The 144,179-nt window shown below is 38.1% G+C and overlaps 1 protein-coding gene across 4 annotated transcripts; it reads left to right on the top strand.

The window, feature by feature from the left end:
• The first annotated feature begins 34,722 nt into the window (after positions 1 to 34,722).
• On the top strand, positions 34,723 to 126,433 carry LOC115435177 (zinc finger protein 516). 4 transcript variants are annotated; one of them, XM_030157422.1, is made up of 6 exons: positions 67,648 to 67,694; positions 90,044 to 92,278; positions 103,934 to 105,233; positions 112,048 to 112,152; positions 116,476 to 116,546; positions 126,009 to 126,433. In XM_030157422.1, exons 2-6 carry the CDS (start codon positions 90,518 to 90,520, stop codon positions 126,066 to 126,068), a joined length of 3,297 nt encoding a protein of 1,098 aa, XP_030013282.1. In that variant the 5' UTR covers positions 67,648 to 67,694; positions 90,044 to 90,517; the 3' UTR covers positions 126,069 to 126,433. The 4 variants fall into 4 exon arrangements, with proteins under 4 accessions (XP_030013281.1, XP_030013282.1, XP_030013279.1 ...); XM_030157421.1 differs by lacking the exons at positions 67,648 to 67,694; positions 116,476 to 116,546 and adding an exon at positions 34,723 to 34,791; XM_030157419.1 differs by lacking the exon at positions 116,476 to 116,546.
• Positions 126,434 to 144,179: the final 17,746 nt, after the last annotated feature.

The following is a 144,179-nucleotide window of genomic DNA, read 5'->3' as shown; positions in this document are numbered from 1 at the left end:
CCCTGTGTGCAGATCAATTATTTATCCTTTGACAAAGTACACCTCATTAAATTTTCATGGCAGCATATTTATGGGTGAATCATGAAGATGTGATAGCTGTATCAGATTCAACTGTCAGGTGTGGAGCGTAAGCGGGGCTGTTCTGTGATCAGACGCAGCATTTCAGCCAACGGGATGATTAAAACATCAACACAACTGAACTGAACACAACTGAACATGAACTAGGGGTGGGAATCGATAAGAATTTAATGATTCCATTATCGATTTTGCTTATCGATGCGATTCCTTATTGATTCTCATTGGGAATAAAAGAGTACAAACAGGTGTGTTTGCATTAACTGTCTTTTATATTTCCATTTGCACAGAACATAGAACATCTGTAGTATGGACAAATAATAAGAACAGATGACACCATGGGCCCAGTTTGGGGGGGGGGGGGTACAGTTAAAGTGAAACTACAGACTCTTTACTAATTCCTCTATTGCCTCATTTTCACTATGTGGAACCGGTTCAACTCTGCCCATCTCCTGTTGTTGTGCACCTCATTTCCTTTTTCCTACCTTTGGAAACTTGTATTTGAGGAGGTACGATGTTTGTTACCCACACCGGAACCAGAACCAGGCCCCTGTCTGTCTATCTATCTATCTATCTATCTATCTATCTATCTATCTATCTATCTATCTATCTATCTATCTATCTATCTATCTATCTATCTATCTATCTATCTATCTATCTATCTATCTATCTATCTATCTATCTATCGTTCTATCTGTCGTTCTATCTATCGATCTATCTATCGTTCTATCTATCTATCGATCTATCGTTCTATCTATCTATCTATCTATCTATCTATCTATCTATCTATCTATCTATCTATCTATCTATCTATCTATCTATCTATCTATCTATCTATCTATCTATCTATCTATCTATCGTTCTATCGTTCTATCTATCGTTCTATCTATCGTTCTATCTATCTATCTATCTATCTATCTATCTATCTATCTATCTATCTATCTATCTATCGTTCTATCTGTCGTTCTATCTATCGATCTATCGTTCTATCGTTCTATCTATCTATCGATCTATCGTTCTATCTATCTATCTATCTATCTATCTATCTATCTATCTATCTATCTATCTATCTATCTATCTATCTATCGTTCTATCGTTCTATCGTTCTATCTATCGTTCTATCTATCGTTCTATCTATCTATCTATCTATCTATCTATCGTTCTATCTATCGTTCTATCTATCGTTCTATCTATCTATCGTTCTATCTATCTATCTATCTATCTATCTATCTATCTATCTATCTATCTATCTATCTATCGTTCTATCTATCGATCTATCGTTCTATCTATCTATCTATCTATCTATCTATCTATCTATCTATCTATCTATCTATCGTTCTATCTATCGATCTATCGTTCTATCTATCTATCTATCTATCTATCTATCTATCTATCTATCTATCTATCTATCTATCTGTCGTTCTATCTATCGTTCTATCTATCGTTCTATCTATCTATCTATCTATCTATCTATCTATCTATCTATCTGTCGTTCTATCTATCGTTCTATCTATCGTTCTATCTATCGTTCTATCTATCTATCTATCTATCTATCTATCTATCTATCTATCTATCTATCTATCTATCTATCGATCGATCTATCGTTCTATCTATCGTTCTATCTATCGTTCTATCGATCTATCGTTCTATCTATCTATCATTCTATCTAATGTTAACACAGTTTTGTTCATCTTTTATTTGTATGTATTTAATTTGATCATAACTCAGTCGATAATTCTGACCCACTTTTCAAACCAATGCTATAAATACACTTCCCCTTCCGTTAGACAATCTGTTCACCTGCTCAAATGCACATTTTATGTTGAGTCTGTGGTGGAGAGAGGAAGTGTTGAAGCTTGGACCCCTGTAAAGCCCTGCTCGACGGCCCGTCACATGACTGAAATCCACAGTAATTCTGCGTCTGTGGCAGAACTGTTCCTGTGGGATTAGTGTGGTGGACAAGTGTCCTTTGTTTTGGACTGGACTTGAACTCAAATCATTTCACAACCACAAAACTCTCCTTTCTTTGCAGCTAATAGAAACGGTGGATGTAATCAGCCAAATCACTGACCTGCCTCCATTATTTGACACACGTCTGATTGTTTTCCACACAGAAGAAAACACACCAACACACACAGGAAACAGCCTTTTACTGAACCCTGGGGTACACTGTAAAAAAAAGACCTGCACAAAAACAAGACAATTCAGCTCATTAGAGTGTTCAAATGTCTTTTTTCAGTTAAATTATCTGTCAGTGCAGGAAGAAAATTACACTGATCAAGTTTTATTAAAGTAAGAATATATCATCTAAGGATTATAGAATGATACAATTCTTATTTTAATCAGAATATACTTGTTAAAAGTGTTCATAGTAAGATTTTTTTACCTATATACACTGGAAAAAATCTAAATCTGACCAAGTGTATTTTTCTCATTTCTTGTCCAAATATCTCATCACACTTAAAATCAGACAGAATCACCTACAGAGGAACCTTTCAGTAAGATATAAGAACTGATTTATAGACAACAGATCTGGAAAATCTGATTTCAACAAATCTGACCAAGATCATTTTCATTTGTTCCATTGGCAGATTTTTTGCTTGAATTAAGCAGAAAAAAAACTTGAATTAAGCCAAAAAAAAAAAAAAATCTTGAATTAAAAAAAAAACAAACAAAAAAATCTTGAATCAAGCAAAAAAAAAAAAAAAAAAAAAAAAATTGTGGAATTAAGCAAAATAAAAAATAAAAAAAAAATCTTCAATGAAGCAAAAAATCTTGAATTAAGCAAAAAATAATAAATTAAGCAAAAAATCTTGAATTAAACAAAAAAAATCTTGAATTAAGCAAAAAATCTTGAATTAAACAAAAAAAATCTTGAATTAAGCAAAAAAAATCTTGAATTAAATAAAAAAAAATCTTGAATTAAACAATAAAACCTTAAATTTAACAACAACAAAAAAAAATCTTGAATCAAGCAAAAACAAAAAACACTCTTGAATTTAGCAAAAAATTAAAAAATCTTGAATTAAGCATAAAAATCTGCCAATGGAAACCAGTGAAAATTACCTTTGTCAGATTTGTTGAGATCAGATTTTCCAGATCTGTTGTCTCTAAATCAGTTCGTATATCTCACTGAACAGTTCCTCTTCAGGTGATTCTGTCTGATTTTAAGTGTGATGAGATATTTGGACTAGAAATGAGACAAATACACTTGGTCAGACTTAGATTTTTTTCCAGTGTATGGTTTTATGCAGATGTACTGACTCCATACATAGTATTTTCAGGTCCAACTGTCTAATCCAGTCCAAATGTGTTGAGGGTAAACAGTTCCTGTGTCCTTCATACTCATGCTTTTATTATAAATATTGTTTAAATTAGTTGTAATATCTCAGTGGTAGAACAAGAGCAAAATACTGGGAACAAGTCAAATAATCTGAACAAGATTAAATCTAAACAAGTAAATAAATCTAAAAAATAATCTTTCAAGTCCGTTTATCTACGTCAGATGTTCATTTTTTGCAGTGTAATCTGCACAGCGTTGTCGTAACGCCCACATGTTTTTCATAGTTTGTTTTGAACTTTTTGGTTTTTTGCATTTCTTTGGTGTTTCATCAACTAGAGCCATAAAAAAAAACAAATACTCAATAACTGACATATTTTTAAAGCTTACAATTTCTAAATTATGACTTTTTATCATCCTATTGCAAATTTATTTTCAAAATATTACAACTTTAATCTCATAAAACTATGAGACTAATGACGTTCATTTTGTCTTCTGTTAGTGTAATTATACTTTTGTTTTTTCTTTTGGTCAGAGTAATCAATTTGCACTACAATAATATACAATACTACAATAAAATAACGGCTAAAATTTGCTTAGAGGTCTTATTTCTGTCTTTGTGCATAAGAAATCAATATAAGTGAATCCCTAAAGGAACTTTGTGTTGGTAAATGCAAGTTATGCAAATTTGCAGGATTTCAGTTCTGTTGCAACATGTTGATGGTCATATGAACTATGTTTTCAGGTCAAAAATGTCCAATTTCATCACAATTAATGCTATATTTTCATGTCACAAATGGCCAAGTTATATTTGAACTGAATTTACCTGAAAAACAAATATTCTATTCTTTTAGATTCCCCAGTTTTTCTAACAAGATTATATACTACATATCACATGTTTTATTTTTACAAGTTCAATCTGGAGTATGGTGCTGATCCATCCTGCTTATGTTACGCCAATACATACATTAAGAATGTCACATGTCACTTTTTAAATCAACAGTTTTCTAATGATAAGCATTTTTATAAAGAAATAACAATTCTATATTGTTATTTACTCTTTAGTCTGATGATAAACTATACAATAAATAATTCTGATCCTAGTTTTTGCACAGGGATCATTTGTGGAAACGGTGACATGGCTGCCGAGCATCAGTATGATGGGATCTGTAACAACCATGTCACATCCGTCCACTGACACATTTTGTGTTTTTGTGTCAGCTGTTATTGTTTTAGATCCACAATACTAACATTTATGAATAAGAGGAGAATTAGCAATAGTAAGTATATAAGTTTATTACTAATAAAGTACTGGTACTGACCAGAGCATCATGGGTAATGTCACGTCCATCCACCAGCAAAAGTTTTCCCATACACGTGCTATTCCAAATCCAATATTTCTGAAAATAGAGCTTTAGCATTATTTCAACACAGTTCTATGCATTTCTTACAACTTTTTTTTTTTTTTTTGACAAAAATGGCCACTCATTTGAACCCCTAAGTAAATTTTAGCCGATAAACATATTTTTAATAGCCCAGACCCCTGTACACATCCACTCACTGTATAAAACTAAAGTTTGCACTCTGTATATTTTACAAATCCACTGTGAATCTCATCCCATATTTGTCCTTGTCTCTAACTGAATGTTTGTCTACATTAGGTCTAGGTTCAAGTGTGACTGGGTTCATGTTGAAACCAAGGTTATTATCGTTAACGAAAACTAACGAAATGACGGGGCCCAGTGATCTGCCTTGCCAGAGGTCTGCGCTCTCCAAGTGCTTTTCTTGTTTTTTCTGCCCCTCCTCCTCTTCTTCCTCCTCCTCTTTCATCATTTCTTCCTCCTCCTCCTTCTTCTATTCCTCCTCCTTCCTCCTTCTCCTCTTCCTCCTTCTCCTCTTCTTTCTCCTCCTCCTCCTCCTTCCTCTCCTCCTCTTTCATAATTTCTTCTCCTCCTCCTTCTCCTCTTCTTCCTCCTTCTCCTCCTCCTCTTTCATCATTTCTTCCTCCTCCTCTTTTTCTTTCTCCTCCTTCTTCTATTCCTCCTCCTTCCTCTTCTTTGTCCTCCTCTTCTTCCTCCTCCTCCTCCTCCTTCATCCTCTCTTCTCCTCCCCCTCCTCCTCCTCCTTTCTCCTGTTTTTTTTTTGGACCTCCTCTGAATCCTGAAACAGCTGTGAAAGTAAATAACATCAAATCAAACTAAACTAAATCATAACTGACAGACGATAGAACTAATACTTGAATTCTTGTCTACATCCATTTTCATATTTCTGATCCATAATCCAACATCATTTAAAAAAAAGGGGGTGTGGTCTAACTTTTTTAAGTTTCGTCCTAAAGTGATGAGACGTCAGGCTTTGATTCTAAACATTTGTGGGCTGAATTCCAGAGCCTGTTCATGGTCTGACTTTTCTGTTTCATTGTGTTTGGTGTGTTCTTTTAATGCAGGATGTGAGTTGATCAGTCCATGAATTCAACTCTGGACCAGTTTGTGCTGTTTTAATGACCTGTGATGACGCACCAGTCTCCATGTTTACGCCGTGGGACACACAAAGCTCCACTCACACTCCTCCGTCCGTCCGTCTCCTTCACAAAGGCCTGCATGCCTCTCATTGGTAAATCAGTGCAAAGCATGACAAATGTGCATTGGAAGTGTGAGAGCGTCCCTCCTCATTCACACTCCGCTCCCATGCTCAGTTCTCTTTGTACGGACTGGACATATAGCATAGTGTTCGAACCACGGCTATTGTCGCCTCATTCAATATGAAGCTGCAATATTTACTGTAATTAACCTGACACTGTCCGGGAACGACCAAGTATTAGAACCACATAGGAAACTAGAAAAGCACTCAGAGTGCAGACCTCCGCTAAGGCAGATCAGTCTCCCCCAAATCACCACCAAAATTTAATCATTTGTTCCTTGTGCCTGAATCAACATTTCTTGAAAATTTCATCCAAATCCATCCAGAACTTTTTGAGTTAATTTTGAACATGGACAGACAGACAAACAAACCAATGCTGGCAAAAACAAAACCTCCTTGGCGGAGGTAAAAAAAAATGTAATAAAACACTTTCAGTACGAGAATAAAGTAGTAATATTATGAGAATAAAATGGTAAAAAACTTGTAATTTAACGCAAATAATGTCATAGTTTTATGAGCTTATACTTATACTCTTATTTCTTTTGTGCAGATAAGGTACAGTTGTAGATGTCTCCTGCTTGATCGGTGGCAAACAGGAAACATCTACAACTACACCTCGTCTGCATCAGAATCAGCTTTATTCGCCAAGTACGTGAGCACAGACAAGGAATATGACTTGTTTTTCTTTGCACATGTTTCAACCAAGGTTCTAATAGTTTTGGATTTTTCATTATAATTTAGTTTTATTTAGTTTTGACTTTTTTTTTCTCTAATTCAGTTTGTTTTAATTTGTTTTTAGAGCAGGTTTGCTAGTTTTTATTAGTTTTCGTTATTTTCTAATTGCTTAGTTTTAGTTAAGTTTTAGCATTAGTTTTAGTTTTGTCGTATCTTTTCTCTTCTTCTCCGTCATATTCAAATAAATCTCAGACAGGACTCTGGCGCTTTCTCCCAACTTTAGTCTCCATGTTTCCAGGTAGAGTGGGGACCAGAAGACGACTGGAAACCACAAGTGACCACAAGAAAAGCCCTCAGAGAGCACAGACCTCCGCCAAGGCAGATCAGTGGGCCACCGTGGGTCCACGTGCCCCCCCCCCCCATCACCACCAAAATGTAATCATTTCTTCCTTGTGCCAGTATCAACATTTCCTGAAAATTTCATCCAAATCCATCCATAACTTTTTGAGTTATCTTTCTAACAGACAAACCCTGATGAAAACATAACCTCCGCCGTTACACTTGGTGGAGGGAATGATTCAGTCACAAAATCTTAAAATCAGCATAATCACAATTAGGTTTTAGACCCAGATCATATACTGCACCCTATCACAGTTGGGTTTTAGACCCAGATCATATACTGCACCCCATCACAGTTGGGTTTTAGATCCAGATCATATACTGCACCCCATCACAGTTGGGTTTTAGACCCAGATCATATACTGCACCCCATCACAGTTGGGTTTTAGACCCAGATCATATACTGCACCCCATCACAGTTGGGTTTTAGATCCAGATCATATACTGTACCATTCCCTCCAAAAATACAACAAATATAAGTGATGCAAGTTAGTTTAAATTAGATGGTTTATGTTTGCAGTGGCTGTTTATGGGTTAATTTACATAAGTCTGTGTACATTCCCATGCACACAAACACACACCGACACACAACTCCAACCACACAATAATCAGACGCCCCAGCTCCAGTAAACGCACCACCGTCTGCACCAGTGACAGCGTCGAACCCACTGCTTTTTCCTTCTTTCCAGATACTTTGGACTCATTTATTGTGACTTTCATTCAGGGCGCGAGGGGGGGGGGGGGCTTGTTGTAGCCAGGCAGCCCTTGAACAAAGATGAGAGGGAAGAGAAAAAAGAAAAAAAAGACAGAGGAAGAGGGAGGAGGGACAAGCTAAGAAGCACCCATCCCCCGCTCACAAAAAAAAAAAAAGAAGCAGTAGCAGCCTTGCCATGGTTTCCTCCTTCACCTTCCTTTAAGAGGCCTGTGTTTTCAACGTCAGACTGCAGTGTTTGATCACTGAAAACACACACACACACACACACACACACACACACACACACACCTGAGCCCACTTTGGCTGGTTTGGGTCTGTTCATCCACTTCAGCTTCATCTGTTTCATCCGTTTCATCTGTTAAACTCAACAGGTTTCAGACTCAGACGGAGCTTTAATGTGCTGATTCTATGTGACGTCAGACGCAGAATCCACACCAACGGAGCCAATTCAACATATCTGAGTGTCAGCTGTTGTGTGTGTGGGTGGGTGGGGGGTGGGGGTGGGGGTTGGTGGTGGTGGTGAGTTGCTCTTCTCCCCCCTCCCATTCATCAGTTCAGTAAAACACAGATAGGACTAATTACAAAGTGGGTTCGAACACTCAGGGCAAAGCAAACAACAGCTGTGTGTGGTAGAGGAAGGACACACACACACACACACACACATATATATATATATACACATACATACACACATATATACACATATAACACATATAGACACACACATACACATATATACAAATACACACACACACACACCCTCCTCAGATATAATTAGTGAGATCAAACTAAGTGGGAGGAAAGATGTCTGTATGGCTTTATATGGAACAACTATATGACAAGAATAGAATAGAATAGAATAGAATAGAGTAGAACATAATAGAATAGCCTTTATTAGTCCTACTACAACAATATGAATAAAAAACAATTCTTAAAAAAAAAAAACTAAATTACAAAAAAATAAAGATAAGAAAGGAAAATGAAAATAAGAAAACAATATAAAATTTTACATACATATATATATATATATATATATATATATATATATATATATATATATATATATATATATATATATATATATATTAACAGTGTGTATTACCAATCATTACCAATGATTATATCCAAGATCTATATCTATGAACTCAAGTCTGTATACAAATAGTGCATTTATATTTTGATAAATATTGAATAAATATTACATTGTTGTTGCAGAACAGAAGATTACACACCTTATTGGACATAATTCACATTTTACAGGATTAGTGTCCATTATAGGAAAAGACTGCATGAGGAAAGATTGAAGGAAACGATTGAACAGGAAGAAACACACACACACACACACACACACACACACACACACACACATTAAACACCTGTTAGGACACATGTCCATTTGTAAAGGTGTTTAGAAACACAGGCTGAAGCTCAGAAACTTGATCCTTTAGACCAAGAACGGGAATAATTGGACAAAAAGACGTTCAGTTTAAAGTAAAGAGTTGGAAATAGTGTTTAGAGACGTCTGTGTCTTCATTTGAAATCCAGATGAGTTCAGTTCAATTCAGGGGCAAAAAAAGTCTTAACTGGAAAATGGTTGTGTGAAGATCCCCCAACTCTTGTGGACTGGACAACTGTTGGGAATGAAATGTATGACATGGAAAGGCTGAGCTTCTCATTAAGACTCACCACTGATAAAAAATACTGGGAAAATGGAATGTGTATGTTAATCCAAGAACTCCTTGAACTGTATAATTCTATACTAATTTGTCCTGAACCTGTCTGTATTTGGTTTGTCTGGAGTTTAAACCTGGATGCTCTAATTGTTGTGGTCTGTCTTTTTACCTCCGCCAAGGAGGTGATGTTTTTGCCGGCGTTGGTTTGTTTGTTTGTCTGTACGTGTTTCAAAATAACTTGAAAATTTATGGACGGATTTGGATGAATTTTTCAGGAAATGTTGATACTGGCAGAAGGAACAAATTATTAAATTTGGGTGGTGGTGGTGGTGGTGGGGGAGGGGGGGGGGCATGACTGATCTGCCTTGGTGGAGGTCTGCGCTCTCCGAGTGCTTTTAGAGTTTTTTTTTTTTTCTTTTTTTTTGGTTTATTTTGTCTATCGTAAAATGTGGAGATAAAAATAAAGTGTACAAAAAAACTCCAAACAAACAGCAGCAGAAATGAAAATAGTCAAATGTTTGTAATCATTTCAGTTTAGTTTAGAGTTCATCTATTAAATAAAGACAGAATAAGTGATTTTACACAACAGACACTGAGCTGCACTAGTAACAACAATATCACTATCAATGTTTCAGCACTGAAACAGAGAGAATGCATGTGTGTGTGTGTGTGTGTGTGTGTGTGTGTGTGTGTGTGGTTATGTAAGTGGGTGTATAAGCAGGTTTTAGATGTTCCCTATTTCAGAATGTTTAAGTGTCTGCTGAGCAGAAAATATGGGCTGAAGTTTCCAGCTGCTGCAGCTGAACACATGTTTCATGGATGAATACGACAGAACAGTTAATGGAATGAAAATGGACTCAGCACCGGAGCATCGCTGCAGTTACAGACAGAACAACTGCAAACTTTAACTAAGGGACTTTGGTCCACTTCCACCAAAGTAATGAACATGTACCTGTGGAGGAGCATGAAAATATACAGCAGGTTTATTTAGCATCAGCCTATTAAAGATATTTAAAGTAAGGCAAGGCAAGGTAGGGCAAGATAAGATAAGATAAGATAAGATAAGATAAGACAAGATAAGATAATTAAAGATAAGAATAGAATAGAATAGAATAGAATAGAATAGAATAGAATAGAATAGAATAGAATGCCTTTATTGTCATTATACATATGTACAACGAAATTGTAAGTGACAACTTTCTGGTGATGCGTAGTGCAAAAGTTTAAAGAAGAAAGGAAGTGTAAATATATATACAGTATAAAAACAGACATGTCACCAACCGAGAAAACAAAAACAAAACAAAACAAAAAGGAAACAGTAGAGCTAAGTATATATTGCACTTTGACCCTGGCTGAACAGGGATACGATAAGAAGATACGATAAGATACAATACAGTACAATAAGATAAGATACAGTAAGATAAGATAAGGCACAATAAAATAAGACAAGATAAGATACGACACGATAAAATAATGAAAGATAAGATACGATAAGATACAATACAATACGATAAGTTAAGAGAAGATAAGACTTTATTCCACTGTGGTGAAATTTCACAGATAACAGCAGCAACAAACAAAGAAAAGCAGAGAAGAGACAGATAGAAAAAACCAAATGAGTGAGAAATGAAACATGAAGAGAAAAATAAGAACTTTGGTATTTATACAAATATTTATATAAATATAGAATTTGAATTAAAATTAACTGACTCCAAAAGTTTCTTTGTTTTAGTGCAACCCCCCCCCCCATTAAATTGTGAAAAAATGTACATTTACAAACTATCCTTTAATAATAAAATCTGAATAACCTGAACAAATATGAACAACCTGAAGTGTGTAAAGACAATACAGTGTAATTGTACCAATATTCTGTCTGTTATTAAATGTTTTTGCGTCTTTGTAGATCTGATATGTAATGAACATGTAGAAATGATGTGGTCCTAATACACCGTCGTACATACCATCATTTTAGTCTGAGTCAAGGTTCTAATAGTTTTGGATTTTTCATTCTAATTTAGTTTTATTTAGTTTTGACTTTTTTCACTAATTCATTTAGTTTTAATTTGTTTTTAGAGCAGGTTTGCTAGTTTTTGTTAGTTTTCATTTTTTTCTAAATGCTTAGTTTTAGTTTAGTTTTAGTTTCTTTATATCTTTTCTCTTCTTCTCCGTCGTATTCAAATAAATCCCAGACAGGACTCTGCTGCTTTCTCCCAACTTTAGTCTCCATGTTTCCAGCTAGAGTGGGGACCAGAAGACCACTGGAAACCACAAGTGACCACAAGTGATGGACCGCGAAGTTCCATATAGTGCCACTAGCTAAAATTGCTAGAGCAAAATAAATCGATTCCATATCAATCCAACGTTGACAAAGACGAAAACAAAGGGAATTTTATCCATAATTTTTATACATTTTCGTTAGTTTTGTAAGCACACAATACAGTTTCCGTAAGTTATGTTTTTTTCTTTCAGTTATAGTTTTTATTTATTTCAGTTAACGAAAATGTTTTTTCAGTTCTAGTTTTCATCATTTCATTAGTTTTCGTTAACGATAATAACCTTGTGTCATATATACCATCATTTTAGTCTGAATGTTTTTTGTTTTGTTTTTTTGTTTTTGCAGAAAATGGGTCATCTGAAAAAAGTTGGTAGGCCACAGCTTTAAGAGACGCTTTGCAGTCAGTGTCGTGGTCCTTAAACACACACACACACACACACACACACACACACACACACACACACACACACACACACACACACTGTGAACATGACACTTATTCACCAGATTTTGTGTTGAATGAACAGGTTTGTGCTTTTGCCAGCTGAACTTCTACACAACATTATTTGACACCCAGTAAAACAGAAACAGAAAAAAAACTTGAAAAAAAAAAAGAAGTAACAGGAAGAAAGTCAGTAGTTTGTGCCTCATGAATCTGTGGTCGACTAACGTACTGTAAAAAATGTGAGGATGGGCTAAAACAGTGTTTTTCAACCTTGGGGTCAGGACCCCACGTGGGGTCGTCTGGAATTCAAATGGCATCCCCTGAAATTTCTAGTAATTGATAAAAAATTAAAACTTACTAATAAAAATTTACATTAAATAGCCTAAATGTTGCCCAAAATGAATGTTTATTTGCAACATACTATTGCAAACTATTACACAATCAAAAACAAATTAATTTTGTCAAATAAAATGCCTCCGTTTTGAATGTCTGGGATCACCTGAAATTTCTGATAATTTATTTTTAAAAATTAAACAATTAAAACTTACTAATAAAAAAAGCCAAAAAAAACATCTCTGTTTTGAATGTCTGGGGTCGCCTGAAATTTGTGATGTTAAAATGGGGTCAGGAGTAGGAAAAGTTTGGGAACCAGTGGGCTAAAACATGTGTGGCCTTGTTACTGGATCTCAGGCTCCGTTCACACAGCAGGTCTTAATGCACAATTCACATTTTTTGGTGAAATCTGATTTTTTTGTGTTGGTTCATATTCCACATTAAATGCGACTTCTCTCAGTTTTGAGTCTGAACTGAATGCGACCCTAAAGTGACCCACATGCACTAAAGAGGTCCTGATGGAATACGTAAATCTGTTTTTTCCTCCGCTCCTCCTCCTGGAATGCAGAATTATTACGTTTGTCGTATTTCAGTGACGTAAAGGTCGGGTAAATGCGACCTGGACGTTCAGACTGAAAGCACATTGGAAAATATCAGACACGTATCAGATTTAGGACCAGGGGCACCGCTACCAGCTGTGGGTACCATGAAAGCAGAATTGTTGTGGACCCTACAGATACTGGCTATCTTCTCAATCTGTCGGACTGGGTGGTGTGTGTGTGTGTGTGTGTGTGTGTGTGTGTGTGGGGGGGGGGTGCGTTCCATACACAGCATCACTTACGATACTGTGACAACAAAACTTAAAACTTAACACTCTTTCAACGTTCGCCTGCCGACTTCTACACATCTCTTACACAGCGGATCTTACATGAAATTTCCACACCTTCTATATCCACTGGACCCCCCCCCCCCACACACACACACACACACTGCTCTATGCCCCCCCCCCAACTACTGGGCCCCATGAATCTGTCATGTTTACCCCCTTATCGGTGCCCCAGGTCCCATGAAAGATAAACACTGTGGATCCTTTCATAAAAGTCAGTATCTTATCGATCTAACGGAGCAGGGTGTGTTTGTGTGTGTGTGTGTGTGTGTGTGGGGGGGGTGTCCATACATAATGTCAATTAGTGTGAAAAGGAAACTGAAACTTAGCACGCTTTCAACTTCTATTCCTCTATTCTACAGCAGATCTTACACAAAATGTTCACACCTTCTAACCTGTACCCACTGGACCCCCTCCACTGCTCTATGCCCCCCCGCCCCCCAAATGCTGGGCCCCATGAATTTGTCATGTTTACTCGCCCCCCCTTATCAGCGCCCCAGTTTAGGACTACATATGAAAGTGGTCTGGGGTCTTTAACAGATCAGATCCCGGTCACATATGGACATAAAACTCAGGTTTGGCCACATTTACCTGCAGTGTGAACGGAGCCTCATTCACAGGGTTTCGTGTTGAATGAACAGGTTTGTGCTTTTGCCAGTTGAACGTCTACACTACATCATTTGACACCCAGCAAAACAGAAAGAGACAAAAACTTAGTAAAAAAAAAACAAAAAAGAAGTAACATGAACACAGTTAGTAGTTTGTGTTCCTCCTGAGCCTGTGGTCGACTAATGAAGTGTAAAAAATGGGAGGATGGGCTAAAACAGACACAATTCAACAACGGTGCATTCACGGCTGCTCAGAGAACTGGGTAAATTGGAGTTTTAGAGCCTCATGCCAGACAATAATGTGAGTTCAGTCCTTCAGGGCAAGGAGCTGCAGAGATAGGCAAACAAAAGATAATCAATATCATATGGTGTGTGGCCTGGAGTCTAGACCGGCCCCATCACATGCCTGTGAGCGCTCGTCTACCAGCGCATTCAATGTCAGACACAATGTCAAACAGGCAACGCAACGGCCACAGCAACGGGTTCATTTCAGCAACATCAGAGGCAACGAGACGGCGTTCAGCAGACGGGCGACTTATGGAGCGGTCGGATCACAGCGACATGAAGAAATGTACATTTATGGACAATTTAACAAAGACTTTAGACCCATAAAGACCCACACATCCACCAACGACCAGAACCATCTACTGACGGAACTGTTTAACCATTAAAGACACAGAGATACTTCTGTGGTAGTTATCACTTATCACTTATCACAGACTTATCACTAACATTTTCAGAATATTATCCACTGTATTTTGCTTTTTTTATTTGATTACTTAATTTTTATTGCTTGATTTCTGTACAAAACAAACATAAGGGACATTTGGGATTCACTGACCATAAGAAAACCTTTGTGACCAACAGTTAACAGTTAATACTTGGTAACTTTTGTTTTTTGTTTTGCTATGTTTACCTGCTTATTGTTTGTATCAATATTTGAATTTACAGGTGATGTTTATTTCTGTTAAATGTTGCATCTTTCTACTTCTTAATTATCAACACTGGTTTAACTAATAAAAAAATAATCTTCTGTACTATTTTGACAGCCTTCTTTTACCTGATGAGAAAAGTGGAAGCGATACTGTCAGCCGTCTGTAAGAGGATGTGCTGGTGTTGTTGTGAATGCTGCTATCGGACACCACACACACACACGCACACGCACACACACACACTCCAGTCCAGGCGGATTCAAAGCCAGTGGGCGACGCCACGTACAAAACACACCACGTACAAAAGTGGAGGCTTCAAATTGCAGCCTGTGCTAATATACTGTTAGTACAACATATACAAGCTTTAGGCACCTTTCCCTGCACCCCCACTCCCCCCCACCCACTCCCCCACCCCCCGTGTGTTGTGGATCTGAGGGCAGACTGAGCCGACTGTGTGTGTGAATTAAAGGGCTACGACAGGAGCAGATACTTCCCCTCCGACAGTAGGCAAATAAAGTGAGCATGCATACGACAACAGCTCCTGCCTCACTTCCTGTTTGCCTTGTTAGACATACATGGGATCCTGATGTGTGTGTGTATGTGTGTGTGTGTGTGTGTGTGTGTGTGTGTTCAGCTTCACATTATATGACATAAGATCTGATGAAGTCCCTGCTGTGATGTTCTTGTGTCTCCCTGACGGCGCTTTTGTCTCAGTGTTTGTTCTTAAAACACCTTGTCTGTGTGTGAACATGCACGGCTGCCTCCATGAGCTGTGGATATGTGTGTGTATATGTGTATATGCATGTGTGTGTGTATGTGTGTATATGTGTGTGTGTGTATATATGCATATGTGTGTATGTGTGTGTGTGTGTGTGTGTGTGTGTGTATGTGTGTGCACTTTATGCATGGGAGGGGGAGGAGGCAGGTACATTAGTTTTACTGTAGGGAATATATACACTGTAAAAAAAAATCTGTAATTTAACAGAATTTCCACTGTTTATTTTACAGATTTTCCTGTATTTTTAAGATGCAGGAAAATATCAATGAAGTAACAAAAACAGACTGTGGTTTTTACATGTCAAATGTAAAATAACATGAAAAAAAACTGTAACTGTGAATAACCAAAACATTTCAATTTTTTAAAAGAAATTTTTTATTTTTTCACAGAGAAGTACAGTTAAAATACATTTGCAAATGTATCATAATTTCACAAATATTTCTTTTCTATTTATGAGATTAAACTGTTAATTTAAAGTTTAATACTGTAAAAATAAACAAATAAACCCAGATAAAATTACTGACAATTAACCGTAAAAGAAGTATTTGTTCTGTAAGTTTAACAAGACTTGTTTGTTAATTGACAAAATATCTTGTGTAATTATGGGAGGTTTCACAACAAAAATGTTGAATAAATATATTTTTGTGAATGTATAACATGTATAAGCACTGATAAACTGTCCAAATACAGTTTTTATCAGTGGATTGTACAACTGAGTCTCATTGAAAATTATTTATATATTTATAGGTAATTTGGTTGTTTTAACCCTTTCATGCATACTGGTCACTACAGTGGACAGTTCTTCTCCAGCTGTTCTCTTGTATATTCATGGGTTTTGTTGTTTTAGTTCCATATCAGCCAACACATTGGACGCTAATGCACCCTCCCATACACTGACATTCATACCATTACTGTAACTTTCCTGTTCTTTTATCTAAATCAATTGCTAATTGTTATTAGACTGTAATTTACAGAGTTTTTTTTTTTTTTTTTTTGCATATTACCTGAGTGAGTAATAGCTAGTATAATAGTGTGTTCAAATGTGAGAAAACATCAGATTAGCAGCATTAACCTCCTGAGGCCCAGGAAAGTGAAAGTTTTAGCTTTTTTCCATTAAACAATTGCGTTGATTGGAAACTGCATAATGCAACAGTTTTTTTTTGGTTTGTTGGTTTGTTTTTTCAAATACATTTTATTTATTTATTTATTTGGAATGTCCTTTGCAATGTACAGCATTTTTTATTGCTGGGTCTCAGGAGGATAAAAATGTTTTTATTTCATAGTTTTCACACAGTATGTCAGTAAATGCATGTTTCTTTACTTCAAAAATTAAACGCATGGTGTTCAGCTGAGCGGACATTTTTGTAGTGCCATGAAAAATATGTTCATAAAAAAAAAATTTTAAAAAATCAAGCACATTGTTTGTTTATGCCTAAAGAGGAATAAAAACACTCACGAAAAAAATCTTGATTAAGGTTCTCATAATTCATGCATGAAAGGGTTAATACATGAAAATATTCTTTATTAAACATTAAAAAGTAAAAAAATATGCAAAATCTCATGTAAAGTTAGGGCAAAAAACTGCACTTTAATTATGTAAAATGACCGTATTTTTATGAGATGGTTATTTTACAGTATTTTTTTGGCACCCCAGCTGTTGATATTACTGTTTTTTTACTGTTTTTTTGTGTTTTTTTTCCTTTTTACAGTGTATGTGTTTGCATCTGTGCACTTTTGCACGAGTGCTGGTCATCAGTTTTCTGTGCATGTGTTAATGTTAGCGCTTGCATGAGGCTGCGCTCGCTCCTGCATCTGTGTGTGCGTGTGCATGTGTGTATGTGTGTATGTATGTGCGCTCAGGGTTGTGTGTTTCTTTTTTTTTTGAGTGATAATTCTGCTGAGAGGCAGGCATGCAGGGGAGGGTGAAGGAAGAGGAAGAGGAGGAGGAGGACTGAAGACAATGTCAGCGCTGCAGTATGATCCTGTATCCATCAGGGCACCTCCTGCAGTCACCGCCACACACACACACACACACACACACACTCACACAAACACACACAGGAAATGGCCTCAATCACTGTCGCACACAGTCCGTAGTTTCTCATTCCAGATGGGATTATGATGTTATTATTGCACGATTACACCACATAATTATATTAGCAACAGAACACAACCTGGGACTTCTCAATCAGTCACCTTCCCTTTGTACTGAGGACGTTTCAACAACAACCCCTCCCTGCCTTACACACACACACACACACACACACACACACACACATACACACACACACATACACACAACTAACAACAGCAGCTCACACTTCTACCTTTATCTGTGCCCTCCCTGCTGCTGCAGAATTAGCCATGACACACAGTTTAAGAAGCTCTGAGCTGGTTTGTCTGTTTTATGCTTATAATCACACAGATAGACTTCATCAATCCAAATCTGTCAAAAAAGCATTGACATAGTAATAAATATAATACAAGAATAAAAAAACACAAGAGCTAACACACTAAACATTATAAACCAGAGCAGAACTGGGTAAGAAATGTGGATCATTTAACCCTAAGGTGCAAAAATAAACTGTAATGTCCACGTGAAATGTAACTTTAACAGCAGGATGGAGGAGCATAAACAACAGCAAATGACACTGAACCTATGAAGAAGAAGAAGGAGAAGAAAAAGAAGAAGAAGAAGACCAAACAGGCTGTCTGTGCTGTTGAAGGTTTGCAGGTGGACGTTGTTGTCCTGCTGAGAACAACAGTACATGAATGATCACTGCTGTGGGTGGATCCACCCTCATTTCCCCTCCCCACCCCGTGGAATTTGATAAGATGGAAAGGAGAGGTGGTGGAAAACAGAAGAGGAGGATAAGAGGGAGAGAAAGAGAAAGAGGAGGAGGAGGAGAGAGATGTGAAATGTAAAGAGGGCAGGTGGGGAGGAGTAGAAACAGGAAATATGAAATCCAAAAGCTGTTTCACATCAACTACACATGAGAAAAAAAGAAACAGACACACAGACAAAAACACAGACACAACCTGCTCTTCCTCATCCACACAAAAAGTGAATATTCAAATCAATCACTGTCAAAACAACTGAGAAGAAAAGGCACAAAACCTGATTCTACACATTTAAAACAACAGGGTCCTTTTACTGTGGGGGGGGGTAGGGTCCTTTTACTGTGGGGGGGTAGGGTCCTTTTACTGTAGGTGGGGTAGGGTCCTTTTACTGTAGGTGGGGTACAGTCCTTTTACTGTAGGTGGGGTAGGGTCCTTTTACTGTTGGGGGTGTGTGGTCCTTTTACCATAGGTGGGGTAGGGTCCTTTTACTGTAGGTGGGGTAGGGTCCTTTTACTGTAGGTGGGGTAGGGTCCTTTTACTGTTGGGGGTGTGTGGTCCTTTTACCATAGGTGGGGTAGGGTCCTTTTACTGTAGGTGGGGTAGGGTCCTTTTACTGTAGATGGGGTACAGTCCTTTTACTGAAGGTGGGGTAGGGTCCTTTTACTGAAGGTGGGTTATGGTCCTTTTACTGTAGGTGGGGTAGGGTCCTTTTACTGTAGGTGGGGTAGGGTCCTTTTACTGTGGGGGGGTAGGGTCCTTTTACTGTAGGTGGGGTATGGTCCTTTTATTGTAGGTGGGGTAGGGTCCTTTTATTGTAGGTGGGGTAGGGTCATTTTACTGTAGGTAGGGTAGGGTCCTTTTATTGTAGGTGGGGTAGGGTCCTTTTACTGTTGGGGGGGTATTGTCCTTTTACTGTAGGTGGGGTATGGTCCTTTTACTGTAGGTGGGGTACAGTCCTTTTACTGAAGGTGGGGTAGGGTCCTTTTACTGTAGGTGGGGTAGGGTCCTTTTACTGTTGGGGGGGTGGGGGGTACGGTATGGTGGCAGTAAACAGTAAACAGGGGTATCTGCCTCATTCAGAGGATGTAATGTGATACCCTATAAATATTTCACGTCGTATGTTTCCTCATGCTGTTCAGATACTGTATGTGCTCATAGGCTTGTTAGGCAACAAAGCACCCCCCCTCCCTCCTTCCTCCTCCCCCTCCTCCTTCCCCCCCGTTGCTCTCCCACCAACACTCCCTGAGGTATCTCCTTAAGGGTTCTCCTTACACTCCTTTGCCAGCTGACAATTAGCATGCGGTTGCTAATGCAGTAGGAGCTAATTGAGCACAAGGGGGCTGAAGGTGTCAGTCACTGGAGGAACCTGGTGAGAATAGCACATCCTGGTAGGAACGCTGTTTGAATAAGGGGGGGGGGGGGGGGGGGGGGGGGGGGATGTGTGTTGAACCGTTTAAGGAAGAAAAGACATTCAGCAACATCTTCCTGTTCAACCACTTCCCTCATCGTGTCCTCATGCATTTACCTGCAGTGACGGACAGTAAGCCTGAACAGTAGGAATGACGTGAAATAACCTTCTGTTCTTGAAATAACAAGTATTGATCCAAACACAAAGGCACAATTTTAAATATAGAGTGGACTTCATAGATATACAGACTGTTAATATTGTGTCTATCCATATTTTATGTCTGTTTTTTTTATTTTTATTCTACTCTATTCTTATTTTACTTTAGTACAATATTCTATTCTTTTTTTTTTTTTTTAAATCTTATTTTTAGTTTTTGTAATTTAATATTCTTATTTTCTGAAGTATTTGTTTTTCATTCATATTATTGCACTGGCTGGAGTAGCTATTCTATTCTATTCTGATCTAATCTAATTTATTGTTTTCAACTTCATTCTATTCTACTGTATTCTACTCTATTCTTTTCTATTCTATTTTAATTTAATTTAATCTATTCTATTCTACTCTAATGTAATCTAATTTATTCTATTCTATTCTATTCTAGTCTAGTCTAGTCTAGTCTGGTCTATTCTATTCTATTCGGACATGTGATATAATGCAGGACTTTCCCAGTACTTATTTGTCCTATTAAAATAGTTCATATTCTAACACTGCCTGTATTCTGTGTCTTAACAGTGTCTTTCTTAACACTGGTGTGCCTTAACAGAGTCTCTCTTTAACACTGCGTCTGCCATCATGGCTGACTGCATCATTCTATTGAATACTCGAGGCATCTATTATTGGAGCTGCTCTGAGCTGTGGACGGGACAACTGCACGCACAAGAACACACACATGCAATAACAGGCAAAACATGCAATAACACACACATGCAAGAACACACACACATGCAATAACAGGCAAAACATGCAATAACACACACATGCAAGAACACACACACATGCAATAACACACACACACACACGTAATAGGCAAAACATGCAATAACATACACACATGCAATAACACACACACGTGCAAGAACACACACACACATGCTATAACAGGCAAAACATGCAATAACACACACACATGCAATAACACACACACACACACACACACATGCAATAACACACACACATGCAATAACAGGCAAAACATGCAATAACACACACACATGCAATAACACACACACACACACACACACACACATGCAATAACACACACACATGCAATAACAGGCAAAACATGCAATAACACACACACATGCAATAACACACACACACATGCAAGAACACACACACATGCAATAACACACAAATGCAATAACAGGCAAAACATGCAATAACACACACACATGCAATAACACACACACACACACACATGCAATAACATGCAAAACATGCAATAACACACACACATGCAATAACACACACACACACATGCAATAACACACACACATGCAATAACACACACACACATGCAAGAACACACACACATGCAATAACACACACACATGCAATAACAGGCAAAACATGCAATAACACACACACATGCAATAACACACACACACACACACATGCAATAACACACACACACATGCAATAACACACACATGCAATAACAGACAAAACATGAATGTGTGGTTGTCTGCATACACAACTGGTAGAGTTCTGGTGTCTGAGTTAAAACCCCGGTTATAGGTGAGGGTCGGTGGAGGGGTGTGTGTGTGTTGGAGGACCTTGGACTGACATTCCCTCTGACATGGACACAGGGAGGGCTATGGGGTAAAGAAGGCCTCCTAATATTCATGTGTATTAGACACATCTGTGTGTATATTAGTCTACGCTCACACTGCAGCCAAATGTGGCCCAACCTGATTTTTTTCCACTGTTTGACCTGTACCTGACCTGTTTAAGACAGTATGAACAGCACAAATCTGATTTTTTCAAATCCAACCCGGACCACTTTCATATGCGATCCTAAATCTGACCCGGACCACTTTCACGTGTGGTCCTAGATCTGACCTGGACCACTTTCATATGTGGTCCTAAACCTGACCCAGACCACTTTCATATGTGGTCCTAAATCTGACCCAGACCCAGACCACTTTCATATGTGGTCCTAAATCTGACCCAGACCCAGACCACTTTCATATGTGGTCCTAAATCTGACCCAGGCCCAGACCACTTTCATATGTGGTCCTAAATCTGACCCGGAACACTTTCATATGCGGTCCTAAATCTGACCCAGACCACTTTCAAATGTGGTCCTAAATCTGACCCAGACCCAGACCACTTTCTTATGTGGTCCTAAATCTGACCCAGACCACTTTCATATGTGGTCCTAAATCCAATACATATCGGATATTTTCCAATGTGACTTCAGTCTGAACGGCCAGGTCGCATTTATCCAACCTTTATGTCATTGAAATGCGACAAATGTCATGATTCTGCGTCCCAGGAGGAGCAGTAGTGTGAAAAACAACAGCCATGGTGGAGGATGGAATGGAAAGTGGGCAGTGGAGGGAGAGCAGGGTCATGGAATTAATAAATATTTGGGGTGACAATTCTATGCAGGCCAAACTGGAGGGATCAAATGGAAACCGTGCCGTCTTTGAAAGGATTTCAGTGAATGAAGTGTGTGTGAGTGAAGCCGCTAACATCACTATCCCACCACTCCTGACTCCGACTCCACATCCAAATACTCTGTTGTACAGACGTAGCAGCCATTGCACCACAAAAGGCCAAGGCAAAAAACCTGGCTCTGCTCTTTCTTATGACAGTTTTTATGACAGTGGATGGACATGAACAGAAATGAATAAAAAACCTACAAAATAAAAAATAACGTGGAAAAAATAAGCAAAAAAAATTACTGAAACATTGTAAAAAAAAAAAAAAAAAAAAAAAAAAAACAATAAATTAAGCAATAAAATGAAAAAGAGGCAAAGTAAGGAATAAAAATTAATAATTCAATAAAAAAAGAAGAAACATTAACAAAATTAGCCACAAACTAAATAACATCAAATAAAAAATAATAAACTAACAAAATTGATTGACCAGTAAAACCCATGGAGTTGGATCCATGACACTGGAGGAAATTAACAAAAATAGATAAAAAAAAAAAAAAAAAGTGAAAAAAATAAGCCAAAAAAATTTACTAAAATGAAGTAAAAAAAAAAAAAAAAAAAAAAAGAATAAAATAAGCAACAAAATTAACAAAAACAGCTCAAGTGGTTAAATAAAATGAACTAAAATGAATAATAAGCCAAAAAAAAATGAAGTAATTGAACAAAATTAGCCACAAACTGAATAAGATTGAAGAAAAATAACAAACAAACAATTAAAATGAATAAAAATGAACAAAATTAATTTTTAAAAAAATTGCATGGTCATCAGATATGACCATATTTGGACGTTCATTGGCTCCGTAGTTACTGTGGAAACACCGTCATCTTCTACAACACTGATTCACCAGTAAAATCCATGGACACACTGGCTCTGCTCTTTTTTTAATCTTCTACTGAAAATTATTTGGTTGTAATGGTGCTGACTTCGCTTGGACAGAAACTTTATCGGTTCCACACACACACCCATACCAGATGCCTCCATATTTCCTTCTGTAAACACAGTGTGTGTCTGTGTGGTCTTATATTCCATCAGGACCTCTTTAGTGCATGTGGGTCACTTCAGGACCTCTTTAGTGCATGTGGGTCACTTCAGGGTCACATTCAGTTCAGACTGAGAACTGATAGAAGTTGCATTTAAGGTGGAATATGAACCAACACACAAAAAAATCAGATTTCACAACAAAAATCCAAATTGTGCATTAAGACCTGCTGTGTGAACGGAGCCTAGTTTATAGTCGTGCAAAAAATAAATTATGGTAAATTCTTGAATGAGTTCAATCGAACATAAAATGTATTAGACTGGAAAAACTCTAAATCTGACCAAGTGTATTTGTCCTCATTTCTAGTCCAATATCTCATCACACTAAAAATCGGACAGAATCACCTAAAGAGGAACTTTTCAGTGAGATAGCAGAACTGATTTATAGAAAATAGATCTGGAAAATCTGATCTCAACAAATCTGACCAAGATAATATTCATTTGTTCCATTGGCAGATTTTTTTTTTTTTGCTTAATTCCATTTTTTTTTTTTTTGCTAATTCAAGATTTTTTTGGTTGAATTCCAGATTTTTTTTGGTTTAATTCAACATTTTTTTTGGTTTAATTCAAGTTTTTTTTTTTTGCTTAATTCAAGATTTTTTGCTTAATTCCAATTTTTTTTGTTTAATTCTAGATTTTTTGCTTAATTCAAGATTTTTTTTTTTTTGCTCAATTCAAGATTTTTTTTGCTTACTTCAAGATTTTTTTTTGGTTTAATTCAAGACTTTTTGCTTAATTCACGCAAGAGAAGAAGAGATAAGAAATGATTTATAGACAACAGATCTGGAAAATCTGATTTCAACACATCTGACCAAGATAATTTTCACTTGATCCATTGGCAGATTTTTTGGCTTAATTCAATTCAGTTTTCCTTAATTCAAGCAAAAAAAAATCTGCCAAAGGCACAAGTGAAAATTATCTTGGTCAGATTTCCCAGGACTACCTTTTCAACTGGACTCGAGTACGGAATGGTTGGATTCACATGGATAAAATTAAGCGGACTCTGGGGTCCAGTGTACTCAGATATGGACTCCAATACGCAGAGTGAAAACCAGCCTAAGAACGAGTATCGATGATGGCTTGAAGATGTAATCAGATTACTTGATTAATCGCTGAAATGTTCTGTAGAATACTCGACTTCCAAAGAACTGCAGCCCCAACCAAGGTTCTAATAGTTTGGGATTTTTCATTCTAGTTTAGTTTTATTTAGTTCTGACTTTTTTCTCTAATTCAGTTAGTTTTAATTCATTTTTAGAGCAGGTTTGATAGTTTTCATTAGTTTTTGTTTTTTTCTAAATGCTTAGTTTTGGTATTAGTTTTAGTTTTGTCGTATCTATTCTCTTCTTCTCCGTCGTATTCAAATAAATCCCAGACAGGACTCTGCTGCTTTCTCCCAACTTTAGTCTCCATGTTTCCAGGTGGAATGGGGACCAGAAGACGACTGGAAACCACAAGTGATGGACCGTGAAGTGTCGTATGGTGCAAGCAGATAAAATTGCTAGGGGCGAAATAAAACCGATTCATACCAATCCGACACTGACAAAGACAAAAACAAAGGGAATGTTATCCATAATGTTTATCCGTTTTATTTAGTTTTGTAAACACACAATACAGTTTGAGTAAGTTATGGGTTTTTTTTTCCCTTTAAATTATAGTTTTTATTCATTTTAGTTAACGAAATGATTTTTTTAAAATTCTAGTTTTTGTCATTTGTTAGTTTTCGTTAACGATAATTTTTCATCTCATTTTATTTATTTATTCAGACAGGGACAATGCACAATATACATTAACTTTAACCCTTTCATGCATTAATTTTGAGAACCTTAGTCAAGATTTTTTTTCTTCAGTGTTTTTATTCCTCCTTAGGCATGAAAAAAAACAATGCGATCAAGGTTTTTTTTTTTTTCTGTGGAGTTACAAAAATATCCATGCATTTAATTTTTGAAGTAAAGAAACGTGTTTAAAACCCAATATCAGAGAGGGATATGAAAACAATGAAATAAAAACATGTTTAATGCTGCTAATCTGATGTCTTCTCACATTTTAACATATTCTAATGCTATTAATTCCTCACTTCATCGAGATAATGTGCAAAAAAAAAAACCTTCTTGTCTAACAAATAACAACTGATTTACACTCAAACATGTTCGTGCAGATCAGGTTTATCAAGAACAGCAAAGTTACAGGTCATAGTATGAATGTCAGTGTATGAGATGATGCGTAAGTGTCCACTGTGTTGGCTGATATGAACTAAAAGAACTAAACCCATTAATATACAAGGAGAACAGCTGGAGAAGAACTGTCCACTGGAGTGACTTATGCATGAAAGGATTAAAAAGGACAGACGTAGTGTTCCAGGTTCTAGCACTAGTGTTAATTTCAACCTGTAGCCCCTGGGCAAACTGATGTTATTAAAAAAACAGACATTAATAAAAACTAAAACATTAAAAAACTATTTTTAAAAAATGTATATTTATAACTCCATCTGTATATCATTAAAAAAAACTGACATTAATAAAAACTAAAACATTAAAAAACAGTAAAAAAAATGCATATTATAACCTTGTCGAGTACGCTGTGTGAAAACGCCCTAATAATGAGCTTTGACAACGGCTTGATGATGTAATTCAGATTACTCGATTAACCTCTGAAATGTTCTGTAGAATACTGGACTTCCAGAAGAATCCCAGTCCTAATATGTACACATTTGTATCTTGTGCACATGAACCTTTGACACCAATCTAACCCATAGGAGGCCGTTGAAAAGCCTGCACTGTTAAAACAGGAAGTATGAGAATAGTGAGTCACACACAGGGGACGCAGAGCCCAGCCTCTGTTCATTGTTGTGTTTTACTTATTTAAGTGTGTGTGTGTGTATGTGTGTGTCCGCTGCTCCGTCCAGGGGTGTGTTTGGTTTTTTTTTTCCATGTAATAATTAACTGAAGGGTTGTGGTGTGTTTCCCAGAGTGGAGCGGATTTTCTAAAGCATAAAACTGTGCATTTTATTGTTGAGTTTATGTGAGACATTTACAGTGTGGTGTGTGTGTGTGTGTGTGTGTGTGTGTATGGGTGTGGATGTGTGTATTATGCGTGAGAGAAGATCACGTTTCAAGAATGCAGCTCTGCATTCTAGTAGATCTGTGTTTGTGTCGGAGGAGGATTCACGTGTTTCCTGTTCAGTTCAGTAGATCACCTTTCATCAGGACTTCATTAATTTAACCCTCAAACACCTGAACCTCCACCCATGACATAAAGAATCAACCCATCTAAACTGGTTAATACCTGCTGATCCACTAATCCTATCAATACATGTAAATAATTGGTGTAAAATACAGTTTTACGTCAATTATTCAAAGGATAAAATGTACAAAACATGTAAAATTGAGAATAAAATGCACAAAATACCTGAAAAAGGAGGAAAAAATATCCAAAAAAACGTGAAATGTGTCATACAAGTGAAGAAATCCATCTAAAGTGAGGAGAAAATGAACTAATTACTGGAAAAATTAGCAGATAACGCTCAAAAGCCAAAACCATCGACTAATCTAAACTGTTTAATACCTGTTGATCCACTAATCCTATCAATCCATGTCAATAATTGGTGTAAAATACAGTTCTTCATCTTTTCATGGTCGTCAGATATGACCACATTTGGACATTCAGAGGCTCCGTAGTTACCGTGGAAACACTGTCATCTTCTACAACATTGATTCACCAGTAAAACCCATGGAGTTGGATCAATGACAGTGGATGGAAATGACTAAAAATGAATTTAAAAAAACCCTACAAAATAATAAATAATGTGGGAAAGTAAGCAAAAAATTTACTAAAAGTGACAAAAAAAAACCCCAAAACAAAACAAAAAAACCAACCAAATTAACAAAAAGAGCCGAAATAACACACCTATGGTCATGAGCTTTGGGTCATGACTGAAAGGACCAGGTCCTGGATACAAGCGGTCAAAATGAGTTTCCTCCGCTGGGCCTCCGTGGCTGGGCGCACCGTCAGGGATAGGGGGAGGAGCTCAGTCACCAGGGAGGAGCTCGGAGTAGAGCCGCTGCTCCTCCACATCCAGAGGGGCCAGCTGAGGTGACTCGGGCATCTGTTTCGGATGCCTTCTGGACGCCTCCCTGGGGAGGTGTTCCGGGCATGTCCCATCGGGAGGAGGCCTCGGGGAAGACCCAGGACACGTTGGAGAGACTATGTCTCTCGGCTGGCCTGGGAACGCCTCAGGGTCCCCCCAGAAGAGCTGGAGGAGGAGTCTGAGGAGAGGGAAGTCTGGGCGTCCCTGCTTAGACTGTTACCCCCACGACCCGGCCCCGGATAAAGCAGAAGATAATGGACGGATGGATAATGAGTAAAATGAACAAAAATGAATAATAAACAAACAATTCAATAAGTAACATGAACAAAATAAGCCACAAAATGAACAAAATTGAAGAAAAAAAGGAAAATGAAGTAAAACAAGTATCGACAAGCACTGATTCACCAGTAAAACTAGTGGAGTTGGTTCAATGACAGTGGATGAAATGAACAAAAATAAATTAAAAAACTACAAAATAATAAATAATGTTGGAAAAATAAGCAACAAAAAAAAAAAAAAAAAAAAACTGAAGTAAAAAAATAAAAAGTTGAAGTAAAGCAACAAAATGAACAAAAAGAGGCAAAGTAATGAATAAAGATGAATAAATCAACAAAGTAATAAGTAACATTAACAAAATAAGCTACAAACTGAACAAAACTGAAGAAAAAACAAAAAATGAACTAAACCATGGAATGACAAACATTGATTCCCCAGTCAAACCCATGGAGTTGGATCAATGACAGTGGATGGACACACTGGGTTTATGTTCAATAATAAATGAAATGAACAAAAATGGATTTTAAAAAATGTACCAAATAATAAATGATGTAAAAATGTAAGTAAAAAATTGACTAAAATGAATTTTTAAAAAAAATGCAACAAAAAGACCATAAACAGCCAAAGTGATCAATAAAATGAAGAAAAATGAATAAAAAAAAATCAACAAAACAACAAGTAACATGAATAAAATAAGCAGCAAACTGAACAAAATAGATGGAAAAATAATAAAATAGGAAATAGGGTAAGGGTTAGGGAAGGAAGGAAAATAATAAAATAGGAAATAGGGTTAGGGTTAGGGAAGGAAGGAAAAATAATAAAATAGGAAATACAATGAACAAAAAAATAAAATAATTAAAATGACAAAATGAATAAAAAAAATGAACAAAATAAGGTGGTTTTAAGTTCAGTTAATGACAGATTTGACTGAAAAAGTCACTTTTTCTTCAGTTTTTTCTGTTTTTGTTATAAAACCTTTACATTTACTCTGAGCTTTAATGAACATCTACATGAAATATGATAAAACATAAAAGAAAATACAGGATTTAGACTCAAAAATGTTAATTCAGAGGATAATATTAGAATAAATGGTAATAAATCATTTAGGAATTAGCATTAGTGTGTATTAGGTGTGAGTCTGAGACAGTATATCTACACACACACACACACACACACATGAACACACACACACACACAACGCAGTAACTGCTGTGTGATTATAGGAGGTTGTGTTTGTGTGTGTGTGTTTCAGTGTGTGTCAGTGTGTGTGTCAGTATGTGTTATGTGTACGTGTGTGTGTTGTGTGTATGTGTGTCATTGTGTGTTGTGTGTCAGTGTGTGTTCATGCGTCAGTGTGTGTTGTGTATATGTGTGTTGTGTGTCAGTGTGTGTTGTGTGTACATGTGTGTTGTGTGTCAGTGTGTGTTGTGTGTACATGTGTGTTGTGTGTCAGTGTGTGTTGTGTGTACATGTGTGTTGTGTGTCAGTGTGTGTTGTGTGTACGTCTGTATGCGTGTGCCAGTGTTTGCTGTGTGTACGAGTGTGTGTGTCAGCGTGTGTTGTGTGTATGAGTGTGTGTTGTGTGTCAGTGTGTGTTGTGTGTACATGTGTTTGTGTGTCAGTATGTGTTGTGTGTACGGGTATGTGTTGTGTGTCAGTGTGTGTTTGTGTGTTGTGTACATGCATGTGTTGTGTGTCAGTGTGTGTTGTGTGTACATGTGTGTTTGTGTGTCAGTGTGTGTTGTGTGTACATGTGTGTTTGTGTGTCAGTGTGTGTACATGTGTGTTTGTGTGTCAATGTGTGTTGTGTGTCAGTGTGTGTACGTGTGTTGTGTGTATGGGTATGTGTGGTGTGTCAGTGTGTGTTTGTGTGTACATGTGTGTGTTTTGTGTACGTGTGTATTTTGTGTACATGTGTGTGTTTGTGTGTCAGTGTGTTTTTGTGTGTACTTGTGTGTGTTTGTGTCAGTGTGTGTTGTGTGTACATGTGCGTTGTGTGTCAGTGTGTGTTGTGTGTCAGTGTGTGTGTTTGTGTGTCAGTGTGTGTTGTATGTATGTGTGTGTTTGTGTGTTTTGTGTACGTGTGTGTCTGTGTATACATGTGTTTTTGATGTGTCAGTGTGTACATGTGTGTGTCAGTGTGTACGTGTGTGTCAGTGTGTACATGTGTTTTTGTGTTTGTGTGTACATGTGTGTGTCAGTGTGTACATGTGTGTGTTTGTGTGCATGTCCAAACACACTCTGCTGTTCTGATTGGAGGCTGAACACTGATCAGACGTCTGTGTGTCTTCAGTCACTGAACATCCCCAACATGGCCGCCTCCCACTGATGTACGCTGAGCGAACAGGAATGACCTCTGACCTCTGCTCAACACACACACACACACACACACACACACTGACACTTATTCCATATGACTTCAACACACGATGAGCCGCGTTTCCACTTTACAGCTGAAATTGACGGACGATCACAGATAATGTGTCGCAGCGAAGCAGCCACAGATCGTATGTTTGAGTTCCATCCTCATGGTTTAGGAGCTGAGTTTTATTCTAATTAGTCTTTTCTATGATGATAAAAATGTGCTGTGATTCAAAATAAATTGGTAATAAATAAAAAAAACAGTAACATAAACGCATCTACACCTGGAAAAGTATCTTTTTTTTTTTTGTTCAAAGTGATTTTTATTACATATCGAGTCACAAAAAAACATAATACAGTCTTTTTTGTTTTTTTTGTTTTGTTTTTTAACCCAAACCCATGAACATTCCCACCCTGTTGCACAAAAAAAAAAAAAAAAGTTAATTGACAATAACAATAATGATAAATAAATAAGGAACACAGATGTTAGTCACAGACTCGTATTAATCAGACTACTGTGGAATAAGTGAGGGATCCACCTCTTCTATGGGATTCAGAACAGGTTGCCAGGTACTGAAAAACTTCCTTTTATAGAATATCTAATTTTTTCCAATGTTAAATGATGTAAGAGATCCAGAAACCAAGATTTAAATGTTGGAGGTTGTTTATCTTTTACATTTTAGTCGTATTACTTTATGAGCTTGAAGAGTGGTGAAGGCAATTAGATCTTTAGATTTTTAGTTAAAATGAAAAGGATGTGATGTAATGCCAAATATTGCAATTGTTGCCTCAGGTTCAATATGAGACCTTGTTACATCGAAAAGTATGTTTTATCATAAAAAACAAACACAAAAAAACAGACTGTGACATTAAATCAGATTCAGCTTTACTCATCCTCTCATTTACTGGAGGTTTTTCACGTCCAATTCAATGGAGTTTGATGTTAAAGTGGAGTGAAGGATCAAATTATAAGATGATTTTATCAGGAACATAGACGTAAAGTGTCTGATAGTGTCGTCTTTGTGTACATAAATACATCCAACAGACACAAAGGGGGTTTATTTCTCAACCCTTTAAAAACATTTGTATCATATTTGCTACACCAGGTTCTCAGACCTTTATCTGATCAACAGGATCAATACTTTCCTTGTAAACCTGTTGTATGTGACCCGATACATGTTTTTTGCCCCCTGGTGGATTATCATCCCACTGCAGCCAGTTTTTTTTTCCCCTTTTCAATATGGACGCTAACGTTAAATTATCCTACACACATTTTGTAGGAAAGTCTTTGTTAGGTCAAGAAGAACATTTAAATTGTTATTTGGTTGAAAATTTTAAAATATTTAAACATATTGAAATTATGGTGCAATTCAAGGGAAATAAAACAATTGTAAAAAATTTTTATGTAAAAAAAAAATAAAAATGAAAATAAAAAAACAACTTATTTTTGGAATTTGAAATTTATTTTTGTATCTAAAGTTAACGTTGTGAGCAAAAACTTGCCAAAAACGCCCAATGTATCGAATGTGATAGAAATAATTTCTCATAAACAAAATGATACGGCAAATTTTTTTGTATGTACTGCAAAAAAGTGGTGTCTAAAAACTAAATGAAAACACTAAAACAAAGGACAAAACTAGTGAAAACAAGTGAAATATGTGTTCATGCTGCAAGAGAATTCCACTGGAACGGATGTGTTGAATTCAGATTAAATCTATAAATAAACATGTCTACAGATGGATGAACACTTACAATATGAAACTAACCCTAAAAACAAGATCAATTATCCAACACTCATAAATCTAAGGGTTGCTTTTTTTTTTTATCTTGGTAAGAACCAGATAATTTACAGTGTGGATTATATTAAAGGATGATAAACATTTCAGTTTCAATAAATGTGAATTTTCTGGCTGGTTTTCAACAGTTCTGGTTTTACTGGGTTAAATCTACGACAGTGTGTAAAACAGATCCAGTTAAACTGATGAAGTGCGTTTATAAAAGTGTCATGGACTGTTGAACACAGATTCAAATCAGATTGTGTTTGTGGTGTCGCTGATGAAATGCGCAGAACAGGATTGAAAACCTGCTCATCTGAATGTGAAAGTGGTTTAACTTTAAGGTATTTACACTCTGACAGTTAGTGGTTTGGGTTCCAAATGACTCATGTTCATTTATGTTTCTAAAACAGCAGAAATGTTCCTTTATAAAAGAACGATACTTTCAATTTGTGGAGTTTCTGGAGGAGGACAATTATTATTATGATTATTATTATCATAACCTTTGTTTAACCAGGAAAAAAAAGTTTAAGATTAAAAATCTCTTTTTCCAGAGTGTCCTAGAACAGACTGCAGCAGAAGTTACACAAACTTGAACCTACAGCCATACATCTGCACATAATAAATCTTACCAAGATTATTTTCACTTGTTCCACTGTCAGATATTCCTGCATAATTCAAGATTTTTTTTTTTGCCTAATTCATGCAAAAAAAAAAAAAAAAAAAGAAAAAAAGAAAAAGTGAATTAAGTGTGATGAGATATTTTGATTGGAAATGAGAAAAATATACTTGGTAAAATTTTGATTTTTGCAGTGTGTGTATATATATACATATATATATATATATATATATATATATATATATATATATATATATATATATATATATATATATTTAGGTAAAACAATCTTACTATGAAGACTTGAAACAAGTATATTCTGATTAAAATAAGAACTGTATCATTCTATAATCTTTAGATAATATTTTCTTATTTTAATAAAACTTGAGAAGTCTAATTTTCTCACTGCACTGAAAGATAATTTTACTTGAAATAAGACATTTTAACCCAATAATGACTTTAATCTTCTTATTTTGTACAGGCCTTTTTTTTTGTTTGTTTGTTTTTTTTTACAGTGTACACACAGACCAATCTGATATAAAGTGGATCAGATTAGTCAAATCCCATCATGACAGCCTAGAAATAATTACAACTCCAAACTTTTTGTCTTTGTTATAGTGTAAAAAGTAAATTCCCTTTTAAAAAATTTACACTTGAAAACTATGCTTTCACACAAAATGTGAAAAAGTTCTAAAAAAACAAAACAAAACAAAACAGTTCATTAGTCATTTTAGTTCAGGGGTCACATTAACCTTATTTTGGTCTGACAGTGGATCAGACCAGGAAAATAAGAACAGAATAAACTATAAATAATGAAAGTACAATGTTTCCCCCTTTGTTTTAGTGTAAAAAAAGTCTAATTATATAATTACCTATGGAATTTAAAGTGTTTTTGGACTATTGTGTTTTTAAGTTTTTTAAGTTTGTGGATACTGATGGAACCTGTACATTTAGTATGGGATGAATAAAGTATCTATCTATCTATCTATCTATCTATCTATCTATCTATCTATCTATCTATCTATCTATCTATTGTTCATTCGTTCATTCTATCTGTCTATTGTTCATTCGTTCATTCTATCCATCGTTCTATCACTCTATGTTAAAGTCTTACATTTGCTAACTATCCTTTCACAATAATATGAATAACCTGAACAAATATGACATTTTCAAAGTGTAATTGTATTAAACATTCTGTCTATTATTACATGTTTGGTGTATTTTTTTTTTTTTTTTAGATCCACTGTCATCTGTACGTTATAATGTACATGTGTAATAAACTGAGGTGTAATTATTGTTAAAATTTAACATATTTTATTCATAAATATCTGGTTGTTCATGTTATCCCCATTTTAAAGTGAACTGTGTAAATGTAAACACTTTCATCATGTTTCTCACTGTTTTTATTTGACTGCTTTTAATCCACTTCACATCATGTTGTTCTATATATGGAACCTGAACTAACCTGACTCTGCCCCCCCCCCCCCCACCCTCTCACTTAAACACATCACCGTTTGTCTGAAGCAGACCCTGTTAACGGACCCGGTGTTGGTTGGTCGGTTGGTGCGCACTTCTGGACTGCCTTCACACTATCAACAACTTTTCGCTGATGAGACAATAGCAGATAGTTCCATTTAATTGCGGAAGCGCCCATTTGGACCTGCGAACGGGGGAGACAGGAAACGGACCGACCCCCCACCGACGGACACCGGCGAACCTTTAAGACGAACCGTGTCACCGCGTGCGTAAAATCCACACATTTAGCGCTTTGTCGGATTGGAAACGGTCGGTGCGGCCGGTGTGCGCGGTTACGCAGAGGCAAGAGTCCGCCGTTCCACCCCTCCACCCCCCCCCCCCCACACACACACACACCCCCCCTCCCCTCGGGACAGAATGGACTCGTCCTACTCAATCATGCACTTCAGCTCGTCCGTGCACAGAGCATGCTTTCACCTTTAGGATTGTCTGCGCTTCTTCAAATCACCCTGGATTATCCGAGCGGAGGACGCAGGTACGCACGGCTGTTTTCCGTCTGTTTGACCCCGACTGACGCGTCATGTGTGAACGGGAGAGATGTGGAGGTGGATCCGAGGGTCTGATGTGCCTTTGAACTGGTTACAGAGGCAGGCAGGATGTGGAGGATGAGTAGGAAGAATGTGTGTGTGCGTGTGATCTACGCTCGGTTATCAGCGTCCAAAAAAACAAAAAAAACAAAGTGCGTAAAATAACGTCCGATCTGCACTTTTCACGGACTGTGTGAGGCGTAAATCGAGCTGTGATCACTTTTTGACTCGTGCTTGCGTGGTTGAATCAGCTTCAAGTTTGTTCCTCAAAGAATGGTAGGAATTGAACTCGTGTCTGCCCGACAAACATCTATGAAGGAAGGCAAAACTTTCCAGCAGCGCAAAAGCGTCAAAAACAAAAACGCGCATCTGTTAGTGTGCGTTTCATTCCGATTCCAAACACATGACACATTAGTGGCAACAGTAGAAGAAGAAGAGGAGGAGGAGGTGGAAGGAAAAAAAAAAAAAAAGGTAGAGTGTGGAGAAGAAAACATGTCGGAGGAGGAAAGAAAAGTGCTTTAATTGTCTTTTATTCACACGGTGATAGGCGCACTGGGTGGAGGAGGGAGGGGGTGAGGAGGAGGAGGGGGGGGGGGGGGCGCATTACATATTAGGAACTCGTGTCCTACATAATAGACAGGGCACAACTGCCACTGAGCAAGGCACAGGTGCCAACAAACAACCGGCGGCTTCTTGTAAGTAATATGAGGATGTGAAACCGCTGGAAGGTGAAGATGCGCCTGCGTTTGTTCTTTTAAAGACCCACAAGTCATCTGCATACGGGGCGCGTGCTGTGTGAGTGTGTGCGCGCGCTCCCTGTGTATTTATATATGTATGTATGTGGTGGTGCTTAAACATGTGGTGAGGGAGGAGTGAAGGGGGGGGGGGGTCGATCAGGGGGGGGGGGGGCGATCAGGGGGGTCTGAGCTCGGTTAAACTTTTTTTTTTTTTCCTCCTAAATGATGATGCACCTCCAGGATGTGAGGCTGATGGTGCGTTTAAGGACACAATAGGACCGTCCGTCACGCAGATGCTCGTGTGCCCTAACTGCGGCTCGTGTGTGTCCACTCCACGGACACAGCACAGGGGACAAAATGACAAAATGAGGGACTAAACCGCAAACGCATCATATCTTTTACGCACCAATGCGGAGCCGCGTCTATTCTGGACAGTTTCGACACATGGCCGTGAACGCATCATCATCAGATCCGTGTGATAGGAAGGGAAAGAGTCACGCGTGAAATCCCCGAGCCCGTGGGACTGGCGATGAGTAGTAGTGCACCGTGGGTAAACTTTTTTTTTTTTTTTCCTGCTTCTCCTTTTCGTCCTCCGTGTTTCGGGGCTTCTTTCCATTCATGCTGAGTTCACGTCCCCACAGAAGCTCCGAACTTTCCTTACTCGAGTTCAATGCGAAATAGTCGAACTCAGGCTGAGTGGATTCACCCACAGCTGAACCTCATTTAGCCCCATGTAGGATGAAAACACTCCAGTCAAGTGGATTTCATTTATGACAGTTGAACTAAACCACAGACTTGGAGTTTAATAGTGTCAGTTGGTGGCAAAATTTCCAACAGCATGTGAACGCATCTTCAATGAAACGACAGAGACGAGAGACAGAAACGGAGGACAGAAGGGACCTGTAGTCCTCAGCAGGGACACAGGAGTCCACTACAGAACCAGCATTTACTCCATTTTCTCACCGGAACAGTCGGAGTCTTCTGGTCTCAACTGGATCCGGACTCTCAGGCCTTTTGCTCCACCGGTCCTATTTCTTTTTTTTTTTTTTGTTGCTGTTTGAGCTGGTGTTTGAACCGGTGAGGAAGTGAGTGTCTGGCAGAGTTAATGCTGTTATCTGGAGGGCGTGTTCTCAGAGCAGCTGTGTGTTTTTGGGTTAAAGTGGTCATTTAGAGAAAGAAGAGCAGAGGACTGGAAGGGTCCATGTGGTCCACAGTAGAGGACTGGAAGGGTCTGCAGAAGGTCCATGTGGTCCACAGTAGAGGACTGGAAGGGTCTGCAGAAGGTCCATGTGGTCCACAGTAGAGGACTGGAAGGGTCTGCAGAAGGTCCATGTGGTCCACAGTAGAGGACTGGAAGGGTCTGCAGAAGGTCCATGTGGTCCACAGGAGATAAGGCTCATGTAGAGGACTGGAGGACTGATAAGAGTCCACCAGCGCAGATCCAGGAGGACTGACAGGACCGTGTCCAGAATCTGTACGAGTCCAACAAGACCAGGTAGAGTTAGACCTCCAGATGCAAGAACCCATAAGAACCCATTAGAACCCAGAAGAACTAGGGGTGTGTGTTGGCGAGAGTTTGGCAATACGATACAAACAGCTAGGATCACGATACGATACAAGGTTATTATCGTTAACGAATTAATGAACTGACGAAAACTAGAATTGTAAAAAATTTTCGTTAACTGAAATAAATAAAAACTATAATTAAAAGACAAAAACGATAACTGAAACTGTATTGTGTGTTTACAAAACTAAAACGGGTAAAAATTCTGGATAAAATTCTCTTCATTTTCGTCTTCGTCAATGTCGGATTGATATGAGATCGATTTATTTCGGTCAAGCAATTTTATCTGCTGGCAACATATGATATTTAATGGTTTGTCACTTGTGGTTTCCAGTCGTCTTCTGGTCCCCACTCTACCTGGAAACATGGAGACTAAAGTTGGGAGAAAGCAGCAGAGTCCTGTCTGAGATTTATTTGAATACGATTGAGAAGAAGAGAAAAGATACGACAAAACTAAAATTAATACTAAAACTAAACTAAAACTAAGCATGTAGAAAAAAAAAAAGAAAACTGATAAAAACTAGCAAACGTGCTCTAAAAACTAATTAAAACTAACTGTATTAGAGAAAAAAAAGTCAAAACTAAATAAAACTAAACTATAATGAAAAATCCATAACTATTAGTACCTTGATACGATATATCGCAATATATAACGATACTGTTAACGAGGCGATTAAATATATAAATAGTTTCTTATAGTTTTTATCTTTTCTTATAGTTTTTATTTCCTGGAAAAATGTAATTACACCAGAAATATGAACAAATACTAACGATATTATTATTCTTATTACTATTATTATTACCTAATGCATTATCACAAAAACTTTCCTCTATAAAAACTTCAGATAAATAAAGTTAGAACCTAACTGAGTCTGGTTTATTCCAGCTGTAAATGTAAAGTATCATGAAATAACTTTTGTTATGATTTGGTGCTTTACAAATAAATTAAATAAATTTGATTGAACATCCAGCTTCACCAGTACAGAAAACACACTATAAATGAATGAATGAATGAATAAATAAATAAACTTATGTTGTACAGTCGTTCCAGTTTCAGATCCTGCTCTAATGTTCCTATTCTATCAGTTGTGTAATAAATACATATTGTTCAGTCCCTGAATCATCCAACATCAGAACAGTAGTTTGGTTTAATCCAACAAAACAACCAACATCTGCCTCGTACAGATGGTAAAAGTGTTTTAGGATGTTTGAAATAACCATTATTTAACTAAACAGTGGTATTAATTTAAAAAAAAAAAAAAAGTACATGTATGACCTGCAGTATCACAGTAGTACATTTATAATATACAAAGAACAGAGTAAAATACACATGTGAATATAGTTGGGATGTAACGATTACCGGTAGAACGATAAACCGCAGTAAAATTCCTGACGGTTAGGATTACCATTTAAATTCTAATTATCATGATAACTGTGTTTGATTAATGCACTTTGAAAACTAATGGTACTGCACATTTACTGGAGAAGCAGCAGCATTCCAGGTACTTACTATCTGTCTGTCTGTCTATCGTTCTATCATTTTATCTATCGTTCTATCATTCTATCCATCTTTCTATGAAAAAGAAACTCAAACAATTCAAATTTGATCTGTAAAATGGTCAAACAGTGTCCATAAGGTGCCATCTTTAATGCACATTTGTATATTTGATAGTTTACATGTTAATATTTGAATGTTTCTGCCAACAGAAAGTACATTGTGGCTATTATTTAATTAAATTAATTAATTAATTAATTTCTTTATTTTTCAAAATACAACTTGGTTAAATTATTTCAGTGTGTATTAGTACTTTTTGAACATTTTGAGCATCATTTCAATAATACCGTGATAATAATGATAACCGTGATAATTTTGGTCACAATAACCGTGATATGAAATTTTCATATCGTTACATCCCTAGAATATAGAAATAAGAAGAAAACCAAAAAACAATATCTGCATTTGAATAAATGCCAAAAAATATCCATGCAGTACTTTTTAATATTGTGAAATGAAATACTGCTATATATTGTGGAACTATTTTCTTACTCCCTTAATAATAACAACCCATAATAATGTGTGTGTTGGAGCCACATCACACACACATAAGGGCACATTTAAGGATCATGATAATGAGGGTTCCTCTGGGGCATGACGGAGAACGGATCAGCACATAGTTCTGGAAAAGTCAAGACTAAAGCAGGGCGTGCACGTACATGTGTGTGCCCACGCGCCCGTGCATCCCATCCCTGTAGTCTGTATGTGTGAACATGACGCAGACAGAGGCGGTGTTTCATGGTGGAATCCTGATGGTGAACTCTTTAGATCTGCTTTGTGTTAGTTCTCGAACCTCTGGAGACCCAGTGATGGAGTTTTGTCCCCTACAGTGGGAAACGTTTCACAGCTTTAACAAAAAAACAAACAAAACAAAACCCCCACAAACTTAACCCACAAAGACCCAGAGCTACTTCTGTGGTCATTCCAACATACTTTTTCTCTATATTTAACTTTTCTATAATGATATATCACCATTTCTTATAATATTATCCTTTGTATTTTGCATTTTTTTCACTATAAATCATGTATTTTTCTGTATTTAATTCACTGATCATGTAGATGTTCATTAAAGCTCAGATTAGATTCGAAGGTTATTATATCAGAAACAGAAAAAAACTGAAGAAAAAGTGTCTTTTTCAGGCAAATATATCATTAAATGAACAGAAAGATAATTGAACAATTGAATTTTTGTAGTTTTATTTATTGAATTATTAGTTATCTCTAAATAAAGACAATATAAAATGAAACCAGTGAGAATCTTTGCTGTTTTAGAGCTTTATATGTTATAATTTCAGCTTAAAATTTAACTCTTAAAGACCTACAACTATGTCTGTGATGGTATTTTCCTCTATATTAAACTTTTTCTTTAATGATTATCACCATTTATTCTAATATTATCTTCTGTAATTTCCATTTTTCATTGTAAATCATGCATTTTTCTATATTTAATTCACTGATCATGTAGATGTTCATTAAACATCAGATTAAATTCAAAGGTTATTGTATAAAAAACAGAGAAAACTGAATAAACAGTGTCTTTTTCAGTCCAATCCTGTCATAACTGAACAGTGTGTCCATCCACTGTCATTGATCCAACTCCATGGGTTTGACTGGGGAATCAGTGTTTCAAGTTTTATCCATTTTGTTGCTTATTTTCTCCCAGTTATTTATTATTTTGTGTATTTTCTTATTTGTTTTTGTTCATTTTGTTCACTTTATTTTTTAATTTTGTAAAAAAAAAAAAAATGTGTTCAGTTTGTGGTTTATTTTTTTCATCTCATGTATTTGTTGATTTATTCATTTTGTTCTTTTTATTGTTGACTTTGGCTGTTTTTGTTCATTGTGTTTCTTATTTTAGTCTTTTTTTTAAACTTACTTTTAGTCTATTATTTGCTTCATTTTTCACATTATTATTTCTTTGCATTTTTTTTTTTCCATCTCCATGGGTTTTACTGGTTAATCAATGTTGTAGAAGATGACGGTGTTTCCACGGTAAACTACGAAGCTTCTGAACGTCCAACTATGGTCTTATCTGATGACCATGAAAAGATGAACTGTATTTTACACCAATTATTGACATGGATTGACAGGATTAGTGGATCAACAGGTATTAAACAGTTTAGATTTAGCGGCTGTTTGGGTCTTTATGGGTTAAAAACCTTAAAAAAAAAAACAAACAAAAACAGTGTCTGCTTGAAAAGACATTCCACAATAAATACACAAGCATCTGAAAAAAACGGTTGCATTATGCTGTTATTATTATTATTCTGATGATGTAACAAAGCCGTGGTTTGCATTTCCTGGGTCTCAGGAGGTTTGAAACCCCATCAGTGAAACCGTCTCTGTTCTTTTTACCTGTTGTTTGGTTCTTTTTCACTTTTCCGTTATGTTTCCATCATCCTTTAATACTTTCAGTCTCCTCCTCTTTTCTTATTTGGACTTTGTGTTGCGTTCACTGTCCTTTGCGGTCGTTCACCTTATTTGGACTTTGTGTTGCGTTCACTGTCGTCCTTTGTGGTTGTTCACCTGGTTTTGTCTTGTGTTGTAAGGCAGAGAAGGAGTTTCACAGACAGGATTACATCGTCTCCTCATGTCAGATTTCAGACGTTATGTTACAGGTTTGTTTTTTGTTCTGTTGTTGTTTTCCCTCTGACTGTGGTTGGACACGAGGGCACGACATCAGCAGTAAATGATCCAACTGTCCTCAGCTGATTGGTAGATATTTACGACAGAGTATTCGGGCCACATAAGAAATAAAAACACCTGTCACTACGAGAATAAAGTCGTAAATATTGAGAAAAAACCTGTAATAAATGCGAATTCAAAGAGTCATAATTTTTACGAGAATGAAGTCTTACTCAGATATTTAATGTCTACGACAGCGTATTAGAGCCACATAAGAAATTAAAAACACATCACGACGAGAATAAAGTCGTAAAATAGAGAAAAAAAAAACATAATTTTACGAGAACAAAGTCGTAATATTTCAAGAATAAAGACAATATTATGACAATAAAGTCGTATTAAAAAAACATAATTTATGAAAATAATGTCGTACTTTCAGATTAAAGTTGTAATATTTTGAAATGAAATTCGCAATAGTGTGATTAAAAAGTCACCATTTATAAATCTTAAGCCGTAATCCTTGTTGATGACAGCGTTTCCAGTTACAACGAACGCAACAAGCAAAGCATCAACTTTCACTTCTGTTGGAGTGGACGACTAATGCTAATGTGCTGACAGTGGGTGGGGCTAATAGGCTCAGTATTTGGTGGGCGGGGCTAATAGGCTCAGTATTTGGTGGGGCGGAGCTAACAGTCTCAGTATTTGGTCTTTGCGCGTAAACCCCAAATGAAAGTAGAACCTCACAGAATGTGCCAGTTCTCTGTTATCAGACCAGTGGGTACGACTGTATTCTGGTAAATTAGGATATTTTTCCACCTGTTTTTAAATTATGACATTCTCATAATATTATGACTTTAATCTCAAAATATGACGACTTTGATCTCATAAAAATAAAAATGACATTTTTGTTAAATTATGGTTTTTTTTTATACGACTTTGTTCTCATAAAATTAAGGGTTTTATCTTGATATTTTATGACTTTATTCTTGTAAATTATGATATTTTTCCCACCTGTTTTTAAATTACGACATTATTCTCCTAATATTATGGTGCTATTCTGGTAAAATTAGGACTCTTTTTGTATTGGACTTTATTCTCATAAAATTACGGGTTTTATCTCGATATTTTACAACTTTATTCTGGTAAATTATTATATTTTTCCACCTGTTTCTGAATTATGACGTTATTCTCATAGTATTATAACTTTAATCTCGAAATATGACGACTTTAATCTTATAAATGTATGACATTATTTTGTTAAACTGTTTTTTTTTAATAGGACTTTATTCTCATAATATTGTTTTATTCTCAAATATTACAACTTTATTCTTGTAAAATTAAGGGTTTATCTTAAAATGTTATTACTTTGTTCTCGTAAATTATGATATTTTTCCCACCTGTTTTTAAATTACGACATTATTCTCCTAATGTTATGACTTCATCCTGGTAAAATTATGACTTTTTTTGTATTCAGCTTTATTCTCATAAAATTACGGGTTTTATTTCAATATTTTACAACTTTATTCTCGGAAATTATTATATTTTTCTCACCTGTTTTTTTAAATTATGGTGTTATTCTGGTAAAATTAGGACTCTTTTGTATTTGACTTTATTCTCATAAAATTACGGGTTTTATCTCAATATTTTACGACTTTATTCTGGTAAATTAGGATAATTTTCCACCTGTTTTTGAATTATGACGTTACTCTCATAATATTATGACTTTATTCTCAAAGTATGACGATTTTAATCTCATAGAAGTACGACATTATTGTTGTTAAATTCTGTTTTTTTTTTATACGACTTTATTTTCATGATATTGTCTTTATTCTTGATATTTTACAACTTTATTCTTGTAGTTATTTGCTTTATTTTTTTTTTTTCTTATGTGGCCCTAATACGCTGTCGTAGATATTAAATAGCCCCAAAGAGCCCCATCTGTCCTGTGGCCCCTGAACGCACCAGGCAGATCTGAGGGTAAACCCATGGACTCAGCTGAAGCTCAGGGAAATAAATACCTTCATAAATACTGGGATGATTCAGTGTCACGGCGTCGGTGGTGTCTTAGGTCACAGTTGTTTTTCTGAAACTATGCCTGAACACTTCACTGTGGGAGGGTTTGTGTGTTTTTTTTGGAGGATTATGTCAAGTAAGTGTGGCAGCGCCGTCACGTCTGAGGTTCTAGAGACAAGAACCTGAGCCGGCGTGATTCATGTCAAAGTCCGTTTAGTTCAGGTTCCACATTCAGACCAGTTTGATCTGAAGTGGGTCAGAACCAGTACAATAAGAACTGTGGAAAAAAAAAGAAGTACATTATGAAAGGGTTTACATTTATACAGTGTATTTAAAAATGTCAATAAAGTGAAAAACTACAATTTCTTTAGAAAAATAAGCGTAATTTGTAGAGCTGAAACGATTAATTGACTCAAAGTGATCCAAAAAAAATCATTCAACCACAATTCTCCTGAATCAAAACTTTTTCCTTCATTTCTCTGCTGTTAAACATTGGTTCCACTGTTGTTTCACACGGACGCTTATTGTGACGCACGAAGAAGCTTCAGTTCAGGAAAACTGCAATAGAATATTTCCCTTCAATCAATTCGAGTCGATAAATTGAATCGTGAATTTTTGCATTTGCTTCAAGCACCTAATCGATTAATCATTTCAGCTCTTATAATTTGACCAATATTCTGTCTCAGTTTATCTTTAACACATGTTCGTTATAACCTTCAGATCACAGTGGCTCTACAAATAAACTAAACATTTAATAACAGACAGAATATTGGTACAAATGACATTTACTTCTATTAAGACATTCCATGTTGTTCAAATTTGTTCAGATTATTCACATTTTTTGTTAAAGGATAGTTTGTAAATGTCAGCTTTTTTTTTTTAATTTGACTTTTTTACTCTTAAACTTGTATTTGTCATTATTTACAGTTTATTCTGTTCTTATTTAGAGCTGTAAAAAAATATCGGTTCTGAAATATATTGTGATATTTCATTTCATGATACTGTATCAATATTATATAATATATGACAGAGGTTAATTTTTTGGTTTTCTTCTTTGTTTATATTTTATTTCTTATTATTTAAAACTGTTTTATTAAATAATGGTTATTTGAATCATCCTAAAAGCACTTTTTACTGTCTGAGAGGCAGATGGTAGTTCCTTTGTTGGGACTGAACTAAAATAATGTTCTGATGTTAGTTGTGAATAGGGATGTAACAATATGAAAATTTCATCACGGTAACTGTGACCAAAATTATCACGTTATCATTATTATCGCGGTATTGTTGAAATTGTGCTCAAACTGTTCAAAAAGTACTTATACACACACTGAAATAATTTAACCAAGTTGTACTTTGAAAAAAATAATAAAATAAAATAAAACCAAATAAAATAATAGGCACAATGTACCTTCTGTTGCAGAACCATTCAAATATTAACCCTTACTGGTCTGAGCCTATTTTGTCCGTTTTTCAGTACTTTTGATTTTGCCTCTATATAATATATAAACAAATGTTTACTATACCCATGTTTGGGATCTGTTTTTTCAGCACAACTTCATTTATATCATCTGCCTATTATTTTTTTCACTTTAGCCTACTATAAAAACATAAAAGGACAGAAAACACAAAAAAATATAAAATCCGATTTGAAAAATGTATATACTTTATTGCATAAATAACACAAAGATGCTTAATGAACCTTTTCAAAGACTTTAAAAGTGAATATTGGTTCCAAATATTAGGTATATACAATTAAAATTGTAATAAATTAAAACTATACTCAAATATTTGACATAAAAGTAGATCTTTACATAGGGTTTTTTCCCCTAAAAGTGCGGTAATCAAACAGGGTTATCATGATAATTAGAATTTAAACGGTAATACTAACCGTCTGCAATTTTACTGCGGTTTATCGTTATACTGGTAATCGTTACATCTCTAGTTCTAAACTAATAGAATGTGAACATTTGAACAGGATCTGAAACTGTAATGTCTGTAAAACAGAATTTCTGTTTAAACATAGGAACATTTTGTGATATAACATTAGACCCTGTTGGGATTAAATAAAACTGTGTTTAGTATTTGTGCAGATTTCTGGTGTAATTCAATTCTTCAAGAAAATAATAATAATAATAAAAAAGAAACAAACAAAAAATTTCCTTTTTAACAGTATCATGATATATCATGTTGTGATCCTAGTATTGTCATTAGATTCGTATCACCACATTCTTGCCAATACACAGCCTCATTCTTATTGTACTGGTTCTGATCCACTTTAGATCATATTGGTCTGAATGTGGAACCTGAACTAACATGATTTTAACACCTTTGATTGCTTATATCATTATTAATAGTAATTATTAACATCATTAATCGTAATTTTTGCTTTTTCGTGGGCCGGATCAGAGCCCTTGGTGGGCCGGTTTTGGGCCACAGGCCGTAGGTTTGACACCTGTTCTAAAGAAAAGAACCGTGTTTAGATGAATACAGATGTGATTCATGTCACATTTGAGTTTGTACGGAGGGAAACGTGTTTGTGAAGCTGGTTTCCGAGGGCGGGGCTTCCCAGAGTGAGTCCACATGAGTGTTTGTGTTTGTTCTTGGCTCTTGGGTTCTTTGTGTCTGCACAGAAACGCTGCACACATTCAGCTGCGCTCAATAGCTGTGTTTGTCTTTTGTGTGCTTACTTTTCCATCCCAGCTCTTATCATGATCAAACTTTCAGCTCTACCGTGACTCTTTATCTGGTCCAAAGACTTGACTTTTGTAAAGTCTCCCCCACCCCTACAAACCCCTCCTTTTTCCTGTATCAGTAGGAGTAAAATTAGCAATTTCATTTTTGTGTCTTGTCCCTCAGAATGTGGAAGTGTTTTATTGGTGTGGTCAAAAACAATGAGGACAAGGCAGGGCTTTGTGGTGGCACAAATGCATTTTTAACTCATGTGAATGAATGGAGCCTCACATTCCACAGCAGCAGGCCCTTGGCTGAATGGCAGCACTAACTCGGCTGTTTTCATTACTCATTACTGCCTTGTGCCTTTTCACCGCTGTCGGAGTCAGAGTTTACCTCCATCAAGGTTATTATTGTTAACAAAAATTAACAAAATGATGAAAAAAAAAAAATATATATATATATATATATATATATATATATATATATATATATATATATATATATATATATATATATACAGAGTGTATTCCTGTAAATATCTACTCTCTATATAAATACTTCAATTTGCACTTTCTGAACATATTACAATGTAAAACCCACTGTAAATCTCCACCCATCGTTGTCTCTGTCTCCAGTGGACTGTTTGTCTATCTTGTGTCCAGGTCCACATGTTGTTCTGGGTTTATGTCGGAACTGTATGTCGTGAGCATTGTAAAAACCGAAGCCCAAATTCCCTGTATGTGTTCACATACTTGGCCAGTAAAGCTGATTCTGAAAACTAGAATTGTAAAAATATTTTCGTTAACTGAGATAAATAAAAATTATAATTAAAAGAAAAAAACATAACTAACTGAAACTGTGACGTGTGTTTACAAAACTAACTAAAACGGATAAAAATTATGAATAAAATTCCCTTCGTTTTCATCTTTGTCAATGTCGGATTGATACGAAATCGATTTATTTCGCTCTAGCAATTTTATCTAGCAGCACCGTACGATACTTCACGGTCCGTCACTTGTGGTTTCCAGTCGTCTTCTGGTCCCCACTCTACCTGGAAACATGGAGACTAAAGCTGGGAGAAAGCAGCAGAGTCCTGTCTGGGATTTATGTGAACATGACAGAGAAGAAGAGAAAAGATATGAAAAAAACTAAAATTAATACTAAAACTAAACTAAAACAAAGCATTTAGAAAATAACAAAATAATAAAAACTAGCAAACCTGCTCTGAAAACGAATTCAAACTAACTGAATTAGAGAAAAAAAAGTCAAAACTAAATAAAACTAAACTATAATGAACTAGAAAAGCACTCGGAGAGCACAGACCTCCGCCAAGGCAGATCAAATCCAAATCTGTCCATAACTTTTTGAGTTACCTTGCACACGGACAGACAGACAGACAGACAGACCAACGCCGGCAAAAACATAACCTCCCTGGCGGAGGTAAAAATCCAAAACTATTAGAACCTTGACCTCCATCGGCTCAAACACCATCAATGACAATCACACAGGGTTCTAAAAATATTCAGACTTCACCTTCATCACTGTGTGAATTTAACTGTTGGAGATTTAGTCTAAAACGAGGGGGGTCAAACATAAGGTCCACGGGCCAAAACCGGCCGCCAAAAGAGTCCGATCTGGCTCATGACGTGCAGAAGTTACACTGAGATATGAACGATCACAGGGTTGGAATGGGTGCATGAATTCCTTGAGAATTCAAAGATTTAAAAATAAATAAATTATTTGCCTTTTGTGCGGTTGTTCAGGGAGTCAGATGAAAAGATTCTAGAAAAAACACATAGTTCTATAAAAAAATTAAAAAAAAGTCCATGTATATCTATAAATATATACACTACAAACAAAAAGTTAAGGATATTTTTAATTTTTGGGCTATTTTTTTCAGTTGGGATTCTTGCACAGTGCTTTTTACTTTTTTGTGTGTGAATTGAAACATTTTTTTAATGACCAGACATAGTTTTATTTACAAATGGCAAAAATGACACACACAAAAAAAGAAATATTATTAACCTTTTGTTTGTAGTGTATATATAAAAGAGCATAAAAACCAATTACAAGTGCATAAAAACTGACTCAGGAGATATGGGAAAATGCTTGAATTTCAATGTTGTGTTTCTAAAGTCTTAAAAGTGCTTAAATTTGCTTTGTAAGTGCTTAAAATTCTAACTCTGTGATGTGATTTATTTATTTTTAATATTAACTCAACCCAAAGCGACTTACAGAGGTGAAACACTCTGAAAAATCTAACTTTATGTCAAAAAAGTACATTTGCAGGTGTTCTGCAGGTCCGTTTGTATCTTAACCTTTGTCTCTTTGGTTCCAGTTTGTCTGAAGAACACCAAGTAGATTCCACTGTTAAGGTTAAAACTTTGTGTTCTCCTTTAATTTATAAACTTATGAAACATCATTTTAGATGTTTATAGTATAATACAGTGTACATCACTGTGATAAAAAGTGAGTATGTATTCATGTAGATATGGATTTGACCCCCAGTGATAAAGTGAAAATGACCCTTAAAAGGGCTTGAATTTGACCTTAAAAAATGTGTATGAACCCTGCATTCAATGATGTTCAAATCATGTTAGTTCAGGTTCCACATTCAGACCAATATGATCTAAAGTGGATCAGACCCAGAACAATAAGAACAGAATAACCTGTAAATAAAGACAAATGCACATTCTTCCTCTTTGTTTTAGTGTAAAAAAAAAAAGGAAAATTACATGAAAATCTTTACATTTACAAACTGTCCTTTCATGAAAAATGTGAATAAACTGAACAAATATTCATCCTCCTCAGACCCAGCTATGGGTTTTCTGTACACATTTGTGGACAAGACTTTCACAACTTTATACAAAAAAAAGAAAAGAAAACTGTCCACCACAAAGGACATTCCATAAATTTTTTTTTAAAACTGCATCTGAAAAAACTGTTGCATCATGATTTTTCCAATATAGGCACTTATTTAATAAAAAACAAAAAAAGCTGGTACTTTGCTGACATTTCCTAGGTCTGAGGAGGTTAAAGTTGTAATTAAAATAGCAAAAGTCAGAGGTTTTTTTTAGCATGAGGTGTTGAAACACCGTCTGGACTGGTTCCAGTGGGTCTTAAACGTCCATGTTCACACTTATGTCATAGTCTGACACCAGTCCGACATATAATCACCGGTGCGTCCTGACTCTGACTCTGCAGCTTCAACCACGTAAACACACATTATCCAGTCATTTAGGTAAAGGGGGGGGGTCAAACATACGGCCCGTGGACCAAAACCGGCTGCCAAAGGGCCAAAGGGTCCGATCAGGACCATGGGATCAATCTGGGAAAAATGAGTATTACACTGAATATATTTGAGTTCAGGACATTCAGACCAATCTGATCTAAAGTGGATCAGACCAGTAAAATAAGAACAAAAGAACCTGTAAATAATGACAAATACTAATGTTTGTCTTAGTTTGAGTGTAAAAAAGGAAAATGACTTGAAAAAACCTACATTTACAAACTATCCTTTCACAAAAATATGAATAACTTTTATGTATGATTTTTAGACTTTTACTGCATTTTATGTTTGATTTTTAGACTTTTACTGAGTGTTATGTAAGATTTTTAGATTTTTACTGTGTTTTATGTATGTTTTTGGGGTGGAAGTCTCTATTGTCTGTAACTTCTGCTGCTGCTGTTCCAGGACACTCTGCAAAAGAGAATTTTAATCTCAATGAGTCTTTTTTCCTGGTTAAATGAAGGTTGATAAAAGTCAGTCAGACCAGTAAAATAATAACACAATAACCTATAATAATAACAGCTACAAAGGTTTATCTTTTAGTGTAAAAACAGTATAATTACATGAAAATATTTACATTTTCAGACTATTCTTTAACAAATAATGTGAATAATCTAAACAACCATGAACAATATGAACTGTCTTCATATAAATCAGTATAATTGTACCAATATTCAGTCTGTTATTAGATGTTTTGTGTATTTGTAGATCCACTGTGATCTGTACTTTATAATGAACATGTATAAATGATAAACTGAGAGACAGTATTGTTAAAATTGCACTTATTTTTCTAAAGAAATTCCAGGTTGTTATGTTATTCACATTTTTTTATAGGATAGTTTGCAAATGTAAACATTTTCATGATGGAATTTTACTTTTTTCCCTCTAAAACAGAGTAAAGTTTGTATTTGTTATTATTTATAGGTTGTGATGTTATTATTGTACTGCTCTGGTCTGTTTTACATCATATTGGTGTGAATGTTGAATATTGACTTAAATATCTCTGGTTTAGGCTGAAGTTTCACCTGTTTCATAGAACATTCATCCGCCTTCATCAGCTTAAATAACTTTCTGTGGCATATTTATGTTGGATTATGTGGAGAGGAAACAAACATTGAGTGCAAAAGCCTTTTTTTTTTTAAACAGAAGTTGTGTTTTTTTGTTATGAAACCCCTTATGTTTATGACGTGGACCTGCTCCTGGTGGTCCAGACAGCCCCATCCTTTTCATATGAGCTCCAGTCTGTGGCGGCTGCATTGATTCCCTGCTGCATGGTGGGGGTTTCCACTGTGAAAGGGCAATCTCTCTGTGTTAGCCTAGAAACACCACGCTCCTGGATTAAATTATAAATGAGCCTCCATGGGAAACGTAACAGGAACTGCCCAGAATAATCACCACAAATTTACATCCACTCACTCCCATCCTGGTTACGAGCACATTCTGATGAACTTGGGTGCTAATTTGGGGAACAGGTGGATGGTTAATCCCTTTATTTAGGTCACACCTGCACCCGCCCCCCCCACACACACTTCACCCCCCCTCCTATGTGGATCAATAGTCAAGCCAAGCTGTCCAGGTAGAAGAAGACGCCTGATAGAGGTCCGAATTAGAGCCAAAGAAAATGATGTGGTAATAAGGGATTAAGGCAGGAGAGGGTCAGAGCTGGTGGGGGTGGGGGTGGCTAATGTGGAGGAGAGGGGGGTAAATGGTAAATGCAGGACCTTTGTCGCCTCTAGGGATGTAACGATATGAAAATTTCATATCACGGTTACTGTGACCAAAATTATCACGTTATCATTATTATCGCGGTATTATTGAAATTGTGCTCAAAATGTTCAAAAAGTACAAATACACACACTGAAATAATTTAACCAAGTTGTATTTAAAAAACAAAAAACAAATAAAATAATTGGCACAATGTACTTTCTGTTGCAGAAACATTCAAATATTAACCCTTAGTGGTCTGAGCCTATTTTGTCCATTTTTCAGTCCTTTTGATTTTGCCTTTATATACCATATAAACAAATGTTTACTATACTCATGTTTGGGATCTGTTTTTTCAGCACAACTTCATCTATATCATCTGTCTATTATTTTTTCACTTTAACCTACTGTAAAAACACAAAAGGCCAGAAAACACAAAAATATAAAATCCGATTTGAAAAATGTATATACTTTATTGCATAAATAACACACAGATGCTTAATGAACCTTTTCAAAGACTTTAAAAGTGAATATTGGTTCCAAATATTAGGTATAGAAAATCAAAATTGTAATAAATTAAAACTATACTCAAATATTTGACATAATAGCAGATCTTTACATAGGGTTTTTTCCCTAAAAGTGTGGTAATCAAACACGGTTATCATGATAATTAGAATTTAAATGGTAATACTAACCGACTGCCATTTTACCACGGTTTATCGTTATACTGGTAATCGTTGTCCCTTGTCACCTCCATCCCATCCATGCTGGGATGTGGGAGTGGAGGTGAATAACTTATTTTTGTTGATAATATCATCAGATTTCAGCATCTTTGGAAGGAAGTTCATTGTTATTTTGGTGGACCCCCCACACACACACACGCACACACACACACACACACACACACCCCCCCCCCAGTGACAGATGAGATTTAAGAACCCCCCCAGAAAAAGCTGCACTGTGTTGAAGATTAGTACATCATTATACTTTTAGTCACATTATTAATCACCACCCCGTTTCCTCAAAACAAAAGGAAACACTCGTCTAATTTTACCTTTAATACAATGGAAAAACAAATGGATCCGAATTAAAGTTAATTCAGAAACAGAAACCAGGAGACTCAAGGAACTATGGGTAAAGTGAGGAATGTTTCACTCATTCTTCATCAGTGTTAATAATACAGTTTGACAGTGTTCATCACTCAGGTCCTGTCATCAGGGCATTGGTTAAAAAAACAGAAACAGAAGAAACCAGTTAGTGGAGATGAGATTCTATTTTAATTATCCTACTTTTTCCAGTAAAACAAATGAAATGATAATAACTGAAGCTGTTTATCATCAGTCATAGTATTTGTAGATCCACTGTGATCTGTAAGCACATGTAGAAATGATAAACTGAGGCAGAATATTGGTAAAATTACATGTATTTTTCTTAAGAAATTTCAGTTTATCAGGTTATTCACATCTTTTTTGTTTGGATAGTTTGTAAATTATTATTATTATTATTATTATTATTTTTTTACACTAAAACAAAGACAAAACTGTGTAGTTGTCATTATTTGTATGCTCTTCTATTATTATTTTACTGGTCTGATCCACTTTAGATTCCAGGTTGTTCATGTTTTTCACATTTTTTAAAGGATAGTTTGTAGATGTAAACATTTTCATCATGTAGTTTTATCTTTTCCCTGCAAAACATGTAGAAACAAGAAAAGCACTCAGAGAGCGCAGACCTCTGCCAAGGCAGATCAGTCGTTTCATTTCCTGAAATTTTCATCCAAATCCGTCCATAACTTTTTGACTTATCTTTCTAACAAACACACACACAAAGCAAAGTGATCACAATACCTCCTGGTGGAGGTAATTCCGGTTGTCAAAATTAACACAGATTAATCCATCATCATGATTCATCTGATTCAAAATATTAATGCAATTAACCCATCTGCAGAATGACTCTGAACGTCTCCAACAACACATTTGAGTCAGTTTGTCCAAGTAGACTTGGCGTTAACACACATGTGCAGTGGCTAAACAGCTTGTTGGCCTTCTTGATGGGCAATTTGAGGACAAAAAAGCCCCAAGACGGAACAGTCGACCGACATGCAGTATTATACACACTCTGCAGGAAGGAGTTTTTTTTTCCCCATCAAAGCACTTTCAGATTAAAATACCACATTAACACCAAACATACTTGAAGATGCTGCTAACACTTTGGCTAACACAGTGGTCGGCAAACTTTACAACCTAAAGAGCCATTTTTGTCTCAAAACAGAAGAAAGAAATCTGACTGGAGCCATGAAAAAACTATTTGTTTAAACTGTATTGAATTAGGTAAGAAAATTATTATTATTAGTTTATTTTACCAGGTCAATTGAGAACAGCTTCTCATTTACAGTGATGACCTGGCAAGAGGCTCCAACAGACAAAAACAAAGACAAAACAGAACAAAAGAAAAATGGATAAAAGGAAACAGTACAGATGAATCCATGACTCGGAACCAATAGTGACGAGACTATGAAATTAAAGTCAACATAAATAACTACTAGAGTGTATGAGAGAGAGCAGAAGGGGAGTCAACACATACAACAGTCAATGAGGGAATGTTGTAGTTTCTGTTTAAATGTACAGAGTGATGGCAGAGCTGAAAGTTTAAGGGAGTTCCGATCATTTACTGCAGCAAAACAAAAGGAATTCTGACCGAAGACAGTGCAGGCTTTTGGAAGAGACAGAGGAAGGAATGAAACTGCTGGACTTCAGCGAAAATAATACATTTTAGTTTATATGCCGTCAAAAAAATATTTTATTCCAGGTATAGGCTGCAAATATTAGCAGATAGACGAGGTCAGAATAGGTTTAAGCCTAAAACAGTGTTAAAAAGTACTGACTCATTCAGTTCATTTCCAAATGTTCCTTCTGTTTTTTGACCAGAGGAGCCATAGACAGAGGCTACAGAGCAAGGTTCTAAAAGTTTTGGATTTTTCATTATAGTTTAGTTTTATTTAGTTTTGACTGTTTTTTCTCTAATTCAGTTAGTTTGAATTCGTTTTTAGAGCAGGTTTGCTAGTTTTTATTAGTTTTCGTTATTTTCTAAATGCTTAGTTTTAGTTTAGTTTTAGTTTTTTTAATATCTTTTCTCTTCTTCTCCGTCGTATTCAAATAAATCCCAGACAGGACTCTGCTGCTTTCTCCCAACTTTAGTCTCCATGTTTCCAGGTAGAGTGGGGACCAGAGGACGACTGGAGACCACAAGTGACGGACCGTGAATGTCGTATGGTGCCGCTAGCTAAAATTGCTAGAATGAAATAAATCGATTTCGTATCAATCTGACATTGACAAAAATGAAAACGAAGGGAATTTTATCCATAATTTGTATCCGTTTTAGTTCGTTTTGTAAACACACAATACAGTTTCAGTTAGTTATGGTTTTTTTCTTTTAATTATAGTTTTTATTTATTTCAATTTACGAAAATGTTTTTACAATTCTAGTTTTTGTCATTTCATTAGTTTTCGCTAACGATAATAACCTTGATCCACAGTAACCCTGTGATTAATCTGATTAAACATTTGAATGGTTTGACAGCACTAATGTAAATGTGACAGCACTAATAGAACTGTTTGGACGTGTCGTTATTTCTGGGTTCTTCTGTTATTATGGGCCCGGCCCGGTCCGGTCCGTTTGAGCTCATATGTGGAACCTGAACTTTGACCCCTCTGGTCTAAATCATCAATGATTCGCTGAAATAACCGTGTTGTTCTGACGCTGTTGCATTCCTGATCAGCTGTGATCAGGTTGAGCTGAAATACTGATCATAGTTAATACATTTGCTGTGCCTCCGTGAACCCACGCCTGGCATTGAGGCTGTGATTGCAGCAGGATTAAAGAAGAGAAATAAGCTTAGCTGGTAGAAACAGCCCAGAGAAGAAACCACGTGGCTACGATGGGGGATTGAGAGGAGGAAGGGAAGGAAGGAGCTGCAGTTGGTCCGTTATCGATCCAACGTGTCACTCATTACATCATATTAACATGGAAATTCAATCTAATGTCGTTAAAACATGTGACACTATTGAGTCATCTACTAAGAAAATGTGAAAATCAACTGAATACTTGAACACGACTGTGTGGACTGAGCTCATACAAAGCATTTAAATGGAAACTAGAATCAGAGGGACATATTTATTAACCTTTGAACCCCTGAGACATTATTCCAATGAAACCAACTGCAAACTAAACAACTACAAGGATTTGAATTTGGGACCTGTAGTTTATGTTTTGGGTTCTTTTTTTCTAAATCAGTCCAGCTGCTTTTTGACGCCTGGTTGAACTCCATAAAGCAGTTCCATGGACAAAACTCAGTAAAAACAGTAAAAACAGGTGGGAGGGGACACAACGAAGAAAATATTGTCAAAATAATCAATACTGTGGAAAAAATATGCAAAAAAAAAAGAACTAAAACAAAGTAAAAAAACAAACAAACAAAAAACAAAAAAAAAACAATAAAATAAGCAACTAGTATTTGAATTTGGTCCCAGTAGTTTTAATTTTGTCTCTTTTTTCTAAATCAGTCCAGGTGCTTTTTAACACCTGTTTAACTCCATACATCAGTTCCATGGACAAAACTCAGTAAAAACAGTAAAAATATGAAGGAAAATCACCACAACACTGGAAACAACAGGAAAAACCAAAAAACACAAGGAAAACAATGTAAAAAAAAAAACCCAAACAAACCAAAAAACCCCCAAACCGTCTATTTTTATAGTGAGTCAGTCTCACTCACTGCTCTGTGTTTTACCCCCCATTCCACAGGGGGGGGGTGAACTGAGCATGCTCAGATGTCTATGGAAAGAACAAGGTCTATTCTATCAACATGACTGGAAATTTAACTATTGAGTAAATGGCTGAATTTATATGAATGTTTAAATAAATCCTACAGTCAGAACGTGTCATCACTGACACGTCAGGGGTTAAAGGGTTAAACAGTCACTTCTCATGGTCATTTTTGAACCAGTTTTTCTCTTAAAGTTGACCCACGTGGATGTGTCTGCTGTGTGATCATGTGTTTATGTCCAGGCGTGTTCTTACGTACGTGTGCATGGTGATGGCGGCAGCGCTGGGTGGGAGGGGCCATGGCACCCAAACTTAATCCAAACTCACAGCAGCCCAGAGGGCATTAAGGATGGGTGGGGGTTGGGAGCACAGAGGCTCCTGTTTGCATTCATAGCTCTGTTCACTCTGTCCAATCTGTGGAGAAAAAAAAAAGAGGTTAAAGACATTATTAACCCTTAAAGACCCAGAGCTGCTTCAGGGACACTTCAAAAAAGGAATAGTTCTATATATTTAACCTTTAGTAAGAGATTTATCACCATTTACTATGACATTATCATCTGTATTTGGTGTTTTTTTCAATGTAAATTATATGTTTTTCTATGTTTAATTCACTGATCATGTAGATCAGGGCTGTCAAACTCATTTTAGTTCAGTTCCACATTCAGCTAAATTTGATCTGCAGTGGGCCGAACCAGTAAAATAATAACAAAATATATAAATAATGTCAACTCCAAACTTTTCTCTGTTTTACAGCGAAAAAAGTCAAATCAAACAATGTAAAGGTTTACATCTACAAACTATCCTTTCAAACAATGTGAATAACTTGAACAAACTGAAAGAATAAGTGTAATTTTAACAATATTCAGCCTCAGTTTATCATTTACAAATGTACATTATAACTTGCAGATCACAGTGGATCTACAAAGACACAAAACATTTAGTAATAGACAGAATATTGTTAAAATTGCACTAATTTTCCTTAAGACATTTCAGGTTCTTCACATATGTTCAGATTATTCACATTTTTTTGTGAAATTATACTTTGTTTTAGTGTAAATACATGAAAATATTTACAATTACACATTTCACAAGTGTTCAGAGAATGCAAACCTCCGCCAAGCACCCCGAATGGTGCGCATGTGTGGATCGACTATCTCTTTTTAAATTAAACAGTTTCAAGGTTGTTCCATACAGCAGAAAAAGTTGAAGCTTGGTACCAGTCATGTGTATGTCAAATTATATTCAATTCCAATCAATATTTGTTGAGTTATAATGAAAAATGTGCCGTAAATAGGATTTTCAGTGTTAAATTGAAATGTCCACAGAGTCCACATTCCACAGTGGATGTGGACAATTTTGTCCCAGATACAAAATATTGTTATAAGCTACAGGTGGATCAAATTGGAGGTTAATCCAAGTTGTTTTGAATTTTTGATGAATTTTCGAAAATTGCTCAGTGTTGAGAGGTAGGAAAATGTGAGATTTTGTGACCTTGCTGTGACCTTGAACTTTGGCCTACTTGGCCCAAAATGTAATGGGTTGGTCCCAGGGCCTAGGCCTATCTGTGGGTACAATTTGGTAAAGATGGTTGGAACAGTTTTCCCGTGAAGTTGCTAACAAACAAACACGCAAAGCAAAGTGATCACAATACCTCCTGGTGGAGGTCATAAAATGTGGAGTTGTATTTATAGATTATTATGATAGCATTTGACTGGTCTGACCCACTGGAGATTAAACTGGTCTGAATGTGGAACCTGAACTAAAAGGATTGTTAATTTCTTTATATCTATTTTTGCATTTCACAAATTCATCCCAAGGGCCAGACTGCACCCTTTGGAGGGCTGGACTGGACCCTTTGGTGGGCAGGACTGGACCCTTTGGTGGGCAGGACTGGACCCTTTGGTGGGCAGGACTGGACCCTTTGGTGAGCCGGACTGGACCCCTTGGTGGGCCGGACTGGACCCTTTGGTGGGCAGGACTGGACCCTTTGGTGGGCTGGACTGGACCCTTTGGAGGGCAGGACTGGACCCTTTGGAGGGCAGGACTGGACCCTTTCGAGGGCTGGACTGGACCCTTTGGTGGGCCGGACTGGACCCTTTGGTGGGCAGGACTGGACCCCTTGGTGGGCCGGACTGGACCCTTTGGTGGGCAGGACTGGACCCTTTGGTGGGCAGGACTGGACCCTTTGGTGGGCTGGACTGGACCCTTCGGTGGGCAGGACTGGACCCTTCGGTGGGCCGGACTGGACCCTTTGGTGGGTTGGACTGGAGCGGATGTTTGGGTCTCTAAGGGTTAAAGGTGGGCGTTTGGGTCTTTATGGGTTAGAGGTGGATGTTTGGTTCTTTAAGGGTTAACTGTCTTTGTTTAAATCTCCTTCTATTGTCTTTGTTGATGGTTCATTTTTCTGCCACAGTTGAAAACCTAACTGAAACAAACCCCTGTTGAAAGTATTGAAGCCGCTGTAGTTGAACTTTAATGTAAATGTGCGTCTGTTCTTAGCTCCGCCCCCCTCCCTTCTCTCCTGTGGGGGTGAATATGACTGTGTGCTCAGAGGTTTTCCTCTCTGACACAGTAGATGCAGCCGGAGCAGACTGAAGGCCACTGATGGTTCATGTCTAACTAACTCAGGGAAACCGAGTGGAAACGTCCCGGGGCGACTGCACATAATCATTAGATCCACAGACGAACTGATCGTTAGCTGATGTCAGACTAACCTTGGCGTGATGCGTTGAACTGAATGTGGGCAGCGGTTTGGATGTGGATAACAAATGGACGGCCGTTTGGACCTGGACTGGGATCATTAGAGGACTAGAACATATATACGTAGTTAAAGCAGTAGAACAGGGATGTCAAAGTCATTTTAGTTCAGTTCCACATTCAACCTAATATGATCTAAAGTGGGCCAGACCAGTAAAATAATATAAATAATAGGATAAGAACTTAGAAATAATGTCAACTCCTAAGTTTTTTTTTTTTGTTTTTGTGTGAAAAAAAGTCAAATTCCGTAATGAAAATGTTCACATCTACGAACCGTACTTGAACAAAACATGAACAAATGTGAAGTATGTGGAATTGTACCAATATTCTGTCTGTTACTAAATGTTTTGTGTATTTGTAGATCTACTGTGATCTCTAAGTTGTGATGCACATGTATAAATGATAAACTAAGGCGTAACACTGTTCAAAATGCACTTATTTTTCTTAAAAATTTCCAGGTTCATATTTGTTCATGTTATGTTCAAGTACAGTTTGTAGATGGAAACATTTTCATTACAGAATTTGACTTTTTTTCACTCAAAAACAGAAAAAAAACTTTGGAGTTGACATTATTTGTAAGTTCTTATCCTATTATTTATATTGTTTAACTGTTTTTTTCCTGGTTTTTGTCTTTGTTTTAATGTATGAAAAGTAAAATTTACACAAAAATATTTGCATTTACAGACTAGCTTTATACAAAACATGTGAACAACCTGAAATGTCTTAGAAGAAGTATGTGGAATTTTAATAATATTCTGCCTGTTACTAAATGTTTTGTGTATTTGTAGATACACTGTGATCCATAAGTTGTGATGCACATGTGTAAATGATAAACTAAGGTGTAACATTGTTCAAATTGCTCTTATTTTTCTTAAGAAATTTCAGGTTATTTACATTGTTTTTGTAAAAGGCTAGTCTGTAAATGTAAACATTTTTGTGTAATTTTACTCTTTTTTTTTTACACTACAACAAAGAAAAAAATCTGTAGTTTTCATTATTTATAGGTTATTATGACAGTATTGTACTGGTTCTGATCCACTTGAGATTGAATTGACCTAAAGTGATTTTAACATCCTTGATTGTTCATATCTTCAGTGTCATTTCTGCATTTCACAGATTCATCCCAGGGGCCGGATTGGACCCTTTGGCGGGCTGGATTTGGCCCCTGGGCCGCATGTTTGACACCTGTGAACCAGGAACCAGTGAGCACATCTGTGTCCTGACCAAGCCTCGTTATCAGCGTCGTGTTAACAAATGAATCTGTTCTGATCCAGTTCAAAGGTTCACCTGTAGAAGGAACAGGTTTAGAACTGGGGGGGGGTTTGGTCAGGGTCACTGAGGTCAGAGGTGTCGTTGGAGGGGTCAACAGCCCCTCCATTACCTGAGTGGGTGTGGTTTGCGTGTCTTTCGTGTGTTTCCACTGCAGGTGAATCTTCTTCCAGGTGTCGTTTCGTTTTCAACCTGGAGTCAGAGCCTGTTTTTATGGGATTTCTCGGGCGCCTCCTCCTGGCGTCCTCCTCATTTCCCAGCTGCCTTTGCTCGTCTGTTGCTTCAGGCCTTGGAGTCGACAACACAGGGAAGACGAGACCAAAGACAGGGAGCTTTTTTCCACCCCCCCCCCCCTCCCCTCCCCACCCCCCCAACCCCCACCTCAGCAGCAGCAGTGCTACCACCTCAGCTCTTGATGTTTTGTAAAGACCCCCCCCCCCCCCACTTCCACCCCCCCTTCAGCGATCCCCTTGGCCTCAGTGCCCTGTTCTCACATTGTATCCAGATGTGAGGAGGAGAGTAGGGGCCCCTGGTAGTGCCCCCCCCCTCCTTTATGTACCCTCCAAACACACCATCCCAGCTAAACAAACCCACTGCCTGCAGTCCATCCACTGAATCTGATCAACACATTCTGGAGATTTTGAATCTTTTATTTAAAGACAATAGTCGCTTTTCCATGGCACATCTGCGCAAAACTTTACCGAAATTTACAATTAGGGGTATTAGAAAATATTGGTTCCACAATATATCGCGTTATTTCATTTGACAATACTGTATCAATATTAAAAAGTACTGTATCGATATTTTTAGGCATTTATTCAAATGCAGATATTGTGGAGGTTCATTTCAGTTTTTTGTTTTTCTTTTTTGTTTATATTTTATTTATTCTTATTTAACACTCTTGTTAAATAATGGTTGTTCCTTTGTTGGGATTGAACTAAAATAATGTCCTGATGTTAGTTTTGAACTAATAGAATATGAACATTTGAACAGGATCTTAAACTGTAATGTCTGTAAAACAGAATTTCAGTTTGAACACAGGAACATTTTGTGATATAGCATTAGATCCTGTTGGGATCAAACAAAAATGTGTTTAGTATTTGTGCAGATTTCTGGTGTTATTCAATTCTTCCAGGAATTTAGAAGAAAAAAAAAAAAAATTGCCATGGTAACAATATCGTAATATATTTTGATATATTCTATCGTGATCCTAGTATTGTGATTTGTATCGTATCGCCAGATTTTTGCCGATACACAGCCTTATTTTCTAAATGTGTTCCAAACAGAAGTGTGTAATGTGTGTTTTTCCATTCAATCCCAAATGTGCTGATTAGTTTCTTTATTCTGGTATATGTCAGTACCAGTCAGAGGTAGGGCTGGGCGATAAATCGAATTAATTCGATTAATTCACCTTTTTAAAAATAGACGATTTGAAAAAATGCAAAATCGCAAAATCAAGGCGAGCTTAAATAAATAACTATACAGATTCGTCTCCTGCCTTTCATGACTTGAGCACTGCTTTGCAGAAGATGTATGAAGCACTTAACAAAAAAACAAAACAAAAAACAAGAGCTATTGTTCAGAAAGGCTGTGTCTATCCATAGATGTCCTGGAAAGCAAGTAGTTTTACAGCAGTTTTTATCCAAAAAAAAAGAAAGAAATTCACATTTCAAGGATATCGTCAGATTATCGTTACTGGGAAATTTTAAGAAACAATCAAGATATATGTATTTTTTGCCCATATTGCCGAGCCCTAGTAGAAGTCCTCCCATAAACATGAACATAAATCTGTGTTGTTTTGAATCTAGACTGCTCGGTACCCCTCTATCTCCTACTAAATTCTAAAATGATGTGGTTTCCTTTAAAACTCTTCTATTTCTCTTGTTGTAACATCCATCAACATCTGTTTTTTTTGGTTCATATGGCTGTAGTTCAGGCATGTCCAAAGTCCGGCCCGGGGGCCAATCACGGCCCGCGGTCAGATTTTATACGGCCCACAGCTTGGGTTTTATAATTTGTTCTTTATGGCCCGCTTGGACTGTTGATCCGAGTACATGAATCATACAAGGTTCAAAATGCAGTTTCTCCTTTCACCTCATGGTGGCAGCACCACTCTAACTCTATCTGGCTCTGTGACTTTGCCGTGAACCATTTTCGCTAATTTCTAACCATGGCGCCTGTAAATAAAAAAAGGAAAGTTGACAGTGAGGGCCGCCGCTTCCAGGAGAGATGGGAATTACAATTTTTTTTCACTGAAAATTGAGATGATTGTGTTTGCCTAATTTGTCGAGAGATTGTTGCCTTGTTTAAGGAATTCAATGTAAAGACACACTAGCAGACAAAACATGCTAACGCATACGACAAGCTAGCAGGGAGTGAGCGTTCTGAAAAAGTGAAGCAAATTCAAGCTGCTTTAAACTCACAACAGTGACTCTTCATGTGAACCTGGGAGTTCAATGAATTCACCACCAAGGCAAGCTACCAAGTTGCCAGGTTAGTTGCCTATAATTGCTGGTGTTATGTACTTGTAGATGTGACACAAATATTACTTTCTGAATGATTTTGTGAAAGACAAGAGTAAGAGTCATATGTTTTCATCTTAAACGTTAACAGACTTTACATTACTGAGTAATATATGAGTAATGATTACTGATATAAGTCATGTTTAAAATGAATGTGGGGTTAAGATTTTTATCAACTTTTTGGAAGTTTAAGATTCTCCATACAGTTTGTTCTATGTTATCTGACTCCAGATGTGAAAGGAAGGCAGAATTGTTTTTTTTTTTTTTTTAAATTTGTTCACACCTGAGTGGCGTAGATTTGGTTACATTGCCATTTAAAAAAATTATATTGTGACAATGAAAATAAAATTATTGTAGAACAGCACATTTATATGTAATTTTTACTGTTTAAAAAACGTCCGAAGGGACCACTGGCCCCTGGCAATCTCCACATTATCAGATCTGGCCCTCTTTAAAAAAAAGTTTGGACACCCCTGCTGTAGTTGGACTAAAAGGTCTTTCCATTACATTTGTGTGTCATACCAATTTCACTATGCCCAAAAAAACCACCTCTTCTAAGCGCAAAAACTTGGTTTTGGTGATGTTGTTTTACCATTAGACAAATTTTATGCTTAACTTATATTTACGCAATTTGAGAGTCAATGGAAAAACAACTAATGAAGCTTTTCTCTGTTAAATGACTCAAAATAGTAATTAAACCTCTTTACGTAACATCTTCTACCGTTCATTTCTGTCAAAATACAAATGTTGAGTGAATTTCTACTGATTTATTCTCCATCTGAAGGTGATGTGGTGACAAACACACTCAGAATCTGCCCTTTTCATTTAAAAACCAAATCTGTTGGTGTTGAGGCCGATGGGTCGTGATCATCTAATCCAGGGACGTCAAACTCATTTAAGTTCAGGTTCCACATTCAGACCAATATGATCTGAAATGGGTCCAAACAGTCAAATAATAACAGTGAAAAAAGTAAAATTACATGATGAACATGTTCACATCTACAAACTGTCCTTTAAAAAAATGTGAATAAAATGAACAACCTGAACTGTCTTAAAAAAAAAAAAAAAAGTGTAATTTTACCAATATTCTGCCTCCATTTATCATTTCCACATGTTCATTATAACATACAGTTCACAGTGGATCTACAAATACACACAACATTTGAAAACAGACTGAAAATTAGTACAATTACACTTAATTTTCTTTAGACATTTCAGGTTCATATTTGTTCAGGTTATTCACATATAATTGTTATAGGATAGTTTGTTAATGTAAATATTTTAATGATTTAATGTTTTTTTGCACTAAAACAAAGAGGAAAGTTGTCATTATTTATAATGTTATTACTTTTTCAGATTAAGTCATTGTTTATTAATATGAGTTTTAGGTTATTATGTAATTATTTGACTTCATATTGGTCTGTATGTGGAACCCTTGACTGTTAATATCTTCAGTTTAATTTTTGCATTTCCATATTCATCTCGTGGGCCAGATTGGACCCTTTGGCGGGCAGTTTTGGTCCAGGGGCCGTATGTTGACCCCCCCGATCTAACGGGTTGTTGCAGAACTCTATTTAAAGAGCAGAGCTGCTAATCCCATCAGATTATACCTGAGCAACTCCACAGAATCAACCAATTAATGGGATTAAGGACAGCCACAAAGCCTGAGTTCCCTGAAAACCAACCCCCTTTAGACCCACATATGAAGCACAGACCCCAGACCCAGAGGTCCATGTGTCTGTAGGTACGGTTCTGATCCACCTGGACCACACCGGGTCCTGATACACAGATAAACCCCAGACTGGGGGGCCGTTTGTGTTGATGCTCTGATAGAAGTGGGTGTGTTTAAATAGGAGGACGGCGTCTCCACGGGCAGCTTTGTCCCAGATAGATCAGAGCTAGAGCTGTGGGAACGACAGAGGGAACTATTACGCCAGGGGTCTCAAACTGATTTTCTTTCAGGTTCCACATTCAGCCTGATTTGATCTGCAGTGAGCCGGACCAGTAAAATAAGAACAGAACAACCTATAAATAATGACAACTCCAAATTGTTGTCTTTGTTATAGTGCTAAAAAACCCATTAAATTATGAAAATACTTACTTTTCTAAACTATTCAAACAAAAAAGATGTGAATAACCTGAAAAAACTGAAACATCTTAAGAAAAATAAGTGCAATTTTAACAATGTTCTGCTTTAACTTATCATTTCTACATGTGCATTATGGATCAGATCTATAAAGACACTAAACACTAAGGAACAGGCAGAAAATAGTTCAAACTGTGCTGAATTTTCTTTAGACATTTCAGGTTGTTCATATTTTCTGGATTGTACTGACTGTTTCACGACCAAAAACAAACAAACAATTATCACCATATATATGTTCACTGATGTTTATGTATATATTTCTTTCCTTTAGTTGTTGTCCCCCACCCCCACCCCCCGAAGGAGAGGCAAAGATATTGATTTTAGTTCAGTTTGTTTGTTTGTTTGTTTGTTTGTTTGTTAACACTTTAGCAGCAAAACTATTGGTTGAATTCATACCTAATTGGGTTTATAGATTACCAGTGACCCAGAACAGATGTGGTTACATTTTGGGAAAAGTAGGTCAAAGTTCACATTTTTTCTTTTCCCATTTCCTTATAATGGGTGAAATTTCAAATGCCTATAAAAACATCAATTTTGTTTCAATTTACTTCAAACTTGACGCATATATAGAGGCAATTCATATACATCACTGTGATGTAAAGCTAAGGCACTTTCTTTTTCTTTCTTTTTTTTTTTACCATTCACCTAACTTTTTGTCACTATAAAGGATTGGGAAACCAGTCCAATAAAAGTATCCATTAAAAAACTGTCATTTCTAATCAACTCATTCTGAAAAAAATGTTAACTTGTTTTAATAAAAGAATGCCATTGAGGAACTGATTAAAGTTGCTGTGAGTTAAAATGTTGAGCTCTGGGGCTGAAGGTTAGAGTCTGTGACCTGGAAATAATACCAAAACAGAAGAAAGTCATAGAACATACAGTGCATTTAATTTTTTAACTTGATGAATATTATCACAACACACGGGTGGATAATAAGATACAATACATGTGAGGGGTGGGGTTTGTTGTGCCTGGCACCACTAGGTTATTATTTATTTATATTTTGCTATACAATTAAGAAATGCATAGGTAATAGATTACATCTGTATGTGCACTTGTATGTTGTGTGTATTTGTATAAATGTATGTATGTGTATACAGATGTATGAGTGTGTGTGTGTGTGTGTGTGTGTATATATATATATATATATGAGTAATGTAAAAGGAAGAGGGTGATAAATATATATTAATATTTTATGGAAAAGGGGTGGGAATAAATAAGTTCCTTTTCTTCCCACCTCTTTTCTGTCATGTCAGTGAAACTACTGTGCTGTTTTTCTTTCTTAAAATGTTTGGATTGTTGTTGTTTTTTGTATTATTATTTCTGTTTTACTTGTTCACATATATGTTAAATTTCATTGTATGTTCATAATAAATCACTAAATCAAAAAAAAAAAAAAAGGAAAAATACGTGTAATTGTACCAATATTCTGTCTGTTTATCATTTCCACAAGTTCATTATAATGAACAGATCACAGTGAATCTACAAATACACACAACATTTAATAACAGACAGAATATTGGTAAAAATACTTTTACAATTCCATGGTGTTCATATTTGTTCAGATTATTCAGATTATTTGTGAAAGGACAGTTTGTAAATGTGTTTATTTTTATGTAGTTATACATTTTACACTAAAGCAAACAGAAACGTTTGCAATTGGCATTATTTATAGGGTTATTTATAGGTAACTGCACTTATTTCCTTAAGAAATTTCAAGTTATTCACATTATTCCCATTTTTAAAGGACAGTTTGTAGATGTGAATATTTTCATAATGTCACTTGACTTTTTCCACTGTTGTTCTTTTACTGGTCTGACCCATTTTAGATCATCTTGGGCTGAAGGTGGAACTAAAATGAGTTTGACACCAGTGGATTAATAAAAGTAACTACATGTGTAAATGATAAACTGAGGCAGAATGTTGTTAAAATGATACTTGTACTTTTTTTTAAAATACCAAAACAAATAGAAGAATGTTCAGTTATTGTTTCTCGTTTATTATGTTGTTGTTTTACTGGTCTGACTGGTTGACAGATCTGGGCTGATTTCTGTCCAATCTCTTTATTGGGCAAGTGACTATTTTTTGATAATTTCCACAAATATTAACTTCCTCAGACCCAGCTATGGGTTTTTTTGGTCCACATTTGTGTACAAGAGTTTCACAACTTTGTACAAAAAAAAAAAAAGAAAAGAAAACTGTCCACCATAAAGGACATTCCATAAAAATTTTAAAAACTGCATCTGAAAAAACTGTTGCATCATGATGTTTCCAATATAGGCACTTATTTCATTAAAAAAAAAAAGGTACTTTGCTGACATTTCCTGGGTCTGAGGAGGTTAAAGTTGCAATTAAAATGGCAAAAGTCAGAGGTTTTTTTAGCATAAGGTGTAAGAAATAGATGTAATTTTAACTTAATTTTATTGATTTATAATTTTTTTGTAAGATATAGGAGCTTAACAGTCTAGGGTGTCACTCATTTTAGTTCCAATATTTTAACAACATTCTGCCCGTTTTAACAATTAAAGTTCAAACTCATATCACAAGTGGATCAGAACCAGTAAAATACCATCAGAATAGCCTATAAATAATGACATAATAATACTATTAATAATAACAACTACACATTCTTCTGCTTTATTTTAGTGTAAAGAAAAAAGGAAAATTACATGAAAATCTTTACATTTACAAACTGTTCTTTCACGAAAAATGTGAATAAACTGAACAAATATTTGAAATTACAGTTGAAATAGCAAAAGTCTGAGTTTTTCCACCACAAAGGACATTCCATAAAAATTTTAAAAACTACATTTGAAAAAACTGTTGCATCATGATGTTTCCAATATAGGCACTTATTTAATAAAAACAAAAAAATGCTGGTACTTTGCTGACATTTCCTGGGTCTGAGGAGGTTAAATACGGATGCCTCGGTGAGGTTATGTTGGTTTTTATAAAACTATTCAGTGATCCAGACAGATTTTACAGACATGTTGAAGCTGTAAATAGTGAATATGAGTGTTTTTTTTGTCCATTTATGACCTTATAACTGTTGTTTTATTGCATGTGTTTACTTTTTAGTAAGTGCTGCTCGGATGTTTTATGGCAAGAGGAGGGAGACTGTTGTCACGGCAACCGACGAGGAGGTAGATGACGACGTCCAATAACACACTAAGGTTAGAATTGTGAATTTCAGAGTGTTTCAATGAGTGACTGTAAAGGGTTAAAGTGTCACCTGGACTGAACGTCTTGTCCTCTGGTGTCTCGAAGCATGTGCTGGTCCTCTGTGTGTGGTGTAAATGTGTTTGGAATGACAGCGGCAGTAACATCGTCTGCTCTGGTGGAGGCGGTCGGTGGGTCGATGTGGGGGGGGTCGTGGCTGCCTGGTTGGAGGGTTGATTTAATGGCTGTTTTGCTGATGCAGGTGAGTCCCATTGGACGAGTGTGGACTCTCCAGGGACCCACGGCACAAACACCAGCGCTTGATGCAACATTTGCTTTGTGTTGAGTTGGACTTAGGTGTTTGGAGTTCATTCAGAGCGTCAGAATAAACACACAGACATGTCAGAGATAAACTGTGGAAGATTGACTCTACCGTCAACTGGGGCCAGATTCAGTGCAATAGGTTTTAACATCCAACTAGTATAGTTTTTTAATTTTTTCACAGATTTTATTAGCCTACATGCATTATTTATTTATTGATATTTCTTTATTTTCACACTGACTACTTTATTCTGTGTACAAGTGTTTTATCTGTGTTTTCTTTTATTGCAACCAAGGTTATTATTGTTAACGAAAACTAACGAAATGACGAAAACTAAAATTGAAAAAACATTTTCGTTAACTGTAATAAATAAAAACTATAATTAAAAGAAAAAAAAAAACGATAACTAACTGAAACTGTATTGTGTGTTTACGAAACTAAGTAAAACGGATAAAAATTCTAGATTAAATTCCCTTCGTTTTTGTCTTTGTCAACGTCAGATTGATATAAAATCAATTTATTTCCCTTAAGTAATTTTAGCAGCTGGCACCATATGATATTTAATGGTCCATCACTTGTGGTTTCCAGTCGTCTTCTGGTCCCCACTCTACCTGGAAACATGGAGACTAAAGTTGGGAGAAAGCAGCAGAGTCCTGTCTGGGATTTATTTGAATACGATGGAGAAGAAGAGAAAAGATACGACAAAACTAAAATTAATACTAACTAACTAACTAACTAACTGACTAATAAACTAAGCATTTAGAAAATAATGAAAACTCATAAAAACTAGCAAACCTGCTCTAAAAACTAATTAAAACTAACTGAATTAGAGAAAAAAAGTCAAAACTAAATAAAACTAAACAATAATGAAAAATCCAAAGCTATTATAACCTTAACTGCAACACGATATCATGACTCCCTTTTAATTGGCATCTTATCTTTACGTATTATAATCTTTCTATATTAGCCCCCTGTCCAACCTGAATCGATGCGTCAGATACCACACATTGAGGGTTAGGGTTATGCAAAGCGGAGATCTTGGCGTAAAATAGCGTTGAATAACGTGCGAAAGGTCGAAAATGCGTACGTATAGCACGTTAAATACCATAACAACTGGCGTGACATACAACACTATTTAATCTAATACATTATTATTATTATTTCATGAGATCAGTGTCTCTACTGAGACTAATACATCGTCATCTCGTTTCTGTGTTGCATCTATGATGAAAGTGTTTAAATGACAAAATAAAGAATCTGAATCAGACGGAGCTTCTTCAAAATGGGCTGAAAAGTCAAAGTCAACCAACACCATGAGAACAGAGGTGTGATACCAACGGTTCGCACATTTATGCACAAACAGGAGTGACCTTTGATCCCCCACTGCCCTTGTAGCATTAGCCACATGCTACACGTACGTCCACATAACCAGAAGAACACCAGATAAAAGCAGAAACAGAACACAACTCAAACAACAAACACGTAAACAGACAGTTATGTACACAGATAGCATTCTGAGACCGCACATCGATGGACCAAGAGCAAAACCCCCCCATCGGAAAAATGAGAAAACTAAAAACAACTTGTTTTCTTGCTGCATGTAAAGAGTAATACAGTAAAAAAATAAATAAATAAATAGCAGTGTGTTATTTATGTAAATTATATATTTCTAGTTTTATTTAAAAATGCATTTTTTAGAAAGGAGGTTTTAGTCTTAGTCGATATTTAAGATTCAAAGATTTTTTATCATCAATTCAGTAGATGCACAGAACAAACAGAGAACTGAGATACTGTTTCTCTGTCATCCTGTCATTAAAAAGCCATGCAATAAAAAAAAAAAGAGGTAAAAATAGAATAGGATAGATAGGTGGTAGAAAGAATATAAAGTGTACATATAAATGTATTTACAATAGCAGCGGTAATGCATAAAATAATTTAATAAAACAACAGAACAATGAGACAAACTCTGCAGAGCTAAGCTAACAGCGTTAAGCTAACGGCACTAAGCTAACAGCACTAAACTAACAGCGTTAAACTAACAGCACTAAGCTAACACAAAGCTCAACGGCTAAAACTCACTGAACACAAAGAAAAGCAAAAATAAAGGTCACGTTATGAAGCGATGATGATGAATGTTATCTTACTTTTGCTGTTTTCTGATCAGAACTTGGTTTTATGTGAATGAAAGTTCTGCTTTCGATGCTAATCCACTGGTTTGTGTTACACTGAAATGATTCCCAGTGGAAACAAATGGTTTAACAGATTAAACACACTGTGGTAGAAACACTGAGCTGCTGCACAGACTCTGTCCATAGAGTGTTTCCTGTGTAAAAAGACACTGTTAGACCATGTTTTTGTAACTGCTAGACTTGACTATTGTGATGCACTTTATGCCAGGTTGAGTGAAAATGCACTTTTCCAACTGCAGTTTGTTCAAAATGCTGCAGTTCGGCTTTTAACAGGGACATGGAAACATGAACATATCTCACCTGTTTTAGCTTCTCCATTGGTTGCCAGTGTATTTTAGAGTTGATTTTCAAATTCTTCTATTTGCTTTTAAATGTTTGAATGGCCTTGCCCCCTCCTACCTGTCTGACCTGATCCAACCCCCCCTCGTGCTCTCAGGTCAGATCAGCTGCAGCTTGTGGTTCCAAACACTAAACAGAAGCTTGGTGGGGACCGTGCCTTTTCTGTTGTTGCCCTTAGATGTTAGACAGGCTCAGTCTCTGCCTGTCTTTAAATCATGTCTAAAAACGCACTTTTTTGACATGTTTCTTTTTTAAATATATTTTTTATGCTGTTTTTATCACATTTTAATTTGTCTTTGTTTTTATGATGGTTGTATTTTGTTGTTCTTACCCCGTTTTGCACCCTGTTATCACTGGTTTTACTTACTTATTTACTTATTTAATCCCTTCTTTTATGTTTCGTGTACAGCACTTTGGCCAGCTGTAAAGTTCTTAAAGTGCATTATAAATAAAGTTGGTATGGTATGGTATACCACCATACCACTGACACCATGGATAAAACTGGACGTAGTCATGAAGGTGTAGTTTAGGTGTACACCTGCGTTACCTTTAGTGTTGGTTGTGCAAGTCGATTCTTTCCATGACGTGGACTTAACACCGGTTTGGTTCTGTCCATCTCCCACAGTTATCAGTGCTGACCTCCATCTACTACAGCTCCAACACTGATTTAGAACCTAGATTTGATGTTTCAGCTGCAGATTCATCACACAAACATATAATAAAGGCATGAACAGAACAGGCTGAGACACCAAAGACTAATAATCTGCATGTTTTCACATAGACATGGACCACAGTTTACATTTTACAGGACTAACATCAGAACAGTATTTTAGTTCAATCCCAACAAAAGAACTAACATTATTTAATAACAGTGTTAAATAATAATACATAAAATATAAACAAAAAAGAAAAACAACAAACTAAAATGAACCTCCACAATATCTGCATTTGAATAAATACCTAAAAATATTGATACAGTATTGTGAAATAAAATATTGCAATATATTGCAGAACCGATATTTTCTTACACCCCTAGTGGCTGTCATATGCTGCTATAAATGTTTTGCATTTGTTTGTTTGTCCCTAATTGTTTGGACGTCCAATAAGGCAGGGTAACTGGGAACTGAACTGACCTCCGGGGATTAATAAAGTAGTCTGAATCTGAATAATTTAGAAAAAATACTGAAAAATCTATGTTTATGTGACATAAATTCAGTTTATATGTGGATGAGAGGAACAAACCTATAGAAAAATACCTGTTTTGTCCAATATCTGCCTTAGCCTGGACGTGGTATCAGGCTCAGACCAGCTACTGTCACTCATTTTACTGGTTTGTCATCAGTTCCATCATTTCTATTAATCAGTCACTGACTATCGTTGCCAAGTTACCAATAGTTGACACTGAATGGTTAAATATTGAGTCTAATAAATCAGTGGATAAAATAAGTAAAACTTCTAAGTTGTTCCGTTATTCCCATAATGCTTCTCACTCAACGTGGGACATTTTCCTTCAGTTAAAATAAAGACCTGAACTCACACAGTTTTCACTGACACCACTTTATTCCCATGAACGTCCTGGTGACATCATGTGGCCCATTCGGAGGTAGGTTGTCACGGCGACAGTCCTGCAGCTCCACATCCAGATCAGCTGGATCCACCAGCGTCTGAACACCCAAACTGGTGCAGATCAGGCCGTTGGAGCTGAACAGGTGTGATCTGGTTTTTCTGAATCCACCTGCGACACCATGGAAAGAAAACAGCAGCGAGCATGTTTTCTCACTCCTGTAGAGTCAATCATCTGCCTTTAACACCGCTCAACTCATCATCCAACCACTGGATCCTCTTTTAATGACTGCTTTGAGGTCATCCGTTTACGTATTTATCCACATTCTTATGTCACATTTTAAGGAACTCCACATCCAGCTTGAATAAATCTGCTTAAATGAATCCTCTGGAGGCAGCGTCTCTCATTCATTTACCGACTGGTCATTTATGGTGATTTTCAAAAGTGTTACTCCACAGAGGCTGGAACGTCATCTCTGGAGTGGGAGATTTCTTTGATTTTTAATGGTTTTAAACGAAAACATCTGTTCAAACACAGGAAAAAGTAACTCAACTCACTTTTCCCACATGTAGTCGCCCACTCACACAAAAGCACCTGCATCCAAATCCGACGCACACATCAGGAGCTTTTTGTTGCAGATACAGTCGTGTCTCTGGTTGATTAAAAATGCGACAGTTATTACCTCCGCTGGGAGGTATTGTGATCACTTTACTTTGTGTTTGTTTGTTTGCGTGTTTGTTTGTTTTTTTGTTGGCAACTTTACAGGAAAACTACTCCAACCATCTTTACCAAATTGTACCCACAGACAGGCCTAGGCCCTGGGACCAACCCATTAAATTTTGGGCCAAGTAGGCCAAAGTTCAAGGTCACAGCAAGGTCACAAAATCTCACATTTTCCTATCTCTCATCATTGAGCAATTTTCAAAAATTCATACAAAATTGAAAACGACTCCGATTAGCCTCCAATTTCATACAGCCGTGGCTTATAACAATATCTTGTATCTGGCACAAAATTGTCCACATCCACTGTGGACTCTGTGGACATTTCATTTGTTTGTCTGTTAGCAAGGTAATTCAAAAAGTTACGGACGAATTTGGATGAAATTTTCAGGAAATATTGATACTGGCACAAGGAACAAATGATTAAATTTTGGTGGTGATCGGGGGGGAGGAGGCTGATCTGCCTCGGTGGAGGTCTGCGCTCTCAGAGTGCTTTTCTAGTTAAGTATTTGGTATTTATGTTGATGAAATATGAAAAAAATGTATAAAAGTTAAAAACAGGCTGTATGAAAAACATTCAGACTTTACTACAGCGCTGTGCAGATTATGCTCTGTGGGCGGGACTGTGGAGGGTTAATGATGGGGGGGGGTTTGAGAATCCACATCACTACCAAACTTTGTCTGTAGTATTGACTGTTTCAATCATGTTCGTTCATAGAAAACAAAAATAGCGGCGACAAAGCCGAACCAAGGTAATAACCTGGAGGAGAGGGGGTGGGGGGTTAGTTTTTTTCCTCGGCCCCCGTCTCCTCATCAGTCCGAGGCCGAGCTCATCACTGATCCAAACTCCCACATAGTCCTGTCCTCTCTCTCTCTCTCCTCCTCCGTCAGCTCTTATTATCCCAATCCATCTCCTGCCGTGACTTTACACCACTATTTACCACTTACCCCCCCCTCATTATTTGCTCTGCCTTTTCTGCTCTCCTTGACATGCATCTCCTCTCTCTTCAGACGCTGCCTTGTTTTCCTCTGTATTAGTTTAGAGTTTTCCGCTGGGCCGGTTAACAAGCTGGCATGATTTCATCAATGTGAAGGAGTGGAGCTGATAAGACACGACCCAGATGGAAACCACAGCTGTTTTTATACAGGCGTCCATCATCTGCAACCATTCACCTGAACCCACATCAGCCCACAGCGCTGGGAGCACCCAAAGCAACCAGTCAAATCTGATTTCTATACATATATTATCTGATGACACTTTACATTTACAGCTGCTCAAACTAGGCTCTTGATTGACTGATAAAAATGTAAAAAACTCAACCAAGTATACAAGATTATCGACAAAATAATCAACAAAATTGGAAAGAATACAACAAAATCAAGAAAATGAACAAAATAATCAACAAAATGGGCAAAAGGGGAACAAAATCAACAAAATGAATAAAATAATCAATAGAATGGGCAAAAGTGAAAAATAAATTTTAAAAATGAACAAAATGATAAACAAAATGGGCAAAAGTGAAAAGAAAATGAACAAAATAATCAACAAAATTGGTAAATGAAAAAAAAGAACAAAATGCACAAAAATGGAAAAAAAATCAACAAAATGAACAAAATTATAAACAAAATGGGCAAAAGGGGGAAAAAATCAAGAAAATGAATAAAATAATCAACAAAATCAGTAAAAGTAGAAAAAAATCAAGAAAATGAACAAAATGATCAACAAAAAGGGCAAAAGTGAAAAAAAACAACAACAACAAAATAATCTAAAAAGAGTAAAAATGACAGTGTTAGCCTTTGGGCTAAACGTCGTCGTGACTGCTCCTGCCAGGATTCAAACCCTGTTCTCTGACATCGTAGTGGACAGTGTTACTTCCTGATCTATCCATCCACCTGCAGAAGTACCAGAACTATTATCTGCTGATATATATTCATCTGTAGAGGACGTCCATCAGTATGTCTTGGTCATTTTAAGGTGTTTAGATGATCTTGTGACATTTCATTTCTGAGGAAGGTCTTGATTCTTTTGTGGATGTAACATTTCCTCCTGTGGGTGGTCCTTAAGCCTCTAGTGGGCGGTCCTTAAGTCTCCAGTGGGCGGTCCTTAAGTCTCTCCTGTCTCTCGTATAGGAGGGGGAGGTCTACTGATCCATTTATAACCACAGTCTATACGTTAAAAAAAAGAACCAAACAGGAAACATCTGTATAAATATTCATGTTTTTGTTCAGTTATTTGATGCGATTCCTATCGTCGTCGTCTTCTTCATATCAGACCGATGGGGCGGTGCCTCAGCGCCCTCCACTGACGAGCTGTCACTGACTGTCATACTGAATTATAAACACTAAAGAGAACGGTCTGTGAGTTAATATGTGTTTGTTAAGGCTAACTCAGTGTTTGTTAAGGCTAACTCAGTGTGTATTAAGGCTAATTCTGTGTGTTAAGGCTAAGTCAGTGTTTGTTAAGGTTAACTCAGTGTGCTGTAAAATCTAATGGTGGATTGTTTTTCACCTACAATAATGACTGAATTATACAGATGTTTGCAAATGCATGAGAAGTGTCGAAAACACACGTTTGTGGTTTTTTTGACCTGTTTTTCTGGAGCACGGGGCACTTTAGAACTCATACAACCTGTGCACACATGTGAGAATGGGTGAATTTTACAGTGAAATATGGATTTAAAGGGCTCAGATTTATCTAAACCCACTTTTATTAATCTGTGGTTCATTTCTTTGTGTGTTTGGACCCTAATAGTTCATACAGTTTGACTTTGAACCCTCCAGCTGCTGCAAAACTATCTTTAGATTTTTTTTTTTTTTGCTTAATTCCATATTTTTTTTTTTTGCTTAATTCCTGATTTTTTTCTTGATTCTAGATTTTTTTGCTCAGTTCAAGATTTTTTTTTAGTTTAATTCACTTTTTTTTGCTTAATTCAAGAATTTTTTTTTTGCTAAATTCAAGATGATTAGTATTATTATTTGCTTAATTCAAGATGTTTTTTTGTTTAATTCAACTTTTTTTTGCTTAATTCAAGATTTTTTTGCTTACTTCAAGATGATTTTTTTTGCTTAATTCAAGATTTTTTTTTGTTTAATTCAACATTTTTTTTTCTTAATTCAACATTTTCTTTTTTGCTTAATTCAACATGTTTTTTGCTTAATTAAAGCAAAAAAAAATCTGCCAATGGAACAAGTGAAAATTATCTTGGTCAAACTTCTTGAAATCAGATTTTCCAGATCTATTGTCTATAAATCAGTTCATATATCTCACTGAAAAGTTCCTCTGTAGGTGATTCTGTCTTATTTTAAGTGTGATGAGATATTTGGACTGGAAATGAGAAAAATACACTTGGTCAGATTTTGATTTTTGCAGTGTACTCATCTGTATTGAACTGCTGTTATAGGACCACCTACTGGCAACAGGAAGTTTGTCTAAAGTGGAAAACATCTGATTTACATGAACTGTGCAGGATAATAACCTGATAATGCAGCAGCCTAGTGCAGAGTTAGTGGGGGTTCTCCAGCGCCACATAGTGGACACAGGAAGTCATATTGAACTCTTATTTCAGTGCGACTATTGCAGTTGAATGTGTATATTCGGCCTGGTTTCCTATTTTCCAGGTGTATAAGGGCTGATCTGGTGTATTGTGGTGTTATGTAACATGTGTACGGTGCAGTGTTTCATATTCAGTCTGTGGAGTTTACCCACAGGTTTGCAGTTGCAGTTGTTTTCTTCTGCATTCGTAGTGAAGCCCACACACTCTGTAGTCCATCCATCAGGAGATTTGAGTGGAAACCCTCTGGTCCTGGATGTGTGTGAGCGTTGTGGTGCAGATCTGCTGCCCTGTTGTCTTCTCATATCTGCTCCTGACAGCTTTTACAGGATGTGTTCTTCAGCTTCTGCCTTCAGGTAAACAAGAAACGATGTGGGCAACGAGAAAAGGAAACAGTCATTACATTTATGCACAAATACAGGCAACAAATCAGACTTCAGCTCCATTCTTTGTCATGTGAATGCACTGAAACGGTGAGATTCAAAGTCCTAAAGGCCTGTTCTCACGGCTTCAGGACGTTCACCGGCTCTGGAGGTGTTTCAGTGTTTGTGTGTAAACTGTGGACCCGCCGCCAACCGACAAATAAAAGGCTTCTATCAGAAAGTGTGACAGTGTGAGGGAGCGGTGGCCGGCGCTGAGGTCGGTGCTCTAATTACACTTCAGAGAGACTGATTTAGGTTCCGTTTCAGAGGGTGAACAGGTTCTGTAGACAGATGGAGAACAGAGCGGTGGAGGCAGAACCCATCAGTCTGGACTCAGAGACGCTCGCACATCAATAAGTTATGGTTTTACTACGGAAGTCTGAGGACTAACGCTGCCTTCAGGGACCGTCGGGAAGATGAGCCTTTCTATCTGTGGGGAGCGGACCTATGTTCCCTGGTACCTATGTTCCCTGGTACCTATGTTCCCTGGTACCCAGGTTCCCTAGTACCTATGTTCCCTGGTACCTATGTTCTTTAGTACCTATGTTCCCTGGTACCTATGTTCTTTAGTACCTATGTTCCCTGGTACCTATGTTCCTTGGTACCTATGTTTCCTGGTACTTATCTTCCCCGGTACCTATGTTCCTTGGTACCCATGTTCCCTGGTACTCATCTTCCCCGGTACCTATGTTCCTTGGTTCCTATGTTCCCTAGTACCTATGTTCCCTGGTACCCATGTTCCCTTGTACCTATGTTCCCTAGTACCTATGTTCCCTGGTACCTATGTTCCCTTGTACTTATATTCCTGGACACCTATGTTCCCTGGTACCTATGTTCTTTAGTACCTATGTTCCCTGGTACCTATGTTCCTTGGTACTTACCTTCCCCGGTACCTATGTTCCTTGATACCTATGTTCCCTAGTACCTATGTCCCCTGGTACTTATCTTCCCCAGTACCTATGTTCCTTGGTACCTATGTTCCCTAGTACTTATGTTCCCCGATACCTATGCTCCCTGATACCTATGTTCCCTAGTACTTATGTTCCCTGGTACCTATGCTTTCTAGTACCTATGTTCCCTAGTACCTATGCTCCCTGATACCTATGTTCCCTGATACCTATGTTCCCTAGTGCCTATGCTCCCTGATACCTATGTTCCCTAGCACTTATGTTTCCTGGTACCTATGTTCCCTAGTACCTATGCTCCCTAGTGCCTATGCTCCCTGATACCTATGTTCCCTAGTACTTATATTTCCCGGTACCTATGTTCCCTAGTACCTATGTAGCATGTGATCATTTAAGTTGGTCATTTAAATATCTGGAGGCGGAGCCAAGTGTCCTCTTTTTTTTGAAGTCTAAATATAGTCACCCCACCACAGCAAGTGAAGGCAGCATTAGACTTTCACCCCTTGGCCCCTCCCCCTCAGCCCTCCCCCTCCTTTTTGCACATTCACGTGAAGGGGTAGGGGTGTCCCCATTCTCAATGAGTTGGAAGGGGAGGGGCTAAGGGGGAGGGGCTGTTTGACCCTCCAAACAGAGATTTTTCAGGACCACAACACAAACACAAGGGTCTGAGAAATCTCCCATAATTCAGTTCAAATCATCAACAAGATGGCGGTAAACACAGCAAAAAAGTGCAGTAGTGACAAAAGAAACACAATAAATGTATGTACGTAAATAACTTAACTGTCTGTTTAATGCCGTTTCAGTGTGTTATAGATGGCATTTCTGCGGTTTGTAGTTGATAGACGTAAACAGATGTCCAAAGCCCATGGAACTGAGACGGTTCCAGCTGCTGACCACACAGAGAATTCTATCGCAAACAAAGTTGTAGCATGTTTTTATAGCGTCATCGATGACTGATGATGACGTAACAGGTCTGGAAGGGTTGGACTATTTCAGAGCAGAATATTTACACCACTACCCCTTAGAACTGGGTTTAAAGGGGGAGGGGCCAAGTGCAAGGACCAAGGGGGAGGGGCTAAGCAAGGTTATAATAGTTTTGAATTTTTCATTATAGTTTAGTTTTATTTAGTTTTGACTTTTTTTCTCTAATTCAGTTAGTTTGAATTTGTTTTTAGAGCAGGTTTGCTAGTTTTTATTAGTTTTCATTTTTTTCTAAATGCTTAGTTTTAGTTTTGTCGTATCTTTTCTCTTCTTCGTAGTATTCAAATAAATCCCAGACAGGACTCTGCTGCTTTCTCCCAACTTTAGTCTCCATGTTTCCAGGTGGAGTGGGGACCAGAAGACGACTGGAAACCACAAGTGACAGACCGTGAATGTCGTATGGTGCCGCTAGATAAAATTGCTAGAGCGGAATAAATCGCTTTCGTATCAATCCGACATTGACAAAGACGAAAACGAAGGGAATTTTATCCATAATTTTTATCTGTTTTAGTTAGTTTTGTAAACACACAATACAGTTTCAGTTAGTTATCACTTTTTTCTTTTAATTATAGTTTTTATTTATTTCAGTTAACAAAAGTGTTTTTTCAGTTCTAGTTTTTGTCCTTTCCTTAACGCTAATAACCTTGGTGACAAGTGCAAGGGCCAAGGGTTAGGGGTAAGGGGGAGGGGTGAAAATGAGAACTGGGACTGGGCCTCGGAGTTGGAGTGGTGGTTGGATTAGGGTGCAGTCCGGGTTTGTTACTGGTATTATTTAGGCGGACTTGGTGTATGATATTCTGTTCATGCTTTCTTTTCTTATATTCATCATTTAATAGGTGTTATGTATTTTATTTTATTTTTATTGTCATTTTGTTTGTTTGTTTGTTTGTTTTGTGTTTTTTTTTCTCTCTTCTGCGCAGTTTTACTCAGTTCTGGTTGTAGTTATTGTTACTATTATAATTATCACCATGGTTGTTACTGTTTGTATTGTAGATACTTTCTTGTGAGGGTCTTCGCCACCTTATTCTTTCTTGCTCTCTCCCTTTCACCCCCCCCCCCATGTCATGTCTGGGGGTGTGTGTGTATGATGGACTCCAGTCTGCTCCAATAAGAGTGAACAAAGTGTAGGTTTTGTTTGTGAAATGTGAGGTAGCGTAATGATAGTTTCGTCTGTGCAGGGACAGTAGATGTGGCTGTGTGAGAGGAATGCTGCTGCTGTGGTGGAGGCGGCGAGATCGGGGGGGGGGGGGGGGTTGGACTCCACGGGCAGGAGCACCCAGGGGTTAACGAGCGGTGTGAGAAAAACAGGCAGAGTTGGAGAAGGCGGGGGAGGGAGCGCATACACACTGATATCCAAACAGTCCCAGAGGAAGGCCAGGACGGACGGGCCTGGGAGACACTGCCTCCGCCACCGACGCTCTGGAGGCTTTAAACGCACATACACCACAGCAACGCCGCGGCTTCCTGCTACGATTAACAACGAACAATGAACAAGTGGAAAGTGATGGAAGTTCCATCTGCTAAACTCCAGCTGTTTTAGATCCACAGGCCTTTACTGGTAGGCTCTGTTTGTGTTGGTATGTTGTCGTCAGTTAAGGGTCTCTTGTCCCCCCTCGTCCCATCCCGTCCCGTCCCGTACCGTCCCACCACCCAAATGTAAGATGACAGTAGTGACCCAAACAGCTGCCGTCTCGTCCTCTCAAACACAGACCTAATGCAGCCTTTTCTGTCCTAAAGCCCTTCTCACGCAAATAGAGCAGGGAGGCAGGAACCCCCCCCCCCCCCCCCCCCCCCCCCCAAAGCCTATTTATCAGGAGGGGTGGGGGTTTGGAGGAGGGACAGACAGCGTGGACCCCCTCTATTGTTCTGGTTGGGTTTAAGGGATGGGGGGGCAGGGATAGAACCAGGAATAGGATGGGAATGGGAGACCCCAACAATACCTCCAAGCCCCCCCACTGCTCCTCCTGCTGATGAGCATGACCTGCTCTGACAGACCTGGGACCAGGGACAGACCAGGGACAGACCCAGACCAGGGACAGACCCAGACCAGGGACAGGATAGACCAGGGACAGACCCAGACCAGGGACAGGATAGACCAGGGACAGATCAGACTCAGACCAGGTTCCTTCTTCAACTTTCTAGGTTTAGAAAACAGATAATATTCACTTCTAATCCTGGATTTTTGTTCCATTCTACTCTGTTTTTAACCTAAACTCTGCACCGTCTGTCGACCACAAATACAACTTTTTTTGTTCTACATGTGACACATTGTTGCTCTAAAAATGTGCTAAAAGTCAGAGTGTAGGTGCGTTTGTTTGTAGGTGCGTTTGTTTGTAGGTGCGTTTGTCTGTAGGTGCGTTTGTCTTTAGGTGTTTGTCTTTAGGTGCGTTTGTCCATAGTTGCCTTCGTCCATAGTTGCCTTCGACCATAGATGCATTTGTCCATAGGTGCGTTTGTTAGTAGGTGCATTGATCTGTAGGTGCGTTTGCCTGTAGGTGTGTTTGTTCTTAGGTGCATTTGTCTTGAGGTGCGTTTGTCCATAGTGCCTTCGTCCATAGGTGCGTTTGTCCGTAGTTGCCTTCGTTCATAGGTGCGTTTGTCCGTAGTTGCGTTTGCGTGCATCCAGCTGTGCGTCCCCTCCCTGTGCTGGCGTTTACAGCAGACCTCTTTGTGTGGCGGTGTGGGGCGGGTGGGAGGTGCAGAGCAGTTTGTTCATAATGGACTATTGATTGGTTGGAGAATACACTGGCTCATGTGGACGTGAGTGTTAGTGTGTGTTTAACACTCATACATTCTGTCCCACAGTCGGCGCTGAATGTCTCCACTTTATGGACCACTGTACTAGGATAGCGCTCTGTGTGTGTGGGTGTGTGTGTATGGCGTGTGTGTGTACGCCAGTGTGTGTGTGTTTTAAATGCTGCCTGTGTTAAAGCCTCCAGTGTGTGGAGGACATTAAAGCCCCCTCTGTTTGGCTTCTGGACTCCTCCGTCGGCCTGTATGTATGTGAGCGTTTGTCGGTGCATTCCAACAGAAGCTCTACTCTTTATTTATGGCGGCTGTGAGCGCGTTCGTTCACCTCAGATGCTCGTCTCTGAGTCTCTGTGTGGGAGTGGAACAGTTCCCGTCATCACTGAAGGATGTCCCACACAACAACCAGCTGCAGTCATTATCGGGAGGAAGGTGACAGCGTCAAAGCCCGTCTCTGCACCCTTGGGTGGAGGAGATTAGTGTCACGGCTGCCTGGCAGATGATGATGGCCATGATGAAGTTCTGTGGATGGATGACAGTGTTTTCTATCAAACAGCAGCAAAACTATGAGGCTCCACATCCTCCTCTGACACCTTAAAAACTCGAACAGCTACTGATAGAAACGGTTTAATACCTGTCCATCCAATAATGATAATAATAATAATAATAATAATAATAATAATAATAATAATAATAATGATACTGATAATAATAATAACTAGAAAAGCACTCGGAGCGCAGACCTCCACCAATGCAGATCAGTCCCTCCCTCCCCGTCGCCCCCCTATGTCGTCAGCATAGCAGTGGAATTGTATTCCATGTTTGCTAACGACACGACAGATGGGGAGCATGTAGATGGTGAAGCGGGTTGGACCGAGCACGGAGCCCTGGGGGATTCCACAGGTGACCGCATGAGGGCGGGATTTAATGTCCCCCAGGGCTACGAACTCAGTGAAGGGCAGTGACGGACATACTGGTGTACTGATGGAGGCCATGACGGAGAATGTGGTGGTCAATAGGGGTGTTTGGAAATATTGGTTCTGCAGTATATCGCGATATTTCATTTCACAATACTGTATCGATATTAAAAAGTACTGTATTGATATTTTTAGGTATTTATTTAAATGCAGATATGGCGGCGGTTCATTTTTGTTTTTCTTTTTTGTTCGTATTTTATTTATTCTTATTTAACACTCTTTTATTAAATAATGTTACTTCCTTTGTTGGGATTGAACTAAAATAATGTTCTGATGTTAGTTCTGAACTAATAGAATATGAACATTTGAACAGGATCTTAAACTGTAATGTCTGTAAAACAGAATTTCAGTTTGAACACAGGAACATTTTGTGATATAACATTAGATCCTGTTGTGATCAAATAAAACTGTGTTTCGTATTTGTGTAGATTTCTGCTGTAATTCAGTTCTTCCGGGAAATAATCTTTGTAAAAAAGAAACAAAAAATTGCCTGTTTTAACAGTATCATAATATGTCGGGATATATCGTATCGTGATGCTAGTATTGTGATTTGTATCGTATCGTCAGATTCTTGCTGATACACAGCCCTAGTGCTCAACAGTGTCAAATGCAGCAGAGAGGTAGAGAAGGATGAGGAGGAAGTGGAGCTCGAGGTCAGAGGTCATCAGGAGGTCATTGGTGACTCTGATGGGGGCCATCTCAGTGCTGTGGGAGGGACCAAACCCAGAGTGGAATTTTTGATTGAAGGTGTTTTTGGAGTTGGATGGAGACTATTTCAATAATCTTATCAGTACATGTACATAACTCGGCTTCAGTTCAACAGCATCAGTTCAGACCCGTTTGGACACAGATGTTTGGTTTATGTTCAGTTAAAGGTGGGGTAGGGGATCCTGGAAAAACAGTTTGAGCAGCTACATCACAGGTGTCAAACATGCGGCCCAGGGGCCAAATCAGGCCCGCCAAAGGGTCCAGTCCGGCCCCGGGGATGAATTTGTGAAATGCAAAAATTACACTGAAGATATGAACAATCAAGGATGTTATCCACTCAAACTTTTCCACTTACAGATTCTTCAAATATGGAACAGTTTCAGACACAGATCCTATGTTTCAATCAAAGTGTCTGTTTTTAGTTTTAATGTGTGAAAGTGAGCGTCAAAGCAAAGATGACCAGACTAAGGAACCGTTTTAATCCACAGACCAACAGATGACGGAGCCACAGACTGATAAACTCATATCTGGACAGATCCACTCATATTTGTACAACAGTCAGAACATTTACACTCAGCGTCTTTACCGCTGTCACTGTATGTTTGTATCTTGCACAATCAGTCAGTCTTTATTTTTTGCACCTTGATACACTTACTCCTCGCTTCATTTTATTTGACCTATATATTTTTTCCTTTAGTGTACAGTTTATTGTGTTTTAGTCTGTTTACATTAGTTGTGTGCAGGGAACTCAAGTAAGAATTTAATTGCTCAGTTCTGCTGTGAATACGACAATAAACTTCTTGAATCTTAATGTGTGGACAGCAGCTGTAAACGGCTGTAAACGGGTGTAAACTGCTGTAAACTACTGTAAACGGCTGTAAAGGGGTGTAAACTGCTGAAAACGGCTGTAAATGGGTGTAATCTGCTGTAAACTACTGTAAACGGGTGTAAACTGCTGTAAACAGCTGTAAATGGATGTAAACTGCTGTAAACTACTGTAAACAGCTGTAAACGGCAGTAAACGGGTGTAAACTGCTGTAAACTACTGTAAACGGCAGTAAACTGCTGTAAACAGGTGTAAACTGCTGTAAACGGGTGTAAATGGCTGTAAACTGGTTTAAACGGGTTGTGCGTGGGTCGACATGGACGCGCTGACGCCGTCTCAGATCCAGTCCAGATGTGGACGTCAGGGGACTTTAAATAAGTTGAGTACAAGTGGGAAAATAAGAGCGGATTTCCTCCTCTGGTCAGACCCCGAACGCCTCAGCAACTGAGCAAAGAGAAAAAAAAAAACACAGTTTGTTTTTGTTTGACACGGCGTTCATGATCAAGTTTAGTTCCTCTTAAAGGTTTGGGTGTTTTTGGTTTGACTGAGAAAAGAGAAAAGTCAAAAATTCCTGTGAAGTGACTGTGCGTCACATCTGTTTATTTCAGTATTTTCCAGATTGAAAAGATAAACATGAGTGTGTTCATCCCACACAGTTCAGCACATCAGACAGAAAACAGCCTCCAAATGTAAGGAAACTTCCCCCAGCGGGAGGCACGAATAAATGTACATTTACAGACATACGCTGTTTGGTTTGGGTGATTTTATCAATTGTTATTTCATTTTCTTATTTGTTTTGTTGATTATTTTGTTGATTTTATCATTTTTGTTTGTTTTGATGATTGTTTTGTTGATTTTATTGATATTTTATCATTTTTTGCTTGTTTTGATGATTATTTTGTTGATTTTATTGATTTTTTTTAAATAATTTTTTTGGTTTTGTTGATTATTTTGTTTTTAATTGATTACTTTTTTTTGTTTGTTTTTGTTTTTGTTGTTCTGAGTTGTTTCTAAACTACGACTTTATTCTCATAGTGTTGAGTGTTTTTATTTTTTTCCTATGTGGCCCGACTACGCCGTCGTATGATCTGACTCATCTGGCTGTTGGAGGTTCAGTATCTGCGGTACGTCGATGACGGTCCAGGTTTACAGGGTCAACTTCAGCTGTGTTGGTTCATCCTTCAGCGTTTTGACGTTTTTTAATAAACTTCCAGTGACTTCGATCATCGCTGATGTCCTCCGTCGTCTTCTGGACAGTTTCTCCGTCTTTAAGCCAATCTGTCTTATTTTTCGGGGCCTGCATTGTTTCCCCTCTGCTGGATAATCTCATTACATTTCCATGTGCACATGTGACTGTCTGGTGGATGACAGGCTTACTGTTGAAGAAACCCCCCCACCCACACTCCCACCCCCACCGCCCTCCTGACCCCAATTGTTGGGGCCATTTAATAGGAAATAAGATCATTATCCTTTGTTTTTAGCGCCAGAACTGTAAGGAACTCCTGAGTATTAAAAGTGGAGGACAGATGGAAGGAACGGCTTTGGGTTGTTTTGGACGTTCATCACCGTTTTGTCTGGTTTAGTGTTTTTGATTATTTTTAGTGAAACCTGTGGATCAGAGTCAGTTCAGTTCAGGTTCCACATTCAGCCCAATAGGATCTGAAATGTACGACAGCATATTAATGCTACATAAGAAAATAAAAACACTGTCACTACGAGAATAAAGTCGTAAAATATAGAGTTAAACCCGTAATTTTGTGAGAATAAAGTCAAAGAGTCATAAGTTTACAAAAATGAAGTCGTAATGTTATGAGAATAAAGTCGTAGTTTAAAAAAAATCCCTCAAAATTTAATGACAATATGTACTTTTATGAGATTAAAGTTGTAGTATTTTGAAAGTAAATTTGGAATAGTGCGATAAAAAGTCATAATTTAGAAACTGTAAGCCTTAACTCCTTAAAACCTGACCCTGTGTATGTGCAGTTTAGATGGATGTGACTCTTTCACTGTTTGTGCAACTGGAAAAACAGTTTCTGAAACCAACCTGAGACGTTGCACTTTAAAGGTTTTATTGGGTCTTTTCTCTCACATCCTTTCTAGAAGGAGGAGAAGAAGCTGTTTTATCAGAATTATAACATGCAATAAACTGTAAATGATCCCTAGATTTTAGAAGATCTGGGAAAAAAAAAAGTGTTCTGAAAAATGGCCGAACGGACTCACAGCATATTTTCTAACCTTTTAGTCAAAGTAAGAAAAAAAGTCCAGGCCATTCATTTTAGACTCAGGGTTTAAGTACTCGTAATTTAATGAAAATAATGTTGTACTTTGATGAGATTAAAGTTGTAACATTTTGAAAATAAGTTTGCAATAGTTCGCTAAAAACTCATACTTTAGAAATTGTAAGCCTTAAGTAAGTTCAGTAATTTATTCCAAATCCGTTCAGTTAATACGACGAAACAAACCCAAACATGTACGAACTGTCTCCAAAGTCCTTTGACTAATGCTAATGTGTTGATGGTGTGTGGGGCTAATAGTCTCAGTATTTGGCCTTTGTGCGTAAACCCCAAATTAAAGTAGAACCTCACAAAATGTTCCAAGCTCTACATTATGAGACCAGTGGGTACAACTGTATTCTGGAAAATATGATATTTTTCCACCTCTTTTTAAATTATGATGTTATTCTCACAATATTACAACTTTATTCTGGTAAAATTATGACTCTTTTTGTGTTTGACTTTTCATAAAATTATGGGTTTTATCTCGACATTTTACGACTTTAGTCTCATAAATTCTGATACGTTTCTTGCCTGTGTTTAAATTACGATGTTATTCTCATATTCCGACTTTATTCCCATAAAATTATGACTCTTTTTGTATTCGACTTTGGCATAAAATTACATGTTTTATTGCGACATTTTATGACTTAATTCCTGTAAATTCTGGTATTTTTCCCGCCAGTTTTTAAATTACAATTTTATTTTCATAATATGATGGCTTTATTCTCGAAATATGACATTATTCTCACAATATTATGACTTTATTCTCGTAAAACTAGGACTCTTTTTGTACTCAACTTTATTGTCATAAAATTACGTATTTTATTTCGACATTTCACAACTTTATTCTCATGAATTGTGATATTTTTCCTGCCTGTTTTCAAATTACAACATTATTTTCGTAATATTATGGCCTTATTCTCGAAATATGGCAACATTATTCTCATAATATTATGACTTCATTCTCGTAAAATTATGACTCTTTTTTGTATTCGACTTCATTCTCATAAAATTACGGGTTTATCTCGACATTTTACGACTTTGTTCTTGTAAATTCTGATATTTTTCCCACCTGTTTTTAAATTATGACTTTATTTTTGTAATATTATGGCCTTATTCTCAAATATGACAACATTATTCTCACAATATTATGACTTTATTCTCGTAAAATTATGACTTTTTTCTGTATTTGACCTTGTCATAAAGTTACATGTTTTATCTTGACATTTTACGACTTTATTCTCATAAATTTTGATATTGTTCCTGCCTGTTTTTAAAGTACGACATTATTTTTGTAATATTATGGCCTTATTCTTGAAATATGACGACATTATTCTCATAATATTATGATTTATTTCTCGTAAAATTATGACTCTTTTTGTATTTGACTTTATTGTCATAAAATTACGGGTTTTATCTCGATATTTTACGACTTCATTCTCGTAGTGACAGGTGTTTTAAATCCATATATGGCTCTAATATGCCGTCGTACATTTAGGTCTTGATATGATCAGTATTTGTAGCCGTTTGAGTCCATTCCTCCTAAACTGTTGAGGCGGAGCTGGTTCAATAGCATAAATCCTCCAGGATAGATGGGTGGCTCTGGTGCAGGGTACTCATTTGAAGACATCTGATTGTTCTGCTGCTAACTTCCCTCCTCCACCACCTTATCCTCTTATGATTATGATCAATTATCCACTTATAATTAGAGGCTGGCAGTAACTCCGCTTATGGGCTCTGGCACTTTGTATAATAGCCTGTAATAATGCTGTCAGTCACATTTCATAGAGTCCACACTTTCAGGCGCTCTCATCAGATGAAATTAATACTCCAGTTTCCCATTCAAACCTCTTTTTAAGTTTCACAGCTTTGATGGTGACGCCTTTACAATGTACTGACGGCTTTTCAGTTTACTCTGAAAAATGTGCCAACAAAGCAGGAACAGGAAGGAGCCATATGTGATGATGTTTTAATTAGACCATTGACCTGACGGGGGTGGGGCATGTGTGTGTGTGTGTGTGTGTATGTGTGTGTGGGGGGGGTCAATGAGTCAATGGAAGACCCTTAGACATTATTAAATATCATTATTGTCATAAATTGTGTGTGTGTGTGTGTGTGTGTATATATATACCTGCTGAGCCACACTACTGCATGTACAACAACAACAACAAAAAAAACCCAGAAATATGGAAGAGCTGGTTGGTTCTTTTCCAAACAGAGGTGGCGCCGTCGCAGAGATAATACTGTACCAACCTGAAAAACAGCAGATCTGTTTTCCTGGGGGATGTATACATGTGCAAGAGTAGTAAGAATAGAATAGAATAAAACAGAATAGGGACTCTACTGTCACTGTTACAGGAACAATGAAATAAGTTTAGCTGCTGTGTTTCTTTTTAGCAGCAAACAAGTGAAAAAAAAAAGACAAAATACAAAAGGAATATTAAAATATACAAAAAGCATACTCTATAATATAGATAAGAAATATGCATAACATATAATGGATATTTGTACAGGTAATATAGGATATGGTAGTGGTAGTAATACTACTAGTAGTACTAGTAGTAGTATTAATAGTAGTAGTAGTAGTACTAGTAGTAGTAGTAGTAGTAGTAGTAGTAGTAGTACTAGTAGTAGTAGTAGTAGTAGTAGTAGTACTAGTAGTAGTAGTAGTAGTACTACTAGTAGTAGTAGTAGTAGTAGTAGTAGTACTACTAGTAGTAGTAGTAGTAGTACTACTAGTAGTAGTAGTAGTAGTAGTACTACTAGTAGTAGTAGTAGTAGTACTAGTAGTAGTAGTAGTATAGTACTACTAGTAGTAGTAGTAGTAGTAGTACTAGTAGTAGTAGTAGTACTACTAGTAGTAGTAGTAGTACTACTAGTAGTAGTAGTAGTAGTAGTACTACTAGTAGTAGTAGTAGTAGTAGTACTACTAGTAGTAGTAGTAGTAGTAGTAGTACTACTAGTACTAGCAGTAGTAGTAGTAGTAGTACTACTAGTACTAGCAGTAGTATTAGTAGTAGCATTAGTAGTAGTAATAGTAGTAGTAGTATTCGTAGTAGACGGTGGAAACACACTAAAAACATCCATCATATCTGTCACTTGTCTCCACGTCTGTTCCTCCGTTCTCGTCTAAACCTCACTTTCTCTTTTCCGTCGTCGTCTAAACCTTACTTTTTCTTTTCCGTTCTTGTCTAAACCTGACTTTCTCTTTCTCTCTGACCTCGTTCAACTCCAGTTTGAGAAACAGAGCTAAGCAAACTGTGTGAAGAGCCACTTCCTGTTGTGTACTTAAGATCCCTGTCATGTGATAGTGTCTGTGGAGGCGAGTGCGTGAGGCCAGTATGGGGAGGGAATACGGTGGCACTGCTGATCTTGCTGATGTGAACACGCACTGCCCCCCCCCCTCCATACCCCTCCCCCCCCCCCCCCTCCACCAGCCTGATTGTGTAAAGTGTCGACTCAGCCAATGTGGCGTCAGAGCCCCTGAGGTCTGCACGACTCATGCACAATCACAACACACACTGCACATACGATCAGGGTTCATCCGTCCAGATATGTTCATTAAACCAATTTAATTCAGTTTATATGGATGTAAATCTAAACCAGTTTAATTCAGTTTATATGGATGTAAATCTATATGAACGTATTTCAGACTCATTTATGAACAGTCTTTTCTCAGAGGTTTGATGATCTTTAACTCATAGTTTTCTGCCTTTGAACTGACCTGCATTATCAGACAAACATGCAGATGTATGTTCTATCACAGAGGTTGTCTTTGAAATCCTAACATGTGTTCCCCCCCTCCCCCTCCCCTTTTGTCTCCTTTCATTCTTAGGTGGATGCTATGCTCGCAGCCCTTGTAGAGCGCTGGCTGTCATGTGACCTGGAAGCTGCTGATGTGCCTAAAACTGAACAGAGAAAGGACGCCAGTAAAATGAGCAGAAGACGTGGAGTGGAAACCCTCCAGGATCAAATCCACATTCAGTCTCAGTTCTCCGTTTACATTTGACTACATGTGTTTAATGGATGATACAGTTGTATGAGTCAACGGTGCTAGTATCACACTGAGTGTATGAATTCATCTGCAGTGTAGATGATGATGGGTAGATGTTATTGCATCCAGTAACTGGAGAGTGTCAGATGAGCCGCCTGGTTTGCAGCCTTATCACTGGATGACTAAAGTCAGGTCGCATTTTAACTGATCGACGGAGGCGCACTAGACACTCCTAGATGAGCAGCTGCAGATAGCAGTAGTTTCAGGTTTTATGAGCTTTTAAAAAGCCAGGTGACGGGTAGATCGGCTCAAAGAATGAATCCCAGAGAAGGCGTGGAGGTGATGGAGAGCCAGGCAGGAAGACACAAGGAGAAGCTGATCCGAGAGAAGGTCAGTCCTGAAAACGAGGTGGAGGTTGAAGAGGACCGAGTCCCCGGGGCATTCGACTGCAGCATCTGTGGACGGAGCTTCCCCTTCCTCAGCTCGCTGTCGCAGCACATGAGGCGGCACACGGGGGCCCGGCCCTACAAGTGCCCCTACTGCGACCACAGGGCGTCGCAGAAGGGGAACCTAAAGGTCCACATCCGCAGCCACAAGCTTGGTACGCTGTCCAGTCACCACGCCAACGAGGATGAGGAGGGCGGGGCTGAGGAGGAGGAGATGAGTGTTTCAGAAGGTCTGGATGGAGGCACCAGTCCCACTAAGAGCAGCTCCGCCTGTAACAGGATGATCAACGGTGACGGGGCCGAGGAGAGTCGCAGGAAGGTCCCCGTGAGGAGCATGAAAAGGGAGAAGTCTGGGACGGACCAGCGGCCGTTCTGCTGCCGTCTATGTGGATATGAAGCCCAGCGGGAAGACCAGCTCCTGAGCCACATAGAGAAGGTCCACATCACGGCCGATGCTGAGGACGAGACCGCTGTGAAGGAGGAAGCCTCATCAGAACTTGACGCTGTCCAGCCTCAGGGTGACGGGACCTTCCCATGTGAGACCTGTGGACAGGTCTTCTCCCAGGCCTGGTTTTTAAAATCGCACATGAAGAAACACGCTGGTATCCTGGATCACTGCTGCCGCATCTGTGGACGACGCTTCCGCGAGGCTTGGTTTCTTAAGTCTCACATGAAAACCCATAACACCAAATCCAGGTCACGGTCCAAAGTGGATTCAGCCGAGCACCCTGCCACCATCAACGATGTCGCCCAGGATCCTGACATCGTTTCGAGCTCCATCACAACCATTTATCAAATGTGCTCCAAATGTGGGAACGTCTTCCACAGCAGAGAGAGTCTGAGAGCCCATGATAAAGTCCACACTCTGAACTATAGCAGGAAGTCCCAGAACCAGAGCAGACCCAGTGACGACGAGGACTCACCTGCTGCTAAAAGAAGATTCCTTGAATACTTAAACCTTGGGCCTGTTGAAGATGAGACTCTCAATGAAGAAGAGATGAATGAGAAAAAGATGGTGGGTCGAAGGATCCCAGAGCTCGACCCCATTTGCAGCTACCAGGCCTGGCAGTTGGCGACCAAAGGAAAGGTGGTGGAGCCCGTGGAGCCCAGTTACAAGGCCTCCAACGGGGCAGGGAGTCCAGGGGAGGAGGCCCTGGCTGGAGCTGCTGTGGTGTTTGAGAAGGAGAGCAGCAGCTACATCCTCCAAGGCCAAGAGAAACGAGGCTCTGGCCGGCGCAGCAGCTCCGGACCAGGAAGTCAGATGTCCTCAGGGGATCGGACGCCCGAAAGCCTCAGCGACTCAGAGTACCGGCCTTCATCTCGCCAGGACCGACGGCGGCCGTCCCAGTCTCAGGCCTCTTCCAAGTCCAACGAGTGCTTCGAGTGCGGGAAGGTGTTCCGCAGCCGCCATCAGATGATCGTTCACCAGCGCGTCCACAGGAAGGACGGAAGACGGGCGTCTCTGGGAGGGAAGGACCGATCCGCCCGAGACGACCGCTGGGGTTCCACCAGTGACCCAGAGTCAGGTTCCCCAAGTCGACCCAGCACCCCAGGGTACGGGGACTCACCCCCCGCCTCCACACTCGGCGAACAAGCATCAGAGATGGGAACAGCCAACGCTGGAGAGCTGAATGGTGAGTCCACCCTGTTACTTCAAAGTTAGACTTTTATTTAATGTAATCACAGATGATCAGAGCAGACACGTTGAAGGAAGCAGGGGTGTCAAACATACAAACAAACAAAACCAGCCCGTCAAGGGGCAGCCGTATATAAGAAGGCAGAGTAACAAGAAGCTTAGGCCCGGTTAGCCAATCACAATGCAGAATGTGAGACAACAGACCAATGAGCTTTCCTTCTCATGTTGAGCAGCCAGAGCCGTAGAATACTGTAATCCGAGTCCTCCTGGTTCCTGGACCATGGAGCTGAAACTGCATCTGCACATGCTGGTATGACACGTACTGACGTCAATCAAAGAATGATAATAATAATAAAATCATAAATCCTGTTGTGTCTTTGCATGTGGGCGTGTCCTCATGTGCGCGTGTCCTCTGACCCACAGGGTCTGAATCAGTATGAGTAAAAACAGCCTAAATGTAGAAACAGAAGTAAAACCACATTCACTGATAAAATGACATAAGAGATGGAAAGGAGGGATGATTTAGACGAGGGCTCTCAAACTCATGTTCTTTCAGGTTCCACATTCAGTCCGATTTGATTTGCAGTGGGCCAAACCAGTAAAATAATAACATAATAACAAATAAGTAATGACAACTCCAAATTTTCGTCTTAAAAAAACAAACATTAAATTATGAAAATACTTACTTTTAGAAACTATCCAGACAAAAAAGATATGAATAACCTAAAAAAATCTGAAATTTCTTTAGGAGAATAAGTGCGATTTTAACAATATTCTGCCTCAACTTGTCATTTCTCCATGTGCATTATGGACCAGATCTACAAAGACACTAAACACTGAGGAACAGGAGGAAAATAGTTCAAATTGTGCTGAATTTTCTTTAGACATATCAGGTTGTTCATATTTGTTCAGGTTATTCACATTTTATTGTTACAGGATAGTTTGTAAATGTAAATATTTTCATAATTTAATGTTATTTTTTGCACTAAAACAAAGACAAAAAAATTGAAGTTGTCATTATTTATAGACATAATGTAATATTATTTTCACATCAAACCCAGAAGAAAATCTGGAGTCATTCTTTTTTGTCGGTTATTCTGCTGTTATTATTTGAGTGTCGATCATACTGGTCTGTATGTGGAACCGGAACTAAAATGAGTTCCACAGCCTTGACTGTGGAATTTTGCACTTTGTAAATTCATCCCAGGGGCCAGATTGGGACATTTGGGGGGGACGCATTTGGCCCCCGGGACGCATGTTTGAGACCCCTGGTTTAGACAGTTTATATTCCGGGGGGGTGGACTCCCCCCTCACCCCCCCATCCCCCCTTAACTCCAGCACTGAGTGTAACCAAAGTTGTCATGACATGAGTGGACGGCTTTGTCGATCTCCTTTAATCAGCTTCTGAAAACTGTTCAGTTCTGTGTTCGTCTTCAGACACTGAGAGGTAATTGTCATAAAAGTTAATTAATTCCAGAAACATGAACGTTGTCATGTGAAGCTCACACTGAAGTGACTGTGGCGGTTTTCGGCCCCCCACCCCCTCAGACCTCTGGCTCTGTCAGTGGCTGCTAAACATCTGTTGATGAAATGTGCTTTGTGTGGGTGCAGCGTCGACTGGAGCCCCCGTGTGGACGACAGGTGTAATTACACCCCAGTTATTTCCACACAGTCAATCAAACCCGGTCAATAAACGTCTACTGTCACTGGAAATGATCTCCACGACAGTTCGGATCATTATCTGTGACAGAGTGGTGACGTGTGCAGCTTAAAGAGGGTTTATTATCCCTTTGGAGGCGTGTCAGCGGTGGTGGTGGTGGGGGCATTTCTGAGATGCCGATCATTTTTTCACCTCCACAACCAATAAACAGTCCAGAGCAAAAAAGAAAAGCTACCCATGCAAGGTCAGAGGAGCCAGAGTAGTGAGTGAAACATGCGAAAGGACGGATTCCTGTGGAGAAGTGTTTGAACTGGACTCAAACGGACCGAGCGGCTCAGGACCGGAGCCGGCTGATTGTTTCCACTCCTCCTGTTCTGTTCTGTTGGTACAGACTGTAAATAGCAGCAGCGTTTCTTCAGGCCTGATCGAGCTGTGTGCTATTTCAGGTCTTCCTGTCTCAGGAAACCCCCCTCACCCCCCCCTTATCTCTGTGAGAATATGTTTTTTGCTGTCCTTTTTATGTCTTTGCCATGAAAAATCTGGCTTTCTGTTTCCTTTTTACTGTCGACAACACTGACAGTGTTTACTGTAATTCCACTGGTCGACGCGTCAAACACTTCCACAATAAAATTAGTGACATTTAAAGACGTCTGAGTCACTAATAAAGATAAATTCAGTCCAAACTGCTGGTTGGTTATAGTTTTACAGATACAGTCTGTGAATTAATGATAGAATGGGTTTAAGTCCAGATGAATATTAGTGTCAGATCGACCAGATCTACTTCAAACACTGTCTGCACATGACAATGCATGGACTGGACAGGTTCTATCAGTGGAACATTTAGACATCTGTTGGATAAATGGACACAAACTAGGGATGCAAATTATCAATGATTCCATTAATCATTAGGTGGTTGACCTTATTGATCAATTAACGATTAATTGATAAGCGGTGATTTTCCTGAGAACCTGACTTGGGCTGCAGCGAAGGCTCGGTCTCCCAAGGTCTGTTGCTTTGTCCTAGTGGTGGGAGTGAGGAGGTTAGTGTTGGCTGATCTGAGGCAGGGGGGTGCTGAAGGAGATCAGTGAGATAGGGAGGGGCCAGGTTATGGAGGGACTTGTAGGTGAGGAGGAGCTTGTATTGGATGCGATATGGTACGGGGAGCCAGTGAAGATGTTTGAGAATGGGGGGGGGGGGGTCAAACTGGTTCTATGTAGTGAAAACATGGCATATATGGCCCCTGATCTACAATGAGTTGGACTCGCGTTAATGATCCTGTGGTCGTGGCGTGGAGGTTTTCTGTTGTTTCTGGTTCTTAGTCGTACTTGTCCGTGGTTTCTTAGGTGTCACTCGTCTTCACTCGTCCACGGTCTGAGTGAGGAGTTATTTATAGAGTCACCTCCCGATGGAGACAGAAACAGACAACGGGGAAAAAGACACTCGGAGGACACAGTCGTCCCAAACGCTGCCACATCCCTTTTGGCCATTTAATGACTTTTCGCAGAGGAAAACGCGAAGTGACGCTGAACATGACATGTACGGGCAGAAAAACTCATTAATCTTAAGAATAATCAACCGAAGGTTAATGTTTGTCATTGAGGAAACAGGATTGAGTCTTTTCTACCACACAGTGTTAATATTTACAGGCAGTGGGTTCTTTTTTGTTCTTAAATGGACGTTTGTTCGGTCGTCGTCACCGGATTAAAATGAACACTGTGTCGACTGATTCATTTGTTTTGTGTAGTTTAGCTCCGTCTTTTCCTGAACCGACACCGTATTCTGACTCCATCTGGAATGAGTTTATGTTGGTTTGTGGTGTTTGTGTGTGAATTTTCTACATTTACTCAAGTGTGAGTCTGATTTGCAGCCAGTGTAAATATTATGGAGGAGCAGAAACAATAATCTGGAGTTTTCACTCAACACTGAATTTTCTTTTGTGTTTGTTTAAAGAGGAACGTTCCGATAAACGGGACACATCAGTCTTACTGTACTTCTACTCTGCCGCCTCAGGGCTTCACCTTGGCAGAGTCCTGGATGTGTGTGTGTGTGTGTGTGTGTGTTGGCTGTGCACTGCCAACAGGAAGCCAAATAAAAAACAGATGGCAGGTTAGTGCTGCTGTAGAAAACAGGAGGAATCATGTGCTACTTCCATCTAAACCCACTCCATCAGAGCTTTTACATGAGCAGAAGTAAAACCTAATAATGACATGGCCTAACCTTCAATCTAATTAAAACCAAGACATTTAACTGAAATATATGTGATTTGATAGGGCTGTGTATTGGCAAGAATCTGGTGATACGATACAAATCACAATATTAGGATCACAATACAATATATCACGATACTGTTCAAAAGGCAATTTTTTTGTTTGTTCCTTTTTTTTTTAAATGATTATTTCCTGGAAGAATTGAATTACAGCAGAAATATGCACAAATACTAAACACATTTTTATTTGATCCCAACAGGATCTAATGCTGTATCACAAAATGTTCCTGTGTTCAAACTGAAATTCTGATTTACAGACATTACAGTTTGAGATCCTGTTCAAATGTCTCTCTCAGAAAATAAAAAGTGCTTTTAGGATGCTTCTAATAACCATTATTTAATAAAACAGTGTTAAATAATAATAAATAAAATGTAAACAATAAAGAAAAACAAAAAACAAAAATGAACCTCTGCCATATCTGTATTTGAATAAATACCTAAAAATATCAATACAGTACTTTTTAATATCGATACAGTATTGTGAAATAAAATATCACAATATATTGCAGAACCGTTATTTTCTAACAGCCCTATTATTTGATATGAATTTATTATAACAATTACTATTATAATCAAATCTCCTATTCATTCATTAGTCTTTAAACCAGGGGTGTCAAACATAAGGCCTGGGGGCCAAAACCGGTCCGCTAAATAGTCCAAACTGGCCCATGGGATGAATTTCAGAAGTGCAAAAAGTACACGGAAAATATTAACAGTCGAGGGCATTCAGGGTCCACATGCAAGTCAATGTGGTATCAGGTAAAATAATAACATAATAACCCATAATTTTTTTTTTTTTTTAATTTTTTTTACTTTTTTTTTTTAGTTTAGTTTATTTTCAGTCATATATTCATTTTAAAACAACAGAAGAAGAGAGAAATAGTACAATTTGACTGAAAAAAGGCACAGGCAGAGGCAAAGCTTATTAATGCAAAACACAATACATGGTGTCAAGTAGAAAGAGAGGAGAAAAAAAAAAAAAAAAAAAAAAAAAAAAAAATATATATATATATATATATATATATATATATATATATATATATATATATATATATATATATATATATATATGTTGTTTTTTCCAGTCCAGCCATTACTCTCAAATATAGATGCATATAACATGTGCAATATCTGTCTAATGTTTACAGTCTTCCATATTATTTTATCTTTTCACATTATTTATCCTTCAAATATTTATCTTTCTATTTGCACTACTTAATTCTATATATATATATGTATTTACAAACATTCCTAGTTGCAATACTTCTATTTTTTATTTTTTCTAATGTAAATCAGTGTGCCTTTGTACTGTCATTTGTTGTCTTGTAATTTCTTGCACTAAACTGCAGAGCTCAGCCTCAGTTTCATTGTACAATGACAATAAACAGATTCTGATAATGCTTATTTGAACATAACGAAGGAAGTACACTGCTTAAGTTTTACATTTAAATGAATAAATAATGACAGCTCCAAATTTTCTCCTTGGTCTAATGTGAAAAAAGTAAAACTGTATCATGAAACTATGTACATTTACAAATCCTGTCACAATAAAATGTGAATAATCTGAACTAATGAGAAACCTGAAATTTCTTAAGAAAAGCAAGTTCAGTTTTAACAAATGTTTTCTGCATTTGTAGATCTACTGTAAATGGGGTTAAAAATAACCTGCAACATAATATTGGTGAAACTGCACCTTTTCTTTCTTTTTTTTTTTTTTTTTTTAAAGATATTTCAGGGTGTACATGGTTGTTCAAGGTACTCACATTTCCATAAAGTTATTTAACTGTCACACACAAACAGAACCAGACAAATGCATTATTTACAAGTTATTCTGTCTACTGTTTTATGTGACATCACTTTGGACTGAATGTGGAACTGAACTAAACTGAGTTGAACCTCCTGCTGTAAACACTTGGTATCTGACACATATTTGGAACAATAATAGTATTCACTGGTTAGTAAAGACAGGACAAATACACCATCTGGTGGAGAGAATATGGAACTGCACCTGAAGACTCACTAACATTCCCTCAGATAGATAGATAGATAGATAGATAGATAGATAGATAGATAGATAGATAGATAGATAGATAGATAGATAGATAGATAGATAGATAGATAGATAGATAGATATTTTATTCATCCCATAGGGAAATTTACAATTTACACTATAGATTTAGAATCTGAATACTTTATTAATGTCAGGGGGAAATTACTGGATGTTACAGTCGCTCCATTCAAGTAGAATAAAAAGTAGCAGGAAAGAAATGACCAATAAAACAAAAAAGAAAAATATGTACAGGAGACTAAATGTAGAAAATTCTATTAACCTGTAGTTATTCAATTATGTGAATGAGTGGAAAAGGTTCAGGTTGAACAAGGGACGAATATTAGAATGAGTTCCATGTTCACTGATCCATATGTGAAACAAGGTTATTATCATTAACGAAAACTAACAAAATGACAAAAACTAGACTTGAAAAAACAGTTTTGTTAACTAAAATAAATAAAAACTATAATTAAAAGAAAAAAATGATAACTGTATTGTGTGCTCACAAAACTAAGTAAAACAGATAAAAATTATGGATAAAATTCCCTTTGTTTTCATCTTTGTCAATGTCGGATTGATATCAAATTGATTTATTTCGCTCTAGCAATTTTAGCTGCTGGCAACATACGACACTTCACGGTCCGTCACTTGTGGTTTCCAGTCGTCTTCTGGTCCCCACTCTATGTGGAAACATGGAGACTAAAGTTGGGAGAAAACAGCAGAGTCCTGTCTGGGATTTATGTGAATACAATGGAGAAGAAGAGAAAAGATATAAAAAAAATAGGACCAATGGCCCTGTAGCTTACTGGCCAAATTAAAAGCTTTGGGAAATGTATCCAGATGCCATTCATTATCATCCAGTTGTGTATTTATTATATTACAGAAATTGCCCATGTTTTGGTCATATTCCAATCAGATTTGTAAAAAATTCAAATTCCAGCTTGATATCATTGATACTTACTGATTCAATCCACTACCTATCTCTTATAATGGGAACATTTTTCAAAGTCGCAGCAAAACCAGAATCAGATCCGGATTGAAATAATTTGAATACCTTGTGTTGACACCATCATAAAGAAGCTGTATACCAAGTTTGAAGTCAATCAGAACTGGAGTTTCGGAGAAGAAGACGATTGAAATTTTTTCCCCACAAGAGCCCAAGTTAAATATTCCGTCAGTTCCCGAATCCAGAAGAAGATCCTGATCAGCATGTGGACATTATGTTTTGGTCATCTCCCCATCAGGGCTGGACTGTAGAAATTTACACTGGATATCATTTATATTTACTGAGTTATTGCATCGATCCACTTCCTATCTCTTATAATGGGGAAATTTTTCAAAGTTGCACCAAATCCAGAATCAGATCCGGATCCAAATAATTTCACTAACTTTTGTTGACATCATCATAAAGAAGCTGTATACCAAGTTTGAAGTCAATCGGAATTGTAGTTTCGGAGAAGAAGACCATTGAAATTTTTGTAACGGACAACAGACGATGACGACAGGCGCCGCATGACGACAATAGCTTACAGCCTATCGGCCGGTAAGCTAATAACTAAAATTAAACTAAAACTAAGCATTTAGGAAAAAAATGAAAACTAATAAAAACTAGCAAACCTGCTTTAAAAATGAATTAAAACTAACTGAATTTGAGAAAAAAAAAGTCAAAACTAAATAATAAAACTAAACTATAATGAAAAATCCAAAACTATTAGAACCTTGATGTGAAAAGGATTCCACATACAAACCAACCAGTGTTTGACTGTTTTACCATCAGTGTGAGACTGGACGAACAGACGCAGGGACTGTTTTAGGTCAAATCTCACTGAACACACATGAAAATACGTCCCAGACTGACACCAGGTTCTGGTTAGTTTAGTACAGGAGTGTCAAACTCATTTTAGTTCAGTTCCACATTCAGCTAAATTTGATCTGCAGTGGGCCGAACCAGTCAAATAATAACATAATAATATAGAAATAATGTCAACTCCAATCTTTTCTATATATTTTAGAGTGAAAAAAGTAAATTTACATTATGAAAAGGTTCTACAAACTATCCTTTCAAAAGATGTGAATAACATGAACAAACTGAAAAAATAAGTGTAATTTGAACAATATTCTGCCTCAATTTATCATTTACACATGTACAGATCACAGTGGATCTACAAATACACAAAATATTTAATAACAGACAGAATATTGTTAAAATTGTACTGACTTCTTTTAAGACATTTCAGGTTGTTCATATTTGTTAAGGTTATTCACATTTTTTGTGAAACTATATTTTGTCTTAGTGTAAATATATGAAAATATTTACATTTACGAAGAAACATTTAGAGTTGTCATTAATTCTATGTTATTATGATAATATTTGACTGAATCCTGCCCACTTGAGATTGAATTGTTCTGAATGTGGAACCTGAACTGTAATTTTGTGTGTAAGTTTTGCATTTCACAAATTCATCCCAAGGGCCAGGCTGGACCCTTTGGTGGGCTGGATTTGGCCCCTGGGCCGCATGTTTGACACCTGTGGTTTAGTGTTTTTGGTGATTATTTGTATAAAGTAGTAAAAAATAGTTTAATAAAGTGCATGTTGTGTGTGTATATATATGTCGAGGCCCAAAACGGAATCTGGCCCGATTCAGAATCGGGCCGGCCCAGAATGGAATTCTATTCTAGGCCAGCCTAGAATGGAATCCTGCTGCTATAATGTTATTTTTATACCATGTTTAATGCAAATGATCTAAATTATTACAAAAATCAGTACATGGAATTTGCAAATATGTGAAAAAAAATGAAACAAACAACATTTTAATTGTAAACTATAATACACTTTATTTACAAATAGAACCTAGTGGTACTCCCCACCAATATATAGTACAGTGAAATCGACTGAAATTGACAATAGTTACTCAAGGTATGTAAGACTGAAAATGTAAAATTATGACAAATTATGGAATTATGGATCATTTGCATTAAACATGGTATAAAAATAACATTATAGCAGCAGGATTCCATTCTAGGCCGGCCTAGAATAGAATTCCATTCTGGGCCGGCCCGATTCTGAATCGGGCCAGATTCCGTTTTGGGCCTCGACATATAAAGAGGTAATACTGTCCAATGCTGCTCCCTGGTGGCTGCTCAGTAGAACTACACCTGTGTGACTGAACTGATGAAGACACGTTTGAGGTTTTCAGCTCCTGAAGCTTGGAAACAGTTTTAGTCTGAGCTCCGTCTACAAACACAGACTCCTTAGATTTTAACAACAGCATTAAAAGTCTGGAGTCAAGGCTGTTGGTCTGTACATGTTTGACTGATGGAACATGTTTCTGTGTTTGAAAATACTTTTGTTGTGAAACTCAGGGTTCGTACGGTGTTTGGGATTCTTGAAAATACTTGGATTTCAAAGTTGTGTTTTCAAGGTCGGAAATGGGCTTGAATTCTAACTCTGAGATGTGATTAATTAATTTTTTAAAACTCTTTTTATTGAAATTCAAATAATGACAATATAAAAAAGTCATGTATAGTATCCAGTATATGTGATGTCAGAACAAGAAGAACGCTACACCTGCACTCACATGTACACACACACATTAAAAAAAAAAATAGAAACCAAAAAAAGGAGGGGGGGGGGTTGTCTACCTACTTACTTAATATCAAAGTAATCTACAAAGGGCTGCCAGATTGAATAATATACCTTTACATGATCTTTTAGTGAAATTTAGATTTTCTCCAAATGTAAATGTTGCATAAGGTTTTAACAGAACTTGAAGAGTTGGAGGATTTTTGTTCTTCCAGTCTGACAGAATAAGGCGTCTGCTCAGTAGTGTCACAAACTTAAAGCAACACTCTGTTTAGTACTGAAGTCGATTAATTAATTTTTCATATTAATTCTGCTAGGTTAGATTTCCAGCCAAAGCTACTTACACAGAGGTGATCCATTCTATAAAATAAAAGTTTGTCATAAATAATTTCCAGGTGTTCTCAGGTCGACTCCAGTACAGTTTTATCTGAACCTTTGTCTCTGGTTCCAGTTTGTGTGAAGAACACCAAGTGGTTTCATATCCTTTGGATAAAACTTTGTGTTCTCCTTTCATTTCTAAACTTTTTGCTGTTGTGAATAGGGGTCTAAGAAAATATTGGTTCTGCAATATATCACGACATTTCATTTCAGGATATTGTATCGATATTAAAAAGTACTGTATCGATATTTTAGGTATTTATTCAAATGCAGATATTGTGGAGATTCATTTTTGTTTTTCTTTTTTGTTTATATTTTATTCATTATTGTTTAACACTTATTAAATAATGGTTATTTGAAGCATCCTAAAAGCACTTTTTCACTTTGTCTGAGGGGCAGATGGTAGTTCCTTTGTTGGGATTGAACTAAAATAATGTTCTGATGTTAGTTCTGAACTAATAGAATATGAACATTTGAACAGGATCTGAAACTGTAATGTCTGTAAAACAGAATTTCAGTTTGAACACAGAAACATTTTGTTATATAACAATAGATCCTGTTGGGATCAAATAAAAATGTGTTTAATATTTGTGCAGATTTCTGGTGTAATTAAATCTTCAAAGAAATAATCATTTTAAAAAAAGAAACAAACAAAAAATTGCCTTTTTAACAGTATCATGATATAGCGTGATATATCATATCATGATCCTAGTGTTGTGATTTGTATCATATCGCCAGATTATTGCCAATACACACCCCTAGTTGTGAAACATAATTTTAGATGTTCATAGCGTAAAACAATGTACATAATTGTGATAAAATGTGGAAGAAATAATCCTGAGTGTATGTTTTCCTGTAGCTATGGATTCAACTCCAGTGATGAGGTGAAAATGACCCTTAGAAGGGCTGGAAAAGCGTTTGAATTTGACCTTGAAAATGTATACGAACCCTGAAAACTGCAATAATGGGACTGTATCGCTGCCATCAGGTTAGGGTTAGGGTTAAGGATGCCCCCCCACACACACACACACACACACTGGGTTAAATAAAGGTTAAACAAGAAAAGCACTCAGAGAGCGCAGACCTCTGCCAAGGCAGATCAGTGCCCCCCCCCCCCCCATCACCAACAAAATTTAATCATTTCTTCCTTGTACCAGTATTAACATTTTCTGAAAATTTCATGAAAATCCATCCATAACTTTTTGAGTTATCTTGCTAACAAACAAACAAATATGCACACAAAGCAAAGCGATCACAATACCTCCTGGCGGAGGTAATTAAAACAAATCAAAGTTGAACAGATTAGTAGATAGTTACTAAGTCTAATATACTTCACTTTTAATCTGTTTTCTATCTGTTATTTATACTATTAGGACTCTAAACAGATGTTATTATATCATTAAGGAAGTTAAAGCCATGTGTTGTGTTGTATGAATGTGAGATGAAGGTGGGATTTAATACGTTTTCTTCTTCCCACTCCTTTTTGAGCAGAATTTGAATATTGACTTTATTTTGGTATTATTAGTTTACATGGCAACTGCTATTTTGTCTTGATCATCTTTGTTTATTAATGTATTTACTCTGATATTAGTTCCTGGTACACAAAAGATGTTTGATGTTTTTTCTTCTGTTCAAAACAAATAAATAAATAATTGAATGAACTGAACTTGAACTGAACGTCCTCTTCACTCACTGCCCTTTCTGTCGTCCTTCCAGATGACAAACCCTTCGTCTGTGGCCTCTGTGACTTCGTTGCGTCGGAATCTCAGGCGTATCTGACCCACGTCCGTGTCCAACACCCGGCGGCCCACGATGACCCCCCCAGCCCCGCCTCCGGCTCAGACAGAGGCACCCCCAGCGGCTACTCCAAGCTGAAGAAGACCCTCCTCCAGACCATCGGCCACTCCCCCTCCCCTCCGGCCCACCGCTCTCCTCAGACCTCCCCTCTGGACGCCGGCATGGACCCTGTGGATCTGTGTGTGAGGGTGGGGTCCCACAGGGGCCCGTCCTCTACCCCCCTGGACAGAAAGAACCTCCCCAACCACAAGTGCTCCTTCTGCTCCCACTCCACACGCTACCCGGAGGTCCTGTGGATGCACCAGACTGTGGCCCACCGCATCAACAGCAGCAGCTCCACCCTGGCCCCCAAATGGGCCCTGAAGAACCCCCCCACCCCCAGGAGCTCCTCCAGGAGACGCACCGGCCCCCCACCGGTCCTGGAGGGAAAGGAGTGTCCTCCGCTGCCCCCGCTGATGCGATCCCAGCGGACCCGGCCTCCAAACACCTGCAGTGACGCCTCAAAGAAAAGCAAAGCAGGTCCAGCCTCCCAGGGTCCCGCAGGTCCAGCCCCCCAGGGTCCCGCGGCATCTTCATCCCCTTCTACCTCCTCTTCATCCTCTAAGGCGTCCAGAGGATCCGCCGCAGGACCCCAGGCCGGACGCGCCCCCTCGCGGCCAGGCAGCAGCTCCAGACCCCTCCCGGACCAGAGCCATCAGTCCCGTTTCAGACCCAAGGTGGACATTTACCCTCGGGGGCCCTCGTCGTCATCGTCCGGCTCCTTGGAGAAGAGCACCGGCCCCGTACCGCGTCCCTCCGCCTCCACCTCTGCTTCCAGGACAACGGACCGCTACCTAATGCCTCAGGAGGGGCTGGGCTTCATGCTGTCCAGCAAACACGGCCTGGCGGAGTACAACAGGGGGAGGGGCTCCAGCCACCAGCCCCTCCCCAACTCCCATGGTCAAGGCCGGGCCGGCGCCGCCCGACCCGGCGCCATCACCCACAGTGGCGCCGGACACACCTACCATCCCTCCCAGGCACACGGGGGCGCTCTGCATAATCCCTCCTCATCTGCTTTACCTTCGGAGGCTCGCGGGGACGTCAAACAGGAGGCGGGCTCAGAGACGCCGGACATGCCCAGTGACATCCTCAGCTTCCTCAAAAACTACAGCCCCCATGAACTGGCGGCACTGTACCACCGCTGGGGGGCGGCCAACGCCCTCCTGGACCCAACGGGTAAGAGCCCTTTACTGTTTACTTCCACTAACAGTAACTACACTTTAATACAGATGAACCCTTTTATTATATGATGAATATGTTCCATCTAGTGGTGACAAATGGAACCAAATACTGAATAATTATGTCCATATTTGATGGAAATGGATCCATTCTTTTAATGTTGTCTTCAGTGGAAACTTTTTTTTTTTACCTCCGCCAGGAGGTATTGTGATCACTTTGCTTTGTGTGTTTGTTTGTTTGTTTGTTTGTTAGCAACTTTACGGGAAAATTATTCCAACCATCTTTACCAAATTGTACCCATAGATAGGCCTAGGCCCTGGGACCGACCCATTACATTTTGGGCCAAGTAGGCCAAAGTTCAAGGTCACAGCAAGGTCACAAAATCTCACATTTTCCTATCTCTCATCATTGTGCAATTTTCGAAAATTCATAACGATTCCGATTAGCCTCCAATTTGATCCACCCGTAGCTTATAACAATATCTTGTATCTGGCACAAAATTGTCCACATGCACTGTGGAATGTGGACATTTCAATTTAACATTGAAAGTCCCATTTACCACACATTTTTCATTATAACTCAACAAATATTGATCGGAATTGAATATAATTTGACATACACATAACTGGTACCAAGCTTCAACTTTGTACGAAATATCGCTCTGCTCCATTTCTCTTCCGTTACGCTCTGTTGACTTTGTTATTTTTTTATGCATCATTTTCAAAAAATCACAAAAAAATGCAATTTGTGAAATATCATGAAATTTGTTTTGCACATCCATAGTTTAAAAAGAAATAGTCGATCCACACATGCACACCATTCGGGGTGCTTGGCGGAGGTCTGCATTCTCTGAACACTTGTTTATCTATTTTTCTCACTTCTTTTCTTTGACTCTAACTTGTTATTATGGTTTGGTCGTTTCGTCACATTCTAATACTTTCTCATCATTAGTTTTCAGTGCATTGGTGGGCAGACTCAAGGTTTCAGTTCCTTCAATTTTCTCTGTTTTGATATAACAGACCTTTTTCACAACTTCTGTATTTTTGATCATAAATATGTAATCGTCATGGAATTCTGCTTCCCCACTTACCAGGGCAACTACGGTGAAAGCGAAGAACAAGAGTTTGTTCTTGTTCTGCCCAAACGCAGCCATTTTTTTTTTTCTTTCTTTTCCTGTGGACAGTGAGGTTAAATGGATTCAGGTGATCCAGTCGGATGAGGGACCAAAATTTGGGATTAAAAGCGGTCGTCCGTGTAATTCCCTCCAAGCACAGGCAGAAATAAGTGGCTTTGTTGTAACAGGTTTATTGGAGGCTTGTCCTCCAAATCTACCATGAAAACTAAACAATATGACAAAATACGGTAAACATACACAATAAGAAAATGTAAAATGATAACGTGCACAATATATTCATAATTTAAAATTCTCTGTACAAACATAAAACAGATATACAACATAAATTAGCTCGTTGGCTAAATGCAACTTCAGAAGGAATTAAAATTTTGTAACTTCCATCAGTGCAGTCCTTGATAGCTGCTGCGGCGAAGTTATAGTGAGTTACATGATTATAATTGCAAACATTTACAGTACGTACAGTCTGTCTGCAGCAGACATTTTACATCCGAAACCCACGGCTGTTCCAAGTCTTTACTCATGGAACAGCTTCATTTCTGTTCAGAAAAGTACATAAATACAAATGTTACCAAAACAAAAAGTTAACTGATGTTAGCATTGGGCTAACATTACTGTCCCTACATAGAAGACGTCCACTTGGACAACCCTCAACAGGCCAAACTGATGCCATAATACTTTATTCAAAGCAGACTGATGGTTTATAAGGTCGACTGGACATTAGACGTAAATTATGTCTACATAAACATGCTAACAAGTTCAGTAACAGCTTGATCGCTCTCTACTTAACCTGATATGTATATTTGTACCCTTTACTGATATTGTTCTTTTTGGGGTTAATATTTGTCAAATCACTCAGACAGGTTATCTCCACTCTTTTATCCATTTTGTCTGACTGTGCTGATGCTTGACAGGAAGTCCTTTTCTGCGATGATTACATATTTCAAGTGTGAAAAAGGTCAGTAACCTTTGAATTCACCCTGAACTTTAATGAACATTTACATGATCCGTGAATTGAATATACAAATACAAATTAATACATGATTTATACTGAAAAATGCAACATGCAGAGCATGATGAATAAATAAATTATGATGAATCCCTTAATGGATAAATGTGGAGATGAATTCTTTTGGATGTCACCTCAAATACAGTTATAGTTGTTTTAAGGTTCACACTAAACCACTGTCACCAACAGACTGATTGATTTGATGTTTGTTCCACTGTTAAAAGGGATGTAACGATTACTGGTATAACAATAAACCACAGTAAAATTGCCAACAGTTAGTATTACCGTTTAAATTCTAATTATCATGATAACTGTGTTTGATTACCGCACTTTTCCGGAGAAAACGCCGATGTAAAGATCTGCTTTTATGTAAAATATTTGAGTATAGTTTTAATTTACTACAGTTTTAATTTTCTATACCTAATATTTGGAACCAATATTCACTTTTAAAGTCTTTGAAAAGGTTCGTTAAGCATCTTTGTGTTATTTATACAATAAATTATATGCATTTTTCAAATCAGATTTTATATATTTTTTGTGTTTTCTGGCCTTTTATGTTTTTATAGTAGGCTAAAGGTAAAAAATAATAGACAGATGAGATAGATGAAGTTGTGCTGAAAAAACAGATCCCAAACATGGCTATAATAAACATGTGTTTATATAGTATATAAAGGCAAAATCAAAAGGACTGAAAAACAGCCAAAATAGGCTCAGACCACTAAGGGTTAATATTTGAATGTTTCTGCAACAGAAGGTACACTGTACCAATTATTTTATTTTATTTTATTTATTTATTTATTTATTTTCAAAATACAACTTGGTTAAATTATTTCAGTGTGTGTATCAGTACTTTTTGAACAGTTAGAGCACAATTTCAACAATACTACGATAATAATGATAATCGTGATAATTTCGGTCACAATAACCGTGATATGAAATTTTCATATCGTTATATCCTCAACTGTTAATAATCCAAAGGTGATGCATTCAATGACCACACATGCATGATAAAACACAGTATCTGGGGCAGCGTGTGTGTGTGTGTACATACGTCCATATGTGCTTGGTATTTAGATGCACAACGAGCTTGCGTGTGCAAACGAGTAGTTGTGTTTTTGTTTTTTTTTTCACTGTGAAAGATGTGAGAGAACCTTTGCTGCTCAGGTCTGCGAGGCATGCCTGCTTTCCAACTCCACTCTCCCAGAAAACTGTCACAAACGGTTTAGGTCACGGCTCTGCCTGACGAGAGCCTCGCACAGATGCAAACGGAGGGAGGAAAAACACAGGGAACGGCAGCAGAGGAGGCAAAGACACGAAGCCCACTCAATAATTACCCGAGCAGCTGCTGTGGAAATGGTCATTACCAAACATCAGTATTATTCGCCCATTTTCAGCTGTGTCTCTGAGGTCAAGTGGGGCTGTTGGAAGCCGGGGGTCAAAGACAACAGCCCCCCCCCCCCCCCCCCCCAAGCGGATGCAGGACATCGCTGTCAGCCGTCCAGGCGCATATCGTCACCGTCCGCCTTAGCCCTTTGAGTCACATGCTATAAAGTGACCTTTTTGGAGCTACTACGTCTTTCTGCCGGTCTCTGTGTTAACTGAGTGAGTGTGTGTTTGTGTGTGTGTGTGTGTTGGCGGTGCAGTTCTGTCTTGTCTTTCATTGGTGCGTCAGTGAGAAGGGCTGGCGGCCTCCGGTGGAAGTAAAGTATCCAGAGGCCAGCAGTCCTTCTGCCAGAGACACTCTCCGTCACCTCCTCCACCTCCGTCCTCCTTGTCCTGCTGTGTCCCCCCCAACCCCCCTAACCCCCACCCCCGTACAGCTGCCCACTCGCACACCAGTACCACACCACCCAGGTATATATGTGTGTGTGTGTGTGTGTAGGTGTGTGGGTGTGTGTGTGTGTGTGTGTGCGTGTGTGTGTGTGTGTGAGTGTGTGGGGGGGTTATGTATCTAAGGCTCTGTTCAGATGCAGGTAAATGTGTCCATATGTGACCTGGATCTGATCTGTTACAGACAGTCTGAACAGCACTAATCTGACCCAGACCACTTTCATTTGTGGTCCTAAATCTGACCCGGACCACTTTCATATGTGGTCCTAAATCTGATACATATGTGATATTTTCCGATGTGACTTCAGTCTGAACATCCAGGTCGCATTTATCTGACCTTTACATCATTGAAATGCGACAAACGTCACAATTCTGCATCCCAGGAGTGTTACTTCCATGAACACAGTGTGTGTCTGCGTTAGGGATGGGAATCGAGAACCGGTTCTTTTTGAGATCTTGATCCCAGTAGCTTGATTCCTTGGAATTATTTTCCTGTCTGCTTAACGATTCTGCTTATCGATTCCACCTTCGTTGCACATGTGCAATGACATCACGCATACGCTGCATTGTTTTAGTCAGGACGTAGCCAACATGGTGTGGTGGCAGAAACGGTCTAAAAAGACGACACCAGGTCTAAACAGATGACACAGACGACACCAGGTCCAGTTGAACACTGTCAAAGGTTCCATTTCTTCTAAAGGGTGGAATCCCTCCAATCTGTTCAAACATTTGTCCACAGCATGGGATTCATTTGATTCGCTACTTAGCAGCGTTTGTAAATGTAGCGGCAGAGTGAACACCAGGCCGTCATCCGGGCCTGGTTCTGGTTCCAGTGCGGGCAACAAACGTTGTACCCCCTCAAATACAAGTTTCCAAAGGTAGGAAAAAGGAAATGAGGTGCACAACAACGGGAGACGGGCAGAGTCGAACCAGTTCCACATAGTGAAAATGAGGCAATAGAGGAATTAGTAAAGGGTCTGTAGTTTCACTTTAACTGTAGCCGCCGCCCCCCCCCCCCCCCCCCCAAACTGGGCCCATGGTGTCATCTGTTCTTATTATTTGTCCATACTGCAGATGTTCTATTTTCTCTGCAAATGGAAATATAAAAGACAGTTAATGCAAACACACCCATTTGTACTCTTTTATTCCCTCACCCAATGACAATCGATGAGAGAATCGATAAGGAATCGGATCGATAAGCAAAATCGATAATGGAATCGGAATCGTTAAATTCTTATCGATTCTCGTCCCTAGTCGTATTCCATCAGGACCTCTTTAGTGCATGTGGGTCACTTCAGGGTCACATTCAATTCAGACTCAAAACTGATAGAAGTCGCATTTAATGTGGAATATGAACCAACACACAAACAAATCAGATTTCACCAAAAAATCTGAATTACGCATTAAGACTAGGGGTGTGTATCGGCAAAAATCTGGAGATACGATATAAATCACAATACTAGGATCACGATACAATATATCACGAGCCTCTCAAATATGGTCATATCTGATGACCATGAAAAGATGAAGAACTGTATTTTATACCAATTATTGACATGGATTGATAGGATTAGTGGATCAACAGGAATTAACCCTTAAAGAACCAAACATCCACCATCAACATGAACCATCTACAGATGGAAATGTTGAATAAATGTTGATCCAGTGTGTGTGTGTATGTTATTGTGTGTCTGTGTGTGTGTGTGTTAGTGTCAGTGTCAGTGTGTGTACTTTTGTGTGTACCTGTGTGTGTCAATGTGTGTGTGTGTGTGTGTGTGTGTGTTACCACAGCCTGTGTTTGCCACAGTCCATGCCTCATATCCTCCCTTGGACCAAACACACATTTGTGCCACTCCAGAACCACACACACACACCTGACATGTGACACACGGCGGCAAGCGGGCACATCACAGCCGGAGCGTTTTAATTGCCTGTAATTTATGCAGTGTGTGTGTGTGTGTGTGGGGGGGGGGGGGGGGGGGGGGGGGGGGGGTCTGGCTGTCAGCGTCTGAGATGATGCTGTGTGACAGCTGCAGTCCAGCCCCTGGAGCCAGCGCTCATAATGACACATTAGACATACTAATGATGAGAGCACCGGACACACACACAGTCACACACACACACACACCTCCAACACTGCACATGCACACACACACACACACACACACCACTGACCCACACCCACATACATACACACTATTGACCCACACCCTCCCATCGCTGACCCACACCCACATACGTCCACCACTACTGACCCACACCCACACACTACTGACCTACACACACATGCATCCACCACTACTGACCCACACACTACTGACCCACACCCACACACTACTGACTCACACACTACTGACCCACACCCACATACATTCACCACTACTGACCCACACCCACACACTACTGACCCACACCCACATGCATCCACCACTACTGACCTACACCCACATACATCCACCACTACTGACCCACACACTACTGACCCACACCCACACACTACTGACCCACACCAACCCACCACTGCACACACACCCACACCCCCTCTGCTCCACCCGGCCTACACCCACTCCACACACTGCTCAAACTAACCGTCTGTTATTCGATAAAATCTGACTTTGACAGGAAGCCTGTGATGAGTTTGAATTGACAGTAAAACTTCCACAGGTCTGTTTAACTGTTCTACTTCCTGTTTGGATGCAGAACTCTGGTTTAAAACTGGATTTCTGTGAAGTCTAACGCTGTGGTGTGTATTTGTGTAACACTTTGGTGTGTATCTGTGTAATGCTGTGGTGTGTATTTGTGTAACGCTGTGGTGTGTATTTGTGTGTTTGTGTGATCAGGGATGCTGAGGTCTCTGATGCGACAGGGACAGTATTTCTGTCACGAGTGTGGGAAGAGTTTCAGTCAGCCGAGCCACCTGCGAACTCACATGAGGTCCCACACAGGTAAATATCTGCTGCTCACAAACACACACACACACACACGCACACACACACACACACACACACACACACACACAGGGAAACACACACATGCACACACACAGGGAAACACACTGGAACACAACGAAACACAATGAAATGCAACAAAGCACCGAAACACAATGAAATAACAAAATGCAACAAAACACAACAAAACAGTCGTTCACATGTACACATCACACAAATAGAACTGTCCAAAACACAAACAAATAAATGAATATACAGAATAGGACATACTGTGTCCTTAGCAAATATAATATATAATATAATGAAATATAATATAAAAAAATATAATCAATATAATATGAAGTAATGTAATGTGATATAATATAATGTAATACAATATAATATAATATAATGCTTGTGTGTAATTCATTAATGAATCTGTAATATGACGTCATTATTCAGCCTCATTTATTCACACTTGGTGAAAATAGTCAGTATTCTAGTGTTCTTTAAGGCCTGTTTTCTCCTCTTCCCTTTTATTTTATTCATATTTTCTTCTACTTTAGTGAAGCTCAGACTTAAACCTATTTCAGCCAAAACCCTGTGTTTTAACTACAGATTTGAACGTTCTGACTAATCTGATGTCACACTTTCAGTATTTGGCTTGAATTATGTCCATCTACTGTGAACTAGGATAAAAACAGGCCTTATTTTAAATAAAGCTGAGACTGAACTGAACATGTTGAAATAAAAACACCAGTGTACTGTACCTTTAAAAAGCTGAGTTTGTATAAATGTAGAAACCACACGTCGGAGGGTTAAGCAGAACACAAACGACTCATGTCTGAAGTCTAAGGCTCCGTTCACAGCAGGGGTTCATTAGTGCTCTGCAATATATCGCGATATTTCATTTCACAATACTGTATCGATATTAAAAAGAACCGTATCAATATTTTTAGGTATTTATTCAAATGCAGATTTGGCGGAGGTTTATTTTTGTTTTTCTTTTTTGTTTATATTTTATTTATTATTAGTATTTAACACTCTTTTAGTAAATAATGTTAGTTCCTTTGTTGAGATTGAACTAAAATAATGTTCTGATGTTAGTTCTGAACTAACACAATATGAACATTTGAACAGGATCTGAAACTGTAATGTCTGTAAAAGAATTTAAGTTTAAAGTTTTTACAGAGGAAAATTTTTTGATATAACATTAGATCCTGTTGTGATCAAATAAAAATGTGTTTAGTATTTGTGCAGATTTCTGGTGTAATTCAATTCTTCCAGGAATTAAAAAAAATAATAATAAAAAATTGCCTTGTTAACAGTATCATGATATATTTTATTGTGATCCTAGTATTGTGATTTATATCGTATCTCCAGATTGTTGCTGATGCACACCCCTAGGCTTAATGCAGAATTCAGATTTTTTGGTGAAATCTGATTTGTTTGTGTGTTGGTTCATATGCCACATTAAATGCGACTCAGTTTTGAGTCTGAACTGAATGTGACCCTGAAGTGACCCACATGCACTAAAGAGGTCCTGATGGAATACCAGACCACGCAGACACACACTGGGACATTTGTCGCATTTCAGTGTTGTAAAGGTCGGATAAATGCGACCTGGACGTTCAGACTGAAGTCACATTGGAAAATATCAGATCTGTATCAGATTTAGGACCACATATAAAAGTGGTCCAGGTCAGATTTAGGACCACATATGAAAGTGGTCGGGGTTGGATTTAGGACCACATATGAAAGTGGTTGGGGTCTGTTCAGACTGTCTGTAACAGATCAGATCCAGGTCACATATGGACACATTTATCTGCATCTGAACAGAGCCTAATAGTATTTTTAAAAACTAACAAGTGACCGATAATGAATATGATAATGATTAAGTATATTAATGTGTCAAAAATAGCAATAAATTAGGTAACATCAACTTTATTGATCCCACAGAAGAGAAATTAACCATAAAGACCCAGTGCTACTTTTTTTTGGCAGTTTTTCTTTATTTCGTAAGTCTTTCTTATTTATCACCATTTATTACAATATTATCTTCTGGTTTTTTGTGTTTTTTCTGTGAAAATCAGCCATTTTCCATTATTTCATTCACTGATCATGCAGGTGTTCATAAAAGCTCGATGACGTAAAGGTCAGATAAATGTGACCAGGCCGTTCAGACTGAAGTCACATTGGAAAATATTAGATCCGGATCAGATTTAGAACCACATATGAAAGTGGTCTGGGTCAGATTTAGGACCACATATGAAAGTGGTCTGGGTCAGATTTAGGACCGCATATGAAAGTGGTCTGGGTCAGATTTAGGACCACATATGAAAGTGGTCTGGGTCAGATTTAGGACCACATATCAGATACAACAGATCAGATCCAGGTCCCATATGGATAAAAATGGGATTTGAGCCACATTTACCTGCAGTGTGAACGGAGCCTAACAGTCCAACGGTTCTTTTATCCGACGTGGCTTTTCCTCCTTCACCTGCCACCTGTGAACACACGCCGTCTCCGCAACAACCATTAATTCCCCTGAAACGTTCACATGAGCTATAGAGGAAATCTGCATGTGGATCCACTATTTCATCCAGGGAGCGGCCATCGTCGCCTCCTTTGGTTTCCTTCCTGCGTTTTCCTAAATAAATCACATGGATGTGTGTGTGACAGCCGGTGCCCGGGCCTTCCCGCCCTGGGCCGGGCAGCTGTCTCTATTTTTTAAAGTGAAACATGATTTGCTCTGGATTCTGACCTGTGACAAATCGTATCCATTATTAATCACATGTCAATTAGAGAGATGGGACGGTGCATTTTAATCAGACCGAGTCACAAGCATGAACGCATTTACATCCAAGCAGAGGAGACGCAACAGCTGCATCTGGACCACTGCACCCCCCATCTACACCACCCCCCATACACACACACACACACACACACACACACCTCCACTCCTTACTTCCATTCCTTGTCCTCATATCTCCTCACTCTAATAGTTACTCCTCACTTCTACTCATTTTTCCCTCTCCAACCCTTCCCTACCTTCCTCCTCCTCTCTCCTCCTCCTTTTCATCCTTTCTCTTCTCTTGTTCCTCCACCTCCTCCTCCTTCCTTTCTCCTCTCCTCCACCTTCTCTCTCTTCCTCCTCCTCCTCTTCTTCTGTTCTCCTTTCTTTCTCTTCCTCCTCTTCCTCTCCTCATCCTCCTTTCTCCTCTCTTCCTCCTCCTCTCTCCTCTTCTCCACCTCCCCTCTTCCTTTCCCCTCTCTTCCTCTTCTTCTTCCTCCTCCTCTCTTCTCCACTTCCTCCTCTCTCCTCCCTCTCTTCCTCCTCTGTCCTCCCCCTCTTCCTCCTCCTTTCTCCTCCTCTTCCTCCTCTCTTCTCCACTTCCTCCTCTCTCCTCCTCTGTCCTCCCCCTCTTCCTCCTCCTTTCTCCTCTCCCCCTCCTTTCTCCTCTAGCCTCCTCTCCTCCATCAGCTGATGTGTGTGTGATGTCCGTTGACAGACACATAAGTATCTCTTCTCCTCCTCCTCCCCCTCTTCCTCATCTCCTTCCTCCTCTTCCCCCCCCCCCCCTCCTCTCTCCTCCTTCATGAGCTGATGTGTGTGTGATGTCCGTTGACAGACACATAAGTATCTCTTCTCTTCCTCCTCCCCCTCTCCTCATCTCCTTCCTCCTCTTCTTCTTCCTCCACTCCCCCTCCTTTCTCCTCTCTCCCCCTCTCTCTTCTTCCTCCTCCTTCCTCCTCTCTCCTCCATCAGTTGATGTATGTGTGATGTCCGTTGACACTCACATAAGTATCTCCTTCATGTAGAGTGTGAATGATATGTGGCAGAGCCAGTGATTGTAAGTGACAGAGGCCAAATGGTAAGTGATGCAGTGTTCACTTCCCTGCAGCCCTGTTGTAAACACACACACACACGCATCACATTAACACACACACACGTCGCATTAACACACACATGCACCGTCTCCGTAAACACTCGCCAACGCTGTAATTAATGTTGTCACCGACGCTTGTCTTCACGGTGGACGTGCACATGCAGAAAAGGCCAGCGACCCCGAGGCCTCCATTAACATGCGTCATATTAAATCACAGACTCGCCTCCACCAGGTTCCATCACCTTCATCATCATCATCATCATCATCATCACCATCATCATCATCAGAGCCAGCCACCTCTGTTCACAGGCTGCTGGTGGACGACTCTGCTTTGCTGGTGGTGGAAGAAAAAAAAATGCTTGTGTGGATGTTAGAGCTTTTAACCGAATGCCCCCCTCCTCTTCCTCCTCCTCCTCCTCCTCCTCCCCCCACCCTCCTTCTCCCCCCACAGTTGGGTTTGATTTTAACGGACTCCACAGAGGTACTGACGCTCACACCACCGCTTCTGAAGCTCCCAAACAAGTATGTGCACCAGAGCTAATCCCTGGGCTCCGTCATGGCTTCTGCATGTATTTCTGATTATTATTGTCTGGCTTCTGCATGTGTGTGTCTGTGTCACTTCCACCCCCCCACCCCGATCCCACCTTCAGTTTTTTTTTTATTTTTTTTTTTCCTGTGTGGCACACTCTACACCTGGCATTAACACCTGGAATTCTCACATCTGAATTGTTTTGCTGGATCCAACCACACCTGGCGTTGGTGTGTTTGCATCGCACCCATCACTGCTCTGAAGGGATTATTTTCACTAAATCACAAACTTCCACGTCACAGAAAGTTCAGACTAAACCTATAAACAAATGCAGACAAGGGACTGATTTGTAGTTTTCAGTTGACGTGTAAAAAGCTGCAGAGTTCAGTCTAAAAGTAGACATTATTAGCCTCAAATGTCAGTGAACTACACTTAAATTTAACCCTTAAAGACCCACAGCTGCTTCTGTGTCAGTTCCCAAATGAATGTTTCTCTCTATTTAACCTTGAAGCGATTTATCACCATCTATTATAATATTATCCTCTGTATTTTGCATTTTTCATTATAATTCATGTATTTTCCTATGTTACATTTCCTGTATTTAATTTAGATTCAAAGGTTTTTATAGCAAAAACAAAGAAAACTGAAGAAAAAGTGACTTTTTCTGTAAAAATAAATAAATAAATAAAAAATCATCATATATTCACTACGGAGCCTCTGAACGTCCAAATATGGTCATATCTTGTGACCATGAAAAAACCACCAATTATTGACATGGACTGATAGGATTAGTGGATCAACAGGTATTAAACAGTTTAGATCAGTAGATGGTTTAGGTTAAAGGTGGACGTTTGGGTCTTTAAGGGTTAATGAAACTTCTCCTGTCTGAAGCTGAACCATGATTTGTTTTTTTTGCAAAATTACACAGAAAAAATGTCCAAGTTTATATTTTTCTACTTGCAGACAAAGTTAGAACCCAAAACTACAGAAAATACTATCAAAGACATGCTTAATTTTACTGGTGACCACATATACATATACATATAATACTACAGGGTTACTGCAGGGTCCTAAAAAGTCTGAAAATTACAAATATGCATTTAACACGTTAGTCTTTAAAGGTATTAAATGTGATCTGGTTGGTGTTCAGTTCTGTTTCTATAAACTTGTTTACTGTGTTGTAATTAAATGTATTTAAATGTGTCTGTTAAATATCCAAACTGTAAAGACGGTAACGCTAGTCGACTCAGTTCCACCCGTTCCAACCCGACAATTTATATTAAAATTAGGAACCAGTTATCATTAACTTTGCAGAAATGATCAGGGAACATTCAGACCAACACACGTTCAGCTGTTGGTCACACAGCGTCACCAGAGAAAGATGAGTGTGGGAACTTTAAGGGACGAAAGCAAAAAGTAACCATGAGGAAGTGTAAATATAATAATGTCTGGATGGAGAAAAGATCATTCTGGACCTGGTTGACATGAGTGGAAGTGTTTGAACTTCACTCCACCTTGTGCAAGAAATCAATTCAACTTGAAACGATGGGAATCAAAGCGTTGGAATAAATAAATACATTTTCCTAAATTCTAGGAGTCATGAATTTTTGCCAGTTTAGCTGAAAAACAGGCTTTAAATTCTGTTCTAAGTGTCTGAAAAAGGTCTGAAAAAGTCCATGGGGTGAGGTTCTGTCCAAATATTTGTGTGCTTAGCAGAAGATGGTACTGAGAAGATGGTACTGGCTCAACTCAACTCGGCCTTTTTGCATTTCTATTACGTAACAGTACCTGGAATCTGGCACCTGGTACTATTTTTTTAATCCATGCTCGGCTGAGGTTCCAAAACAGGTGAACAGATACTAAATGTGACGTGGTGTAAACACTGCAGACCTCTGATTGGTCAGAGTTTGTCTTTGCGTTATTGCATAATCAATGCGCGACACACCTTAAAAAAAACAAAAAAAAAACAGATTTGGAAGTTGACGACCAACCAACAGACAGACAGACTGACAGATAGATAGATACTTTATTAATCCCGAGGGAAATTCCAGTATTCAGCAGCTTTCCATACAGCACAAGACAAAAAACAAAGACCAGAACATAACACAACAGTGGGTTAGTACCAGGTTGACATTAAGGTTAGTATATATACTGTAAAAGACACTTGCTAAAGAACTACTCTAAAAGGGCTTCCTGTACAATACTGTAAATACTGTAAATAAAGACTTCTGATTGTATTTACACATTTCAGGGCATTGATATAAAATGGAGCAGTGATTTAAGTGTTCCAGTTATTTAAGTGATCTACGGTGGTTTGAAAAGTGGGTGTAGTCCAACTACATAAGGTGCTTGGATATTTTAAAGTCTCATTGGATCAGTTCTAATGTGGTCATGACTGAGACCGAGACCCCCCCCGACCACTCAGTGATGTAGGTTAATCCATGATGAACACCCACAGAACCACACTGTGGTCAGTCCAGGAGGTTCAGACTGTTCTGTCCTCGGTGGACGACAAAAAGATTCCGTGTGAGTTTAACGGAACAACACACAACGAACGAGGTTATCAGCAACTCTGAGCAGACAACACAGAAGTCCCTATGACGACCAGGTACTCTAGAGTCAGTAGTATCCTGTAATGGAAACAGTCTGGAATAGGACCTGGTGCCAGAGTCCAGTTGAGTCAAGCCGGTTCCATGTCGGTGATCCATTAGTCTATAGTTGTGCAAAGAATAAATATTTTTAAACTCTTGAATGAGTTCAGTTGTCACTGACACAGCTGTATGAATGTTCGGTGGTGGGAGGGGCTGTTTGGCACGAATTGGCAGCCACGCCTCCGTCAGCCTGCCCTAGGACAACTGTTTACCACCACCAGAGTGAGAATATGAGAGGGAATGAATAATGGATCAATCATGTAACGTGCTATAGAAATCTAATCCATTATTATTACTATTATTATTATCAAATGTATTGTCCATCATGAATACGAATTCACCATCCATAGTTGTGACTAGGGATGTAACGATATGAAAATTTCATATCACGGTTATTGTGACCAAAATTATTATGGTTATCATTATTATGGTGGTATTATTGAAATTGTGCTCAAAATGTTCAAAAAGTGCTTATACACACACTGAATTTTGAATTTAACCAAGTTGTATTTAAAAATTAAATAAATAAATAAAATAATTGGCACAATGTACCTTCTGTTGTAGAAACATTCAAATATTAACCCTTAGTGGTCTGAGCCTATTTTGTCCGTTTTTCAGTCCTTTTGATTTTGCCTTTACATACTATATAAACAAATGTTTACTATACCCATGTTTGGGATGTTTTTTTTCAGCACAACTTCATTTATATCATCTATTATTTTTTCACTTTAACCTACTATAAAACCATAAAAGGACAAAAAACACACACACACAAAAAATAAAATCCGATTTGAAAAATGTATGTAATTTATCGCATAAATAACACACAGATACTTAATGAACCTTTCCAAAGACTTTAAAAGTGAATATTGGTTCCAAAAATTAGGTATAGAAAATTAAAATTGTAATAAACTAAAACTATACTCAAATATTTGACATAAAAGCAGATCTTTACGTAGGGTTTTTTTCCCCCAAAAGTGCGGTAATCAAACACGGTTATCATGATAATTAGAATTTAAACGGTAATACTAACCATCTGCAATTTTACTGCCGTTTATCGTTATACCGGTAATCGTTACATCCATAGTTGTGACCATGGAGAAGGAACCTGAACTCATGGTCACTCTGTGAATGCATGGATCATCTGCTCCAGAAATAATGTCTGTGAAGTGGGGACAGATTTTGGACAGTAGAGTCCCGTTGGTGAATTTGTATTCATGATGGAGAGAGAACAATGGTACAGTTGTATTTCCTGTTTGTAATTGTGATCTAAACTTATTCATTCATATTCTGATCAAATACACACAATACATTTAATGTACGACTGAACTCATTCAACAGTTTATCCAGATTTATTTTTTGCATATACAGTATATGAACACAGATCTGTCTGATGAACATGAATATTTTGACACCAATCTAACTCCTTAAAAGTCTTAAATTTAACTTGTAGGAACCCTGTTACGTTATTTATTATTATAACATCATTTGTTATTTATTATTATTATTATTACTACTTTCTAATGTGTAATTGCCTGTTTTTTCGCTACTGTTTTTATAGTTATTGTTATTATTTCTTCTATAATACTCCTTATATGTGTACATTTGGTGTTTGTGCTGATTCTAGAACCTTAATGATGACGGATCAGTAAAGTTCAATCTAATCTAATCTGATCTAAATAAAAACATGGCCGTGCAGGTCAAAGGTCAAGCTGATGAAACATGTCCTTAGGGTCATTTTTTTGCCGACCAATCAGCTGACGGCGGTAGGAGTAAATCTGGAACGCGTTGACATTCGGAGGGAGTCGGTTCTCCACGCCGCACCTCCATCTTAATTAATCACACACACACAGCGGCGTAGACGTGGATTTACCGCACACTATGAATGATGGGAACGGGCGCGGCAGCGGTGGTGGCGGGGTCCAATTAGACGTAGTGTTGACGCTGCTTTACGGTGACGATAACCTTTAGTTTAATGTAGTGCAGCGTCCCGTCGGCCATGTTTCCTCGCAGGACGATGTCGTGGAGGTTCTCGCTTTCTTCTCACGTATCACCTCACCGTCGTTCCACCTTGTGTTTTTTTTTGTTTTTTTAGATTTTTGTATGATTAATTATACCTTTTTTTTTTTTTTTTACCCCCCCACTCCCCTTCCTCTCTGTTTTGTTTCTGATGATGTATGATAACAGCTATATTTCCTTGTTTCTTCTTCAGGGAGGAGGGTGCGGGGGGGGCATGGGGAGTCATTTGTTTTCCCGCTTTGATATTCTTCCATTTATCAAAATGATAATTAGGTGCAATTAAATGGCAATCTCATTTGTTTTGTTCAGGTGTGTGTTGCTTATTTTTTATTATTATTATATTTTTTTTGCCGAGGTGTCTGTGCCATTGTAGGTCAGTCTAATTAGAAGAGAGAGTAGAGAGTACAGGGTGGGAGGGTGGGAGGTGTTGGGGAGGGGGGTGGGGAGGTTGGCCCAGGTGATTGAGAAAAATACACAGAGACAAAAGTAGGACTGTTCAGACAGGGCCGGTCCATCTGGGTCAGAACACAGAACTGCTCATGTTTTCAGTGAAATTAGGTGGAAATTAAACATGAGCTGTTTTTTCACATGCATAATGTTTTAGGACTCAAACCTACGGCCCAGGGGCCAAAACCGGGCCGCCAAAGGGTCCAATCCAGTCCATGGGATGAAAAATTACACTGAGGATGTTAAAGATGTTAAAATGATCACAGTTCAGGTTCCACGTTCAGACTAGTATGATCTAAAGTGGATCAGAACCAGTAAAATATTATTGTAATAACCTATAAATAATGACAAAGACAAACTTTTCTTTGTTTTGGATCAGACATGTGTCCCGGGGACCAAATGCGTCCCGCCAAAGGTTCCAATCCAGCCGTGGGATGAAGTTGCAAAGTGAAAAAATTCCACAGTCAAGGCTGTGGAACTCATTTTAGTTCCGGTTCCACATACAGACCAATATGATCTACAGTCAAATAATAACAGCAGAAGAACCGACAAAAAAGAATGACTAGATTTTTTTCTTTGGTGTGAAAAAAATAATATTACACTATGTCTATAAATAATGACAGCTTCAAATTTTTCTCTTAGTTTTAGTGCAAAAAATAACATTAAATTATGAAAATATTTACATTTACAAGCTATACTGTAACAATAAAATGTGAATAACCTGAACAAATATGAACCTGAAATGTCTAAAAGAAAAATCAGCACAATTTGAACTCTTTTCTGCCTGTTCCTCAGTGTTTAGTGTCTTTGTAGATCTGATCCATAATATAGAAATGATTAGTTGAGGCAGAATATTGTTAAAATTGTACTTATTTTTCTTAAGAAATTTGAGTTTTCTCAGGTTATTCACATCTTTTTTGTCATAAAAGTGAGTATTTTCATAATTGAATGGGGGGTTTTTGCACTAAAACAAAGACAAAAATTTGCAGTTGTCCTTATTTATAGGTTATTACCTCCACCAAGGAGGTTATGTTTTTGCCAGGGTTTGTTTGTCTGTCTGTCTGTCTGTCCGTTAGTGTGCAACATAACTCAAAAAGTTATGGACAGATTTTGATTAAATTTTCAGGGTTTGTTGGAAATGGGATTCCAGGGTTCCAACAAACCCTGAAAATTTCATCAAAATCTGTCCATAACTTTTTGAGTTATGTTGCACACTAACGGACAGACAAACAGACAGACAGACAGACAGACAAACCCTGGCAAAAACATAACCTCCTTGGCGTGGGGGGGCCCACGGGGGGGGGGCCACTGATCAGCCTTGGCGGAGGTCTGCGCTCTCCGAGTGCTTCTAGTTCTGTTATTATTTTACTGGTTCGGCCCACTGGAGATCAAATTGGGCTGAATGTGGAACCTGAAAGAAAATGAGTTTGAGAGCCCTGGTTTAGAGTGAAAAAAGTAAAAACATATATGAAAGTATTTACTAACTATCCTTTAGCAAAAAATCTGAATAATCTGAACAAATATGAACTTGAAATATCATAAAAACAGAATATTGGTCAAACTGCAAATGTAAACCGTACTGTCACAAAAAAATGCAAATAACCTACGAACAACCCGAAATGTCTGAATATAAATCAGTGTAATTGGACCAATATTTTGTCTGTTATTAAATATTGTGGGTATTTCTAGATCCATATTACCATATTGGGAAAAATTACACTTATTTTTCTTAAGAGATTTCAGGTTACAACTCCAAATTTTTCTTCTTTTTTTCATTTTAGTGTGAAAAAACAAAAACTGCACGATGAAAACATGGAAAAAAAGAAAATTCTAAATAACCATAAAAAAACCTAAAATGTCTGAATATAATCAGTGTAATTTTAACGATATTCTGCCTGTTGTTAACTGTTTTGTGTATTTGTAGATCCACTGTGATCTGTACATATGTAAATAATACACTGAAGCAGAATATTTATAAAATTACACTGATTTTTCTTAAGAAATTTCAGGTTACAGCTCTAAATTTTTTTTCTTTTTTTCATTTTAGTGTGAAAAAAACTACAATTACATGATGAAAACATAAAAAAAAAAAATCACGAACAATCTAAATAACCATAAAAAACTAAGATGCCATCAAATAAATCTGTGTAATTGGACCAATATTTAGACTGTTATTAAATGTTTAGTATATTTGTAGATCCACTGTGATCTGTACGTCATAATGAACATGTATAAATGATAAACTGAGGCAGAACATTGGTGAAATTACACTGATTTTCTCAAGAAATTTCAGGTTACAACTCAAAATTTTTCTTCTTTATGTCATTTTAGTGTGAAAAAAACAAATTACATGATAGTAACCATAAAAAAACTAAAATTTCTTAATATAAATCAGTGTAATTGTACCAATATTCTGTCTGTTATTAAATGTTTTGTGTATTTGTAGATCCACTGTGATCTGTACATTATAATGAACGTGTATAAATGATAAACTGAGGCAGAACACTGGTAAAATTACACTGATTTTTCTTAAGAAATTTCAGGTGACAACTCCAAAATTTTCTTCTTTTTTGCATTTTAGTGTGAAAAAACAAAAATTGCATGATGAAAACATATACATATAAAAAAGAATAATCTAAATAACCATAAAAAAACGACAATTAATATGAATATTATTTTAAAACGTAATATAAACCAGAGAAAAGGCCTATGTAAAAATCTGCTTTTATGTCAAATATTTGAGTGTAGTTTTAATTTATTACAACTTTGATTTTCTATACCTAATATTTGGAACCACTGTTCACTTTTAAAGCCTTTGAAAAGGTTCGTTAAGCATCTGTGTGTTATTTATGCAATAAATTATATACATTTTTCAAATTGGATTTTATGTTTTTTGGGTGCTTTTTGTCCTTTTGTGTTGATGTAGTAGGTTAAAGAGAAAATATAAATAACAGACAGATGAGATGGATGAAGTTGTGCTGAAAAAAAGATACCAAACATGGGTATAGTAAACATTTATATATGTAGTATATAAGGCAAAATCAAAAGTACTGAAAAACAGACAAAATAGGCTCAGACCACTAAGGGTTAAAGGGTAGTTTGTCGATGTGAACATTTTCATCATGTTAATTTTTTTTTTTTTTTTTTTGCACTGAGTTGGAGTGGACATTGTTTATGGGTTATAATTGTTTTATTTATTGATCTGGGTGTATGTGACCTCTGACCTCTGATGACCCCCTAAACGCCATCATGTGTCCTGGTTCATGTCTGTTGCGTTCTTCACCTCCTGGTTTGCATGTCTGTGTGTTCTACCGTCCCCTGGGTCATGTGACTGTTGGTTCTGTGTGTGTATGTGTGTGTGGTGTGTTCTTCTTCCGCTCCGTGGTCATGTGACTGTTGGTTCTGTGTATGTGTGTGTTCTGCCATCCCGTCGTCATGTGACTGTGGGTTTTGTGTGTGTTCTACCATCCCATGGTCATGTGACTGTGGGTTCTGTGTATGTGTGTGTTCTTTCGTCCCGTGGTCATGTGACTGTGGGTTCTGTGTATGTTCTACCATCCTGTGGTCACGTAACTGTGTTGTGTGTTTCTTCCGTCCCGTGGTCATGTGACCGTGGGTTCTGTGTATGTGTGTGTTCTTTCGTCCCATGGGTCATATGACTGGGTTCTGTGTGTGTTCTACCATCCCACGGTCATGTGACTGTGGGTTCTATGTATGTGTGTGTTCTTTCGTCCCGTGGTCATGTGACTGTGGGTTCTGTTTATGTTCTTTCGTCCCGTGGTCATGTGACTGTGGGTTCTGTGTATGTTCTGCCGTCCTGTGGTCATGTGACTGTGGGTTCTCTGTGTGTACTACCGTCCCGTGGTCATGTGACTGTGGGTTCTGTGTATGTTCTACCGTCCTGTGGTCATGTGTGTGTGTATGTGTGTGTGTGTTCTTCCGTCCCGTGGTCATGTGACTGTTGGTTCTGTGTGTGTGTGTGTTCTTCCGTTCCGTGGTCATGTGACTGTTGGTTCTGTGTATGTGTGTGTTCTGCCAACCCGTGGTCATGTGACTGTGGGTTTTGTGTGTGTTCTACCATCCCATGGTCATGTGACTGTGGGTTCTGTGTATGTGTGTGTTCTTTTGTCCCATGGTCATATGACTGTGGGTTCTGTGTATGTTCTACCGTCCTGTGGTCATGTGACTGTGGGTTCTGTGTATATTCTACCGTCCTGTGGTCATGTGACTGTGGGTTCTGTGTGTGTTCTACCGTCCTGTGGTCATGTGACTGTGGGTTCTGTGTATGTTCTGCCATCCTGTGGTCATGTGACTGTGGGTTCTGTGTGTGTTCTACAGGTGAGAGGCCGTTCTGCTGCCAGCTCTGCCCATACCGAGCCTCTCAGAAAGGGAACCTAAAGACCCACGTCCAGAGTGTCCACCACATGCCCTTCGACAACAGCCAGTACCCACAAACCTGGACGCCGTTACCGAGCCAGGACCAGCCCAGAACGCCGCCGCCACCACAGCACTGACCCCCCCACCCCCACCCCACCCCGAAAGGAAAATAATCACCCACCCACCTACACGCACAGGGCTGGAGGCGTGGCAAATGAACTTACAACGAAGGTTCTTAACGTGATTTATTTTGTAGTAGGTGAAGCTGAAGGTGACGCCACATCAACCAGGAAACTCTGCTGTTGCATTCGGGTTCAGCTGGGAATTTTTAACCACACAGGGGTGAAAAAAAAAACAAAAAACGGAGGTGAATCCAGGTCGCCTCCTTTGCAGGAACTTCCCTCTGTGTCACACGTGTCAAACATAAGGCCCGTGGGCCAAAACCGGCCCAACAAAGGGTCCAATCAGACCCAAGGGAATGAACGTGTGAAATGGAAAAATGACACTGAAAATATTAATGATCATTTTAATTCAGGTTCCACATTCAGACCAGTGTGATGTAAAGTGGGTCAGACCAGTCAAATACTATCAAAATAACCTATAAACAAGTGTTTGGAGAACGCAAACCTCCGCCAAGCACCCCAAACGATGTGCATGTGTGGATCGACCATTTCTTTTTAAATTAAACAGTTTCCAGGTTGTTCCATACAGCAGAAGCTTGGTACCAGTCATGTGTATGTCAAATTATGTTTAATTCCAATCAATATTTGTTGAGTTATAATGAAAAATGTGTGGTAAATGGGATTTTTAATGTTAAATTGAAATGTCCACAGAGTCCACATTCCACAGTGGATGTGGACAATTTTGTGCCAAATAGAAGATATTGTTATAAGCTACAGGTGGATCAAATTGGAGGCTAATCGAAGTCGTTTAGAATTTTTTATGAATTTTCGAAAATTGCTCAATGATGAGAGGTAGGAAAATGTGAGATTTTGTGACCTTGCTGTGACCTTGAACTTTGGCCTACTTGGCCCAAAATGTAGTGGGTCGGTCCCAGGGCCTAGGCCTATCTGTGTGTAAAATTTGGTAAAGATGGTTGGAATAGTTTTGCAGTAAAGTTGCTAACAAACAAACAAACAAACACAAAATAAAGTGATCACAATACCTCCTGGTGGAGGTAATAATGACAAATCCAAATGTTTCTCTTTATTTTAGGGTAAAAAAGTAAAAATAGATCAAAATGTTAATGTTTATAAACTATTCTTTCACAAAAAGATGTGAATAACTTGAACAAATATGAAAAATATGAAATGTCATGAGAGAAATAAGTGTAATGTTACTACTATTCTGTCTGTTATTAAATGTTTTGTGTGTTTGTAGATCCACTGTATCTGTACGTTACGGAAGAGGATTAGGGTCACTGGAGAAGAAAAAAAAAAGTAATACATTTTTTATTATTATTCTCAGAAAAAAGTCAGAATTCTGACTTTTTATCTCAGAATTCCAGTAAAAAAGCATATTTTGGACTGTAATTTGTATTTATTCTTCAGTGGCCCTAATCCTCTTCCATAGTAAGTTATAATGAACACGTGGAAACAATAAACTGAGGCAGACTATTGTTAAATTACGCTTATAGGTCTTAATAAATTGGTGCCAGTGTGTCTGAAGAACACCAAGTAGATTCCCTTTTTTTGGATAAAACTTTATGTTCTCCTTTAATTTCTTAAGTTTTAACTATTCCAATTCCATATTAATTTTAGATGTTCATAGCATAATACAATGTACATCATTGAAAAAAAATAATCATGAGTTCCTGTAGATATGGATTTGGCCCCAGTGATAAGGTGAAAATGACCCTTAAAAGTGCTTGAATTTGACCTTTAAAAATCTGTCTGAACCCTGCACTATCAGGTCCATGTAACTCAAACTGACTTCATATCGATTGTCTAACAATTATCTTGGATAGATTTATGAGGACTGGGTGGATTTCAGGTATATACAGTTGTTGTCGGACCTCGACAACGTAAACCTGGTTATTTACAGGTGTTTATGTTATTCTTTTACTGGTCTGACCCGTTTCAGATCTTATTGGTCTGAATGTGGAACCTGAAATAAACTGACTAAGGCTCCGTTCACACAGCAGGTCTGAAGGCAGAATTCAGATTTTTGGGTGAAATCTGATTTTTTTTTGTGTTGGTTCATATTCCACATTAAATGCGACTTCTATCAGTTTTGAGTCTGAACTGAATGTGACCCTGAAGTGACCCACATGCACTAAAGAGGTCCTGATGGAATAAGTAAATATGTTTTTCCTGCATTTGTCGCATTTCAATGACGTAAAGGTTGGATAAATGTGACCTGGTCATTCAGACTGAAGTCGCATTGGAAAATATCAGATCTGTATCAGATTTAGGACCACATATGAAAGTGGTCTGGGTCAGATTTAGGACCACATATGAAAGTGGTCTGGGTCAGATTTAGGACCACATATGAAGGTGGTCTGGGTCAGATTTAGGACCACATATGAAGGTGGTCTGGGTCAGATTTAGGACCACATATGGAAGTGGTCCGGGTCAGATTTAGGACTGCATATGAACATGGTCTGGGTCAGATTTAGGACCACATACAAAAGTGGTCTGGGTCAGATTAGTGCTGTTCAGACTGTTTAGATCGGATACACATCACATATGGGTGAAAAAAAAATCGCATTTGGGCCACATTTCCTTGCAGTGTGAACGGAGCTTTCCATGACTCTGACGTCCCTGCTCCGTGTCCTTGAATATGAAGGTGGAAAAAACAAGCACCTTTGAGTCGTTTACATCCCCTTGAAGGATTTGTGAAAACAGAAGCCCTCAGAATTCAAGCGGTGACCTCTTGCTGCCATTTTGGAGGTGCACACAAGTCCGAAAGGCAACGTTGTACGTGAGCAGAAGTGGACGAAGTGAACTTGAAGCCTTTGGACGGCGGACCGAGGCGTTGCATAACTGCTGTAGAAGCCCCACTCTGTGTTGTTTTTGAAGCTTTATTGTAGAAGAGTTTGTGGATTCCTCAGGACACCAATCATCCAAACCCACAGGATGGACTTGAAAGAGTAAAGGAAACACTCGGCGCTTCGTCACTGATCATCTGACGCATGTGTCAGTGACCAGTCGGAGGCTGGAGCTGATGATTAGAGGAGGCGGAGGTCGGATAAAAGAGAGAGGGAGGGAGGGAGGATGGGGGTTGGGGGGGGGAGGGGGGCGCTAATGGGGGTGTCTTCTTCAGCGCTCATTAAAAAGAGTGTGCGTTTTAATAGCCAATATAAATGAGCGTTCCGTTTTAAACGGTCGTTCAATTATTGTCATTTAAGAGGAGACGGAGGCGCTTTTCCTCCTCAACTCCTCCATTTTTTTACCGCCAGTCCTCCGGAAGCTTCTGACTTTGAATTAACACTGGAGTGACCTGAGGACGCCGACGATGCTCCAACTTCTGTATTCGCAAAAGATAATATGGTACGGCTGGTTTTAGCCAAATGAACAGTGACCTGACTGTTTCCCACGGAAACCCAAAACCCAGCATTTGGAGTCAGCATCTGTTAGGATGTGATGAAGATCTGGTACTAAAATCAACTGAGGAGTTTTCTTCTTCTTCTTTTTCTTCTTCTTCCTCCTCTTCTCCTCCTTCCTCCTCCAGTTATACTTTATAATAACTAAAATAAACTCTATTTTTATAGCGACACAAAAGTTGGCAAGAGCATCACAGAAAAATAAATTCATGAATAAAACATTGACAGTTTTTCATCTGGGTCAGAACAGAGTGGAGTTCATGTTTTACGTGAAATTAGGTGAAGAAAATTTAATGTGAGCGATGTTTTCACCTGCATAACATTCAGGGAGGTCAGATGGGTCAAACATACGGCTCATGGGCCAAAACCGGACCACCAAAGGGTCCAATCAGACCCATTACACTGAAGATGTTAATAATAAAGGATGTGAAAATCATCATAGTTCAGGTTCTACATTCAGATCAATATGATCTAAAGTGGATCAGAACCAGTCAAATAATAACAGAATAATAACAAATACAAACTTTTAGAGTGAAAAAAGTATGAATACATGAAAATGTTTACATTAAGTAACTATCCTTTAACAAAAATATGAATAATCTGAACAAATATGAACAGAAATAAGTGTAATTTAAACAATATTTTGTGTTAGTCAATATTATGACAGAAAAGAAATAATAAAAACTAAAAGATGATTTGACACAGAATCCTAATAAAATTATTAATGATGATTGTTTTTGTTTCAACGATTTAAATGTAAAATAAGATCAATCTGCTAATGTTTCCTCCTGGTTCAATGGAGACTGAATATCTAATGACATTAGCAGTTAAATGTCTGTTTTATTTTAATGTTCAATTATTATATTAAATATAAATTGACAAACATCCACTGAATCTGGGCTGATTTTGGTACCAGGTCCTTCGTCACACAAACAGACTCTTCTGAGCTGAAAGGTCGTCGTTTCAGTCCAAACTATGAATTAATCCCGGAACAATTATGCGTGGATTTCAGCATGATGAGGTCAGAAAGGTCAGCCAGAGGTCAAAGGTCAGAGGTCAGGGGTGTGGTTTTCATGGAGTTCAAGGATAACAACAGAAGATGGAGCCGTAGTGGACGAGTTGAACCGAGCCGCCGCAACCTTAAACCGCATGTGAATGAGAATCAAACCATCTTCATGTCCCATTCTAGATGCTCGGTATCCTGCTCTAGATGCTTTGGATCCTGTTCTAGATGCTCGGTATCCCGCTCTAGATGCTTTGGATCCTGTTCTAGATGCTCGGTATCCCGCTCTAGATGCTCAGTATCCTGCTCTAGATGGTTCGTATCCTGCTCTAGAGGCTTTGTATCCTGCTCTAGATGCTCGGTACCCTGCTCTAGATGCTCGGTACCCTGCTCTAGAGGCTTCATATCCTGCTCTAGGTGCTTCGTATCCGGCTCTAGATGCTCGGTATCCTCCTCTCGACCCTTCAGATCCTGGTCTAGATGCTGGGTATCCTGTCCTACCTCTTCAGTTTCGGGCTCTCGCAGGCATGTTCTTTGCATCCTGACCACGACAGCCTCCACGTTCGACAAAGCCATGACCTCCAGAAAACGGCAGACAGCGGTTCAATGCACACAAACAGAACAGAAAAATGTTAAAGATCCGGAGTGACCAGTGGTCCGACCCATCTCCGTTCAGACCCGGGTAGTTTCCGACTTATGCAGACCGTGACGTGCGGTGGAACAGGACGCCTCAGACACACAGACGTGTACGTGGAAGGTGTGGGTAGTGAAAATACTTGAAATGGTGTAGTACTAATACCAGTGTTGTACAGAATTCCCTTTAAGATTAACTCCTCAGTTCTGAATTTGTACTCCGAAGTGTGACTTAGAAAATGGACGACCCAGGAGTGAGTGTATGTCAAATAAAGCGTATATACGTGTACCCCACTCGTACCAAACCCTTTATATACAGCGGTAGAAACCCAAAGGGACAACTAGTGCACTTAGACTAGGTTACTGCTTTAATGTTCCCGTTTGGTTGAGCTCTAGCGAAGGTTTCTTTGAGAATGTCTCTGATGGTGCCGGCTAATACACTTCAATGTCATTTCTGATTTAGATGCTTTTTATTATTAGAGGTTTTAATAACAGATGATTTGTCCTGCGACGGCTTTTAGCTCCAGTTTGAAGACGCTAGATGCAGCAGTGCTTATTTTTTCATACAGATGTAAGAGTGTGTTTTTAGTCTCTCTCTTTGCTAAACTGTAGGGTTTGTTCCGTAGCTAGTCGAGGCTGGCAGGTTGTTCTTTTCTCTTTGGTTGGGTTTTATCGCGCCTCTTAAGTTGTATTATTTGTGTCCGTATTGTTTTTTTTTTTTTATTTGTTATTACCTTCTTGATTAATTTACCTTAGAAGACATTATTATTCCAAATGTATTTGGTTGATATCTGTATTTATTATCACTTCAAACAGATGCGAGGACGGCAGCAGACAGCAGCGTTTGTTCAGTTTTTTGATTTTTCTGGGTTGTTTTTCTGTTTGCTTGTTTTTTTTTTATTATTATTACTGTGTAGTTTTTCAAGCCAGCAGCCGATGTGAAAGCTCTACCTCGTCTGAGCCATTCTCAGTTCTGTTACACTTTTGTACATCATTTCAAGAAGATGTAATGTCATGTCCACAATAAAGACACACAAAATGGCACCTGTTGGCTGCTGTTTCATCTGGTTTTCGCTTGTTTTTGTTTTAAATTTACCTGAACACGTCCTAGTTTAGATGAAAAAGCTTCACAGATTCACAGCTTTCACCTATTATTCTTCTCACTTCCTCACTCGACTGGTGTGAAATTTACAAAGATCTAATCAATGCACTTCCTCTAAAAACCAACAGAAACAACTATCATCTCATCAACTTTATCGTCTGTAAAAGACTTTTGTGGACAGATGTGGACTCATCATTTTCATCTACACTGTTAAAATAAAGTTGGAATAATTTTGTTTTCAGACACGTTCCTCTTTTTATTCCTATTTCTACACATCAGTAATTGATTCACCAGTAAAACAGATGGAGTTGGATAGAAATGCTTGTTTTTACAGTTATTGATATATTTGCTGAAAAAAATCCCTTTTTCTTAAGTTTTCATTGTTTTTGATATAATAACCTTTGAATTTACCCTGAGCATCCACATGATCAGTGATTTAAATATAGGAAAATACACGATTTTCAATGTAAAATGCAAAATATAGAGGATAATATTATAATAAATACTGATGAAGTTAAATATAGATAAAAATAACATCACAAAAAAGTTCTAGGTCTTTAAGGGTTAACTTTGAAAATATTACATATGATCTAAAATATCACTGAAAAGCTCTAAAACAGTACAGATAATCATTGTTTTTATTTTCAGAGTAATAGTATAATAAAAGGTTGAATAAAGGACAAAGTCAATTGGAAGTCACAATAGAAAACTGTTATAAATGGGTCTATAAGGGTTAAATGGCTGTTGAGTTAAATAATTTGTCTTCAGTACAAAATGCAGACGATAATGCACTGTTCATAAAGTTGGAATCATTTTTTTCCCTCATTTTATTCCTATTTAATCAGCTTTGACCAGGTGTAATAATCACATACTGAGTCCAGTTATATTTGATCTATTAGAATAAATCACAATGTCATTATCATTTCATGAGAAGAGGAAAAAATATTTAATTCCAACTTTATGGAGAACAGTGTGTTTGTATTTGGAGCCAATACTGAGTCTGTTTATATAACCATAAAAATCTGATACCTGTTATTAATATGGATAATTGTAATAATCAGATGTGATGCGCTTAGGAAATGTGATAATCTATAAACCGTGGTTTAGACGTTCCAGTCCATTATTGGATCTATTTATGTATTTCAGAGTGCATACATATATAGTGATGGTCACGTTTGACTAGGTCACTTCTGTTTAATATGATTTTTAATAGTTTGTGCACATGTTCACATGTAACAGAACTAAATAAATCAGATTAACATGTACACATGCATGAAGACATGGGAGGACAGGGGACAAATCCAGGTGTGTTAATCTGATTTATTGTAATCAGATTACTGCTGTTACCTGATAAAACAGGTGACACGGCGGTGCAGTGGATAGTAGCCTCACAGCAACAAGGTCCTGAGTTCGAGTCCAACACCAGGAACCTTTCTGTGTGGAGTTTCCATGTTCTCCCTGTGTTTGTGTGGGTTCTCTGTGGGTACTCAGGCTCCGCCCACCATCCAAACACATGGACTGATAGGTTAATGGGTTAATCTAAATTACCCATAGGTGTGAATGGTTGTTCGTCTCTATATGTACAGGTCGTTATTGAAAATGAGAATCAGTTCTCCACTAAGTTACCTGGTTACATAAAGGTTAAATTAAAAAAAAAAAAACTAGAAAAGCACTCGAAGAGCACAGACCCCCCACACCGATCACCACCAAAATTTAATCATTTGTTCCTTATGCAGGTATCAACATTTCTTGAAAATGTCATCAAAATCCATCCATAACTTTTTGAGTTATCTTGCGAACAGACAGACAAACCCCAATGAAAACAATGGCAGAGGTAATAAAAAATTTTAAAAAACAGATCAGATAATAATGTTTACATGATCAATAATAATCAGACACTGATCAGAATATCAGTGTGGATGTAAATGGGGTCAGTGTACATATGTGGACCTACATCTGAAAATACATTAATATAAATATAATAACATAAATGATGGGGCCTAAAACAGTGCCGTGAGGGATCCCATTCTGAGTTTAATGAAACACAGACTGATGATCAATAATAATCTGATACCTCCACATATCAGATACTGATCAGAGTATCAGTGTGGATGTAAACGGGCTCAATGTCATGGTTCTTTGGATCCGTTTCCACCTGTTTGATGGATCAGTCTGATGGTTTCCTCTGGTTCTGATCCAGTCTCATATATCAATCATATTCTATTTTACTGACTGAAGGCCGTGGAAGCGGTGCTGACTGATGGGAATACGGTGAAAGCGGATCAGAGCCGAGTCGTTGTTCCCTTTCATAACGTCGACCCGTTTGATGGATCGGACTTTGATGTGGATCTGACCTGTCGGCTCCTTCATGTCCACGTGTGGCCGAGCGGCGGCGTGGAAGCCTGGCCCTTCGCCTCCTCATGTCGGGACCACCCGGGGACGGGCCTGCGCTCTGCCAGTCTCTTTGATGTCGGCGTTGACACGCACCATCTGTCCGTCTGTTTGAGTGACAGCTGAGTGACAGGTTCCCTCTGAGAACATGGCACATAACGCTAATGCCAGGCGGGCCCGCGGGCGCACCAACGACTGCAGCTGCCCGTCACTCTCTCCAAGCTCATCAGTCAGCGCCGAGGCAGACGTGACGGCCCTGAGCTCCCTGGAAAAACCTGCTCGCTGACATCTCTTCTTCCTGTCACACAACAGAGGGAGGCTGACTGACTGACTGAGACGCCAAAGATGCTGAGTGTCAGTGCCACTCACATGTGATGGATAGGTGAGCTGCAGTCGGCTTCACTCCGTTATGTGTCTTTACACAAAGGTGCTGTCGCTCTATTTGGAAGACTCGACTGCCACAGAATGTCACCACCAGGATATCTATTACAGTTCCACAAAACAAAACCAGTCCATGAAGGATTTGATCACCTTTTCAGACGCATTTTTTAAACTTATAAACAAGAAAAATAGTCCCAGTGTCCCTGTACGTCAGCGTCTGTTCTATGTGGATCAGAACCAGTTGAATGTGTGAGGTTTTCAGGTTCTGCTGTATGTTCCAGTCCTGGTTCTGTTCTATGTTCCAGTCCTGGTTCTGTTCTATGTTCCAGCCCTGGTTCTGTCTCTATGTTCCAGTCCTGGTTCTGTCTCTATGTTCCAGTCCTGTTTCTGTCTCTATGTTCCAGTCCTGGTTCTGTTCTATGTTCCAGTCCTGGTTCTGCTCTGTGTTCCAGTCCTGGTTCTGTTCTGTGTTCCAGTCCTGGTTCTGTTCTATGTTCCAGTCCTGGTTCTGTTCTGTGTTCCAGTCCTGGTTCTGTCTCTATGTTCCAGTCCTGGTTCTGCTCTATGTTCCAGTCCAGGTTCTGTTCTATGCTCCAGTCCTGGTTGTGTTCTATGCTCCAGTTCTGGTTCTGTTCTATGCTCCAGTCCTGGTTCTGTTCTATGTTCCAGTCCTGGTTCCGTTCTATGCTCCAGTCCTGGTTCCGTTCTATGTTCCAGTCCTGGTTGTGTTCTATGCTCCAGTCCTGGTTCTGTTCTGTGTTCCAGTGCTGGTTCTGTTCTATGTTCCAGTCCTGGTTCTGTTCTATGTTCCAGTCCTGGTTCTGTTCTGTGTTCCAGTCCTGGTTCTGTTCTATATTCCAGTCCTGTGGTCTGGATGCACATCAATCTAACTATAGAAGTGGGCGGGACATTCACTGGAGGAGAACTCAACTCATCCAATCACAGTCCACATATGACTTCTATCAATGACCAATAGGAACTAGACTGATATCCAGAACCATTTACATACGACGACGATGACAAAGATGACGACCGTGAAGACGAAGATTACGAAGATGAAGACAATGACAACGGAGACAACGACAACATACGAAGCTGACAATGAAGACAATGCCAAAGATGACAACAACGAAGGTGAAGATTACAAAGACGACAAAAAAGACGACAACGAAAACAACGTTAACAATAAAGATGACGACGACGAAGACAACGATTAAGACAACGGAGATGACGATGACAACGAAGGTGATGACAAAGATGACGGCAAAGATGACAGCAACAACAGTGACAACATCGATGACAATGACGATGATGGAAATGACAACGAAAATAACGACAACGATGACGACGACAACAGCGGACGCAGCGCCTTGACAATAACTCATGTCTTATTGGTGAGATCAAAACCCCATCCACCAACACAGTGATAGTGTTTTTCTAATATTATTATTATTATTATTATTATTATTATTATTATTGTTTATCAGCCATGATCGATAAGATAAAGTTTACATTGACCCAGACATATATGGTGAAAACAACCAAAAAGACATGTCTGCCACCTATTGGTGGGAGGTGGTAACAAGACTCTATCTGGAGCTGTTATGATCGTTTCATTTAGTTGTGTAGCTGTATCTTGGATGTGGTTTGAAAAAAAGTCACACTGTAAATGCCAAAAATATTAGGTATGATGGGAGGAAATGTACTCATCTAATTTGCATATTGTGATGTTACAGAACGGCGGCCATATTGGATTGCATAACTTTTTGTAAACTTGAACTTAAAACATATTTACATGGAAGTTTACTATGTGTTTTTTTGTCATCTTATCCTTAAATAAATGAAGTTAAACATTCGTAAAAAAAAAAAAAAAAAAAAAAAAAGTTTTAGCATCTTTTTATCCACATCTGTCCTCATCTATTCAAACTAAAACTAAATCAGCTTTACTTTACATGGAAGTTTACTTTGTGTTTTTGGGGGTTTTTTTGGTCATATTATCCTTAAAATAAACAAAATGAATTAACATGGACATTAGTACAAAGTAAAATACAATCAGTTTTGTATCTTATTATCCAAATCTGTCCTTATCTATCCAGACTAAACAGAACCTGTACACCTGGAGGATCCACCTGAATACAGAAATACTGCTTTATTGTACAACAGTGACATCACTGCGCGCCCTTTTAACTCTGCCTACTGACCTGCACATGCAACATATGTATGTAAGAAGAAAACACTAAAAAGACTGCACTGATTCTGAGGAGGACTGATCATTAAACTGTCTGAATGTGAAGTCTGATGCATTAAACGGAACAGAGGCAGGTTTCTAACACCGAGGTTCTTCATGGCTTTGATTTTCCCTGTGATTCTATGAAACCAAAGCACTTCCTGTCTTCTTCCTGCACAGTTGAGTCAGAGGGCATGATCTGTTTTAGCCACCAGGGAGCAGTATCCTCCTCTAATGTGTGCTAAACAGGAGGACAGAGGCCACATCACACACCAAATGCCACTTGTATATATATGTGTGTGTGTGTGTGTGTGTGTGTGTGTGTGTGTGTGTGTGTGTGTTCGCCGGCTGCAACTGCGTGGGCGGCCGAGGGGTAAATATACTTAAAACACACTACGGCGGATATGAGCGCCGCAGCCTCCGATACAGTTAACCCACCAGAGAGGACGACTCCTCCGCATCTCCCAGGCAAAAGGCCAAACACATTTACAACACTTCAAGTGTCTGCGACACAAGAACGCCCTCTCTTCTGTGAAATATGTAAATATTGCACTAATCAAAGGGTTGTGGAATCGCAAAATGCCACGGAAAGGTTATGACCCGGAGCCTGTGCTAATAGGGGAGAGAGGGTGGGAGGAGGAGGATGGAGGAGGAGGTGCGGGTGGGGGGGCAGGCTGGGCTGTCTGCGGTGGGGGGGGCAGAGGAGTGACAGCTACCACAGGCGTTTCTCCTGCCTGAGGAGGACCTTCACATGCTGACCTCCGCCTCCTGCACTCCAACGCTCTGACAGTAATGAATAGGAAGGGGCTGTTTATGCAGATCAGATGTTATTTACTCTGCCCACCGTTGAGTGCAGCCACAGAGGAAAGAAAGAACGAAAGAAAGAAAGAAAGAAAGAAAGAAGAAAGAGAGAGAAAGAAAGAAAGAGAGAAAGAAAGAAAGAAAAAAGAAAGAATGAAGGAAAGAAAGAGAGCAGCAGAAAACAGGATATTCGGATGTTATTTACTCTGCCCACCGTTGAGTGCAGCCACAGAGGAAAGAAAGAAAGAAAGAAAGAAAGGGAGAGAGAAAGAAGAAAAGAAAGACAGAAAGAAAGAAAGAAAGAAAGAGTGAAAGAGAGAGAAAGCAAGAAAGAAGGAAAGAAAGAAAAAGGAAAAAAGAAAGCAAGAAAGAAAGGAAAGAAATATAGAGAGAAAGAAAGAAAAAAGAAAAACAGAAAGAAAGAAAGAAAGAAAGCAGCAGAAAACAGGATCTTCCCGTAGCCTGTGGGCTGGCATTAGAACGTGGACGTGGACGTGGAGGTGGAGGCCGCGGCGGTGCATCCAGGTTAATTTATCCATCGAAGTGAATTACACGACATGGTTTTGCAGATATCGACTTCCTCTAAAAAACGCCGTTTGCTGCCTTGACTTTTTCCCAGTATTTGAGGAGTTGACAGATACAGAACACCTACATGAAAACAAACTCATGAGTGTCTAAGTGAACCTGACAATGAACTCCTGTTGAAATCTACCCACATGATTATTTCCTTCCACTATCTGCAGCTCCTCCAAACTAAAGTCTATATCCAGAGACAGAATCAGGGGAACGTTAACATACATTCTAGTCATGTAATATATTTTAAGCAGGATTAATTCTTTTCCACATTGACATGATTGGTCTTAAATAGCGCAAACCTTAAAGCCAGAGGGAGGAAAAGCCTGAGCGGAATTATTCAAGGGAATGACGTTCGACGACAAGCTCAAGAAAATAACCTTGAGCGCGAACAATGAAGAATCAGCCGCCAGAAAACGTTTGTTTTTTCTGAGCCTGCGTGTCATCGCCGTCGCGTTACGGCTCGGCTTCGTTTTCCATCAGCCCTTATGAGAATTAAGTTGGATCTTAAGTATGTAAATGAGAACCTCGTCTGTGGCCCCCCCCCCACCCTCTCTGCTACCAATCCCAGGACAGACCATGACATTTAACATCGCCTTCACTAATTTGTGCTTAATAGCCAAAAAGTGATTAGAATTAACATTAATGACATTTCATATGTGTCCCCTTCCACATTCATTACCCCTCTGTGCTGCTCATACTTAACCGGCTAATGCTAGCGGCTGCTTCTTACAGCTTAAATTTCACGTTACACTTTTGGCAGGAATCTCTCAGTCGCTTTTTTTTTTTTCTCCCCACTTTTTTTCTTGTCTTTCGGAGACAACAACGAAGGAGAATTAAAGGAGGATGAGGACGGTGATGGTGTAAATCCTTTAAGTTGGGAATCTATTCTATCGGTCACACACTCTTTAGCAACTGACACAAGCATCGCAGCAGATTACGAAAAAAGGAGTCCTTTCTTTTCTGTCATTTTTGTTCATTTTGACACTTTTGTTTGTTTCGATGTCTGTGTTGTTCATTTTTGTGAATTTTGTTGCTAATTTTTGTTAATTTTGATGCTTTTTTGTTCGTTTTGATGCCTGTGTTATTCAATTTATTAATTTTTTTGCTCATTTTTTGTTAATTTTTATGCTTTTTTTGTTCATTTTGATGCCTGTGTTGTTCACTTTCATTAATTTTGTTGCTCATTTTTTGTTCATTTTTATATTTTTTTGCTCATTTTTGTTAATTTTGATGCTTTTTTTGTTCGTTTCGATGCCTGTGTTGTTCATTTTTGTGAATTTTGTTGCTAATTTTTGTTAATTTTGATGCTTTTTTGTTTGTTTTTATGCCTGCGTTGTTCATTTTTATTAATTTTGTTGTTAATTTTTGTTAATTTTGATGCTTTTTTGTTCGTTTTGATGCCTGTGTTGTTCAATTTTATTAATTTTTTGTCTCATTTTTGTTCATTTTGACACTTTTGTTTCTTTCGATGCCTGTGTTGTTCAATTTTGTGAATTTTGTTGCTAATTTTTGTTAATTTTGATGCTTTTTTGTTCATTTTGATGCCTGTGTTATTCAATTTATTAATTTTTTTGCTCATTTTTTGTTCATTTTGACACTTTTTTGTTCGTTTCAATACCTGTGTTGTTCATTTTTATTAATTTTGTTGCTCGTTTTTTGTTCATTTTGATGCTTTTCTTGTTCTTTTTGATGCCTGTGTTGTTCATTTTTTGGAAATTTTGATGCTCATTTTTGTTCATTTTGACACTTTTTGTTAGTTTTGACACTTTTTTTGTTCTTTTTGATGCCTGTGTTGTTCATTTTTTAGAAATTTTGTTGCTCATTTTTGTTCATTTTGATGCTTTTTTGTTCGTTTTGATGCATGCGTTGTTCATTTTTATTAATTTTGTTGCTAATTTTTGTTAATTTTGATGCCTTTTTGTTCGTTTTGATGGTTGTTTAATTTTATTGATTTTGTTGCTCATTTTTGTTCAAGTTGACACTTTTCTGTCCATTTTGATGTCTGTGTTGTTCACATTTATCAATTTTGTTGCTCATTTTTGTTCATTTTGACACTTTTTTGTTTGTTTTGATGACTGTGTTGTTCATTTTTATTAATTTTGGTGCTCATTTTTGTTCATTTTGACACTGTTTTGATGCCTGTGTTGTTCATTTTTATTAATTTTGTTGCTCATTTTTGTTCATTTTGATGCTTTTTTGTTTGTTTTGATGACTGTGTTGTTCATTTTTATTAATTTTGGTGCTCATTTTTATTCATTTTGATGCTTTGTTGTTCGTTTTGATGCCTGTGTTGTTTTTCTCCTCTTTCGGAGAGACAACAACGGAGGAGAATTAACGGAGGATGAGGATGGTGATGGTGTAAATCCTTTAAGTTGGGAATCTATTCTATCGGTCACACACTCTTTACCAACTGACATGAGCATCGCAGCAGATTAAGAATAAAAAAAGAATCCTTTCTTTTCTGTCGCCCTCTCAGCCCTTCCTTGTGGTTGAAACAAACGCCGTCCGATCGCCTTCATCTCCTCCTCCAGGAACAGGCCACGACTCACTGACACTTTATTATCATTTTTCGCTCAGATCTACATATGGAAGAGATTATTGCACCAGGAATGAGCATTGTGTTTCCATCATGAGGCAGTCTCCAACAGCCCCCCCTCACCTCCCCACCTCCCTCACCCCCCCGGCCTCTTCTGTAGTAATTAGTGATGGTCCCCAACCTTGTTGAAGGGCAGGAGTTGTGCTTTTCCTCCTGTGTTTCTGCTGGAGGTGGAGGTCAGCTGTTCCCACTGAACGTCCATAATCCCACCTCTGCACTGGAAACACATTGATGTCATTTCTACTGTAAAAAAAGTACAGCAGCTTCTTTTTCTAACAATTTACAAGGTGTAACTGTATATATCAATGGATTATGTTTAGGGATGTAACCATATGAAAATTTCATATTAGGGTTATTGTGACCAAAATTATCACGATTATCATTATTATCGCGGTATTATTGAGATTGTGCTCAAAATGTTCAAAAAGTACTAATACACACACTGAAATAATTTAACCAAGTTGTATTTAAAAAAATAACAATAAAATAAAATAAAACAATAGGCACAATGTACTGTTGGCAGAAACATTCAAATATTAACCCTTAGTGGTCTGAGCCTATTTTGTCCGTTTTTCAGTCCTTTTGATTTGGCCTTTATATACTATATAAACAAATGTTTACTATACCCATGTTTGGTGTCTTTTTTTTCAGCACAACTTCATTTATATCATCTGTCTATTATTTTTTCACTTTAACCTACTATGTCAACATAAAAGGACAAAAAACACAAAAAAATCAGATTTGAAAAATGTATATAATTTATTGCACAAATAACACAAAGATGCTTAACAAACCTTTTCAAAGACTTTAAAAGTGAATATTGGTTCCAAATATTAAGTATCGAAAATCAAAATTGTAATAAATTAAAACTATACTCAAATATTTGACATAAAAGCATATCTTTACATAGGCCTTTTCTCTGGTTTATATTACGTTTTAAAATAATATTCATATTAATTGTAGTTTTTTATGGTTATTTACATTATTCATATTTTTTTTAGATGTTTTCATCATGTAATATTAGTTTTTTCACACTAAAATGCAAAAAAGAAGAAAATTTTTGAGTTGTCACCTGAAATTTCTTAAGAAAAGTCAGTGTAATTTTACCAATATTCTGCCTCAGTTTATCATTTATACATGTTCGTTATAACTTACAGATCACAGTGGATCTACAAATACACTAAACATTTAATAACAGACTGAATATTGGTACAATTGCACTGATTAATATTCAGACATTTCAGGTTGTTCATCGGTTATTTGCATTTTTTGTGACAGTACAGTCTACATTTGCAGTTTCACTAATATTTATAAAACTGTTCTTAAGACATTTCAAATTCACATTTGTTCAGATTATTCACATTTTTCGTTAAAGGATAGTTAGTAAATGTAAATATTTTCATATATGTTTTTACTTTTTTTCACTCTAAAACAATGAAAAGTTTATAGTAAGTATAAAAAAATTAAAATTGTAATAAATTAAAACTATAATAAAATATCTGACATAAAAGCAGATCTTTACATCGGCCTTTTCTCCGGAAAAGTGCGGTAATCAAACACGGTTATCATGATAATTAGAATTTAAACGGTAATACTAACCGTCTGCAATTTTACCGCAGTTTATTGTTATACCGGTAATCATTACATCCCTAATTATGGGTAAAAATTATCTATGGTAATGTAGTGGGAAACGACATATACTTACTTAAGATACTTTTAGTGGCTGCAAAAAAGCAAAAAACTGGGGAAAGACAGAAGCACCAACACAGGACCAAAGGATCACAACTATTAAAGGAATATAAACAATGTAAAAAATAACAAACTGTGACTACAAGAAACACAAATAAACAAAAAATGGAATAAATGGACTGATTATAGAACCCAGAATGGTAGAAAGACTGAATATAATGTGAATGTAGCGTGGTGGACCAAACCCAAGCAAGGTTTGTTGGTTGGTTTTTGTTGTTTTTGGAGAATTTGTGGTTATAAAATTTCAATAAAAACTTAAGTAAAAAAAAACCCAAACAAATATTTACGGTAACTTCAAGCCTTTGTTCCCAGTGTCACATTGTAAAATTACAGGATGGTTGTGTTTTCATTTGGTCCTGACTGTAAACGATACAAATGACAATTACACACAAAACTGCCCACAAAATTAAAATTTGATTTCATGCAATATAATTGGACCCTGTAGTCATCTATTTTAAATGTGCGTGTCATGTCAAGTAAGTAAGTAAGTAAATTTTATTTATAGAGCACTTTTCACAGACAGAGTCACAAAGTGCTTTATCAATTCAAGTCAGAATCAAATTAAGTTTACAGAGACCCAACAGAATCCTTCAGGAGCAAACACTTGTGATTGGTGACAGTGGGGAGGAAAAACTTCCCTTTAACAGCAGAAACCTCGAGCAGACCCAGACTCCTGAAGGATGGCTGTCTGCCTTGACCAGTTGGGGTTAAAGAGAGAGAGAGAGAGTAAAGGAGGAGAAAAGAGAGAGCGATAGAGATATAGAGAGACTGGGGGGGGATGACACATGGAGTACGTTATGATGAATACATAGAGTGTAATCAGTTTGTGGTGGCCCTGGGTCAGGTAGGAGACTAAAAAGCCTTTTTGAACAGGAGGGTTTTGAGGTGTTTCTTAAAGCTCTCTTAAAGATGTCAACATGCCAAAACCAACATTTTAGTCCGAATAATGTTTCTGTATTTGTGAGTGACTGTATTTCATATTATTTTACTGATCTTAGTCATGTTTCATTTGGAATATACAGGGTGTGGGACTCTGAATGCCCCATTTTTGTAAATGTTAGCTAGCAAAAAACTGATAAGTTAAGCTAATGCTAGCTGCATGCATTAGCCTGTTTGGAAATACCTCTGA

This window comes from Sphaeramia orbicularis, chromosome 16 (genome assembly GCF_902148855.1).
Source record: "Sphaeramia orbicularis chromosome 16, fSphaOr1.1, whole genome shotgun sequence".
NCBI lineage: Eukaryota > Metazoa > Chordata > Actinopteri > Kurtiformes > Apogonidae > Sphaeramia > Sphaeramia orbicularis.
Note: the sequence above shows the minus strand (reverse complement) of the source record. Positions and strands in the feature narration are given on the sequence as shown.

Excerpts from the sequence above, each read along its gene's own strand:
- LOC115435177 (XM_030157421.1), top strand. The coding sequence starts at position 90,518 with ATGAATCCCAGAGAAGGCGTGGAGGTGATGGAGAGCCAGGCAGGAAGA. Across the intron at positions 105,234-112,047 it reads CGCCCTCCTGGACCCAACGG|GGATGCTGAGGTCTCTGATG; the intron begins GTAAGAGCCCTT and ends TTGTGTGATCAG. Across the intron at positions 112,153-126,008 it reads TCACATGAGGTCCCACACAG|GTGAGAGGCCGTTCTGCTGC; the intron begins GTAAATATCTGC and ends TGTGTTCTACAG.